The following is a 141,870-nucleotide window of genomic DNA, read 5'->3' as shown; positions in this document are numbered from 1 at the left end:
GTTTGAGGCGAGGTGGTTCGGCATTCCCCCTCTGCTCACGGTCAGGGATGGGCAATGACCCAAGCCAGAGTCTTCCATCATTAGAGAGCATTACTGGGGAAGAATCACTCTTGACCTTGAGGTCAGGATATCAGAGATAGAGAACAGCTCTGATGTCCCTATTTGAGCCCCTGAATTCAGCTGTGCCCAAGGCCCACTCCAGACTTATCACACAAACCAACAAGTTCCCTTTCATTTCAACCTGTTTATGCTTGGTATTTTCACCCGAGAGACCTAACCAATACAGCCATTTCCTTTAAAACTGACATCTTCACTAAAAACTTGGGAAGACCCTCTCTGAGAATAAAAAACAAGTAACTTGCCTTACACATACACACACAGTACTCTTTACATACTTCTTGTTTTGCTTGTTGCAAACTACTGACAACCTTCACCACTACATGCTTCCTCAACTTTCCCATCCCACTCTACCCTCCAAAGAGCTTCTAGCAAGCAGAGTACAAGAAAGAAAAGAAACTGAAGATCAATGCAGGACTTCCCTGGTGGTGCAGTGCTTGAAAATCTGCCTGCCAATTCAGGGGACGTGGCTTCGATCCCTGTTCCGGGAAGATCCCACATGCCACAGAGCAACTAAGCCCATGGGCCACAGCTACTGAGCCTGAGCTCTAGAGCCCGCGAGTCACAACTACTGAAGCCTGCGCACCCTAGAACCCATGCTCTGCAACAAGAGAAACCACCACAGTGAGAAGCCCACGCACTGCAACGAAGAGTAGCCCCCACTTGCCGCAACTAGAGAAAGCCCACATGCAGCAACAAAGACCCAACTCGGCCAAAAAACAAGATCAATGCACTTCACTCGCTACTAGAAAGCATATCCAGGACAGTCACCCTTGGGCAAGTGATGAAGAACAGATTGCAAAATGGCCACCAAAAATTTTTTTTAAAAAGTTTTCAAGGTACCCACAGCTACCATTGAGAGGTATCTAAAATGAGGTTATTTCACACTAGTGTGACAAGATTCACAATAACAGATTTTGTCAGGTACACAGTACATAAAATCACAGCAAAGGTTTTATGAAATACCCTTGAACGTGTAAACACCCTTTGACATTTCCTGTTTCTCCCCCCTTAAACAATGACTGCAACCTACTAAGTTCATTTCGTTACCCAGAGTATGAAAAACACATATAAAATAATAATTACTCTCTCTTAAAATCTAGATTGTGGTCAAAGTTCTCTGGAGCCCAAACCTATTCTCTCATTTTACACATGAGAAACTGAGGCTTGAGAGGATATGAGACTGGTCCAAGGAAGGTACACAGCAGATGCAATGTGTCCAGTCCAGTTCCTTCCTTCTCTCCCTCTTGTGTGCACACACACGCATGCACACACACAACATGCACTGGCAGGCTCCACACTCCATGCAGTCTGCCTGTTTCAACCCTCACAATAACGATCTGCTCACCTGAAACGTATGCTTCCTCAAACACAGCAGAGAATGTTTTAAGTGTAAAATCCCCAAATTTATCTCACTTACACAAAACAATCTCAAAAGCCAATTCGCCCGCAAGCATGTATGTGTTATTGCCTGGCATAGAACAACTGGGGACGTTAGTCACACACAAGGACACAGATATTACTAATTCCTGTTTCTAGAAATTACATAATACCAAACCCAACACCTCTCCCTGGCACTGCTTCCACAGTGCACCAGTGTCTCTTGGCATAACAGCAACTAGGAACAAATAAGCAGTTTCAGCCTTAAGAGCACACCAAGACAAGAGAAGCGACCACAGGCAAAATGAGGCCTGGACAGCTATTCTAGAAACCCTTTATGCAGAGCAAAAGAAGCACCCTGCCACCAATCAAATATAATACAGGTCAGATACTCCCCTACCTTCCCCCAATCTGAATACAACACAGAGGCCAGACACCCCCACCTGTTGTCTACTCAGTCAATGCTTATTCATAGAGATCCCATTTTACACATGAGAAAACTGAGGTTTAGGGAGATTATGTAACTTGCCTGAGGTCGAGGTCAAGGCCAGAAGGGAGCGGGCCTGGACTGATCCCTGACATGGACTCCACAGTTCTCAGTACACAGCTCCACCCAAGCCCAACCAACTCTGCTAGCCACAGCCCAGAGTCCTGGAACTTCCTACATTGAGCAGAACAGGCCAACACTTGTCAAGGAAAAGATCACAGAATACCCTACACCTAGAGTGAGCTTAAAAAAGCCTGTATTTGTAAGTATGTCACAGATCAAAAACAAGAAACAGCATATTCATTTAGGTACTCTTAATTTGCAGTTAAATGCTCAGATTTGACCAATTTCTGAAAGAAACAGATTCTCCAGTTGGGTTTAACACAAACTAAAGGCATTCCACACGGACCTGGATACTGATGGCCCCTAGTAATGGTGACTGGCATCGACTGGCTCTTCTGGTCAACAGGCCCAAAGTCCACCAGCAAGAACTCAGCCTCCCAGTCAGACACTCCACTTTCCTGGCCCATCATCCAACTGCCTGCCTCCCTTCCAGAGAGACCCTGACTTGTGATACAAACCTTCCTGCAGACCAGAATCCTTTCATCAAATCCAGATGTCAACACAATTTGATCTAGGGCCAAAAGAGGCTGGGAAGTTATGAGAGATGCTACGCTTGTGCTCCGCAAAAACTTCCTCTATCAGCAACTCCCACTGACTGTTGCCTTTGTTCAGACAACCAGGTTTTAATAAAGTAGTTAAGTTACATCTTAGGCCTGAGGATACACTGGACCACCTTCCCCTGATGGATCATTTCTCCAAACTCTGCAGCCAACAACATCCCAGGATGAGCACCCCCAAAGCTTGCTGAATTTCCATTAATCCCATTACCACCACTTTTAATCTCATTATCACATAAACAAATCCTCACCTAGAAAAACCAACCCCTACTTTAAATCACCTCCCCCATTGATCTCTACTCACAGCTCACTTGAAGGAAGATGCAACGTGGAAGAGGATCTGAAAGGCACCTGGTTGATCTTGATATCACCTGGTGACATGGTTTCCAGGCATGTCAGCTGGTCCACCTTCCTACCCTCAGCTGCTCTACTTTATAATACCCGGCTACCTCTTCCCACTTCTATTCTTCACCCTGGATAATGACAGCAAATAAGTAGCTAACCTTGAAAGAGCACTGCCTCATTTTATCCTCAACTGAAAGATGGAGAAATGAAGTTTGGGGAAGGCTGAGTGACAGGCGAAGGTCACACAGCAGGCAGGAAGGCCAGGATTCAAACTGGGGTCTAACTGTGCCACACTGGTGGTATCAGTCTGTGGAGCAGGGCAGCAAAAATGAGACAGGACTGGACTGCCAAGAGGCTGTTCAAGCCCTCCCCAGAGCATTCAAATAACACTGGACTTCTATCACAGAGTCAGGAATTCTGTGACTTGATTTCAGGAAACAAAGTCCAACTCTGGGCAGGAGAGTAGAAAGGTCAAAGAGCAAGATCTCAGAGACACTTCTGCTTCTCAGAAGGCTTCAGAACACACTCAAAACCACATTTTGTTTTTACACAGCTACTATTCGTTGGGGGGGGGGGGGGACTGTTAAAAACCTCACCCTTATAAACAAGACACTGTCAAGCTTAGATTGGAGAAAGAGAAATTCATGGAACTTTTCTAGAAAACTAATTTGTATCAACTTTCCAAAAACGCACAACCTTTGGTCTGGTGATTCCATTTCTAGATATGAAAAAAAGAGAAAACTTGAAAATCATGTCCAAAAATAGCAGAATTAAATTATGGTACATTCACATAATAGAATTTTAGGCAACCATTTAAAATAGAATATTTTGGAAATGTTCACAGTGTAATATTTTTTGAAAAATTAACAGCACAATCCTATTTTGTTACTCATGTAGAAAAAGACTGGCACAAAAATGGGGTTAGGTAACAATTTTTAACACTTAACGTCACCTTAACACTGTATTTTCCAAATTTTAAAAAATGACTGTGCACTACTTTTGTTTAAAGAGAAAAACCCATACAACCTCTTTTGCAAATGATGTGGATCAACCAGTGCTATTCCCCCTCAGGATTTGGTCAAGAACAGGACAGATGGCTGCTCTGCCCTATCTTTGACACTGGACTCACTCTCCATCTATTTCTTTAGAATGGAATACATCCTATGATTTATGCTGGGACATGTGGATGCAGTTTAATCAGCTGTAGCCTGCTTGGACTGGACCAAAAAAACCTGTTTTTAAAATTAACCTTTATAACAATGGTACGAGTTTGGGGTGCATCTTCCAGACTGTTTTCTGTGCCTCACCAGCATTTCAAACTGTTCTCTAACAATGTACGATTTTAAAAACCAAATGGGGATCAAACCGTGCAGACTGTACTACATGTCAACATGCTGACATCCTTGCACTTCCATTTCCTCATTCTTTTAAATGGCTACACCACATTCCATTAAGCTCTTTTTTTTAACTGCTCCATCAAAGTACTAAAAAAATCACTGCAGTTAAAAAGTCATTGTGCATTCTCAAAAAGTTAAGTGCCATGACCTAGCAATTCCACTCCTAGATATCCATCCAAGAGAAATTAATACAAAAGTCCACACAAAAATTTGTATATGAATGTTCATAGCAGCACCATTCACAATAACCAAAAAAGTGGAAACCCAAATATCCATCAACTGAATAAATAAAATGTGACATATCCATCCATACAATGGAATATTACTTAGTTATAAGAGAAATGAAGTACTGATTAACGCTACAGCACAAACCTTAAAAACATTATACCAAGTAAAAGGAGCCAGCCACAAAAGGTTATGTATCGTATGATTCCTGAAATATCCAAAATAGGCAAATTTATAGAGACAGGGTATAAATCGGTGGTTGCCAGGGATTGGGGGGATGGAACGTGACTGCTAATGAATAGGGATTTCTTTTTGGAGGGATGAAAATGTTCTAAAGTTGGTTGTGGTGGTGGCTGCACCACTCTGAACATACTAAAAACCACTGATTTGTACGCTTTAAATTGGTGAACTATCATTTGTGAATTATATCTCAATAAGCCTGTTATAAAAACACTAAAAACAAAAAGATAATAAGATTTTACAATGTTGGTATAATATTCAAAATATAATTTAAATTCAATAAATATTTGGAGAGGATGAATACAATAAGAAAGAATATATGTACCACAGAAAATCATTGTGCGAATATCTTTTTGTCTTCCCTTATACATAGTAGAAACTCAGGAACTAATTGTTACAGTGGATTGGCCAATCACATGAAATCAGACTATTAGAAAGGGCTCAATGTTTTTAAACAACAAAAAAAAAAACCTTTTTACTGACAAAATGAGATCCACATTAAGAAATGGTACCCATACTTGTTTATTACCCACTTCAACTTCCTCTTAAAATACTTTTCCCAGGTCAGGACTGACCCACAGCCCAAACCCACTCACCACATTTCAAACTGCTAAGTGGGAGACGCACAGCAGACAGTGCACAGAAGCAACTGCACGCCATGCTGCTTGGGCTATTAGTAAGTTTACTGCAATTAGGGACCTTAACGTTACCTTAGCTAAAATTCACGTCTCCTGGGCTTCCTTGGTGGCTCAGTGGTTAAGAATCTGCCTGCCAATGCAGGCGACACAGGTTCGAGCCCTGGTCCGGGAAGATCCCACATGCCGCGGAGCAACTAAGCCCGTGCACCACAACTACTGAGCCTGTGCTCTAGAGCCCTCGAGCCACAACTACTGAGCCTGCATGCCTAGAGCCCGTGCTCCGCAACGAAAAGCCACCGCAATGAGAAGCCCGTGCACCACAATGAAGAGTAGCCCCCGCTCGCCGCAACTAGAGAATGCCCACGCACAGCAACCAGTGCAGCCAAAAATAAATAAATAAAATAAATTTAAAAAATTCACGTCTCCTGTAAGTCACTACTGACCAATTATGCCCACTGTTAATATTTTACTGATTTAAAAGGAATTACTTGCACTTGGTATTATGGGCATGTCAAATTCTTCCTAAATTATCTCTCCAGTTTATTCACTCAAGGAATATTTTAGCTGCTCTTCTAAGGTGCTGAGAATACACTAGAGAATAAAAATAGACAAAGCCAAGCAAACAAAACCCTGCCCTCACAGAACTTACAGTCTAGTAAAAAAAATAATTTAAGGAAATCTTGTTTTTTACAAACTCGTGTCTTATGAATTAAATAAAATGCCAGCATCAGCAAAGAATCCCCACAATTCTCACCTTGCAAATGTTGTCTTTTCAAAACACTAAAAATCACAAAGATTTATTAAACATTAATAGAAACAATGAAACTGTTCTCAATGACAAGCTTTTCTCTCCTTTTTATAGATTTGCCAGGAACACAAAGACAAACGTGTCAACTTTACGATTTTATTCAAAATCAGAATTTGAAACATTTCACATCCACACAATCGTTACAGATGACGACAGCGGGTTGTCAGAGCAGATTTAACAGCCCAGGGTCTTCAAATCATTGATACGAAACGGTTTTTACTGAAAGTTAAAAAAAAAAAAAAAACCCTCCAATCTCCTTCCAGAATTCATAAATCTCAAGTCATTCAATAACCTGAATTGTGTAACATGAAAATACTGCATCCCCTCCACCTCCAAAAGCAAAAGTGCAACTTAGTACAAAGATCACAACAACTGGCCCAAAAAGGTAACTTTTGGAAACAAAGTCTAAATTCCTCTAAACAATTCAATAATTTAGTGGAAATTTTACAAAGTGGCCAATGATTCTCTTGCAATTCTTAGGTAATTTTTTTTCTCATCTCTATCCCAGGAAGGGAAGGCAACCACATAGACACCTGAGAACAGCCAACCCATCCTTAAAATGCAGCCACTTTCATGTTCTAACTTTCACCTGTAGGCAAAATTCCTTATCTTCAGCAATTGGCTGGGGCTGAATTCTAGCAAGATTCACACATGTGGGCTCATCTCCTCAGGTTAAGACCAACTAAAACCATCTTAAGAGACTCACTCACTCCACAGCTTGAGCCCTTAGATACTTCGTTTCCTACTAAGGTTATGGGGTAGGGTAGATAACAGGGGAACAATGCACTGTTTTAGATCAGGCTTTTCTCGATTTGGTCGAGGGAAATCATCGGAGAGGTTTATTTTCCCCAGGCTGAAGATTTGGGGGAGAAGGGGTTAGTTATCTACAATGCCTTGGGGGAAAGATAAATCCCATCCAAATTAAACCGAAAATAATGTTTTATCATATTACTGGAAAAGTCATAAAATAGACTGTGCCATCCAAGAACTTCTCGAAACTGGTAACATATTCATAAATCCTACTGGGTATCGCTTTCTTTACAACCTCCAAGGACTAAATTCCAAGAACTAACAATTTAAGGAACCTGACAGCCCCATTCATAAAAATCTCCCAAACATTATTACAGCACCAAAGAGCCACTGGCTTAGAGGTACACTGAGACGGTTTCTGTAAACACGAACAGGTAGAGCCCTCTCGAAGGTAAGCAAAGACACTTCAATTCTCATTCACTTCTCCAAGGGGTCACTTCTTGCATCCAGCACACACAGAGAAAGTAACCCAAGGGCCAAGACCATACACCGCACGAGGCTGCACAAAACATTAAATGAGTAAACAAACAAAAACAACACTTCAGAAAACAATGCGTGATCTTGAATAAAAGAGAGGTCAGTCACTCAGCAAAAGAACATGACTCATCCACGGGCCTGAACAGAAGTATTTATACTGCCCACTACACCAAAGTGGGATTTCCCATCTTCATCCAAGGCTGGGCCTTAGAAGTATCTCAGTCGGGTGAAGTGTTATTTCCGTTTTGGAGGAGGGGGTCATTTTATTTCGCTGAATCACAACTCCCCCACATCCCCACCCCATACCACCACCACGCACAAGACTGCAAATAGACGAGACCGTAGCAAGGACGCCAGCAAGCACCGACCGAGCAAAACAAAGCGCCCAGTGAGGGGCTGCCAGGCTAGGAGTGGGTGGGTAAAGGGGGCCAGGCTCGCCCCTCAGAGCACCGCTCCCGCCCCCAAGAGCCTGTCTCCGGGCAGGTGTGCAGCGGCAGCCTGCTCCCTCCACCTGGGGACCAGCCCCGTTCTCTGCAGAGCTCCGGGGACAGCCCGGAAGATGAGGAAATGAGGGCGGGGGCGCGCTGCCCCGGCCTGGACAAGAGGACCAAGGCACCAGGGAGCGCACTGGGCCCGCCCCACGTGAGCGCCCGGGCCGGGGCCAAGCCCGCCCCAGGGACTACGGCCGGGGACAGCGGCCGGGGACAGCGGCGCCTGTGACCACCACGCCGGGCCCGGACTTACCGGGGCCAGGCGCGCCGCGGAGTCCGCGGCGGCCGCTTCCTCCTCCTCCTCCTCCTCACTTGACAAAATGGCGGCGACAGGAAGTGCCGGGCGCCTCGGCCCGCCCCCCGCCCGCCCCCGGCCACCCGCCCCGCCGCTGCGCCCGCGCCCCCCGCCCGCGCCCCTGCCCTGCAGCCCTGCCGGAGCCGAGGGGCTGCGGCGCCAACGGCGGGGCGCCCACGAGCCGCCCTGCCGCCAACGGCGCAGGCGGCCCTGGCCCGGCGCGAACGGCGCGGGGACGCGGGAGGCCCGCAGGCCCGAGCCCGCGTCGCCCCGGCCTCCCCGCCCCCGCGCCGCGCCGATGGCGTAGGTGCTGGCGCACCGGCCCCATTACGCAATGCAGGTTACGCGGGCCGCGCCGCGGAGCTCCGCCGGCTGCCCCGCGCCGTCCGCCGCCCCGAAGGGCACCGGTCCTCACCTGAGACGCTAGGCCGCACGCCGCCCCCGCCGGCCGCCGGCCGCCAGCCGCCGCCGCCCCCTCCTCTTCGGGCTGCCTGCGCGGCGCCGGGGCCCGCCCGCCGCTCCGCCGCGCTCACAGGCCCCGCTTGCCCGCGGGCACTGCCGGCAGCCGCCGCTGCCGCAGCCACCGCTTCGGCTCCTCGGTTGCGGGAGAGCAGAACAAACAGCCCTACCGCCGCCGCCGCCGCCGCCGCCGCCGCCGCCGCCGCCAGCGCACTGATGTCACCGCGCACGCTGCGCGCGCGGTCACTGGCTGTCGCCGCCCGGCGTGCGCGCTCGAGACCGTGCCCGGCGAGAGCGAGCTCAAGAGAGCTGGCGGCCGGGAGGTGAGTGGAGAAAGCCGGTGCTCGCGGCCAGCGGGAAGATGAGAAGCCCCCTCAGACCAAGGGTGGGGACTGAGGAGAGATCTTGCAGACCCGAGGGAGGGGACCACGTCGTCGGACAGAAGGGACACCGCAGACCGAGGGAGGAGACACCTCAGAGGGAGGGGACCCCGCAGACCGAGAGGGGAGACACGTCAGACTGAGTGAGGGGGTCGACCCACAGACTGAGGGACGGGACCGAGGGAGACTGAAAATTGGGCCTGAGGGGAAAGATCTGAAGGCAGAGGGAGACGTCCACAAATTTAGAAAGGGACTGATGATAGACCCTCAAAGAGAAGGAGGACAGTGAGGAGAGACACTGAGGGAGGCCGTGCTGAGGGGAGGCTGAAGGGTGTTGAAGGAGGCTGGAGTGGGGCGGTGCTGGAACGTTAAGGGAGAGAGCTGCGATGGGGGCGCTGGTGTGAGGGAAAGGAGGTGAGAGGAGGCTGTTAGCAAGGCTGGGGAGGTATCTTTCTTGGTTGGCTGGCCAGCCACTGGGATCTAAAGACTGGAAGGTGCTGGACTTCGTGCCTAGGGCACTCTCCCTCCAGTTGTCCCCCAGCTGACCTCCTTCTCATCCTTAAGATACAAGCCAGCTCCGTAAAACGAAGAGATTAGGCTTAGGTTGCTTACAGTTTAAAATGATAATCCTGTTAAATTTTTCAAATGGGGAACCATAACCTCCTTTCCCCTTTTGCCCTTATCGTCACTCTTTTAGCATTTTAAGTCCCATCTTTTAAAAATAGCAAGCTCAGTTCTTCTAAAAAGTCCAGGTAGTTAAAAAAATTCCTGATGGTCCCTTCTTTCAGAACATATTGATACACTAGGATAGCAGTCAAATAGTTTTGTCTCTATCATGGTTTGCTCGCTCTTCACTAAGGGCAATCATAAACTACTGATAGGTCCTGGGCAAACTAAAGACTTACTTTTACCCTTTATGTAATTTATTTATTTATGGCTGCGTTGGGTCCTCGTTGCTGCGCGCGGGGGCTGCTCTTCATTGTGGTGCACGGGCTTCTCATTGCGGTGGCTTCTCGTTGCAGAGCAGGGGCTCTAGGCACGTGGGCTTTAGTAGTTGTGGCACGCGGGCTCAGTGGTTATGGCTCCTGGGCTCTAGAGCGCAGGCTCAGTAGTTGTGCTGCACGGGCTTAGTTGCTTCTCGGCATGTGGGATCTTCCCGGACGAGGGATTGATCCCATGTCTCCTGAATTAGCAGGCGGATTCTTAACCGCTGCACCATCAGGGAAGTCCCAAGAAGGTATCCATATAAAGCTGAGCTTACCCATAGTCGTCTTGTTGCATTATCTACTTAATTTATTGTTGTTGCTGAAAATAAATGTTTTGGGAAGCATTTGGAGCTGCCAGTTTGCAAGTCACATAATAAAATCTTTTGTCACACTTCATTTTAGACAACGCCATAATACCTAGTTGATTTACTGGACCCAACTAAAGGGCTTTTGGCTATGGCTAGAAGTCAGATCCAACCTGAAGAGAATTTGCAAGCTGTAAAGGCAGTTCCAAAAGCTTTCTCCAAAAATCTTGTAGGACAACAATGTCTCATTCTTTTTATCTTCCATAATGCATATCCTAACTCCTCACAGACAGCTCAAACTTAGAAAATGTTTATCCAGGGAATTCCCTGGCTGTCCAGTGGTTAGGACTCCAAGCTTTCACTGCCGAAGGCGTGGGTTCAATCCCTGGTGGAGGAACTACAATCCCACATGCCACGTGGCATGGCCAAAAAAAAAACAACAAAGAATGAAACATGAAGTACATAATATATTTCTGGCTTGTTTTAAATATATATTATTTATTTTTAATGAAGTACTACATGAAATAATTTAAATTGAACAATACAAAAGAATATAGCAGAAAAAGTGTCCCTCTTCATTCTTCCCCTCCCCCACCAGAGTAATCACTGTTATCACTTTGATGTGTTTAGACCTGTGCTGTCTGATATGATAGCCACATGTGGCTATTGAATGCTTGAAATGTAGCTGGCCCGAGTTGAGATGTGCTTTAAGTGTGTGAAATACACTTTGTACTTCAAAGATATAGTATGAAAAACATGTAAACTATCTCGCTATTAACTTTTTATATTGATTACATGTTGAAATAATTTTTTATACATTGAGTTAAATAAAATATATTATTAAATTTAATTTTACCTGTTTTTACATTTTTAACATGGCTACTAGAAAATATAAAATTACAGATATGGCTTACAATGTATTTCTGTTGGACAGCACTGGTCTAGTCTATGCAGCAGTATATCTACATATTGAAACAGTGTTATAAAACAAAAGACATCATTCTGTACTTGTTAATTTGTAGTATGCTTTTTTCATTTACTACATCTTGGAAGTCACTCCACATGACTACTTGGAGATCTGCCTAATTGGGAGATAACTTGGAGAGAATATACAGTATTGTTATCTGGTATGGATATATCATAATTTATTTTACCACTCTCCTATTATGTACATTTAATTCATTTCCAGTTTTTCCATCATAATAACCAGTACTACAGTGAGCATTCTTCTGCATTTCTCATTTTCTTTTCATACTTGCCAGTATTTTTACAGGTTAAAAAAATTATATAGTGTTTTCTTGAAAGCAAGGGTAAATTTATATAGCATGATGAGCTTTGGAAAACCTGGAGGTGTTTGATTTGCTATGGCTTGAATCCATGCCCACTTTCCAATGAGAACTTGCCCATGAAGTTACTATAAATTCTGGAATTTACAGTTAGGTTCTAGAGACCGTGAGTAACCCAAGATCACACATTTACAGTTTAGAACTCATATCTCCTGACTCCATGAAGACTGCCTTCTCTAACCCAGAAATCGACATTTTTTGTTTGTTTGTTTCTTTGGCCTTGCCACTCAGCTTAAGGGATCCTAGTTCCCCAACCAGGGATAGAACCCGCCCCCCGCCATGGAAGGGCAGAGTCCCAACAACTGGACCACCAGGGAATTCCCAACAAATTTTGTCTGTAAAGAGCCAGGTAGTCAATATTTAGGTTTTATGGGCAATACAATCTCTATAACATTGCCAATCTTTGTCACTGTCATTGTAGTACAAAAGCAGCCATAATTGATGTGTAAATGAATGGGTGTGGCTGTGTTCCAATGAAACTTTATGGATACTAAAATTAGAATTTCAGGTAAATTTCAGAAGTCACAAAATATTGTTCTTTGGGGTTTTTTTTTCAACCTTTGAAAACTATAAAAACCATTCTTAGCTGGAAGGCTGTGCAAAAACAGACAGCAGGCCAGATTTGTCCCATAGGCAGTAGTTTGCTGATCCCTGCTCTAGAACCTCAAGTGTAGAGAAATGGAAATTTCTTTACCATTATGCAGAAGTTATTCTGCTTACAACTTTTTTTTTTTTTTTGCTTACAACTTTTTTTAATTGATAGTTTTGGGGGAGCAGGTTTAGATTTACCTTAACATTGAGAAGAAAGTACAGAGTTCCCGTACACCCCCTCACTTCCCCCATCTTGCAGGCTGTGGTACATTGGTTAGAAATGATGGGCCAATAGTGATACATTAGTATTAACTAAAGTCCATAGTTTGCATTAGGGTTCACTTTTCATGTTGTACATCCTATGGGTTTTGACAAATGTATGATACATATTGACCATTATGTTTGCCAATATTTAACTCATAAGCTAGCTAAGAACAAAAATAAGCTTCAGAATAAAGCACTACAATTCTGTCAGCCACAAATAGGTAGGTACAACATGGCTGTAAGGGTCATTTTGGTTTCTGCTACTTCATTAACATTTACTTTGCTGTGTTTTTGCTTAGTTTCAAAGTGTTTTACAAATATCATTCACTATCACACTTAAAATAATGAGAGTGCTGGAAGACCTAGTATGAAGAGCCATACGATTGCAATTTTAAAAAGGCAGTGTTTTTTTAAAAAAAGTTTCAAAGTGGAAAGAAAATGCAAATGTTACACATGGGATAAAAGTACTCAAGAGGAAGGAGTCAGGAAGTCAAAGAAGGAATGATAGCAGGAGCTCTTATATACTGCTCGGTTGGTTCAATCATTTTAGAATACAGGTTGGCCTAGTCTGGTGAAGTTGAAGCTCTGCACACTCTACGGCCCACTAATTCCAGTCCACGGAAACTCTCAATGACACACTTAAGAAAGTTCAGCATAGCGCTCTTCCTAAAAGCCCACGCTGAAAACAACCCAAATGTCCACCTGGTAGAATGAATAGATTGTAGTATAATGAAAATGAACAAATCACAGCCACACACAACAACACAGATGAAACTTACGTACATAATGGGAAAACCAAAGAAGCAAGGCATACATGATGATTCCATTTCTATGTTGATTTCTAAAACATAAAAATAGACTGAGGTTTTTAGGGAAATAAAACTATACAGTTTCCTGTTGCCTGAGGAGGTCTGAGCTGAGGATCCATCATCATGAAGTCCTCTGTGGAATTAGGAGGACCGCTGCTTCTGCTTATTTCTTTTATTTGGTTGTGTTCTGGGCAAGAGCCAGTGGAGGTGTGGGAACTATAAAGAAAAACAAGCAGGTAATTACCACTGGTTACTTGAGAGAGTGATCAGGAAGGGATGAGGAGAATGGTGTGGGTGGCCAGTTTCTGAGGTATAGTGGTATTCTGTTTCTTTTTAAAATTTATTTTCCAAATTGAAGACCTGGCATGGCTCTGCTGATTCACGTGTGTGTGTGGGGGGGGGGGTGGTGGTGGTAAAAAACACAATGTGAGATCTACCCTCTTAAACTGTTAAGTGTACAGTACTATTAGCTATAAGCACACTGTGGAGTGTTGAACAGCTGGTTTTTTTCATCTTACATGACTGGAACGTATTCTGCTTCCTGACTGTTCATTTGACTGTGCATTCACTCTACTATATGTTTTATGCATATTTGTATTATATTTTAATTTTTTAGGGATAAAAAAGAATGAATCATATAAACAAGGAAAACTGTGCCTAAGTGAAGGGAACTGAACAGAAAAGGCTAATGATGAAGTTGACATGGACAAACTTCTGACTGTATGGCCAGGAAATGAGCAGCATTGCAAGATACCTTCTACTTTAAGACTCACACAGAAGGCTGGCAATTTGAAAGCTTAGAGGCTAAGCATGGTGGAAAGTGTTCCTGATAAAATTTCGGTGATGAGCCACTAATGGTCCCAGGGATTCAAGCCCTTATGGAATCATCATGGCATCAAAATGAATGACAATGGGTCATGAGGTTGCTCCAGCTGTTAAAAAATTCTCTTCAGCATTTACTGAACAGAAAAGGTTTCTTGCCTTGACAGATCTTCACTATAGTTGAAACCAGCCTATTTTGGTGGAGGATGCCTGATAGAATTTATTTCAGCAAAGACTTCATGTGGGAATAACCTGGTCTCATTGGTGTAAGTACAAGTCAGGACTGAAAGCTTACATCTCTTTTATTCCTTTCATCTTCAAGACAAATGGGCTGAAGAAGCAGTTTCTTGGAATCTAATACTTTTATAAGAAGAGCATCTGTATCTAGATTTATACTAGTATTGTCTGGTAGCCAGCTTTCAAAAATGATTGATTACCCTTCTGTAATCTCCTCCCTTTGAGTGTGGTCTGGACCTAGTCACTTGTTGATAACAAAGAGATTATGGCAAACAAAAAAAAGATTATGGCAAAAGTGATGGGATGTCACTTTCATGATTAGGTTACAAAAGACTGACTTTCATCCAGCTGGACTCTCTTTTGCCTTCTCAGTTTGCATATTTTGATGAAGCTAGCTGCCATGTAGGTGAGGCCCAAGGAACTGAACGTAGCTTCTGGTTAATGCCAGCAAGGGGCTAAAGCCCTCTATCCAACAGCTGCAAGGAACTTAGTTCTGCCGGCAAACACAATAACATTGAAAGTAGATCCTTCCATAATCAAGCCTTCAGATGAGACCACAGCCTTGGCCAACACTTTGATTGCAGCCTTGCAATTCCAGCTAAGCCACACCTGACTCCCAGAAATTGTGAAATAATAAGTGTGCTTTAATTTTAAGACACTAAATTTTGGAGTACATTGTTATGTGGCAATAGATAACTAATAACATACATCCTGGGACCAAATATACCCTTTCCCTAGGGAAGACATATTTCAGCCTTAGTGGGGTTGATGAATAGTGTGGCAAGCAAATTATTCCTTCTCCCAAAATATCCCCTTTGTTCCTCTGGTTTTGCATTGTTAAACTAGACAAAGTATATTTCAAACACTGGGAAATATTGTGGTCTTAGTTCTTTTGAGACAAACGGTATTGTCATTTAAATTATCTTCCAATTGGAAGGAATTAGGAACTTATGTCTCTCTAAGGAGGCTATAGGTTTCCTTATGCAGACTATTGTAGTAAACAGTTCACACATTCTGTTACCCTGAAGTTAGTCATTGGCCCTTGGGGGTTACCTCTAGAGAGGAATTCTTTCAAAAATAATTTCATGACAGCAAATAAGGGAAATTTATGATTCACTTGTGAGCTCTCTATCTTCACTCCTATTTAGAGAAATGCTCCCAAATCTTTGTAGGCATCTAAGAAGCTAAAATCCCCAGGCATTTCCCATGGGACAAGTTGAAGATCTGTCCTGAGTGGGTATCTGTGGGCAGGTTACTGAGCAAAAGACTTGATACATGCATCCACAATGCCTACGCCCTGCAGGCACTCAATACTCAATATGTTGACCTGTTACTCATAAAGTTAGATTCCCAAAAGAAGATGTTATGTACTTTATGTTCTTTATTTAAAGAATCCAGCTTAAATGGATTGGCTGGAATTAGAGTAACTACAGGAACATAGACAAATGGTCTTCCACATAAACTTAAAGGAATTCACAGTTAGGAGAATGATTACTAAGGATATAAGTAACTTTTTTTTTTTTTTTCAAATACCCTTATTTATTTATTTATTTATTTATGGCTGTGTTGGGTCTTCGTTTCTGTGCGAGGGCTTTCTCTAGTTGCGGCGAGCGGGGGCCACTCTTCATCGCGGTGCGCGGGCCTCTCACTGTCGCGGCCCCTCCCTTTGCAGGGCACAGGCTCCAGACGCGCAGGCTCAGTAGTTGTGGCGCACGGGCTTAGTTGCTCCGCGGCATGTGGGATCTTCCCAGACCAGGGCCCGAACCCGTGTCCCCTGCATTGGCAGGCAGATTCTTAACCACTGCGCCACCAGGGAAGCCCCTATAAGTAGCTTTTTAAAAAAATGTTGGGAATTCCTGGCGGTCCAGTGGTTAGGGCTTGGCGCTTTCACTGCTGAGGGCCCGGGTTCGATCCCTGGTTGGGGAACTAAGATCCCACAAGCCATGTGGCACAGCCAAAAAAAAGTTACAGGGATGCCAACACTGTAGTGGGAGTTCTAGCCAGAGCGATCAGGCAAGAAAAAGATATAAAGGCATCCATATAGGAAAGGAAGAAGTAAAACTATCTCTATTCACAGAAGACATGATCTTATACATGGGAACTACAAAAGGATGGACCAAAAAAACCTTTCAGGGCTATTAAGCAAATTCAGCTAAGTGCAGAATACAAGATCATACAAAAATCAGTTGTATTTCTATACACTAACAGTGAACAATCCAAAAATGAAATTAAGAAAACAATTCCAGGGAGTTCCTGGTGGTTGAGTGGTTAGGACTTGGTGCTTTCACTGCTGTGGCCCTGGGTAAAATTTACAGAAAGAAAATTCCATTTACAATTGCATCAAAAGAATACTTACAAGTACATTTGACAAAGTAAGTGCAGAAGTTATACACTGAAAACTACAACACTGCTTAAACAAGTTAAAGAATAATTAAATAGTGGAGGGACTTTCCTGGTTGTGGTGCAATGGTTAAGATTCCACGCTCCCAATGCAGGGGGCCCAGGTTCAATCCCTGGTCGAGGAACTAGATCCCACATGCATGCCACAACTAAGGAGCCCGTCTGCTGCAACTAAGACCTGGTGCAACCAAATTAATTAATTAAAAAAAAAGAAATAGTAGAAAGACATCCATGCTCTTGAATTGGAAACCTTAATATTTTTTAAATGGCAGTACTCTCCAAATTGATCTATAGATTCAACATAATTCCTACCAGAATATCAGCTGACTTCTTTGTAGAAAATAAGATAACCCTAAAATTAATATGGAAATTCAAGGGACCCAGAATAACCAAAACAGTCTTGAAAAAGAGGAAGAAAATTGGAACATTCACACTTCCCGATTCCAAATCTTACTATAAATCTGCTGTGTGGTATTGGCATAAGGATAGATATATAGAGCAAAAGAATAGAATTGGAAGTACAGAAATAAACCCATGTAGCTATGGGCAACTGACTTTTGACAAAGGTGCCAAGACCATTCAATGGGGAAAGACTCGTCTCTTTGACAAATGGTGCTGAGACAACTGGATAATCACATGGAATAGAATGACGTTCAACCCTTACTTCACACCATATACAAAAATTAACTCAAAATAGACCATAGACCTAAATATAAGGGCTAAAACCATAAAACTCTTAGAAGAAAACGTAGGGGTAAATCTTCACAGCTTTGGATTTGGCAATGATTTCTTACATATGACACCCAAAGTACAAGCAACAGAGAAAAAAGATAAATTAGGACTGAACCAAAAACAAAACAATTTTTTTGCATCAAAGGGCACTATGAAGAGAGTGAAAAGACAGCCCACAGAATGGAAAACAATATTTGCAAATCATATCTCTGATAAGTGTTTAGTATCCAGAACATATAAAGAAATCCTACAACTTAAGAAGACAGGGACTTCCCAGGTGGCACAGTGGGTAAGAATCCGCCTGCCAATGCAGGGGACATGGGTTTGAGCCCTGGTCCGGGAAGATCCCACATACTGCAGAGCAACTAAGCCCATGCACCACAACTACTGAGCCTGCACTCTAGAGCCTGTGAGCCACAACTACTGAGCCCACAAGCTACAGCTACTGAAGCCCGTGTGCCTAGAGCCCATGCTCTGCAACAAGAGAAGCCACCACAATGAGAAGCACGCGCATTGCAACTAAGAGTAGCCCCCGCTCGCCACAACTAGAGAAGGCCCACGTGCAGCAACGAAGACCCAACACAGCCAAAAATAAATAAATAAATTAATTAATTAATTAATTAAAAAACCCAAAACAAAAAACCACAATGAGGGAAGTCACTGGCAGGCCAGTGGTTAGGACTCTGCGCTTTCAGGGCCATGGGCCCAGGCTCAATCCCTGGATGGGGGAACTAAGATCCCACAAGCTGCGTGATGTTGCCAAAAGAAAAACAAAACAAAACAAAGGAAAAGGACCCCACAATGAGATAAGAGGTACCACTTCACACCTACTAAGATGGCTAGAATCAAACAAGAAGAAGAAGAAGAAAAGGAAAATAAACGTTGGTAAGGATGTGGAGAAATTGGAACCCTTGCAAATTGCTGATGGGAATGTAAAATGGTGCAGCTGTTGTGGAAGCATTTGGTGGTTCCTCAAAATTTTAAACATAAGAATTACCATATGACCCAATAATTTTACTCCTAGGTAAATACCCAAAAGAATTGAAAATAGGTACTCAGATACTTGTTCATGAATGTTCCTAGAAACACTATTCATAATAGTCAGAAGGTAGAAACAACTCAAATGTCTATTATTGGATAATTGGATAAATAAATGTAGTGTGTATATATATATATATATATATATATATATATACAATGGAATATTCAGCCATATAAAGGAATGAAGTACTGATATAGGCTGCAACATGGAGGAACCTCAAAAACATTATGCTTAGTGAAGAAGCCAGACTGAAAATGTCATGTATAGGTTTCCTTTATATGAAACAACCAGAATTGATAAATCCAGAGACAGAAAGCAGATTAGTGGTTGTCAGCAGACTGGGGAGGAGGAGTGGGAAGTGACTATTGATGGGTAAGGAGTTTCCTTTAAGGGTGAGGGAAATGTCTTGGAACCAGTTATAGGTGATGGTTGCACAACTTTGTGAGTGTACCAAATGCCATGGCATTGTCTGCTTTAAAATGGTTAATGGCCCATTTTGTTACTTGAATTTTACCTCTTAGGAAAAAAAAAAACTGTTGAGCTTAGAAACCACTTTTTCAGTAGTGCCAAGTATTTATTATCTCACTTAATTCTGATAACCAACTCTGTGAGAATGGATAGATTGCCCCCTACCCCACCATATTCATATTGTCCCCCAAACTGAATTCATATATATATATATATATATATATATATATATATATATATATATATATATAAAGTATATGCTCAACCACATAGTGTTTTTGAGAGGAGGTACATACCAACTAAACCTCATAGGCCTCAGTGTCCTTATACAAGATAAAGGAAGTGGCCCAATGCTAAAAGGCTCTTCTACTCTGTTAGTGCTAAAATTCTACTTCAACTCTACTGTGCCTGTCTAATCACTACCGGCTGCACTTCTGGTGAGCAAAGATCACTTTCAGCAGTAGAAATGATTTCTTTATGGTCCAAAGTTTAAGTGAAGAGGATTTACTAATACTGATTATGTACTCTTGAATGAGCACTTTGCTCATTACATTGTATTGTTTCCCCTTTAGCAACTGTAGTATTTCATAAAAACCCAAAGAAATCACATAGGCCCACCCTACTACCAGAAGTTGAAACTAGGTTGCCATTCCTAAGATTTTTTTGCTTGCCAGTAGCAGAGATTGTCAAATTCTCTAAACCTGTTTTTATTTATTTTTTTATTTTTTATTTTTTTTATTTTATTTTATTATTTTTTTTTTTGCAGTATGCGGGCCTCTCACTGTTGTGGCCTCTCCCGTTGCGGAGCACAGGCTCCGGACGCGCAGGCTCAGCGGCCATGGCTCACGGGCCTAGCCGCTCCGCGGAATGTGGGATCTTCCCAAACCCGGGCACGAACCCGCATCCCCTGCATCGGCAGGCGGACTCTCAACCACTGCGCCACCAGGGAAGCCCTAAACCTGTTTTTAAATGATAAAGCTGCTCTATGGAAAGTTCATGGCCATTGGTGTCTCATGGACCTGTGTATTGACCTCGGTAGTCCCACATCTTTAATGCGGGGCCCTAAAAGTTACTTAACGTCCCTCTCAGGTTTCTCCCTGACAGATGGGAAATAACAGATATTAGTTTGCAATGAGGAAGCTTGCAACGTATTCCTGTCATCTCAGGAATATTAGGGCACCCCTTTGTGCAGCCTGAGTAATGACTCCCCATCTTGGGGAATGAGGAAGGGCCTGGTTTAACCTAAGTTTAGGAATAAAATGATTCATGTCATTTCACACGGGGTGGGGGGGTGAGGGTGGTGGTGAAAGAACTTAATTGAAATTCAGATTCAATGGCAAGCCGTGTATTAATTTTACAAGAAAAGCAAGGGAATTCCCTGGTGGTCCAGTGGTTAAGACACTTCCACTCCTGAGGGCGCAGGTTCAATCCCTGGTTGGGGAACAGAGATCCCACATGGTGTGGCCAAAAAGAAGAAGGAAAAAAAGCAGTTTCATAGTTTTGTTATCCTTTTTCAGGCTACTGATGGTCAGTGCCACCATTTTGGCCTCAAGAGAACACACTTTAAAGGGCATGCATAACCTGTGACTAAGCCACACCTGTGCAGTAAAAGGAACGATGTTTATAAAAGATTCATAGGCACCGGTTTCTTCTTACTAAGCAGTTTATTTGTTTTTAGTTCTAACATTGACTTTTTCATAAATATTCATCTCACATCTCCAATAAGGCTCCTTGAGAGCAGTGCCCATATCTAATTTTTATCATGAATTAGCACCTGGTACACAACAGATGCTCATCAAGTATTCTGCTACCTCTTTCCTAACAATTTCCCACTGGCCAATGCTTCCCCAAATGTGACAGTTCAAAGGTTTATAGGAAAACAGACCCAGGGGTATCATTTCAAAAGGGAGGTATCTTTCAATTCTTTTGATTATATGAAAGTATAACTGTTGCTTACTACCCTTTAACACATGCTGGCTTTTCTTTCTTACAGATTCAGAAACTTCCAAAGCAACAGTATTTATCTAAAATAAAATGTTTATTCATTTCCCACAGATAGTATCTATGTATGGCAATTTATACTGGTTTTCCATTCATGAGACATCAAATTTTCTTTTTAAATATATTTAAGTAGAAGTAACTCAATTTAAAGAAAAACAAAACCGAAAAAACCCTGAAGTAATGCAGAGGTGGAACACAAATGAGGTAAAACATTGTAAAGGTGATTCACCAAGGACTAAAGATTGGGAAACAATGCCCTAGGCAAAGTGTTCCCATTCTTGAGGGGTAAGTAGGTATGCTTCCAATGGTGCAGGTGTGTCAGATTCATCAGGCCTTTGAGAGTTCACTGATGTGACAGGATCAACATCACGTTAACAAGATTCTGCTATATCTTTTGAAGGAGGACCACATACCATACAGTGTACCACAAAAGCAGAGATCAAAAACTGAAGCCAAAGCAAATTCTTGAAACTTAAAAAAAAATCCTTTATAAAGCAAGATATATCCTAGTATTGAACTACTCCCAGACCAAAAAATAATACGGGGTGGAGGGGTGGGGTGGGGGTGGGGGTTGGTGGTTGTGGTGGTGCATTCAGCCACTGGCTGTATTTAAGCAAAGTGTCACCAAAATCTACTTATCCAACTTTTATTATTCCAACTACAGTGTAAAGAGAGATGTCACAGCCGCTTGTGGGAATGTACAACTTCTGCAGCCTTCAAACCAAGGCAGAAAACCACACAACTCTTAAGCCTGTGAGGTACACTTTTCTGAAGGAAATGGCTGGGTCTCTTCACCAAAATAGTATTCCAGCATCATATACCCTAGTACTGCTTATAAACCAAAGAAGAAAGAACAATGCATTATATAACACATCCCCTGAAACAGGGAAAGGAGGATCATTCTGTGGGAATAGCATCTTTGGACTCTGCATCAGTTTGTTCCACTTCGGCTTCTGCAGCAGCTTGGACAGGAGCAGTGACTGTCAAGGTGCTTTCCGACTCTGCTGCCAGGGTTTCCACTTCACCTCCAGCCTCAGCAGCTTCACCTCCAGCCTCCGCTTCAGTGTTGCCCTTCTCAGGTGCCATTCCACAGGGTGCCTCCGCTTCCGGCAGCTCTCCAGGGTGGGAACCACTAGTGGTCTCAGCTGTGTCCGTAGGGCCTTCCCCTTCCGCCAGCATTTCACTACTTTCCGGAGTAGGTGCTCCTTCCCCATCTACTGCCCTCACTGCTGCCGTAATCACCTCAGCTAAGACCTCGGCAGCTACCTCCTCCGGTGTCTCTTCCTTATCCTCACCTCCTAAATTGTCATCTCCTTCTATTTCTGGATCAACGGCTTCACTGGTGAAAGGATCTTCACCCTGGCCAAGAAGAAGAAACACAGGTTAGTGCAGTCTAAAGAACTGTCCAAATGAGAGATTGAGGCTCAGGTTGCTGGGAGTTTATCTTTTTATAATGGGCAGAGTTAACAAGAGAAAGCTTTTAAATCACACCAGGTGAGTCAATCCTACAGCTGCTCAGAGCCTACAGACTCAGAAAAGACATCTCAGAAAAGCTTCACCAGTACTATTTTGCACTTATTATTCAAGCATGTAATGGTGAGGAAAGGTTTAAAAAGACCTAGGTTTTCTTAACCCAATTAAAGAAAAAAAAAAAAAGCCTCATTTTAACAGGAAGTTAAGGCTCTTTCTTAAGTTTCGATTAAGCACTCAGCCCAGGCATGAAGGTTATCCCCATTTTACCGAGAAGGATATGAGACTTAAAGATCGTAACTTGCCAGGTCACACAGCTATTAAACATCAGTCAGGATTCAATCCAAGTGTGCCTCTCTCAGAAGCTGAATTTCTCATGAGCATATGCTAAAACTATGTCTACTTTAGAAAAAGTAAACTAAACATTATCACTAGCAGATTAGAAAACGTGTTTTAAAATACGCTGTTTAGAGAGTTCCCCCGATGACCTAGTGGTTAGGATTCTGGGCTTTCACTGCCATGGCCAGGTTCAATCCCTGGTTGGGGAACCGAGATCCCGCAAGCTGCAAAGTGGGACCCAAAACAAAAACAAAGACACTTATTTAGAAGCTTGAGTCTACAGCTGACTCCAGGAACTTTAAGTCTGTTTAAGCCACAAAGTAAACACTGATCAGTTATGGTTCTTAAACCGGTTATTTAGATTCTATCCCTTTATGGTTGAAATGAACTGTCAAACACTGAAGCAGTTAATAACTGAGAGGAGGGCAAACACATCCTAGTCAGGTTATGCTGAATCTTAACTCCCAGCCCTAAACGCTTAAGTCATGGGGCTGAGCATTGAGCAAAATGTGCTTCCCAAGGAGGAACCAGAGACTCTTCCAACCAGACTCCTCTCTAGGGTACCCTCTTTGGGATTTTTTATTACTCTGCTCCTGTTACTCCGTAGTATGGCACCACTGGCTCTTCCCTCCCCCTCATTCCCCATCTCATTGTTGGTTGTCTCTGCCCGCAAAACCTTGTTTTAGCTTCTACCTGGACAATTATCATTTACTTTGGTTTGTTGTTTTGTTTTGAAGCATCTCACCAGCGTTTTGCTTGGTATTTTATGGATAGTCAGGGTTTCTCATGGTGAGAGTCAGCACTATCGCACAGATTAAACAAGTAGGACCAAATTCCAGAGTTCCCAGGCAAGCAGTGAGTCTCAGGAAATGTGCAGTTGTGGAATCCCAAGCCCGATACATTCCAACATCTCTCAATTCTTCAAAAGACTCAGAAATGCCAAATACTGCACTCTGGATATAATTCCAAACCCACAGAGTTAGTTCATCCTCCATCTCAAAAGCTCTTCCCATCTACTGGACTCCTAAGCACAAACCTTGAGGTATTTTTCCAGCATCTTCACAATATGTCTGTTGTTCAAAACACTCTTAGCCACATGGAGACTTGTTTTCTTGAACTGTTCAGCAGCCAACTACAAAGGGAATCAAACATGAGCTTTTAAAAATGGCGTGCATAGAGGAGCATGAGAACAAATCAGCCTGGTTACACTGAGTTGCTCTGAGATTAGTCCTATGCAAAGAGACTAACATCTTTCTTCACTATGGTTAAGTCCCCAAATGCTAGGCTCCAATAATGAAAGGAAGAAGGCACTGGAGAGGCACCGGAACTGAGATTGTGAAATAGTGTGGAAAAGTCTGATAATCTCAAAAGACAAAAGCACAGGCACACGACTGATGTATACTATGTGCACAAGCAAGGATGAAATAAGAACATTTACAGATCAGAAGCTATGAAGACTCAGTAGGGGAAAAGGGCAAGCTTTTTCTTTTCAGTTTTTTGAGTTTTATTGACTTTACAAGTAAATTCTAGAGCAAAAGTCTGAATGCTGCAACCATTTGACTGTTCTAGAGCTTGACACATTCATATGATAATCCCATATTTGTACAGTGGTTTTTTGGCTGATCTTTAATAATAACAGGAGACGGGTGGGCAGGTAGCTCCAATTTGGTAGTCAGGTAAACCAACGATAGATAGAGATGCTCAACCAGGGCTTGGAGAGCTACAGCCAGCAGACCAAACGTGGCCACACCCATTCCTTTACTTATGGCCTGTAGCTGCTTTTGCCCATCAGCAGCAGACTTGAGGCATTAGGCAGGTGTTAGGCAGAGACCTGATGGCTTGCAAAGCTGAAAATATTTACAATTTGACCCTTAAAAAAAAAAAAAAAATATATATATATATATTGCCAACGCCTTGAGCTAAACATTTAGCCTCAGGCCCCATCAGCTAGTAAGGATCAAACCAGTCCTTAGTCCTGGGTCCCCTAGGCCATTCTGCTCTGAGTGGCCCTCAGCCTCAGCTTATAAGAAATCCAGTTTTTCAGCAACTGGGGAATTTACCCATGTGGTTTACAGAGAACATTCTCAACCCAGGAGAACTGCAGCTACTGGATTTAGTCAATCTTAAGCAACACGTTTTTCTCACATTTTAATAGAAACTGGGGTGCATTTTACAACCACTTGATGAAATGATGGACTTGATGGTATATGGCAAAAGCCCCTAAAGATGTTAGCTTCCCCGTAAGAGAAAGAAAGTTCGGAACCCCTCCCACTGGCAGCCAGGACTGCCTGCTCCACCCAGCATCAGGGGGGCACTCACCCGGCGGTTGTGATTGTGGTCAACAGAGTGCAGGTGCCGCTGGAGGAGCTGGGGCTGCGCAGGGATCAGCATGTCACAAGCCAGGCAGTGAGCAGCCTCTATTTTCTTGAAGAAGTGCTCCTGGCCAATCCCTGTTGACAAACCCCAAGTCTTGTGGGATTTGGGACAGCATGCAAGTGATGATTTCTTCCCACTTACTCCCCATCAGGGCCCACATTTTCCCCCTGTAGCCCCTCTCTAAGGATGGTTAGGACAGAATCTAAGACAGGCATCACGTGCCCTCCAGAAGGAGTATGGAGACAGACAAATGGCCTCTACACTTGGCAACTTTATACTTAACTTTTCTCATTCTTCTGGTCCTTTCTCTTCATACAAAGGAGAAAAAAACATCAGAGTGCTTAATGTCACTCCAATAAGCTGCCTGTAGAGGTGTCATCTACATTAGGCCACACTTGAAGGCTTCTTTCCCTTGCTAAGTGCCCCTCCCACTTGTCTTCACATCACATTCTCAACCACCCCGAGCTGGGCTCTGTGATTTGGAATAGCACACACCCCAGGATCACAACTCACCTTTGAAAGGATCTGGTTTTGGTTTTGTGCTTTCCTTCTCCATCAATTCCTGACGCCGCTTCTCAATTTTCTTATTCCTGTTTACAATGTATTCCTAGAGAGGTTGTGAGATGGCACCAAATGAAATGAGGAGAGGGTGACACATGTGGATATTTTTCAACTGCACCAGAGGCAGCCCCCCAAGGGTGACTGCCAAGCCCATGGGGGGCAGTGACAGCCTTATCTCAGCTGCTCCAAGGAAGGGAAGACAGCTATCAGAGCAGCTCCATGGGCAGAAGTAGTGGGAACTACAATGACGGGAGCTCTCAGTTGTCCCTCTGACTTCGGGACTTGTACACTGTTATTCTGGAAAACGAAATCTTGACCAAGTTTAGGCCTCTTATTTCCCTTCCCTTCTCTGTGAGGGATCTGACACTTGCAGGATCACTGGGAAATGCCGTGATGGAGGCCAAGCGTGATTTACCTGGAGGAACTCCACCGTCTTGTCAGGCAATTTGGTACTTATAAACCGCAGTGTCTCTTTGTGAAATTTGCTTTGCAGATGCTTCTGGATTTCTTCATCTTCGAAGCTACGAAACTTGCACACGGAACAGGCAAACTGAATCCTGGAGAAGGAAGACAAAAAGAAAAGCAGTGATGCACGGATAACCAACTCATCTCTGCTTAGAACTGAAATGGAAATGGGAAAGCCATTTCTGAATTAAGCCTTGTGACTTGTCACAGGGTGTCAGAGTAGCAGTTACCCCAAGTTTCCCCACCTTGAGAATGAGAGTACAACCTTGCAAGTATTTCAGGAAAATGATTCACGGAGCACTTTACTACCTTACCACTCTTTTTGGTCCAAAGGCTCACAAGAGAACAGCCAAAGGTGGAGACTTTTCAGAACTGTGAACTCCCTAAGTCTCCAGCCCACTGCTCTGGGGGCCTAGTACCTAACTTCATAGCTTCTCAGATGTTTCCTTCTGCAGCCACTCAGAAGATACAAAGCAACCCCATTTAATACAACAGAGGAACTCCCGAAGACCTCACACAATTCAAAACTCACATAACCTAAGATCAATTCTCCAATGGGTCTCAACGTAAAGACATCACAATCAAGTTCTACGAATGAAAACTGAGGTTTCTTGTGTGCTTTCAAAATCTTACCAAATGCATGCATGCTGTACGGCAAGGGGAGAGCACGCTACAGACACCCAAACCCCCACAGTGGGGTGCTGCTTCCCTCAGCTCTGCTCCATTTGGGGTGTAACAGCACAGGCCCCGGGGCACTCAGGAGTCCTCCTCTGCCAACTCAGAGATCCGCTGGCCCCCAACGCCCGCCTCCTGATCTCGGGACAAGCGCCACAAGACACTCTTGCCTTTGCAGATACCCCCGAAAGAGGAGTGAAGAGGGGAATCTCCCAGGCCCTATGTGCAGGACTATCAGGAAGCTACCAAGGAAATACAGGGTTCCTACTTCCCTGCTGCATCTTTGCCTCCCCCGTGACAATTTCTCCAAGTTTCTTTGAGGATCTTCAGTCACTAGGGCAGTCTAAAGATTCCTTTAAAAAAGTCATCTCAGTTCCCATGTGGCATGAAAACAGATCTCATAGAGCTGTCATTTTATTCATCTGTTTAAAAACAAGGATTTCAATGAATTCTGTAACACTTGGAACTCCTACTTTTCAGTTCCTGGCTTTCCAGCCTCTACTGTTAGCTCTTTCGCTAAGCATTTCTTTGCACAGGGAAACCACTACCCCCATTTAAGCCTCAAGGGCAAGGATTCCCTTTCAAGTCATCAAGAGAACCTGTACATAGAGACATAGCCACCTGTGGTCACGGGCCTCATCAACCACGCACTCACGTGGCCACCTGTGGTTTACAGGGAGAGGCGCATGGTATGGTCACAGCAATGCCCTTTGGGGTTTGCATTTTTGCAATTTTTTTCTATTGAGAGACAAAATCTTGAAGATAGCAACTATACATATATAATCGCCATGTCAAACTCCACAGGTGGTTTGGATTTATTTGGACAAGGCACCCAAAGCACCTTCTTGGCAGCTATGCTGAATGAACTTCACCTGTCTGGGACGACAGACACAAGCCAAGGGGCAAGGGAACTCCGCATAGCCCTGCAGGAGGGCAATCAAGAGAGCCGCTGGCTGGGAATGTGAGGGCCACACAGACCCACCAGCAAGAATAAGATTCAGTGTGTTTCCCAAGTTTTGTCTCCCATCGACCTGACTAGGATTTCCTGACATACACCTGGAGTCAGAAGATCAAACCAGGCACCCCCGTGCATTGTGGAGTGATGACAGATGAGCTCAGGGGAGTCTTGACAGTGTTCACCTCCCACCTCGCCTGCCTCCTCACCTGTCAGCTGCTCGGTCTCTCATCCTGTCTCTCCTCCTTTGCTTCTCCCTCCTCTTCTTCACTTCATCATCCTCATCGTCCTTCTCTCCTGCAACAGAAAAGTCCCTTCGAGACACTCTGAGGAGCCTGCAGATGAGCTGAGCACCAGGGCCTTGATAGGGGCTACAGTTCGGCCACCATACCCCATGCCCTGCCACGGCCTCCACACATGGCGGGGGCAGGACACCCTGAGGTACCAAAGGGCTGTCAAAGGCTCCCAACAGGGGTGGCCTTTGATGAGAACCCTCAGTAGTTCCCAAGGGAGTCACCTCACTCCCCCCATGGTCTGATAAGGCTGGCATGGGCCAGGGACATGGCCCGCCCGTCCCACTCACACCATGGCCCACCTGCTCTCTCTGTCCTTCCCTATCTTGCTTTTCTGATCCAGCACCCTACGATTGGATCTTCTCCCAATGTTACTTAAGGAGAGAGAGAAGCAATTCTTCCCAGATAAAGAGGCAGCAGCTGGAAGGCCTCAGAAAACAAAGCAAGCCACTCTACTGCCCTCCGTCCCACCTCTAGGTGGACCATGACAACTGTCCCATTGGTCTCCTCTGAACTAGGGCCTCAGCAGGTCTGACAATCCCTGGTGGCCCAAACTCTATCTTCCACTCACAAAAACCGTCAATCTAGAGCTTTCCCAAGAATATGTGGGAAGCAATCCCAGAAATAAAAATGGGAAGAGACCAACTGGTCCTCCGTTCATCCCATGGGGCCAGTGTGGGAGCTCCTCTGAGAGCTGTGCAGCCCAGAGTCCCAGCATGAGGTGAGGCCAGGCCAGGTCACCGCGGCTCAGGGCCAGGGCCAGACACTGAAAAAAGGTTGGATAAGCATCTGAACTGTAACCCCTACCCCTGATGCCAGTCACGAGACTGTCCCACGAAGATGGCGACCGGCGTGCGCTGCTCAGAAGCCTCTCAAAAGGGCGTGTGGGATTTTTGGCAAGAGGTCACTGCCTGAAACTATTACTGCTGTTTAATAGCAAAGTCATCCCGGGTAGGTAGCAGGACCTGCGCGCAATAAACACGTCACCTTTGCTTTAGCATTTACCCCGCTGCATGAGCTGCAAAATGCTCTCTGTGGTTCCAAGCTATAAATGTAACTGCCTCAATATACAGGGCAGGAGGACCTCAGAGGGTTGGCTATACCTGAACATATAAGAGAAGGAGCATCTAAGCCAGGGGCCTTCAGAATTTATGGGAGCAGAGTCACACAGGAGCCAGCCTGTGATTCTTTGGGGAAACCAGCTATGGACAGACCCATGGGAACAGGAAAAGAAACAAGTGGCTGTTTCTTCACGTCCCCCTGAAGGGCTTAACACTGCTCTGTTCTTGCTGCTTATTTTGGTCTCTTAGGCTTCCCTCGCTTGAACTGGTGAGACCTGCTGAGCAGTGACTGCCTCTGGAGGATCTGGGCCTGAGTGTGCCCGACAGTCCCCCCGCTTCCCGAGCTCCCCACCCAGGCAGGTGTCTGAACTCTGCCCCATGCCGTGCCAGTGTCCCCACCATAGAGGCTGAGAGCATGGCCCTGGCCTGGCAAGCATTCTGTGGACAGAATGAAGCCCGGGAGAAAACAGTACAGGGACCTGCACTGGCCAAGGGGGGAGCAGAGAAGACAAGCTGGAGGGCGCCTTTTCTTTTCTCTCTTGCATTTCTGAGACTCTCCCTTCCCTACCACTGCGAGCTACTGCAGACACCCAGAGATGAGTTTCCCCCTGCCTCTGCAGCCTGCACTGAGTGAGGCAAACAGACTGTTTCCAGCAAGTGTTGCTCCAAACACCAAGGCAAAGCCTCGGGGTGACTGGCATGGCCAAGGCCCACCTTGCAGGTATGGCCCCTCTTCTGCCCTGAGCCGCAAGCCCCTCCACCCAGGCCCTGGGCTTGCTCAGAAACCCAGCCCGCCTGGGCATTAGGCGGTGAGTGCAAGGTAGCTGGGCAGACACAGGAAAGCTCAAAGGGATGCTGGGTGATGCCTACCTCTCTGCCTCCCAGAGTCGAAGAATTCGTCCTCCTAAAAAGGCACAAAGTCAGACCGTGAGGTGGAATTTCAAGAACTCTCCACAACCAGCCCAGCACCCTGCCACCACGTGGTGCTCGTTGTGCCACCAGGAACATGCCCAAAATGTGTCAGGACAAGTCCCAGGGCCATGGGATGGAGCCTGAGTGTTCTCTCACTAGTCCTGGTTGCCTTCTGAGATTCTGTGATGATGACTAACTTGCTTTTTTATTAAAGACACAGTCCAGCTTTTAGTTCTTCCTAAAGCTAGAGAACTACCTCTGGCAAGTGAACAGTTCTGCACGTGGGAAGACCAAGAGCCCATCCATCAACTGTGTTAAGCAACCTCAATTTGTAGGAAGCTAGTTCCTGCACTCTTTAATGAAAATGGGCTTTATGAAGTTTCCCAGCTACTTGTTTACGTTATAACAAGCCATGTATAGATAAAAACGACTCATCTAACTGAAAATTGAAACTGAGGCTATTCCTTAGACATTAAGCTGAAGATTAAATTAGCAATCAGCAGATATGCAGAGATTTTCAGACTCAAGATCTAAGCAACCTAGACATGGAGCAAGCAAGACCCTCAGAAAAGTTGAAAATTCACTGTATCCTGCCCCTCCCTCCCCTTCCCCAAACTCGTCTGACCATCAGAAGCACCTGGATGAAGCCTTCATACATCCAGATTTCCAGGCCCTACCCCAGACCTGGATCAGAATTTGCAGGAGGTGGCAAAGGCTTGCTCCCCAGGTGCTTGTGCATGGTCCTGGCTAAGAGCCAGCCTTCAACACCCATCTCCCATGACTGGTTTTGAGAGCTGAATGACAAGCATGCAGTTCAGCACCAGCACAGAGCTGGCAGCAAATGAATCTTCAGCGCTTCTTTGAAAGCCTCAGCCTACACAGCCACTGCAGTTACCACGTGTATAGCTAGACACATCACTGCAAGGACACAGGTATGGCTGGGGAGAGGGCTGGGAAGGTCTTCAAGAAAAGAAGGATTGTTGCAAGTGGAAAACTCTTAGAAACCTAGCTGCAAATCTGATTATTAAATCTACTCATGAGGGCTTCCCTGGTGGCGCAGTGGTTGAGAGTCCGCCTGCCGATGCAGGGGACGCGGGTTCATGCCCCGGTCCGGGAGGATCCCACATGCTGCGGAGCGGCTGGGCCCGCGAGCCATGGCCGCTAAGCCTGCGCGTCCGGAGCCTGTGCTCCGCAACGGGAGAGGCCACAACAGGGAGAGGCCCCCGTAACGCAAAAAAAAAAAAAAAATCTACTCATGAGGTAGAGTTGAATCTACCACAGCAGCTGTTTCTGCCTATTTGTAAGGAAGACACTAAAGTAAGGAAAAAATCCCACACTAGAGACACTGGAGGTTGATCAGTAAAGGCGAACTTACACCCCTGAATTCTTCATCTCCTGACCGGAAGTCACCAGCTCCATCATCTACCAAACACAAAGGAATAGGTAAAGTAAGCACCTCGGCAGCTGGCCCACTCCCTGTTTTCACCTCCCAAACTCACTGTCCAGAGTGAGTGCACTTGTCCTGACTACAGTGGGGACTGTGAGAGTGCAGGTGACACACACCACCCTTGAGTTCCTGTGTGTCCCCTGTCCAGACAAGCAGGCAGAACACCAAGCATACAACTGACTCATCTTATACACAGCTGGGCCTACTGGCCCCAGGGCATACCGTTTTCAGAAAAATCTCCTTCACTGTCAGCCCGGGCTTGTTTGGTGTCTGGCTCATCGTAAATCTGCAACTGCTTCCGTTTCCTGCCCAAGCTATCTGGGCCGCAGCGATCAAACTCTCTCCGCCTAGGCTACAGACAAAAGCATATTCCAATGCATTGCTTACTCGGACGGTTAACATACCCCAGAGAAATGAAGAACAAAGAGGTTGTAAGATCAGAGAACAAGGACAGAAAAGATCTTTTCAGAAAAGCAAAGAAATACAACATGGTTGGACCCCCCCCACCCCAACCAAAACACAAAACTTTTATGCTGAGTGAAAGAACCCAGATACAAAAGGCCAAGTATTATATGATTGCATTCATATGAAACATCCAGAAGAAACAGATCTACAGAGACAGAAAGTACATTAGTGGCTGCCAGGGGCTGGGGGAGAGAATGGGGAATGACTGCTAATAACAGAGGTTTTTTTCTGGGATGACGGAAACGCTCTAAAATTACGTGGTGGTGAAGGATGCACAATTCTGTACATTTTTACTAAAAGCTGAAGTGCATTTTAAAATGAGTGAATCTTACAAAGCTATTTAAAAAGAAAAGCAAATAAGGCAGATGAGAACTTGGCAAGGTCATACCCGATCTCTCATCCGGGTCTGTGACCGGCCACATCCGTAGGGCATAGAGCTGTCATAACCACCTGCCCCCTGCATGCCCATCACGCCAAAGTCAGGGGCCATGGACTGGGAGAAGAGGGAAGGTGGAGGCCTGCTGGTGGAGGGGCCTCCCAGGCCCCGCCCACCCACATAGTTCATTTCCGTCCATGGAGCAGAAAGAGGCTCAGAAGAGGCTGCGGGTGGCATGAAGGGGTCACTGCGCATAAAGGTGCCGGGGTTGCTCCGGTCCTGGAAGCGGCCCTGGCCTCGGCCCCGCATGAAGTCATCAAGGGAGCCCCGCTCACGGGCTGGGTCCCGGCAGTCACTGTACTGACCACCAAAGCCACCATTGCGGTCGGGCCCCAGGTCAAAGTCATAGTCGTAGCTGTAGCTGGGGCGGTAGGGATTGTGCTCGGGCAGGCAAGGCCTGGAATCATAGGACTCAAACGACTGGAAGCGGAAGGAGCTGCAAAGAAAGCACAACCCATCACTACACTGTCCGGGCACCTCAACGCCTCCTGCAAAGCTGACTTCCCTACATTCAGAACAGCAAAGCCAAACCACCACGCATCCCTCCTAAATGCTCAGAAAATAAAACAGACCAAAATCCCTTTCAAACACTGTTGAAAAGGGGCATGAAGCCCTGGCCACAGGAATGGGGAGAGTCTGCTAGGCGCCTGATACAGAAATAAGGAGTCTGGCATAGTTTAGCTAACAGTCATGCCCTAAGCCCCACCACTCAAGAAACCAGCAAGTCCTATTACACGCCTCGGCCCCAACAATGGCTCAATTTATCTATCCTACACTCAGGAGGGAGCTGGGGAAGAGCCCTCCCTGGAAAAGCAGGTGCCCACTCCCGTCTACACAAAGCTGGGCATGCGGGATCCCCCGGGAAGGGCTCAGGTCTATAATCACCTCTCCCGGTCCTGCATGCCCTCCCCACTGCCGCTGCTCCCGCCCCTGCCTCCTTCCTTGGACATCATGTCCAAACGCTGGTTGATCTTGGCAATGAGGGAGTCAGAATTGTCGGTGCACGGCTCTGGGCCATAAGAAGCCATATGCATGGCAGGGCCCCCAGGTGCCAGGCCATCACTGGCCTTGGTGGCCTCCCATGAGGCTGGGCCGTAGCTGTAGGTTGCTCCTGTGGTGACGCTGGTGTTCTGGGCACCATAATAATTGTAGTTTTCATAACCTGACAGAGGGAAGAAAAACTAAATCAGATCTCAGCAGTCACAAGGCCAGCCCATGGTGGACAAGTCTGGGGAGGGGCACCCACTGCCCACAGAGAAGGAAAAGGGTCATGGGTCCAAGTGCTTCTGGCATTACCCCAACACTGCACAAGTCATCTGCCAAGAGGCAGCAGGAGGAGGGCAGGGGCACGGCCTCAACTCTGAACAGTGGGTTTTCTATACCAGATCCTAAGACTTGCTTCTCATCCAAAGCGAGAGCCCAGGAGCCAGCAGTTGGGACTACTGACGGACCCACCAAAGAGCTGCTGCTCCCAGAATACGACCACAACTCTCCCCACCCCCCATCTCCAGCAAGTTCCCCTGGAGGCCTGCCCCCCAGCCCTCCTAGACACCTCAGGCCCAGTCTGTGGAGCCTTCAGAACAGCTGTGAGCACATCTAGGAGTGGAGTTGGGGATCCCTGCACCCCAGCCTCCCTAGGTAGCTGATCGGAGGCCCACTCACCCACCCATGGACCCCCAGAAGGGCCTACCTTGCCAACTGGCCACACCAGTTCCATATGCACCTTAGAAGAAACAAAAACATACAAGAGTTCTGTTTGCAAAACAAAGGCATCTGAGACACATCCCCTCCCCCCACCACAGCCGGGCCGCTGAAGGACAGTGGTTGCCTCATCCACTATGCACAGGCCAGGGCTGAGGGTGGCTATGTCAGTGCTCCAGGAGGCACCCCTGGCTGCCCATTATGGCCAGGGAAGGCTGCAGTCCACTAGCTGTAAAACTCGTTTCCTACAGAGCACTCAGCGGAGCACAGTCAGGGCTTCTCCTCCATTAGGGCAACAGAAAGGACACAGCAGCCTTTTTCCAGGAAGCTTGTCCAGCGTGGGCCGCCAGCCAAGAGGCCGCCCAGGCCAGGTCCCTAGGTAGAGAGCCCTTCTAAAGTGCCAGTTCTCACCAGGAGCCAGAACTAAGGCACTGCTAACAGCACGGAGAGTGCACTGGTGGAAAATCATGTCCCTAACTCAACTGAGCAAGGGGTCGTCATGTGCCTGAATAACACAGAAGATCTCCTCCTGGGAAACTCAGTGATGGGCAGAAAAGTCACCCTGCTCCCAGTGGTGCTAGGGCCAAGCTCCAGGCTCAGAAAACAAAGTAAACCCTTATCCCATCCCCTGGAACAAATGCTGGCAAAAAGGAGAAAACCTCGCCCACCAAAGAGCACATTCTGGTACTTCAAACACACTTAGCACCATGATATAGACTCACAAGCAGGGTCAGCAAACAGGCCAAATCTAGTCCATAGCCCAGTTTTTGTAGGGCCTGCAAGCTAAGAATGGGTTTTATGTTTTTAAGTGGTCAGGAAAGAAAAAAAAAAAACATAATCAAAAGAATACTTCATGACATACGAATTTTGACAAAAGACACATCATTTACACGTTTGTCAAAACTCACAGAACTGTTTAACAGAGTGAACGTTAATATAAACTCTAGGCTATAGTTAATAACAATACATCAACATTGGCTTATAAATTGTAACATAAGGGAACTGTACTGGGGTGAAGGTAGGGGGAGTGTATGGAATTCTATGTACTATCTGCTCAATCCTATAAATCTAAAGCTACTAAAAAATAAAGTCTATTAATTATAAAAATCTTTAGTTATACCCTCGGCTATTTACTTAGAATTAAACAACAAAAGTTGTTAAAAAAAAAAAAAGACTATTCCACAACACATGAAAATCATACGATATGCAAATTCCAGTGTCTTTAAGTAAATATTATCGGCACACAGTCCTACCTACTTGTTTATAAACTGTCTATGGTGGCTTTTGCACTACAGAGACCATGTAGCCTGCAAAGCTCCCCCAAATTTACTATCTGGCCCTTTACAAAAAAGGTTTCTTGGTCCCAGCTATGCCACGCTGGTGCTGGGGGGGTGGGTAGCCCATGCCTCCCTGAAAAGCAGGTCCATCCCACTTACCCTGGGTGTTGGTAGGTCCAGCACTCCATGCCCCATAGCCTGTGAACAGAAGATCTGTGAGTTAGGGTCATATGTGTCATACCAGAGAACAAGTGCTTCTGAGATGCTCTGAGGAACATAAAGGAATCTCCTTGAAGGAGTTCAGTGCCAGCCTCACAAGAAGGCAGCACAACCACAACAATGTCTCCTTAAAAGTCATCCCACAGCTGGGTTTTGCATTATCACACTCCACCTGCCTGAGGTCAAAGCAGAAAAAAGAGGAGGTGGATGGGCTTCCGGGACAGTTCTGTCCATTGCCTGATGAGGGACCTTGACCTAAGCCTCAACCCGCAGCTGAGGAAGACACAGAACCAGCCACCAGCTAGCTCATCATTAGGACACAGTCCCCCCTCCTCCCGCCCCAAGCAGCCATAAGTACCCCACAACTGAGAACAGACTTCGAAAATTTGGAGACAACAGCTGTGCCTCTCTAGGCCTAGCTTCTGTGTGACTCTGAACCGTCCAATGCTCCGCTGGGCCTTGAAGTCCCAGGGCTTCAGCCTGGCCCTAAGGCATCAGACTGCACTCCTCTCTGTGGTGGCTCCCTCTGCCCCTCCAGACATTCCCATGATAGCATCTGTCTAGCCCCGCTTCATCTGTGTCCCTGGAGCCTGGCACAGAGCTGGGCACGGGCAACCATTCATACCTGTCAAACGACTTCACCTTTACAAAGCCTCCTCTCTCTCAAATACATCCTTTCTCTCCTACCAAGACAACCCAAACCACTGAGTGCCTACTGTATGCCGACACATGACGGGCACTCAGCACACATTAGTTGTGACATTCAGAGAATGACATTCAGAGATAATGTGGGAGCTAAGGCTCAGAGGTTAGGGGACTTGATCCGAAGTCACCCTGCTGAAGGTTACGATCTCCCCATGTCACACAGCTTTCCACATTTGTGCAGCAGAAAGGCGGAGTAGTGATTCTAACAGCAACTGACCAACTGTGGGGCACTGGTCTAACTAAGGAGCATGTGGTATTCACATAACCTCACAATGACCCTTGAGATAGGTACTACTTACTCTGTTGTACACAGAGGCTCCAGAGGATAAGTCACTTGCCCAAGAACATGGAGCTGAGGAGAAGAAGAACAAGGACCTGGACCCAGATGGAGGTGCCTCCTATGGCCAAAGAGTAACTCTTAAACCTCAACAAATCTTAGGAAATAACTCTAGATGGAAAAGCTACAGAAGGATTCAGGGAGGCCGCTGCATCTAAACCGAGTCTGAAAAGGTTTTTAGTAGGTAGGAAGATGGGCTGGGGCGGGGGTGACCTCTCCAAGCTAAGGGCATGCATAAAGCAGGATTACTACTAGCTAAAAACTCTGGTAGGGAGGCAGGTAAAGAAGAGTGAGATCCAGTCACACTGCAGAAAAGACACGAGTACCAGGTAGAGCCACAAGCACACCATGCACCTCAGGACCTCTCTGCTTCTCTGCAATTCCTGCTGCTGGCCTCCTGCTAATGCTGCCACCTTTCAAAACATGCGCCTTCGCTGCGGCAGCCATGATCAGATCGCTTGCTTCTCGAACCTCATATACCTGAATAGGGATCTGCGCCGGGTCAAGCCCAGCCCTGCATATTCCAACTGTTCCCTGCGGGCAAACGCGGCTTCCAGCATAGAGCAAAGGCCGCCCAGAAGGCTCAGATTCCAAAGACTGAGAGCAGATCGCCCGAGAAGGTCCGTCCTGCCCCAGGCCCTGAAACCCAAGTGAGTAAGGGCACATTCCCTCTCACACAGCCCCTCTGGCGTCTCCAGGCCACCACAAAGGACTGCCTTAAGGAAAGCCCCCAATCTGTCACGACCCCAGAGCTCAACGCGTTTCCAAGCTTTGACCAAAATACCCCGCATGTGAACCTCAAAAGTGTCGTCCCGGATCTGCACGAGCTAGGTCCGCGGTAGGCGCCCAGTGAGGCTAACCACTGCAGAGGCCACACTAGGCCCCACTGCTCCGCACCGCGGGCCTGGCGGGGTCCAAACCTGCGCCGCCCATACGGCTTCCGGGACTGGCGCCCCAGGTCACATGTGCCGCGCGGAAGCCCCAGCCAAGCCCCGCAGGTCCCTGGACAGACCCGACGGCCCGGAAAGAGGCAGCGGTTCCGCCTCGGCCCCCGGCCGAAGACCCCGCGCCCCACAAACTCGCGCCATAGCTCCGCCCCCCCGGCGCCGCCATTTTGTGGCGTCTTCCAAAAGGGACAGCAAGCCTGCTAGCGGCGAGAATCCGCAGGGCCCGGCCGACCCCGCCGGGGTTGCGGAACTGAAACTGCCCCAACCGCCTCAGGCGCCCCCCGAAGCCCGCCGCAGCGTCGGCACGCCGAAATCAGCCAACTTCCTCAGGCCCTGTCGGCCAATCCGCACGCAGCGCCCCGGGAGCGACGGGGCCGAGATCCAATAAGCTGCGCGCGCGCGCCTCTGCCGCCTCGCCGCAGGGCCGGACTGCAGTAACCGCGCTCGGGTGTAGTCCCTGGCCCGCAGCCCTCTTGCACGGCGGCGGCCCTGCCGCCCGGGCACCACCTGCCGGTCCCACTCCGCACTGAGTTGCCCACACGAACCTCCGTAGCCCTGCTCCATGTCTTCAGCTCGGCCCGCCAGCAGCTCCTTTTTCTAGGCCACCACAGGACGCATGCGCTCAACGCACTTCCCGCCGTCCTCTACTGGTAGACCAGACGCATGTGTCACCCCTTCCACGGGCTACCATTGGCTGGAGTTCACAGCGGGACCGCCCTTACCACCCCAGCTGGCCTTCCGGTTGTTGTGGGGATCGGTGTTCACAGCACCCTGGGAGTTTTGGTCCGGACCGCGGTGCCTCGCTGCTCGCAGGCGTATCCCTTCTCCTCCCCGCCAGTGCGCAGGCGCAACCCACTCTTCCCGGGCCCCGCCCGCAAGCACACACAGCCCAGCGGCTAGGTCCCGACACCCGCCCACGGGGACCGCGCCGCACACAGACAAAAGAGGAAGAGGTAAGATGGGAAGAAGTTTATTAGACTCGGCTTGCAGCCTCGGCCACGCGGGCTCCGCCCGCCCCGGGCCCGGGTCATGGAGCGCCCCCCCCGCCCTCCTCGTCGTCGTCATCAGCCTCCACGTCCAGGCCCGGGATGCCTCGGATCTGGCGCTCCAGCGCACCGCCCAGTAGGGGCACGGCCGCCTCTTCGTCCTCCTCAGGGGGCGGCGGTGGGGGTGGGGACGCGGCCCCGGGGGCCGGCTCTGGGGGCACTGGGGGCTGCGCCGGCGCGCCCTCTGCACCCTCCGCGACCCCTGCCGCTTCGACCAGCGCCCCCTCATCCAGGGCACCGCCCTCGGCCTCCTCCTGTTCCTTCTCCTCCTCCGGACTGTCGGTGAAAGGGTTCTCGCCCTGCGGAGAGGGGCGCGATACTGAAGAAAGGGAGGACCCGCGGGGCTGGGGCCGGGACCAGGACCAGGGGCTGGGGTTAGGGCCGGCATGCCAGGGGCGTGCAGCTCACCTTCAGATAGCGCTCCAGCTTCTTGCTGATTAGCTTGTTGTTGAGGATGCTGCGAGCCACCATAAGCGAGGACTTCTTAGACTGCTCCATCATGAGCTGCGGGCAAGGCAGGCAGGGCTGCAGAGGCTGCCCCAGGTATCCAAAAGCACCCCACCCCACCCCGCCGGGTTGGGCAGAGACCACTCACACCCGCACACCTCTCCACCTCCACCTCAGGGCCCAGCACCGCCAATGACTACTACCAAATTGCGTAGTTCTGTAAGCCCACCCTTGGGTACAAGCGTGGGTCCACTCTACAAGCATGGAGCCACGACCCGATTTGATCTTTGCTCAAATGCTCCATCTTTCCACACCATACTTACTGTATGTAACTGATTACAGACATATGTCTTTACAGCTGTACTGCAGAAATCTGATTTGCTTACTTAAAAATTATAAGCAGAGAATAAAAAAAACCTACTAAAAACCAAATGTGCAACTCCTAACAAGGGGGCAAATGCCCTAAAATGCACGCAACTCTTTAGGATAAACAGGGAGGATATAAAAGGAATACGAATGTCAAAAAGTATATTTTAATGATATACATCCTTTTAATCCATAGGATTCCCAGGAGGAAGAATTATACCCCCAAATGTAAAGGTTGAAAAGAGACACTTATACTCCGTTGGTGAGAGGCTCAACTGTTTATTTTCTGGAAATCAGTTTGATAGAATATATCAAAAGTAAAAATTTCTCAGTAATTCCTTCCCGGAGTCTAGCCTAAGTTTAAAATGGGAAACATGCATGCACACTGGTTGCAGTAGTGAAAAACTGGAAAGCACCTTAATGTTCTTCAGTGGAGAAGTGGTTAAGTAAATCAGACATTCAAAAGAACACCATGCGGTCCTTAAAGTAGGGCTCATCTCTCCCCTGGCATGGGAAAGATGTGTGATGGGACAGTGTGCGAAGCATGCCAGAGCCTTTCCCTCTGGGAGGATTTTTACCAAAATGCTACATGATTTTCTCGGTGGTGAGAATGAAGGCAACTCTTACTTCCATCATTAATGCAAGTAATGGTAATGCAAGTATAAAGCCATAAATAGGAAAAACAGGTAAAGCTATTTTTGGAGGGGTGGGGAAGCTGATCTCCAGGACCTCTACTGTACCCTAGCCACTCTATTATCACATTTCAGAAAATCATCTCACTTTCTGTTTCTACTCCTTTTCCCCACCTTCATCTTTTTTTCCTTACATATTTTTCTCTACTACTTGGGGAAAATATTAATAGCCCTCATGCATGCTGAAAATGAAACAAGTTAAAGATACACAAAACAAAACTGCCTACATATTGGTTTGTCCTTGTGGGGAATAAAAGGGATAATTGGTTCCAGTCACAGGTGTAGTTGTGGGTACTTTAAGGTTTGGCACACTTACAAGGCTGTAGTAGAAATAGATATCCCATGGATATTATACGTTAAACTGTGTTATCTGCAGAACACCCAGTCTCAATGTGCATACCGCTGACTACAGCTACAGAAGCGTTCCTTTAGCTGTGACCCAGTTTACTCTGGATAAGAGCAAAAATGGTTCACATTACATTATTTATAAAGTTACCTGCTGTTTGCTTTCATTATTTTTGCTACACTCATTATGTTTGCATTTAAATGTTTTAGGCAACTTAAGAACGAATGTACAAGATGCAGTAAAAATGAACTGCTTGGGCTTCCCTGGTGGTGCAATGGTTAAGAATCCACCTGCCAATGCAGGGGACGTGGGTTTGAGCCCTGGTCCGGGAAGATCCCACATGCCACGGAGCAACTAAGCCCATGTGCCCCAACTACTGAGCCTGTGCTCTAGAGCCCGTGAGCCACAACTACCGAAGCCCATGAGCCTAGAGCCCGTGCTCCACAACAAAAGAAGCCACTGCATTGAGAAGCCCACGCACTGCAACGAAGAGCAGCCCCTGCTCGCCGCAACTAGAGAAAGCCCGCGTGCAGCAACGAAGACCCAACACAGCCAAAAATAAATAAATAAAAAAATTTAAAAAATGAATTGCTTGATATCCAGTGCTTCGTGTATATCAAGCACAGGAGTAAAACAAAAAACCCATATATTTAATTTTTTTTTAGTTTTTTTTTTTGCTTTTGTGATTTTTTTTGATGCTTGACTAACATGCCTGTGCTATAGTTAACATGGAACTAACTTGAGATGACGGCTTTAATGTCTTATGAGATTTTCATGAACAATTCAAGCATAATTGTTAAGAACACGTGTATTAAGTTCATATTAAGTGGAAAAAAAGTTTTATGAACAGAAAAAAAAAAGATGCACAATTAGGATACTATTCTCACTCGCCAATACATTATCCTCCTCCCTTTAGGTGCACAGATGGACACACCAGAATGTCTCCCAACTGAGGCACACTTACAATGTTTTCAGATTTTTGCTACAACAACCACATACCACATACTAGCAGACCTTATAAGAAATACCAAAGGAGGTTCTTCAAGCAGAAAGGAAGTGATCCAAGACAATAATGCAAATCCACATGAAAGAACAATAAAGGTAATTATGTAATTACAAAAAACACTACAAATGCAATATGTTTTCCTGTCTTCTGAACTGGTTTAAAAAGGAGTTGTATAAAACTATACACATATTTAAATATAAAAAATATATATAGTTCTAAATATATATAAATAATTGTATTGTTTGGCCTGTAACAGAGAAATGTAATATATTTGCCAGTAATGGCACAAAGAAGGTTGGGGGAGTAAAACTGTATTGGGCTAATAAGGAAATGACTATAGATGGTAACTTCAATCCACAGGAAGAATTCAAATGAAGAGAACCAGTAATGAGCAATAAGAAGGCCAATATAACAAAAACTAGAAATATGTAACTGCTCTCCTTTCATTCTGTCAGCTTCCTTAAAAGACAAATTATATAAAGTAATAATTACATTGTATTACATTATTGGGTTTGTACCACATACAGAGGTACTACTTTACATAACAAAAACCTCATATTGTAGAGAGGTACATAGGAGTAAGTTAATCTCACTGAAATTAAGTTATTATATCTAAAGGAAAACTTAAAATGTATAAAGTAAGGCCTAGAGAAACCACTAGGAAAATAATGCCCCAAAATGCAGTGCAAAAAAACCATTAAAGAAAATTAAATGTTATACTAAAGAAATACTTAATACAAAGAAAGCAGTAAAGTGTGAATAGAAGAACAATGTAAATCTAATAATATCAACAAAATGTTAAATGTGAATGAATTAAACAATCCAGTCAAAAGGCAGAGACTGTCAAGCTGGATAGAAAAACAAGATCAAATTATATGCTATTCATAGGAGACACACTTTAGATCCAATAGATTCAGTAAATAGAAATGAAAAGGATGGGAAAAGATATACAATCATCAACCATAAGAAAAATGAACTGGCTATACTAATAGCAGACAAAATACAGTGTTAAAACAAAAAATGGTACTAAGACAGAAAGGGACATTTAATAAGGGTAAAGGGTCACTCCATCAGGAGGATATAACAATTTTAAGTATAGATGCACCTAACAACAGAGCACCAAAATACATAAGACAAAAATCGACAGAAATAGAGAAACAGACAATTCAACAATAGCTGGAGATGTCAATATCCCACTGTCAATAATGCATAGAACAACTTGGCAGAAGATCAACAAGGAAATAAAAGGCTTGAACAAAACTATAAAACCAAACAAGCATAACAGGTATCTATAGAACACTCCACACAGCAAGAGCAGAAAATCCATTCTTCTCAAATGCACAAGGCACAGCATAGGCCATACACTACTAGGCCATAGAACAAACTTCAGTAAATTAAAAGGACTGAAATAATAGAATGTATATTCTCTGACCACATTGAATAAAATTAGAAATCAGTAACAAAGGAATTTGGGAAATTCAGAAATATGCGAAAATGAAATGACACACTGCTGAATAATTAGTGGGTCTAAGAAAAATCAGAGGGAAATTAGAAAATAACTTGAGATGAGTGAAAATGAGGACATGACATACCAAAAGTTATGGGACACAGTGAAAGCAGTACTCAGAGAAAAAATTATAGCTATAAATGCCTACATTAAAATAGAAAAAAACCTAAGCAAGCAGAATATTAGAGTAGAAATTAATGAAGCAGAGAACAGAAAAACAGAAGAGGAAAAAAAAAATCAATGAAGCCATAAGTTTGTTCTTTTTAAAGATCAACAAAATTAAACCTTAACAAGACTGACCAAGAAAAAAACAAGACTCAAATTACAGCAGTCAAAAATGAAAGAAGGGGGGGCTTCCCTGGTGGCGCAGTGGTTGGGGGGTCCACCGATGCAGGGGACGCGGGTTCGTGCCCCGGTCCGGGAGGATCCCACGTGCCACGGAGCGGCTGGCCCGTGAGCCATGGCCGCTGGGCCTGCGCGTCCGGAGCCTGTGCTCCGCAACGGGAGAGGCCACAACAGTGAGAGGCCCGCGTACCGCAAAAAAAAAAAAAAAGCGGGGGGGACTACTGACATTACAGAAATAAAAAGGATTATAATGGAACACTGGAAATAAATGTATGCTAATAAATTGGATAATAGATGAAACGGACATATTTCTAGAAAGACACAAACTACTGAAACTGACTCAAGAAGAAATAGAGGGAGTTCCCTGGTGTCCCAGTAGTTAGGACCACTCGGCACCTTCACTGCCGGAGCCCAGGTTCAATCCCTGGCCCAGGAAGTAAGGTCCTGAAAGATGCGTGGCACAGCCAAAGAAAGAAGAAGAAGAAATAGAAAATCTAAATAGACCAATAACAAGTAAAGAAGAAAAGCCCAGGTCCAGATGGCTTCAGGGGCAAATTCTACCAATTTAATACCAATTCTTCACATACTTCCAAACAACAGGAGGGAAAACTCCCCAACTCATTTTTTGAGGCCAGTATTACCTTTTTTTTTTTTTTTTTTTTGCGGTACGCGGGCCTCTCACTGTTGTGGCCTCTCCCGTTGCAGAGCACAGGCTCCGGACGCGCAGGCTCAGCGGCCATGGCTCACGGGCCCAGCCGCTCCGCGGCATGTGGGATCTTCCCGGACCGGGGCACAAACCCGTATCCCCTGCATCGGCAGGCGGACTCTCAACCACTGCGCCACCAGGGAAGCCCGAGGCCAGTATTACTTTGTTACCAAAACCAAAGACATCACAAAAAAAAAAACAGATGAATTATCTCTTAGGAATACAGATGCAAAAATTCTCAACAAAACATCAGCAAAGCCAATCCAACAACATATAAAAAAAATATACACCATGGCCAAGTAGGATTTTTCCCAGGAACACCAGTGTGGCTTAACAACCCAAGTCAATGTAATATCCCATACCAATAGAATAAAACACAAAAACCACATGAGCATCTCAATAAATGCAGAAAAAGCATTTGACAAAATCCAATACCCTTCCAGAATAAAAATACTCAACAAGATACGAATAGAAGGGAATTCAGCAACCAGATAAAGGGCACCTATGAAAAATCCACAGCTAACATCATACTCAATGGTCAAAGACCAATGCTTCCTCCCCTACCAAGATCAGGAACAAGAAGATACTTCTCTTCAAAACTGTGTTGGATGTTCTAGCCCGGGCAATTAAAGAAGAAAAAAAAATATTAAACAGCATCCAGATTGGAAAGGAAGTAAACTATCTCTATTTGCAGGCAACTGATATTATATATAGAAAATGCTAAGGAATCCACTAAAAGAACTATTAGAATTAATAAACAACTTCAGTGAGGTTACGGGATAAAATAGTAACATACAAAAATCAATTGTATTGGGCTTCCCTGGTGGCGCAATGGTTGAGAGTCCGCCTGCTGATGCACGGGTTCATGCACTGGTCCGGGAAGATCCCACGTGCCGCGGAGCGGCTGGGCCCATGAGCCATGGCTGCTGAGCCTGTGTGTCCAGAGCCTGTGCTCTGCAACAGGAGAGGCCACAACAGTGAGAGGCCCGCGTACCGCAAAAAAAACCCCAAAAAAACCCCCCAAAATCAATTGTATTTTGATACACATACAAAGAACAACCCAGAAATGGAATTAAAGAACACAATTCCATTTATAATAGTATCAAAAGAATAAAATACTTAGGAATAAATTAAGAACTCCAAAAGTGCAAAACTTATACAGTGGAAACTATAGAAAACTGTTGAAAGAAATTAAAGAAGATCTAAATAAATGCAAAGACACCCCATATTTATAGACTGGAAGACTTAATACTGCTGAGATGGCAATACTCTTCAAATTGATATAGAAATTGAATATAGTCCTATCAGAATACCAGCTGGCTTCTTTGTAGAAACTGACATGCTGGTCCTAAAATTCTTGGAAGCTCAAGGAACAATCTTGAAAAAAAAGGAACAAAAGTTGGAGAAGTCACACTTTCCGATTCTAAATCTTTCTATGAAGCTAAAGTGTGGTAATGGCATAAGAATATAGAGAACAAAAGAATCAAGAGTCCAGAAATAAATCCATGTAGCTATGGTCAACTAACTTTTGACAAGGGTGCCATAGTCAAAATGGTAAAAAACAGTCACAGGGAAAAAATAGTTTCTTCTACAAATGGTGCTGGGACGACTGGAAAATCACAAGGAATAGAATGAAGTTGAACCTTACCTCATACCATATACAAAAATTAACTAAAATGCATTAAAGATCCAAATTATAGGAGCTGAAACTGTAAAATTCTTATTATAAGAAAACATAGGGGAGCTTCCCTGGTGGCGCAGGTTAAGAATCCGCCTGCCAATGCAGGGGACACAGGTTTGAGCCCTGGTCTGGGAAGATCCCACATGTCGCGGAGCAACTAAGCCCGTGCGCCACAACTATTAAGCCTGTGCTCTAGAGCCCGCGAGCCACAACTACAAGCCTGTGCACCACAACTACTGAAGCCCGCGCGCCTAGAGCCCATGCTCTGCAACAGAAGCCACTGCAATGAGAAGCCTGTGCACTGCAACGAAGAGTAGCCCCCGCTTGCTGCAACTAAAGAAAGCCCGCGAGCAGCAATGAAGACCCAATGCAGCAAAAAATAAATTAATTAATTTAAAAAAATTTTTTTAAAGAAAAGAGAGGGGTAAATCTTTGTGACCTTTTATATGACAATGGATTCTTAGATATGATACCCCAAGCATAGGAACAAAAGAAAAAAAATAGATAAACTTGATTTCATCAAAAGTAAACTTTTGTGCTGCAAAGACTCATCAAGGTGAAAAAAAAACAACCCACAGAATGGGAGAAAATATTCACAAATCATATGCCTGATAAGGGACTTGCAGCTAGAATATATAAAGAACGCTTAACTTAAAAAGACCACACAGGGCATCCCTGGTGGTGCAGTGGTTGAGAGTCCGCCTGCTGATGCAGGGGACGCGGGTTTGTGCCCCGGTCCGGGAGGATCCCACATGCCGCGGAGCGGCTGGGCCCGTGAGCCATGGCCGCTGAGCCTGTGCGTCCAGAGCCTGTGCAACGGGAGAGGCCACAACAGTGAGAGGCCCGCATACAGAAAAAAAAAAAAAAAAAAGACTACACAATTAAAAAATAAAGTATCTGGGCCTCCCTGGTGGCGCAGTGGTTGAGAGTCCGCCTGCTGATGCAGGGGATACGGGTTTGTGCCCCGGTCTGGGAGGATCCCATATGCCGCGGAGCGGCTGGGCCCGTGAGCCATGGCCGCTGAGCCTGCGCGTCCGGAGCCTGTGCTCTGCAACGGGAGAGGCCACAACAGTGAGAGGCCCGCGTACCGCAAAAAAAGAAAAAAAAAAAAAAAAAAAGAAAAAAGAAAAAATAAAGTATCTGAACAGACATTTCTTCACCTCTAAGAATGTAGACAGATGGCCAACAAGCCGCTGAAAAGATGCTCCACATCAATAGTCAGTTATCAGGGAAATGGGAATGAAAAATACAACAGATACCACTGCACACCCACTAGAATGGCTGGAATCAAAAAGTCAGATAATAACTAGTGTTGGTGAGATATGAATGAATCAGAACTCTCATATGTTGCTGATGGGGATATAAAATGGTACAGCCACTTTGGAAAACAATCTGGCAGTTCCTCAGGAAGTTAAAATGTTACTATTTGACCCAGATATTCCACTCCTGTCTAAAAGAAATGATAATACATGTCCACACAAAAACTTGCATCATAACAGAATTATCCATAATAACCAAGAGGTAGAAACAATCCAAATTCTAAAGAATGAATAAACCAAATGAGGTATGTGTCCATACAAGAGAATATTTTTAGGCCGTACAAAGGAATGAAGTTCTGATACACACTACAATATGGAAGAACATTGAACACATGCTAAATTGAAGAAGGCGATCACAGAAGTCCACATACTATGTGACTGCATTTTTATGAAATGTTCAGAATAAGCAAATACATGGAGACAGACAGTAGATCAGTGGTCGCCTAAGGCTGGGGGAACATGGGGGTTGGAGTGATAGCTAAAGGGTATGGGTTTCTTTTTGAGGTGATGAAAAGGTTCTATAATTGACTGTGCTGATAGCTGCACAACTGTGAATATTATTAAAAACTACTGACTTGTACACCTTACATGGATGAACTGTATGGTATGTGAATTGTATATCAATAAAGCTGTCACCAAAATAATAATAATAATTAGAAGCTTTTTATTCACGTCTAAGTCTGGAATTTAAAAAAATATAGTGTTTATATTGAAACTATCTATAAACTAACTACTTCTGGTGTCTTCAAAGTAACTTTTATCACCCTTCCAATCCCCTCTACAGTTGCTGGTTGTTACAGCTGTTCTTTTTTTTTCAACTTGCTTTAGAATCAGTTTTGAGTTTATTTTTTGCTAGCTATCATTCATTTCACCAAGATTTTCCAAGTTTTAATACCAGGCAGTGTCCACCCTCTACAATCTGCTCTCTGTTCTCTTTTGGTATACCCCTTTTATCAGCTCCCAACCCAAGAATCTCACCTTGGCAAGACTTCTACAGCTTCTCTGTTGCCAAAGCCAACGGACATGTTCCTTATCTTTCCATACCTCTCAATTGCATATGCCAATCCCAAATCTCAACTACCCAAACCACCCAAGCCAGATCTCTAAACCCATCCCACTGTTGAGAATCACTGCACTAAGACCAGCGATGAATCTGATGGGCATGGAAAAAGGTTGAGAAATGCTATTTCTTACACCATTTTGGTGCTATTACCTGCTCATAAATCCCATCAGCCTCCTCCAGGGTGATGGCACCCAAGACTCTCTTTCTAGCCCAGACCGGGCCCTGAGCCTCTCAGCTCTTTCCCTACCGCAAAGCCCCACCACCCTCACTTGATCTCTAACAGACACCTCTAACCTAGGATGTCACCCATTCAACAACAAAAAACACCCCACCTACTCTGGCTTCTGTGCTAGGCACTGGGAATACACTGGAATGCAAGACAGAATTTTTTCAATTTCTTGCCAAACTCGCTCCTTTCCCTGTACCATATACCGCCCTCCCCATCATAGCAGCACCACTGTCCACCAGCTAAGGCAGAAATCTGCGACATCCCAGACTTCTGGTCACTCCCTCATGCCAACCTCCTGTTCACTTCCTTAACACCTCTTCTATCCTGCCTGTCTCATCATCTCCAAGGTGGAGGCATACCTCTGGCTTCATACTGCAGCAGTCCTTCCTTGATCCCCAACCTCCCTCCCACAACAGATGCCCGAAGTCTCTAGTCCAACACCGACTCTAATCCTACTGGTCCCCCACTTAAAAGCTTTGCTGCCTATAGGAGCAAGATCAGGCCCCTCAGCCCAGCCCTTGTGAACCTTGTGTCCAATACCTCCTCCAACAACACCTGCACCATACACTTCTCCCTGTTTGGTTTCTGAACCTATGTGGCCATTGACCCATATGCACATGGAGGTCACCATATCCCACAGACCTTACTTCTTAAGGTCTAGCTCTGATGCCACCACCTGCCAGGCAGAGTCCCCATTTCCCACCCCTCTCTCTGTAGCTTCGCTGACTGAACTGGGCTGGAAATGTCTACATCTTCCTGCGCCCTGCAGTCCCTGCAGTTTCTCATGGGTAAGCAGGGTTATAACCCCAGGACCTCCCCAGTGGCCTCACCCAGTCAACCCACAGGCTGGTGGAAGGGCACTGGTGGCCACTCACCCTGCGGTTCCGGTTGTGATCCATGGTCTTGAGGTGCTTCTGAATGATCCCAAACTGCATGGGAATGAAGAGGTCACAGGCTGCACAGTGGGCTGCCTCTACCTTCTTCACAAAATGTTCCATGGCAATTTCTGTAGAGGGGAGAAGGAGGAGAGTTGCCACTGGTCCCAGGCACCTAAGAAAGACCCGGGAGTTGGGGGAAAACAGCAGACCAGCTCCTCACCTCACCCTGCCACTTCCACGTGGGCCTGAGGCTGTTCTCAGTGACCCTCCCTGGGGGAACAGAGGGGTGTTGTGACCCCACTCTGAGAACCAGAGGAGGGAAGGCTGAGGCCCTGCCTGATAGGACTGGGATGGAACCTCCTCACCTTGGGTCAGATCTTGGTCTCTATAGATCTGCTGGATCAGACCATCAAGGTCCTCCACGGTTTTTCGGAGCTCCTCTGTCTTCTTGGTCTTGTTGGCAACATAGTCCTGCCGGAGATCCCAAGGAGATATTAAGGTTTGTGTGGGCTGATCTATGTCCTGAGGGTAAAAGCAGCTGTACCACTCCAAGGCTCACCTGCAGAAAGTCAGCTGTCTGCTTCGGAAGCTTGGTGCCTACATACTTAAAGTGTTCCTTGTGAAACCTGCTGTCGAGGTGGCTGGCCATCTCATCCTCGTAAAAGGTCCGGTATTTGCAGAGAGAACACACAAACTGGATCCTGCCACAGGAGGGAAATGAGGGACTGAGACCAAGACGGTCCCAGGGAACAGTGCTGCTGCCTCACCCAACCCAGCTGCGAGCCCTGAAACAGGCCTTGCTCATGGGCCTGTGAAGTACGGTCCCAGCAGGGGGACAGGCTAGAACCAGTGGGGTTGGGAGTAGAGAGGGACAGAAAGTCTGCAGGCTGCAGTTACTGCAACGTAGGGGATACAGGGGAGGAGCTCTTCCTTCCCGTAGGCAGGAGGCTGAAGCCTGAGGCAGCAGCTGCTGCAACAGGCAAGGAGTCGCTGGAAGGTTGCCGGTGGGCATCTCTACCAAGGCTGGGCAGGAGCTTGTGTACTTGGCCCAGCTGGGGACCGGAAGGAGGATGCCCCGGCGTGAGCCAGGTGGCCCTGAGGTGCAGAGTGGAGTACGCAGTCCCGAGGCAGGGCCCGAAAAGGTGCTGCATCTTCCTTCTGGGGTCTGAGGGACTGAAAGGCCCAGCCCATCCTTTGCTCAGAATGCTTGGGGGTGGTGTCGGGAGGGATGGGAGGCAAGCAGGCCTGGGCACCTGCTGCCTCATCTTCCTCTTCTGAGAAGAGACCAGTCTGAGCTGGAAGGAGGGCGCCCGCCCGGCCTGCCAGAGGGCAGCCTGGAGTCACCTGAGCGAGGTGCTCTGTCTGGGCCTCGTGTCCACAGCAGAAGCCCGGGGTCTGGGGCCTGGGCCGGAGCAGGCCGCCGTGGCAAGGGGCGGAGGAGGCCAGCCGCCACCGAGGCCTTGGGGCAGGTCCCTACCTCTGCCGGACGTCCTTATCTGGGCCACGGGGTCAGCTTTGTCTGGAGAGCCCAGGGGCCAGGCGCCGGCGAGGCTGAGGAAGGTCCAGCAAGAGCAAGAGTCTGAGGCGGAGGAGGAGGAGGCAAGCGCCAGTGCGGGAGCCCTGAGGGCAGACAGACCCGACCAAGGGGCGTGAAGGGCTCAGCCGCAGACAGGCCCGGCCTGACAGGGCCGGCGGGCAGGGCAGAGGGCAGGCCCGAGGCTGCCACAGCCCACAGGTGCTGCCATCTCTCCTGAGCGCGGTGACGGCCTCTTGGCAGCTAGCTGGGGTGGCACAGGCGCCTTGGACCTTGAGTCTCTGATGAGCTGGCCCCCTCCCGCAGGGGCATCAGGCCCCCAGTGCACCTCGGGGCTCGTGCGCTGAGTGACCTAGTGCTGGAGCTTCTGGGCAACGGTGGTGAGCAGTGTCAGATCTCAGGCCAAAGTCGCTAGCGGTCGCCAGGCGGCCGCAGAGGGGCAAGGGATGAATCAGGCCTTGGGAGCTGGGCCTGGCGGAAAGCAGGGTCCATGCACGGCCGAGCAGGTGGCAGCTCCCAAGGGAGGCCAGAGGGCGGTGAGGCAGCAGAGCTATGGCCCTGCTCTCCTGGAGGCAGCCCCAGAGCGAGGCAGAGGCAAAGGGGTGGAGGGAAGTTGGTTACCTTTCCACCATGCGGTCTCGCTGCCGCTTTTTCTGCTTGTCCTGGCTCTTTTTGCCTGCCTGCAACTTGCGCTTGGTCTGGCCACTCTCATCCTGGGTGCTCAGGGCCCCTGTGGGAACAGAGGAGCACAGTTACCAGTTTGTGGCCTCTGGCTGGATTATCCACCATCTACTCCAGAGGGTCCATTCTGAAAGCAGCTGTCGAGCAAGGCCTCTGGCTGTGAACAGGGCTGGGTACCCTGGAATGGCTGGGGAGTGATTTTGGCCTAGGCCCTGAAGAGGGGAGGACACGTGCTGACCCCATCACTCTCCAGGACATCTATACTCTGCAGAGTGGGCCACAGGGAGGCTGGAAGGTAAAGAGAGGCTGTCTCAGTGGGGACACTGGCACAAGTTCAGAGGGCCCAGGTGGCAGGATGCAGGAAGGCCTCAGTTGGGGCCTAAGAGCAGCCTCCAAGGGTAAAGGCCCCAAAGCTTGCATGGCCCTGCCCACCTCACACTGGGCACCGCGGCAACAGTAGGCTGAGGCTGGATTTATGGTTAGCTACCTGTTGGCGCTCATCACCTGAATAGGGGCACAGGGACTCCCAACAGGGGCTGTGGAGGTGCTAAGGGAAAGGACACGCAAACCAGAGCCGTAAAAACTGCACCAAGGGTCCCGGCTTGGACACCAGCCCTTAAGGACTCGGAACTGCATGTTACTAAGGGCCTGAGGGCAGGGGGTGTGCCTGGGGTTCCCCCACACTTTTGCTTGCTGCCCCCACCTGAAGACAAAACCAGTGTACTAAGCAGGGGCCATTGCCACCCATAGCCTCGGTCTGGGAAGATTAGGGGCAGAGTGGGAAGGGGGTGAAGAGGGAGGTTACTCCCTACCAGCACATATCCAGCCACACAAGGGAGGATCCAAGCTGGACACATTTCTGCCAAAACCCTGCCCTTGGCTGGACCCCTCCCACCACGAGCACCTGGAAGAGCCACCCCAGCACCCAGGCCACTCAGAAGACTCACCTTTCTCTGCATCCTCTTTGTCTTCTTCCTTCCCGTCCTCTTTTCCCTCTTCATCGTCTCCTTCCTAAGACACATTTTCAAAAATTCAATGTTAAAGCATGTATAGCTGTTCATAACAGCTGTAAATGCCAAGGCCCTGTTCCAGGCCAGGCACTGAGCCAGGAGCCTCACATCCTCCCAACAGCCCTTGCACAGAGGGCTCACTCTGCCATTTTTCTGATAAGGAAATCCAACCTCTGGTTAGGCAGCCTGCCAGCAGCTTGTGCTCTCTACCAGACCTCCACCTCCTTGTACTAGTCATGTGTGCATGCAGAGATGATTCAGGCAGCCCACTGTTCACAGGCCTCACCTACAGACAGAGAGAGTGCAGGGCTGGGGCCACTTACTGCTCTGAAGCTCTTCTCCACAGCCTCAGCGCCTTCAGTGCCCTCTGCAGCTTCCCCCTCGGTGCCCTCATCTGAAAGGTTAAGAGGAAGCAAGCTCAGCCCAGGAGCCCCAAGGGGCAGAGGGCAAGGGTCATGCCAGTGCCTGGGCTCACCATTGTCTGAATCACTGTTATCGGAGCAGTCCGTCCGGGTGGCTTTGCTGTCGGGCTCATCGGGACTGCCACATTGCTTTCTCTTCTTTTTCTTGGTCTGGGTCAGAAAGAGGGAGCAGGGTCAGGGTGGATGGCTCCAGGCCCCTCGCTCTGCTCAGTCACAAAACAGGAAGGCCTCCTCCACTCACCCGAAAGTCAGCTGTGGTCCAGGTCTTCCAGGTCCGCCTCATCTGTTTCATGCCATTCCCAAACCCAAAGCCAAAGCGGGAGCCACCGGGGAAGGTGCCCCCGCCACGCATGCCCTGGAACATGCCGTACTCAGGGATGATGTTCTGGGAGAAGAGGGAGGGCAGCCGGGAGGCACCAGGCATGCACTGGCCCCGGGCCCCCATGGGGTCTTCCCACACGCGCCCGTAGCCCGAGGCCATCGGCCGGCCACTCCGGGAGTCCCGGGCCCAGCCCTGAGCCCGTGGGCCAAAGGTGTCGCCACCACGCATGCGGAACTGGTCGCGGTAGGCATCATACTGGCCCTCGTAGGCCATTTCCATCTCAGGGTCAAGCTCGCCGTAGTCATAGCCCGACCGGTACAGATCACGCTCACTCAGGACGGCCCTCGAGTCACAGGCCTCGTAGGAATCATATCTGCAGAGGCAGGTGGCAAGCATCAGGGAGGGCCTCAGGTCCTATCACCCTTCTGCTCCTGCCTGCCACGAAACCTCTCTGTCATGGGGACAGAAAACCCACTCCAGCACCTACCCCATTGATCCCCATCAGAGAATCAATATTCGGAAATGCCAATTTAAAAGGCCTCTCAGGAGCAGACTTCTAGAAGCCAGAAGGGCCTCTCAGATGATGTCCCCAAGCTTGCATGTGGGCCACACCAGCTTGAGGACCCTAAGAAGGACTGACTATTAGGGTAAAGTAGATCTCAGTTAGGAGAAGAGACAGCCCACAGCCCACAAGAAACGTGCATGTGTCTGCGGCAGTCACAACGCCCAAAGTTGCTCCTCAAGGGGCGGAGACAAGCACCCCAGCATCCTGCAGTACATGGGCAGTTCAGCACATCAGTGTTTGTCCACTGGGGCTGATGACACCCATGAGAGGCTGTCAAACCCTTCAAAGCCCATCACCACTCGAAACGAAAAGGAAGACAAAACAAGGAATGTTGCCAGGAAAGACAATGTGACCTTGCCCAGGGACAAGAAAAAGAGTTCTTATGAGCTCCTATCAACCCTGGAGCCCAGGATAGGGAATCACATCCTCCATAGCAACTGGGAAGGCAGGCCAAACATTCTACCTGCGCAGGACAGGACACCAGAGAGAGCCGTTCTAACCATGGCTGCAACCCACAGGTCCAGACCCCACATGTCTCTTTGCCAAAGGTGGGTAGTCAAGAAGCACCAGGAGCATGGAAGAAGAGGCCAGTGCTACCCAACTGCCACTCCATCCCTCAACCCTGCTCTCCAGCTCCAGGTTGCCACAAGAAGGTACATAGGCAGCTGGCACCAGCAGCAATGTCAGCCCAACTCACGGCCCCCCGCCCACCCCCTGCCTGCAATTTGGCAGTCTCAGCTCCGAGCACTATGACTGTCAGGCAGGAGATGTGCCGGGCATCCCCCAACACTTTCTGCTTGCTACAGAGCCCATGCAAGCAAAAGTCCCCTTGGTACCCTCCGCCCCCTAGTGGTCCTGGGGCCTCACTTGGCCCCATTAGTGCCTGGCCAGGCCCCTCCTTACTCTCTGCTCTCCCCCATTTGTCAGCTGGGGCCATTAGGCCACTCCACTCCATCTTGTGCCAGAAATACATGTGCCCTCCTCACTGAAACCTCTCACTAGGGCACAAGAACTTCTAGGCCAGTACCACTTCAGACAATGACAAATGCCCACAGCATGATGCTGTGGGGTAGGGCAGATCTGAGTGGGAGGCCCAGCTCCACTATTTACTCCTGGGTGCCTGTGGGCAAGAGGTGTGACCTGCCTGCGCTTCACTTTCCCCATTTGCAAAGTGAGGATGTCAACAGTTCCTCATGGGCACTTCTGAGGCTCAACAGACACATGTTTATAAGGTACTGAAGGGTGGCCAGGACATGCCCACATCTTCCTTGTCCCTTATGTGGGATGCCCAGCTCACAGTGGTCAGCCTCAAGGGTTCATCCCACCCTTCACACTCAACCCAATCTGTCCTGCCCTGACAGAGTGCAGGATGTAAAGTATCTGAAGAATGTCAAATGGCTGTCTCCAGAGGGAAGAGCCATTTAACAATGCTCCTGAGAAGAGCCACTCGGAGGGTACAGTGAAGCCAGCCCAGTCTGGGCTTGTTCCTCTCTCTAAAAGCTGGAAGAGAGGCTCACCATCAGGCAATGGGGGAGGAGGGAGGGAGGAGGGGACACAGGCCAAAGAAGGGAAGTGCACTGGACCCCAAGCAGTCTCTGGGAAGCCCCCAACAGCAGAGCAAAGAAGGAGAAAGCAGATATAAGAGGCAGTTCAGAAGAGGGAGACGCCAAGGGGCAATAGGCAGGAGGTGACCCTGCAGAGCCTCAGCCCCTAGGCAGGTGCCCACTCACCTTTCTCCACCTGAGCCGTACACGCCTCCTTGTATCATGTCTGTCTCCAGATGTGGCACCATATCTAAGCGTTGGTTAATTCTGGACAAAACGGAATCAGCACTGGCACTACTCATGGCACTAGGGTTTGCATTTGTATCAGAGCTAGGCATTTCCCAAGAGTTTGAAGTGGCCATACCATACCCATAGTTGGTGGTGTTATCCTGGCCATAGCCATAGCCATAACCATAGTTCTCGTAGCCTGCAATGAGGGAGACAGAAAGACAGACAAGATGGAGGGGGCGAGGAAAGACAGACAAACACAGAGACAAGGACACCTTCGGTCACAGAGACAAGACTGGATCTTAGCCACCTAAGGCTGGGTGGGCCCTAGTTCATACTAATAAAGCCTCCTGGGAAGGAGTAGTCAGCTCCAGGGCACCTGGGACCCCCAAAGGCAACCCCCACCCCGAAACAAGCTGGGCAGTGGCGGAAAGACTCAACCAGTTCAATCCCAAGGGAGAGGAGAATGATCATGGGTAACACTTGCCTCTGTTTGTCCCAGAGCTCCAAGTTCCATATCCTACAAAAAGTAAAAGAGCAATTACACCTATAATTGCTTACAATACAGTGAGAGTTTAATTCAGGCACAAAGACAATGATTCCTAGAACCTGAGCAGTTACAGGAGACTGAACCTCCCCTAATTGAGAAGCCTTGAGCTTGACAGCACTACATAAATGACCCAGGCCACCTGCTGCCCTGGTGCCTGACCTTTCGTGGTTCTGACCATCTGCTATTTAAGGAACCTCCCATTCCTAACACTCTCAGCTAAGGAATTTGGCTCCTATATGCCTTCCTTAAAAAGTCAGAATTGGGGGCTTCCCTGGTGGTGCAGTGGTTGAGAGTCCGCCTGCCGATGCAGGGGACGTGGGTTCGTGCCCCGGTCCGGGAAGATCCCACATGCCGTGGAGCGGCTGGGCCCGTGAGCCATGGCCGCTGAGCCTGCGCATCTGGAGCCTGTGCTCTGCAGCGGGAGAGGCCACAGCAGTGAGAGGTCCGCGTACCGCCAAAAAAAAAAAAAAAAAAAAAAAAAAAAGCCAGAATTGGAAGATTACTCTTGCCCCTAGCTAAGCACCAATCAGAGGAGGAGGAGAGCAGTTTCCAGTGCCTTACACTGACTCTGTGCTGTACAAGCAGCTCAGCACAGAGCTCATACCCACTCTGAAATCGTGTCAATCAAATCACCCGACAAAGCCATATGGAGCAGAGAAACTGCCCTAGTCCCTTAAATGTCTGTCTTAACAGGGAGAACCACCAAACACTTGAATTGTGAGTGTGCTGTGCTGGAACACATAAGCAGAGGGGGACAAAACACCACTCCCAGTTTGAGAAAAGCTGTTGAGAAAACAATCTGGATTATAAACTAAATATGCTTTGGATTTTATTACAGCATGTAAGAAAAATTCATTCCTTCAGAAACATAAAGCCACTGAAAACTGACAAAGTGCAAAGCCAAGAGGGACCTCTGAGTCAAGCAGACATGTTTCTTTCCCAAAGGAGTCCATTAGAACAGGTGACCACTTTTCCAGTGCCTTGGGTGAGACCTCAGAGTTACCTGCTACTCCACACTGTCTACCCTGCAGACAGACAGGTCATGCTCATCCCAGGGCAGGGGACCAACCTCAGTGAGACGGAAGTGTGATGAACAACAGAATCCAGCCACAGGAAAGCAAGACTGCATACACTGAGAAGATGAATCAGAATGAAGTGGGGTGGGGGCAGGCTGAGATCCTACACTCAGGTTCCTCCTCAATCCACTGCACAAGCGAATGGGGAGACACTGGAAACCAGCAAGGAACTTTAGACGAACACTACTTTAATGAACCATGGGCATGCTAGAGCTCACAAAGCAAAAATCCTCTTCAGCTGGGGAAACCAAAGCAAGGGCTTCTCATTCGTTTCTTTATTCAACAATTTTCATGCTCAGAGGACACGGAACAGAGGCTGCCAGTCCTGGGCACTCCTCAGGCCCAGAGCACTGTGTGTTAAAGGAGACACTAAATAATTAGAGCAGCAAGGAACAGCAGCTGGACATCATGTAAGGAGTGAGTGGTGAAAGAGGCATTCTTACAGGCAAGGAGAGAGGCTGGCAGAGCCATACAAGGAATAATGCACTTAGTCCCAGCAGCTAACAAGAGCCTGGCCACATGGCTGTTTGCACCCAGGACAGTGGACACTACCTATTCAAAAAGAGACAGGACTGGGAGGCAGGCAAATGCAGACCCATGGGGGTTATGCTTGTGAGGCCAGAATAGGATGTCCGTGCCCCACCCCAGGCTTCCGCTACTGAGGACTTGCCAGAACGGAGCAAAGAAGCACAACGAGAGGAAGCAGGAGTGAGCATTAACGCTGAACACAGGGACAGGTTGGTGGCTTCTATGACAGGGGCAGGCAAGCACTCCCTATGTGCTACTTGCTATGCCCAGAGCAACCTAGACTCCCTGATGGGCTCCCCAACCAGGTCCCTTTTTGGGGAGGGGTGAAAATCTTTGTCTACACTATGTTCTTTGGCGACTCCCTGAGACCTGACCCTTGCAAAAGAACATCGGAACTAACTTCCATCCACAGAGATGAGACCAGAGTTGACAAAAGAGAATTTTAAGAATATAATTTATTTTAGAAAGGAAACAACAAAAAAAAGAGAGAGAGTAAAGAAAAGGAGACAGTCGTAGTAAACAATAAAGAGCAAAAGTAGACAACAACGTAGGGACTTCCCTGGTGGCGCAGTGGTTAAGAATCTGCCTGCCAGATGGGCCTACAGTCTATCATACAGAGTGAAGTAAGTCGGAAAGAGACAAATACCGTATGCTAACACATATATATGGAATCTAAGAGAGGAAAAAAAAAGGTCATGAAGAACCTAGGGGCAAGATGGGAATAAAGACCCAGACCTACTAGAGAATGGACTTGAGAATATGGGGAGGGGGAAGGGTAAGCTGTGACAAAGTGAGAGAGTGGCATGGACATATATACACTACCAAACGTAAAATAGATAGCTAGTGGGAAACAGCCGCATAGCACATGGAGATCAGCTCGGTGCTTTGCGACCACCTAGAGGGGTGGGCTAGGGAGGGTGGGAGGGAGGGAGATGCAAGAGGGAAGAGATATGGGAACATATGTATATATATAACTGATTCACTTTGTTATAAAGCAGAAACGAATACACCATTGTAGAGCAATTATACTCCAATAAAGATATTTAAAAAAAGAAAAAAAGAATCCACCTGCCAATGCAGGGGACACAGATTTGATCCTTGGTCTGGGAAGATCCCACATGCTGCAGAGCAACTAAGCCCGTGTGCCACAACTACTGAGCCCGTACACCTAGAGCCCGCGCTCCACACAAGAGAAGCCACTGCAATGAGAAGCCCGTGCACCGCAACTAGAGAAAGCCTGTGCGCAGCAACGAAGACCCAACGCAGCCAAAAATAAATAAATTAAAAATAAAAAAAGAAAACAATGTAAACATTCAACTTCAAGGTAATAGTTAATCAGAACAGATTACTGCCAACCTACTCAGTGAGATCACATAGGCATCAAAAAAGAATCTAAGCCTCATGCTGCACAAGGAAATGCTTCTAACAGTAAGCAAAACAAAACCGTAGACACAATTCTAGCCACCTGTAAGTTATTCAACTACCTAAAGTAACTATGCTGACAAAAGTTAAATATAAAATGGTGGGATCTTGGTTGACTGTTTTTCAAAATGTTATTTAAATGCTGTTATATTATTCTTGCAATCTGAGCCAGAAGGAAAAGTAAAAATATTCCTATTGCTTCACAATATGATTGTCTATGTAAAACTACTCCAAAAAAATCTACAAAAAGAGTTACTAGTGAATAAGTAAGCTTAGCAAGGTTTACTACAAGGTCAATATACAAAAATCAGATCTTTACATACCAGCAATGAACAACTGGAAACTGAATTTTTGAAAACTATCATATACCATAGCCCTAAAGACATGAAATACTTAGCTGCAAATCTAACAAAATGTGTGCAAGATCTGTGTCTAAAAAACTATACCACTGGGGCTTCCCTAGTGGCGCAGTGGTTGAGAATCTGCCCGCCAATGAAGGGGACACGGGTTCGAAACCTGGTCTGGGAAGATCCCACATGCCACGGGGCAACTGGGCCCGTGAGCCACAACCACTGAGCCTGAGCTCTGCAACAAGAGAGGCCATGACAGTAAGAGGCCCATGCACCACGATGAAGAGTGGCTCCCGCTCGCCGCAACTAGAGAAAGCCCTCGCACAGAAACGAAGACCCAACACAGCCAAAAATAAATAAATAAAAATAAATAGATTTATATATATATAAAAAAAGAATGTACAGCTTCTCTTTAATTCCTAAATGAAGTGACCATATCACTTAAAAAAAAAACAAAAACAGAGCTTCCCTGGTGGCGCAGTGATTGAGAGTCCGCCTGCCGATGCAGGGGACACGGGTTCGTGCCCCAGTCCAGGAAGATCCCGCATGCCGCGGAGCGGCTGGGCCCGTGAGCCATGGCCGCTGAGCCTGCGCTCCGCAATGGGAGAGGCCACAACAGTGAGAGGCCCGTGTACCACAAAACAAACCAATCAACAAACAAACAAAAACCCCCCAAAACACAAAGAACTACACCACCAATGAAAGAAATCAAAGACCTGAACAAATGAAGTGGCATACTGTGTTCATGTACTGGAAGTCTTAATACTGCTAAGATTTCAATTCTCCCAAACTAATCTATAGATTCAAGACCATTCCACTCAAAATCTCAGCAGGAATTTTAATAGAAATTGACAAACTGATTCTAAAATTTATATGCAAAAGCAAAGGAACTATAATATCCAAGTCAATTTTGGAAAAAGAACAAACCCAGAGGATTCACATTTACAGATTTCAAGGCTTACTATAGTGATCAAGACAGCAAGGTACTATAGGAAATTCAGACTCAAAGATCAATGGAACTGAATTAGAGGCCAGATACAGACCCACACGTATATGTTCAATTAATTTTCAACAAAGGTAAAAAAGAATCTTGACCTATACTGCACACTTGGTAGAAATATTAACTCAAAATGGATCACAAAATAAAAGCAAAACCTAAGACTATGAAACACCTAAAAGAAAACTTAGGAGAAAATCTTTGTGGCCTTGGGCTAAGCATAAATTTCATAGATACACCACCAGAAATCATGATCTATTAAAGGAAAAATTGGGACTTCCCTGGAGGTCCAGTGGTTAAGACTCTGCGCTGCCAATGCAGGGGGCGCGGGTTTAATCCCTGGTGGGGGAACTAAGATCCCACATGCCGCGTGGTGTGGCCAAAAGACTTAAACAAACAAACAAAAACAAAGAAAAGACTGATTGATGACTTGGACTTCATCAAAATGAAGAATTTGTATTCTTCAAAAGACACTGTCAAGAGAATAAATAGATAAGCTCCAGTCTGGGAGAAAATATTTGCAAATGGCACATCTGATAAAATGCTCTGTACCCAGAATATATAAACCTGAGGGAAAATAATTCAAAAAAGATGTGTAATGTGGGACTATGTCTGATTAAAAGGGTTGAGGCAGGGAGGACAGGACAGAGAAGCCATGCAAACCAAGTTTCTCCTTATTTATGAACTCCTTGATACCTCCTTACTCATTTTCAGAACTTTTTTTAAAGTATTTTTTAAATTAATTTATTTATTTATTTTTGGCTGCATTAGGGGTCTTCGTTACTGCACGCGGGCTTTCTCTAGTCGTGGCGCACAGGCTTAGCTGCTCCGTGGCACGTGGGATCTTCCCGGACCAGGGCACGAACCCGTGTCCCCTGCATTGGCAGGCGGATTCTTAACCACTGCGCCACCAGGGAAGCCCAACTTTCAGAACATTTTAAATCTCCCCCGCCCCTGCCCCGAGACTATCTGCTAATTCTTCAGGGAGCTTACTTATGTCCACTTAATCAGTGACTCCTGAGGGAATGTGACTGTGTAGGCTTAGTCTTTCCCTAGACGTTGGCAGTAAAACCAATAACCCATCTCAGTAACCAAGGCAAAATCCTTTAAAGAGGGCTCCTTCTTGACAACTAGTGTCACAGATCACAGAAGGACAGCTTTACTGGCAGTTCTGGGCTGCTGAAGGACACCAACAGACCATCTATGGATCCTGTCAGGTGGCTACTTCTGAATTAGAGATTTAGTGTGTCTGTCCAGAGTTGAGAAATCAATGAGAAACCTTCTCTCGACCCTGTGTGTGAGGAGCCTGCTGGCCTGACTGTGTCTCTAAAGGCCTGCTAGATTCAGACAGGCAGCCTCTCCCACACTGGATTCTCATGCACTACCCTGGGGCTAAGTTAATGGCTTGGTTTCTGCTCAGACCAATCCTTTGGACTTTGATTGGCCGTTCTCCTTCCCAGACCCTCAAGGGGATTTTCTGAAGCCAGATCTTTGTCATAGACCACAGGTATTTCTAACAAAATGTCAAAGAGTCAAAGGAACAAATCTTTTACAGCCCCAAGAACTCCAGCTTGCTCAATAACAGACATCTTTCCCATAATTCCCCAAAGGGAAGCACTGGCTATTCTAAGAGCCCACCATACCATTTCACACAAGTTTGCCTTTGGAAAAGACAGTGTGACAGCAAATAAAACACCAGATTGCTCTGCCACAAGAAGGCAGAGCATGCACCCTCCAATTCCCAGGGGCCCACACTTACCATAATCACAGGTGGGTTGAGCACTTGTTTCTGAGTATGTAGAATGCAAAGTGGTTTCAGATCCCTGGACAAAGCCTAAACAGAGGTACAGTGTGGTTAATTTCCCCAAACAAGTTGCATGAAAATGATCTAAGACTACCTTTCAGTGGAGACTGGCTGGCAGACCCTCCTGTCACTGGAAAGCCACCAAAACCTCTAGCTTCTGAACACTTTAATTACACCTCTAGAACATATTAACCAATGGAAAGGCAGGCTATGTTTAACTTGCTATGCCAGAAGAATTGGATAAACACTTTTAAACCTTCAAACTAGTATCCTGTTTTGATAAATGGGTACCCAAATTATTCAGTTGAATGAGGAAAATATTTATATCAAATCACTGAAAGGTGAGCTCCAATTCAAAAAAACAATGGGGGGTTAGTTTTGAACAATGTTAAGGTAAATAATACCTCTTCCATTCCCCCAAATCTGAAGCCGAAACGGCTTTGTATTATTTAGTTTTCCCATAAAAAAATGTGTGTATTACAATTACCTCTCAAAGGTAACTGTAATTTCAATTGCGTTGGGGTTAGCATGTTGACATGGAAAAAGTATTATAGGTTATACATATAATTTCTTATCTTCTCAACTCTCACACTATTTCTCAACTTAAAATGAATTAGTACCAGGTAAGGAAAATCTGAACCTCTACCAGAAAATACTGCTCTCAAATGCTGATTATAACAGATTATGATGAATCCTGACACTATCTTTAAAATTACATGTTTAAAACATTTTTTAAATGATTTACACTTAGCACTGAAATTATGACAGACACCATAAGGGGCAATATTTGCCTGTTCCCATCAGCGCCAACTCATGACCTAAAAATTAAAGCCAGCACCTCCAGTAGCTTATTTACAACAAAAGTACACACAAAGTACCTTTCCCTGGGTAGGCATTCATATATTTGTTGACACTCTTTCATGTTCATTTCTTTTCTTTTTTCTTTTTTGGTATAATACTGAATGTTTATTCAAGACTAGTATGTAAAACATTTACAAATAGTCCCGTGAAGGACTCACAAATATTTCAAATTTAGGATGTGGATTTAACATTCACAGTGCATAAGGCGAAAGGTATATCAACTATGTATCTGCAACTTAATGTGAAAGAGAATTTTACTTTAGCAAATACTTTCTTTACATTGAGGAAAATGTCCTTAAACATAACTTCTAAACACATGGTAAAGAATGGTTTCAAAATACTTATATTTTTGTTTTCAATTAAATAAATTCCCCCAAATTGACTTTAACAACAAATAGTCTTTATTCCACTTGATAACATTTTTCATGTTAAGCAACATTATATGCTTGTCTTCTTTAAACATTTAAAACAATTAGGACATAGAGGCATTATCTAAAGTTTCAAACTGATAGAGAAGTCAGTTTACACACCTTCATCTTACGATTAGTGAATAAAACAAGGTACATTCTGCTGTGAATGTAATGAGAAAAAGTACTCTTACAGCAATAAAGTAGCCCTACCTTGTTACCATTACTTTAATTCCACCACACAGAAGGCAAAGAAAACAATTCCAATACTTCAATATCTGCCAAGGATGATCTATGGCCCTTGGAGTATATGTATGTGTGGACACCCCCCCACACACATCTACGTAAATATATATATCTGTATGTATTTAATCAATACAACTGGAAAGATCACATACAACCATGAAAAAATACAATAAAAGCAATAAATGAAAAACACTAAATGAATAAAAGTTAACATAAGCCATAGGAGATTTCAGAAAAGGGACAGTTTCATGGATAAGAGATTAAGACTTCAAGGTGAAGGTGAGATTTGTTCTGAACCCTAAAGGACAACTGTAACTGCAAAAACCTGGGAGATGAAGGTAGGATATTCCAGCATCAGAACTGTGAATTAAGATTTTTAAAGACGCATGCTCACCAAAGCATTTCAGTAAAACAAAAATGGGAGATCACAGTGGAAGGGGGAAAAGAGGAATCTATGGAGGAGACCTCATATGCCTTTAAATTTGAACTTGATTCTGGAATTACCAATGAACGATTAATGGAATTTTAAACAAAGAAATGATATGATCAAAGCAGCCCCTTCAGGTCAAAAGGCGGGTATGCAGGCAATATTGGACAAGGAAGAGGCTGAAGGCAGTAAGTCATAATCAAAATGGTTTGGGAGAAAGTGAGGGGGGAGGGGAAGGGAGGTCCAAGAGGGAGGGGATGGGTGTATGCGCATGGCTGATTCACTTCACAGCGCAGCAGAAACCAACACATCATGTTCATTTCTTAAGACCATAGCAACAAAGATGACAGCAACAGCAGCCAACAACTTAACAAGTGTTTCCCCTGCAGGGTGCTAAGAGCTTTATGTGCATTATTTCATTTCATCCTCATCACAGCCAACAAAAGGGACAGGGCCAAGACCCTTACCCTGCAATTCCAAAAAGTGTTCTCCCCAAATGTGGTGTCAACACTCATTTTGGGGCAAAACTGACCTGTGAGGACATTTTTTATCTTTCTTCATTTAATTACAAGGTGCTGCCCCAGACCCCAGTGCAGGTACTGTGGAATGTCCTCTCAAGCTAGAATTCCAAAACACACCCAGCTCCAAGGGTTTCAAATAAGGATCAGTGGACCCACACTTTACCTTTACTTCTCAGAGGAGAGAACCGAGACTGGGCATTGGGGAATGAAAGAGCCACTGAGAGAAGTATACAAATCCAACATTTTTTACCTTCTCTAATTAAAGAGGGCACACTGGAATAGATTCCCTCCAGGGACCCAAGACCTTCCTGAGATACTTAAATCTTAACCCTTGATAATCAATAATTGTACACAAGAAACACGGAAAGCATTCTAAAGATGGCTGACCTGTGGGGAAGGCTCACAGGGTAAAAAGTACCTTACACGGGCCTTTTCCACTGTTTGCTCAACTAGCTTCTGGAAACTTGTCTGTTCAGCAATAGTGCCACTGGCAAAATGGCTCCAGACTTTAGGTAATGTGGTTGCTATGTACTGCAGCTGCAACTGGAACCTACCACAAGCTAACAGAAATACATACTGGAACCCAGTACACGAAAGCCACGGAGCAAAATATCTATGTATATTCAGGGGAGGGGGGGGCCTGATTCTTCCCTGGGAGAAAGGAAAGACAATCCATCAAACCTTCAGAGCTCAACGGCAAACTGCTCTAGTTCTGTCCTCCCCATATTAATATTCTTTTCCACAATACTGTCTCCAGGGCAGGACTTTCCTTAGCCAGTTATGCTCCAATTGTGAACAAATTCTTGTCTGGCTGAGATATCGTTCTCTTCTTAGTTCAATTTACCAGCTTGATAAGCTCTGAGTAAAAAAATAAAATAAGCTCTGAGTGAAAAAATAAAAATAAAATAAGCAAGTTTTTGGTCATATAAAGTGAAAGGTCAGACCATGGATTTATAACTCTGTATCACAGCCCCTCCCTCTTGGCCAGCCTCTCTGACACCTTTTTTGTTCAAAAATACACAAAGCTTCTCATTTTTATTCTTTTCCTTCTTTTTTTAGAAGGGGATTCTTTGAAGAAATGATATTAAGTGACAAAAATTAGAGGGCAATTGGAACTGGGTTAGGTTGTCCCCAACCTTTACCATCTGGTGATAACCAGCCTCCAAGATGGCCTCCAATGATTCTTGCCTCCAGACATTATGTTGTCTCTTCCCAAACTAATAGAGATGGCCAGTGTAACCAAAAAGATATTGCAAAAATGACTGAGTGTGACTTCTGAGACTTCCACCTTGCTCTCTCTTAGATCATTCACTCTGGGGGAAATTAGCCAGCATAGAGTGAGTATCCTCTAGTAAGCCTGTGGAGAGGTCCAGATGGTATAGGAACCAACAGCCAGCACCAACCTGTCAGCCACATGAGTTTGAGTCACCTTCAGCCTGAGTCAAGCCTTCAGATGATTACAGTCCCAACTAACCCCCAAAATGTAACCTCATGAGAAATCCCAAGCCAGAACCATCCAGCTAAACCACCTATGCATTCCTAACACACAGAAAATATGTGAGATAATAAATGTTCCTATAAAAAGATTACTAGCATTTCAGACCTTTGTTTGAAGACCCGATTCTGGATTTTTGTCCTGTTTTTCCACTGCTCCCATCTCCCCCCCTCAGTGCCAGAAATGGAACATTCTTTCTCAAGTACACATAAAGAAACTAGGTTCAAAAAATGGACAAGTTATCAAAAAGATGAATTATTTTAATCACCTTCTATGCTTACTAATAATGGTAACATTTGTTTCAAGGCCTCCAGAATTTCTCCTTACAGGCAAACAGTTGTCTGAAATGTGATATAAAATGCCTCTGACTTTATTTATTTATTTTTGGCTGCACCGAACAGCATGTAGGGTCTTAGTTCCCTAACCAGGGATTGAACCCGTGCCCCCTGCAGTGCAAGCGTGGAGTCTTAACCAATGGACCACCAGGGAAGTCCCTACATGCCTCTGACTTTGGTGGTCTGCTTCTTAAAAGGGAAAGACTCACATTATAAAGCTACTGTGCTTTTCAGTTGATCAAAATCAAGGAAAAACTAATCATTACCTCATTACCTTGGCTACCTCAGTGCCCACTCAAACCCAGAATTACAGCCTATAAGATGTGGAGTTGAAATTCAGAATTGGCCATTTGTGACCTCTCTAAACTCAGTTTCCTTGTCTATAAAAAAACAAATGGTCCATTATTAAGCTACCCCACAGCCCCCCACCATTTATCCCTGGTTTCTTCAGCAATCCTGCCCCTGATAACCACAGAACTGTCTTCCAGTTCTCAGTAAGATTTGGTGAAAAGGGTCACATCTCAATTCCAGATACGTCAGTAACAACCCTACTGACTTTCCTCTTGAACCAGGAAGGGTACACAAAGGCTAGGGCAAGGTTGCTCAACCTTGGCACTACTGATAATTCTTTCCGGTGGGGCCATCCTGTGCACTGTAGGATGTTTAGCAGCATTCCTGTTCTCTGTCCACTACATGCACTAGTAGCACTCCCATCCCAAGAAGTGAAAACCAGAAATGTCTCCAAACACTGCCGGTGTCCCCTGGAGGGCAAAATTGCCCCCGGTTGAGAACCACTGGGCTAAGGGATGGTTGCTTTAAAAACTGGAGTTCTTGCCAAGCTCCTGACCTGGAGGGCTAACACTACCTTCTTGTCTAGGCCAACATAAAGCAGCCTATAGAGCAGCCCCAGAGACTCAGGTTCCATTCTCAGTCCTAAAAACATTCCAAGTAGAATGCAGGTTACCCAGCAACCACACACGCTCACGCCTGCAATACCCCCATTACAAGGGAGGCTCTTGGCTGAGAAGCCTCATCAGTTATTCCCAAGGCAAACTCAGACAGCCTTTGAATTCATCCTGGGATGATCTGCAATCACCCAAGCATATCCTATGGCCCCTTCTCTAATCTCATCATCCCCCCTCTCCCCTTAGCTCAAGTCCCACTGATCTCCTTGGCTGATCTTTTAACAAGTCAGGCAGTTCCTGCCACTGCGTCTTTATGTCGAAGGCCCCCTGGTATCCTTTACTCCCTCATTCCATTCAGGTATCCTTAACTCCCTCATTCCATTCAGGTCTCTGCTCAAATGTCACCTCTTCAGAGGTCCCCAACCACCCCATGTAATACAGCGACCCCCTCAAGGTAGTGACCACCCCACGATATATACTATGTTTGTCTGTTTGCCAATTATGGTCTGCCCTTCTCTATAAAACGCTTGAGGAGCTCTTGTCAGTATTCCAGTGTCTATTCAACCCCGACACGATGAATTTGACAGGTGTGGAATGAGTTAACGTGGAAGCTAGCCATTCCCCACAAGGCTCAGGCTCAGTCCCTAAGGACGCGAGATTCCCACTCAGCCCAAAGCCTTCATATATTGATTTACTCATCACCCCCCGCCCCGGGCCTGGCGCCTCTCCCAGCCTGAAGCAGATAAAAGCGGGGGATGGTGAGGGCAACTGCGGCATCTGCACGGAAACTGCGCGGGGAACAGTATGGCAATGGCGACCGGCAGCCGAGTCAGCGGACTGACCTGAAGGGCCGAGGCCTGAGAAAGGGCGACCTGAGGCGTCGAGGATCCAGGGGGCTGGGCCAGGAACGCAAGAGAGAACTCAGGCGCCGAGGCCAAGGCCCACGGACACAGACGACAGAAGCCAAGACTTCTGGCGGCCGAGAGCCGGGATCCAAGGTTGCCAACACAGAGAACTGAGACGCCTAGGCGTGAGGGGCGCGAAACTGAGGCGACGGGCCTGCGGCGCCATTTTGTGACCGCAGAAAGGGCAGTGTCCAAGCCCCGGGGGAGGCACGGACGAGCCCGGAGCGGCTCTGGCACATCCCTGTCCCTCCCCACCCGGACCCGACCCCACACCACCCTGCCGGGCCCACCTGTGTAGCTCATGGCAGTAGCGACGCTGCACCCGAAGACTCAGGGAGCTGCTCCACGCGTCAGAGGCCGCGAAAGCGGCGACAATCCCCCTGGCTCCTTCTACACACAACTGAGCCCCGCCTCCCGACCGCATTGGCTCGCTCTGGACCCTGGCTTCACGCCTGTTGGATGGCCCTGCTGCCCATCTCGGAGTGTCCTTAAGCCAGTGGCTAAAGGTGGTGCCAATTTCGTGAGAGCCCCGCCCTGTTCCCGCCTCCCGTTATCCCGAGACCACGGTGATTGGCTCAGAGGAGACGGCCTGGAGGTGGAATCCTGTGGAGTTCGAAGGGGCGGAGCTGTGCACTACGGAAAGACCTGAGGCCCAAGCGCAACCAGGCTGGAGAAGGGCCTGTGCCCTGGAGGCCGGCAGGAGGGAGCCGGATCTAACAGCGCAGGGCACACCTCCAATCCCGGATCTGCCATGGGGGTGCTGTGCCAACCTACGCTCTTTCCTAACTTCTCTGGCCTTGAGCTCGAAAACGAATACGGGAAAACCATGTTGGAATGAAAATTACAACTAAGCGCCAAACAAGATACTGGGCTCACGTTCAAATACGTGAGATAACGTATGCAAATAACTCAGTCCGGTGCCGGGTGCTCTAAAGAAATGTTACATTTTGTTATCCACTGTTACATAATGATAACAAGTATATAGCATGTTTATATTATATATTTAATAACTATATTTGTATTATCATTTCAAATGCCCCCTCATACCTGTGAGGAAGTTTTTTTTTTAAACTCCCGCTTAAAAGATAAGAAAACTGAGGCTTGGAATTCATGACTTGCTCAGGGTCCTTGACACTTAAGTGTCAAAGCTGGCACTACCCCTCTAAACCCCTCTCGGTTTCTTCTGGACTTCAGAGATCCTGCAGTAAGTAGCCCAGCCAGGCTCCAGCTCTGTCCTCAGCACCCTCACTGGGATGTGTGGAATACACTGTCAGAGACATTTCATAACTTCTAAGAGATGACTTGACAGAGCTACAGACACTGAAAATCATACTCAGTCGTGCTTGTGAAAATTCAAGCTGTATGACTTTTACATTTTTTTTGTTTTGCTTATACTGCTGTTGGGACTTCCCTGGTGGTCCAGTGGTTACGACTCCGTGCTCCCAATGCAGAGAGCACGGGTTCGATCCCTGGTCTGGGAACTAAGTTCCCACATGCTAAGATCCTGCATGCCGCGCCACATGGCCAAAATTAAAAAAAAAAAAAAAAGTATGCTGCTGCTCACTTTTTGATATTAAGGAATTGCCCATTTCTTTAGTTTAACGATGGCACTTTTTAAAGTCCATATCCTTCAGAGAAATATGCTGAAACATTAAGATATTAATTGATCTGATGACCAGTATGTGCTTCACCATAATTCAGATGGAGGAAAAAGGAGGGCATGGAGGGCTTATAGCTGAAGAGATTGGTCATGAGTTTATAACTGATGAGTAGATGAAGGTTCATTTTACTATTCCACTTTTGCATGGTCAGAATTCTCCATAAAATGTTTTAACAACTTCTCCAAAAATGGGTCTCATGCAGAATTTGCTGCCACATGGGACAAGGTTCACGATGCACTGATAAACTCCATGTATGAAGTACATAAAACTCTGATTAATGTACACTCCAGGTGTGGGGCTCATTTCAGTGTCACCGTCAGGGATGCCTGCCTGCCCTCCAAACTAAGGCAGGGCCCCAGGACATCTCTCCTGGATCCCATAGCTTCCCTCACGGCATGTACCAAAGCCATATTTTACCCTCATTTGCCAACTTCATTAACATCCAATGCTCCGCCTCTTACGAGAAGGGGTGTGCTCACAAGTGTTAGGGAAAGATCCCTTTGTGGCGATTGTATTCAACCCTTTTAAGGACTGACATAGCTATCACGGCACAACTGTGGCTGGGGAAGGGCCTCCCACTTTACTTTGTAAGCTCTTGCATAGTTTGAACTTTTTTTTTCAACCAGCTTACATCACTTTTAAAAACTAACTTACTGGGTTTTTTTAAACTAATTTATAAAAAGTTGAAAGTAGGGCATCCCAGGAGATGCCCTACCGGCTTTCAAAGTCTCACACATGCCCACCCACAGCGTTGGTTAGACTTGAGTATAGAGGCCTTCCTCCACCAGGCAAGATGTGTGTCCTGATCTCACCCGAACAGAAAAACCAAGTGTGCAGGCCAAGACTACTCTTGAGGGCATACTATCACAGCTTGTTATCCCCTCCTTCCCAGCCAGGGGCATGGTGGGGGTGGGCCAGGATAATAGGGTTGGGGGTGGAGGAGGCTTCTGCCCCATGAGGTCATTTCTACTTTCTAGCCCTTGGCCGTTTAAGTGAAAATGATGAGCTGAAAAACCACATGCAATAAACAAGAAGGAGCAGCCAACAAAATCTCTTAAAATCTCAGAAATGTTCAATAAACATTTGCAGAACGAGAAAATAAATAACAACGAAAAGGAGCCAGCAGCTCTCTTTTTCCCCTCATGTTAGTCAGGTTCAGGGTGTATGTGTCTCCAGACAAGTCACATGTCTTGAAGGCAGGCCAGTCCCAGCAGCTGTGCACTTCACCCTCCCCCAGTGAATCCCCCACACCCTCACTGGACAGCTCCTGCCCTCAGAGTGCCCTTCAGGCCTCAGTCACTTCTCAATCCTGGCTCCCTTCCCAGACCAGCTGCCCAGAGTCCTGGTTCCTCTCCTCAGCTCACAGGAGCCGCTTCACCAGCTGGCCAGAGCATCCACACCAGCCATGCCATCGAGCGCCAACAGCTGAGAACTTGGGCTCATCCCCAGAGAGGTCTGGTGGGCTTGGTGGCCAACAGGAAAACCCAGGGCTTCCAGGGGCTTTTGGCGGAGGTGGCTCGATCCCAGCCCTGGCTGCCAGACAGACAATGCCAGCCTGTCCACTCGACAGAAAAACACACGCTGGCTGCCTGCCCTGGGGTGTTTCCAGAAGAGAAATTTAATCTAATTTACATACTTCTAGGTACATCGATAACCAAAATGTGGCCACTGAAAAAAGTTAAAAGGTCAATCAGCTCCCGGTTTCTAGCTGGCCCAGGATTGCAAAATAAAAAGATCCACGTTCCTTATTCTCTACACAAAATGCGGTTTTAAAAAAGTGGAAAGGTCTAGGGAGCTATACATAGAAAGCAACAGTGAAAAGAAGGAGGGGGGTGAGGGTGGGGAAGGAGAGTCCCACCCCCACCCCCTCTCAGGCCCTGGAGCCCCCAAGGCTCTGGGGGGCCTTGACATGGCAGGAGGCAGCTGTCAGCTCTGAGCTCTTCTCAGCTGGGAAGGCCCCTCTTGGGGGGGTGGCCAACAAGGATTTCCGTGGCATTGTGGGCTCAGTGGGGGGGTTCCCAGGCCCCAGCAGCGGGCCACAGAGGGAGTGTGGCTTCCCCTGAGCAAGCACCGTGGCATGATGTGGTCCTCGTTCAACTCGGGAACTGGAGGGCTGGAGCAGATTCCCGGGTCTCACGAAGTACGTTGAGTGCGTGCGTGCGTGCGTGCGTGTGTGAGAGGATATTCATAGGGGCAAGAGGGAACCAGGACAGGGGTCCTTGGGGTCTTTGCAAGTGGCCACGGATGGCAAACATAGCCCGCCTAGCTGTTAGACGTGGGAGAATGCTGGCCTTCCTCCCTTGTGAACAGATTGGCTGCCACCAGAGACCTGGCCGCTGCCCCTGCTGAACTGGGTGGGCAGGTGGCTGTGGGCTGAAGGAAGATGCCCTGTGTGTGGCCCCAGAGTCCTCAGGCTGGGGGAAGCATGGCTAGCTGGCTTCCAGTGCCCCGGATGTAGTGTGCCCGGCTCCTGAAAGGTGCCGGTTTGAGGTTTTGGCTTGCTCCTTTGGAAACGGAAAAGAAAGAGGGAGGAGAGGGAGGAGGAGACTGAGGAGGAAGAGGAGATAGAGGTGGCACGAGAGGGGATCTGGAATGCTTTTGTGTTAGGGCGCCTCTGCTGCCGCTGTCTGTGCCTGTGGGGCCTGGGGCTCCTCGGGCGGAGGGTCCGCTTTGGAGAAATTCATCTCCAGGATGTGCCGCTGTAAGTGCCGCACCCACTCCTCCTGGATGGAGAGGGGTCCCTGGAATTCCACCTCACAGAACCTGTAGGGGGGGAACAGAGAGAGGGAGAAGTGGCCACTGCAGTGAGGAGAGGTGGAAGCATAGCCCTGGCCACACCCTGAGCATCAGGCCCACCTACTGCTACTCAGAGTGAACAAAGTAAGCCCAGGATTTGACGGAAGGGGGACCCAGAAGCTAGATGTTCTCCCATGTACAGCTACCTCTACCCATCATGGGGTCACAGTAGGGTCCCCTGGAGACCCCCGTCTCTATGCTCAGGGTAGTCTGCTGGCTCAGGGACTGGGTATGGGCCATCCAGCTTCCCAAGCACCTCTGCCAGCTGACTGAAGCATGTGCTCTGAGATGGGAGAGGACACAGAGAAGCAGATCCTACCCCACCAGGCCCCAGGAGAGAAGGATGGGAGCCAGGGAAAGGGGCTTGGGCACTAACTCCTACCCATCCAACTCACCAGCTCCTCATCCTCTCGGCCCCAAGGGAGGCCTCACAGCATAGGGGCCCAGAACCCAAGCTCACGGTTCTGAGACTTAGGTTCCAATCCTACCTCTGACTTGGCCTGTGTGGCCTGAGTCAGGCACATCACATCTCAGACTCTCAGTTTCCTGGCCTCTGATGTACACATGGACTTTGGTAAGAAGGAACTGAGACCTATTTTTTTCTTAATCCGGCAAATACTTGCCAGGTGCTTACCATGCGCCAGGCACAGTTCGAGTGCTTTATAAATACTCAACTCTTTTAATCCTCATAACAAACCTATTAGGTAGGTCTGTTATCAACCCCGTTTTATAGGTGGGAATACTGAGGCATGGAGCAGGAAATCCTTGCTCACGGTCACTAGGCTGGGGTCAGAGCTGGCAACTGAACTCAGGTCTTGTTGGCTATAAAGCTCAAGGTCTCAGCCTGATGCTCTGTGGTGCTGCTGTCTGTGAGGAGCCCTTAACCTGGGTCCAGCCATACCCCAGGGCAGTCCTTGAGGCTACATCTCCTGCCTCCACCAGCCCAAGTCCTGTTCAGAGGCTCTGGAGGGCCAAGCCCCGGGCGGTAGTCTCCCTTCCTCCCCCGCGGGCTGCATACCTGCACTTGAGGGTGTAGATGTTGCCAACGAACTTGACGAGTGATGTCTGGGGGGGCCGGGGCACCAGGGAGGGGACTGGCCGGACCCGGGGCGGAGGCTGCCGCACCTCCTCCAGCTTCTGGTGCAGGTCATTGGCCTCCTCACCACCCCGGGCCACAGAGGAATCTGGAGGGCGAGCTTGTCGGCGCTCAAATTCTGAGGTGGGGAAAGGTGGGGAGAGGGACGGGAGATGAGCCAGAGGGCAAGTCCCCTGAGGAAGTTCCTGCCTTCGGCGAGCAAGGGGCAAATGCTGTGGGGAATTTTAAGTCAGGACAACTGATGACTGGACATCTCCTGGACCTCGGGACAGGTGGGATGAAGGATGGATGACTGAATGGGAGGACAAACTGGGAAAGTGACTTAAGGGCAGATGTACAGCAGAGAACCCAGGGGGCAGCCAGGGGAACCCCAGTAGGTGGCAGCACATGACCCTCCTCCACCAGCACTCACTGTTGATGTTCTGCCGCTGGTGCTCCTCAGCCTTCATGGTGCCTGGCGGGCTGGCTGCCAGAGGCCGCTCACCACTGTCAGCTGCCCGGCCAGCCTCGAGCCCTGGCTCACACCCGGCACTGCGGCCCACCATGGCCAGGCCCCCGGGTGCCAGCCCCAGGGGCGGCCGCTTGTCGCCATCTCGGCCATGGCCAGCACTGCGAAACTTCTTGGTGAAGGGACGGCCGCCCTGGATGTAGCTGCGGTAGGCGCCCACCTTCTGGGGCCGGTGCTTGATCCACTCACTCAGTGTCTCGATGGGTGAGCCATTCACACACCACTCGGTCACGCCGAACTGCCGCAGGTGCGCCCTTGCATGACTGGCCAGGGCCTTGCGGTTTTCGAAGTAAAGGCCACACAGCTCGCAGCAGGCCTCAGTGGCTGCAGGCAGAGGGGGTGCTGCTGAGCCCCAGCCCAAAGGGAGCAAGGGTACCCAGAAGGCGCTGCCCAGGTCGGGAGCCAGTCCCGCCTCCCACTGGGGCCTTGACCCCCACTGGGGATAAGTGTGTGCACGGCATTGCCCAGCCCTACAGGCCCTGGCAGATGCCCTCCCAGGACCCTGCTACCCACTGCTTACAGGAGTGGGAGGTCTTCTCATGGAGGGTCTTTGCCTTGAAGGGCAGTTCAGTCTGGATGTAGGTCTTGGCCTTGACCTCTGCTGGGAGGAGGCGGTCCTCCTGCAGGGGCCGCTTGGCTGCCACTGAGCCCAGGTAGCTGGTGGCTGAAGGCTTGGCACCAGTGATGGGTGCCAGGCTGAGCTCGCGAGGAACCTGGGCTGGCCCAGCTCCTGGTTTGCCTGGCCGGCCAGCCATTGGCACCAGCGGCAAAGGGGCCTGCATGGGCCCAGGGGCCACCGTGAGGGGCCCGTCCTCAGCCAAGGCAGGGACCAGGTCTCCGGCCGGCGGCTCCTTCTTGATGAGGCATGGTTTGGATTTCTTCTTGAGGATCTCCCGCAGCGTGTCGATGGGTGAGCCGTTGACAGACCACTCGGTCACACCCATCTGACGCAGGTGCGAGCGTGCATGGCTCGACAGGCCCTTTCGGTTCTCGAAGAACTCGCCACAGAACTCGCAGCGGATGTCACGTACTGGCTCTGCCCGGGACGCTGCAGGGGGTCGGGGCAGGGGGAGGAGAAGGAGGCGGTGGCTGTTGGCAGGAAGCCTCCAAGCTCAAGGTCAGTGTTAAGTGCCCTGCTATCCCATCCATGCAGCCCCAGACCTGAATGACCCGCTCCTTCATCTGCCTCCAGAGGCCCTCGTGTACATCATCCAGCCCTTCTGCTTGTTCTGTAAGCTCAAATTCTAGCTGGCTTCATGATGACTCCCTATGACATTGTGAAGTATCGAGGAACAAGCACTCCCTGGATCCTGGGCTCAGAGGCAAGCTTGGCTGTGACCCCCTTGTGTGATGCTGGGCAAGCCACTTCCCCTGAGTCTCAGTTTCCTCCTCTGCAAAATGGAGATGGAAACCACCTCCCTGTGTTACTGGGGTGGGGGGACCCTAAAGCAGGAGCAATTCAAAGCATGTGGTATAAAGCAGACATGAAATGCATGTGAGCACTAAGGCAGAGGCCTGGGCCATCCTCACCTGCTCGGCACACAGCAGCTAAGTGACAGTTTGAGAGGGAAGTGCACTTGCTTGTTATAATAGGGATGTTACAGCTACTGCATACAGAGCTTTAAGCGTTAAAGCTAAGTGCTTTACACCACTAAAGAAAACCGTGTTGGGAACATGCTGATCTCCATCTTCCAAAAGAGGCAACTGCCCAAGGTCATATACTGCTAGACTCTGGAGCAGCCGAGACCTTAACTTGAACTCCAAATGCCAAGCACTTAGTGACCAGGAATATCAGAAAGACACCCATTTCCAATACTCATATACTCTTGCCCATGGCAGACAGCACCAATTGATCCCTGCAGTCTTTCTCCCTAGGAATCTGGGTGGTAGCCACTACCAATGGATTAAAAATGGTACAGAGATAAAATCTTTTTGCCATTGCCTAATGACACAATTCTGCCGCCCTCATACGAATGAAGAACAATCAAGAAGCAGCTCAGTTGGGGGTCTGCGTAGCAGGAACACACAGCTAGCTCCTTGTCCTTTGGACCTGTGTACTTCCCTTCCATTGCAACCCTGGGTGTTCTGGTTATCCCCGAGGGAAGTGTGGGGGACGACCCCTCTACCTGTTCTCCCTGTCCTGCCCCAGGGTCACACTTACACAGGTTTAAGGGGGTCATGTCTTCCCGAGGTGCCACCCAGGGACCCTCGGATGGGTGCGGCTCCCCATGAAGGGCCCCCGGCAGCATCTCCCGCTTGATCTCCACCCGCATTTGTTCCGGCTTCAGCTTCTTAGGCAGGGAGGGTGAGAGGCCTGGGAACATCTTCCGGGCCGTGGGAGGAGGAGAGGCAGTCGGTGAGTGGCCCAGGGGGCTGCCTGGTGGCGGCGGCAACTTCTTGGCCAGGGGTGAGAGATGAAGGTCCGCGGGGTTGCGGGCTTCCAGTGAGCTGCCAGAACCTCCGCTGCCCACCACCTTGGCCAGGGCTTTTGGGCTGGGCCCTGACGGATTGGGGTGTCCACCAGGCCGGGATTGGGTCCGTCTCTTGAGGATCTCCCGCAGCGTGTCGATGGGTGAGCCGTTGACGTACCACTCAGTCACGCCCATCTGACGCAGGTGCGAGCGTGCATGGCTCGACAGGCCCTTTCGGTTCTCGAAGAACTCGCCACAGAACTCGCAGCGGATGTCACGTGCCGGCTCTGGGCCCGAAGCTGCAGCAGGAGAAAGGGGCAGTTAGCACCGTGGGCACTGTTAGCACAGCCACCTGTGGGTCTCCTGGTCGGCTGGGCGTGGACAGCAGCACGCCCAGGGGCTGGGGTGGTGGTGGAGGGCAAGTGCAAGTGAGGGAACTGAGGAGCAGGGCGGGGGCGCCAGACACCCGGCAGGAGCACAGGGAGGCTCTAGAGAGCGCATGGGCCCTTGGTCCTGGCGGAAAAGGACAGAACCAAGACTCAACGGCTCTGCGGGTCCTAACGAGGATGGGGGCAGGAAGTGGTAGCCCTGCCATCCAGACCAGGGGCAACCATGGGCACCTTCCACACCAAAAGGCAGCACCCCACCCTTGGCCTTCATTCTCAGGGAAAGTCTCAGTCATGGAGGTCAAAGGCCAAGAGAGAAGCCTAGCAGCCGACTGCCGACAAGATCTCTGGGCAGAACCGGTCCACTGCTAAGGGCCCCTGTCCACTCCCTGCCCCAGCAGGGAGGGATTAGGGATGGGGCTGTGACCCCCACCCTGGGAGGGGCTCCAGGGCCCGCAGGGAGGAGGGGGCGGCTGAAGCGAGAACCTACAGAGGTTGAGAGGAGACGGCTCCACATCAGAGGCCCAGAAAATGCCAGCGGCTGCGGCGGCTGAGAGGTCCTGCTTCCCCCAGGGGCTGGCCATACCCTCGGCCTTCAGCTTGGCCTTCGTGGCCGGCGGTGGGGGGGGGAGCAAGGAGAGGGCCGCAGAGGCGGGAGGAGGCCGCCCCAGCAGGGCCAGGGTGCCACGCCTGGGTGGGAGGCGGATCTGGACGCCGTCCCTCCTGATGAGCCCGTGGAGCACGTCTATGGGGGATCCCTTGGCGTCCGGGTCGCTGACGCCCAGGTGGCGCAGGTGGGCGCGGGCGTGGCTGGACAGGCCCTTGCGGGTCTCAAACCAGGCACCGCACAGCTGGCAGTCCAGCTCTCTGCCCCCGTCACTATCTAAAGCTGCGGAGACAAAACACAGGGGGGTTCACGGCCGCCACCTTGGCCGGCCCTGGGGGACTGAGGCGGGAGGGCCTGGTGTGATTCTCGGCTGCCCAGGCTCCTGGAGGTCCAAGACTAGTGCCACAGGTTTAAGAGGTATTGGGAAGCAGAAAGTCCTGTTCTCTGCCTAGACCTCTGGCATCAAGGTGAGTGTAGAGAGCCTAAGGATGTGGAGTACAGAGGCAGTGGCCAAATTTCAATGGCACAGTCTGATGCTTCCAGGCCTTCTTCCCAGGGACCTCAGCTATGGAGCTGTGCAGGGTGTGGGGAGGGTGCAAAGCAGGGGCCCACCGGCTGCCGAGCATCATACAGCCAAGGGCACACCTGCTCAGAACGCTGCTCCTGGAAGCACAGCAGACAGTGGAAGCAGCTTCATCAGAATGTGAGGTGCAACTGGGGTGCCCTGTTGGGCAGGGTGCCAGACTCTAGGCTCACCCCCAGACCCTAATGATCACAAATGTGTGGGAAGGCCTAACTTCCTAAGGGATGCCCTTGTTAAATCTGCTCACCACGCCTGGGAGTTTCTTTGCCATGCCCACAGGCAGCCCAGGAGGTACAGCTCCATCCCTGGGCACAGAGGTACCTCTGCAAAGGACACCAGGAGCAGGAGGATGTGAAGACAGGGCGAACCATGGGACCTCATGTCAGGTGGACTACTTGTCTACCTGCAGGACCCAAGGTGCCCCACGGGAGCCCTGGTTACCTTCACTGCCCCAACCCTCAGGCCCAGAGAAAGCCAAAAGCTGCCCCTAAGTGGTGAGGATGACCCTGGCAGGCTCAGTAGCCACAGCCAGGCTTCCAGGGGTTAGAAAATCGAAGTGAAATGGGAGGCAGATAATATGCAGCGTGGCTGGCCCAACAGGAGATGCAGCACCTTGATTAACACACTCTGGCCCAGTCGACTCAGGACACAGGCGCTGCAGTCCCCATTGCCCCCACCCTGAGCCCTGCAACCCAACCTGAGGCCCTGCCCCTCCCAGCGCCAGGACCTCCCTCGGCTCCCAGGACCCACACTCACTGAGGTTCAGGGGCCCCTCGTCCTCAGACTGGGGCCACTGTGCCTTTGGGGAGGCCGGCCGGGGGCTCAGGGACAGCTGGGGGCTCTTGTCCTCAGGATTCTTGGGGGTAGGGGAGCCCGCCAGGGCCAGTGATGCTTTCTTGAGGAGTGGGGAGCTGGGCGGGTGGGCCAGGCCCTTGGCCGAGAAGCCGGGAGGTGACTTGATGGCCTTGTTGACAGCAGGGGCATCGAGGGGCTTGGCCAGGGCGAGCAGGCCGGGTCGTGGGGCTCCAGCAACCATTTCCTTCGGCGAGCTGGACTTCTTAGTCAGGCCCGGGGGCAGCCCAAGGGGTGTGTCGGGCAGGCCCTTCTGCTTCACGAGCTCGTAGAGGAGGTCGATGGGGGCACCGCTGCTCTCCGACTCAGCCACCCCAAGCTGCCGCAGGTGGGAACGCGCGTGGCTGGACAGGCCCTTGCGTGTCTCAAAGCAGGCACCACAGACCTCGCAGGTGGTCAGGCTCTGGGCTGGAAGGTGAGACGGAGGCCAGGAGAGCTAGCTGTGAGGCTGCACAGTGTCTGTTCTCCCACTTCTCCTCCCCTGGGGCCCCACTCACCCAGGCTCTTGCAAGTGTTTTGCTTCTGTCAACACTTCCCACCCTTAAAATGACCCTAATGAGGCAGGAATTAGCTTGTTCAGTTTGCAAATAAGGAAACTGAGTCTCAGAGAGGGGAAGAGTTGTGCCCAAAGGCACACAGCAGGAGCAGAGCGCTTCTGTGGTCCAGCCGGTGGAACGCCTTTTGGATCTCTAACGTACCAGGGTGTCCTGGCAGCAGGTTTTCACACAGATGCTGACCTGCCAGACAAAAGCTAAGGCCTAGCCACCATCTGCAGCTTAATTCATGCCCCAAACGCTAGGTTGGAGGCCTCAACCATGGTCTCTGTGGTGCCCTGCCTGCACCCTCTTCTGCAGAGCCCTTATCCCTGCCTATCTGCTTCTCTGCCTCCCTGCTCCCCAACTTCAGTGACTCCCAAGGACAAGGGCCAGGTCTGTTTTGCATCTCTCACATCCCTAGGGTCCGGCACAGCGCCTGTCATTACTCAATAATGACCTGAGAATCAATGGACAAACAAGGCAGCTTCATGCAAAAGATCACATAGCTATCAGCAATCAAAGTCAGCAAATGAACTGGGTCTGGGTGTGAGCTCCTGATGAACAGGCCCACTGCTTCTCTGGACGCCCCTCCCTTGACCAGGGCTCAAGGCCATGCATGCCTGTGACAGCAAAAGCTCAAGAGAGAAGATAGCTGGGTGTCTCCTTGGTGCCATGAGATGCCAGAGAGAAAGCTGTGGCCAACCTGGGGCCCCACATTAACTCCCAGGCCCAAGAGCTCCCTGTGAGTGCGACCAGCCTGGCCGGCACCCTTGCCTCCTGCGCCACTCACCCTTGAGGTCCGGCAGCTCCTGCTTACTGCCATGAGGAACCTCTGCAGCCACTTTGCTGCTCAGCCGATTGGCCACCTGCTCCAGGGGCCCAGGGACAGGCAGGCTCTTCTTGGGGAGCAGGGGGGAGCCCAAGTCCACGGCCACCATTGCGTTTTCCTCAGAACCCAGGCCTGTGAGGTTGGGAAGACAGGCTCAGCCCAGGCAAGGTGTGGGCTGTCTACCCCTGTAAGGACTGAGGGCCAGGGGTACACTGGTGGTGGTGGTGGGAGCCTTCTTCCTCATCTTTGGTGCCTGCTCTCACTTTGGAATGCAGCTCACCCCATGAAAGCTGAGGCTCCGTCCATAACCCCGAGCACCAATATGACGCAGGGATGTCAAGGCTGCCAACTGACAGCAGAGACTAGGAACGGCTTCCACCTACCAGAACACGGACAGGTCAGGGGACGCAGTGCTAGTCTGAGCCAAGACTCCCACCTTAGCAGATCTCAGAGAAAATATCTCTCTGGGCAGAGAGATCTCTCTGGCTCCTCTCTGTGGAGGGAAGCATCTATCAGTCTTGGGGGCGGGTAGGTGGCAGTCAGAAGGGGAATTCAGTAAGACAAGGCCAGGGTCAGAGGCCAGAGAGGCAACGCAGAGGCAGGGAGCTCAGGACATGAAGAAGGCTCCATGGAACTTGTGGGGAATCTCCACCAGACAAGACAGCTGGGGCTGGGGTTGCAGAGACAACTGGGGATCCTGGGGTGGTCTTATCACAAGCTAAGCCCTAGGTGGGGTAAGGTAAGAACTAGGAGCCTGGACCAGCAGGGGATCTTACTGGGGACAGAGAGAATAGGAATCACAGAACTTTATAGGAAGTCTCTGAGGCATCCATTAGGCCAGGAAGCTTCTCCGGGTGAGGCGTATAGGAGGACAGACAGTCAAAGGTGAGTTTTCATGGTCTAATTTTTCAGAAAAAAGGGGCTTGAGAAGCCTGTTGAGCCCCGGGTTTAGCATTCAGAGCATGGAGAGAGCTCTGAGAACGAAGGAACTGTGTGTCAGATGGGACCCTGGAGGAGCTGAGTGCTGTTAATAGGAGGGCAGGCAGGTCCCTGACTCAGTTTGACTCTTACAGAAGCAAGGAGACGTAGGGGGTCGGGGAATGCACCGGCGCCCGGGACGCCGAGGACTTTGTCAAAGCCTCCGGGTGGAGTGGGCGCGTCTGTCAGATGGGGCAGGGCCCTTGTCAAGGATGAAGTGACTCGGAGTGGGTTTCCGCGCGGGAGGTACAGGGACTGTGGTAAGAGACGATCCAGAGGCTCCAAGGGGTTCAGGGGCATCTGTCAGATGGGGTGAGGGTTCCGCGAAGTGACGGCAGAGAGTGTTTCTGAAGCCCGGGACCCTGCGAGCCGCGACGGGAGGCCCAGGGTCCCCGCGACTGGAGGGCCTGGGGGGAGGGGAAGTCCCGGAGACTGGATGGCGGGCGTCGGGGCGGCGGCGGCGGCGGCAGGGGGCGAGCGGGGCGCCAACTCTGCCCTCCCCGCACCCTCCCCGGCGCGGGCTCTTACCCGGCGCGGGCGCGGGCCCGGGCCCCGGCTCCGGCTCGGCCTTGGGCCCGTCCCGCGGCGGCAGCGGCGGCGGCGGGGGTGGGGGCGGCGGCGGCGGCGGCGGCGGCGCGGGGAGAGCCGCGGGGCCCGGGCTTTGGGGGCCCAGCGGGGGCGCCCCCGCGGGCGCGCGCTCCCGGGCGCCCCCCGCGCGCGGCCCCGCCGCCGCCTTGCTCTCCGCTTTTGTCACTCGGCACTGGGCGGTGGAGGCGGCCATCTTGGCTCCGGCGCACGCGGAGCGGCCGCCCCAGGCGGGAGCAGCCGAGCGCCGAGCGCCGCCGCCGCGGAGTCCGCTCCGCTCCGCCCCGTCCCTAGGGGCGCGCCCAGGGCGGCCGGCCGAGCGCCGAGCACAGCGAACGAAACCCTTGTCCCCGCCAGGCTGGTGGGGAGCTTGCGGACACGCGCACGCAGTGCTACGAGCGGCTGCCAACTGCTGCCCCAGCCCAGGTCTCGGCGGACTGGGACACTCTTTCCCCACCCCGGACATCTCTAAGACTACTATAGGAATCCTCCGGCCACACGCATCCGCCTTAACAGCATCCAGGCTCCTAGAGCCCGACGGGCGGAGCTAGGACCTGCCCCGGGACCCTGTTCCATTCCCTTCCTTGGAAGTCTCCCCTCCGGGTCGGGAATCCTGGAAGACACCTGATCCCCAACTAGAAGGATCCCCCGACACCATCCTGGTGTCCAACTGTCCCCCGACGGCGCTGTCCGGCAATCCTGCGGAACTCCCCACGAGAACGGCACCACATTTCAAGCACAACCCGCTTCTCCCTCCCCAAAACTAAACGGATTGCCCCCAGCTGTTATTTGACAGCTGGGTGGAGCCAGCATCTGACCGTTGCCCCGCCCCCAACCTGGCAAAGGCTCCCTACCGCCAGCTTAGGGAGGCGTGGGAGAGGCTTCTAAGGATAGCCACTTTGCAGGGTCGGTGCCCAGACCGAGCCCTAATCCTGGACGTCTTTCCTCAGGCAAGGTTTCCAGGATCTTCTCAACCACTCCTTAATGCCCTCACTCCCAACGTGTTCACTGAAAGACTGATCATAGCTTCCCCCCACGTACAGGGCCAGTGCAGTACCAGGCTGACTCCTATGTCCCAATGACTTGGCCAGTTCCCTCAGCACTAACTGGGGGCTGGTACATTGGTCTTCTGGTGGAAACAGCTTAGCCAGAGCTGAACCTGGCTGCTGGATGCAGGCTGCCATTCTTGGGGTGCCTGGCCCAGGTGCCGGGTAAAGGGCGTAAGCTTGACATTCAGGCCTCTGCTGGAGTGACAGAGAAAGAAGGGGGCAGTGCTGGAGACTACAAACTGCTTCCTGTGCTCCCCAGCCATCTTCAGAGCAAGCTGCACCTCCTAGCCACCACTGAAACACCACAAACCTAGCCAGGTATGTGAGCTAAATGCCTAGGGGATAGCCTTCACAAAGGCAAGAAGCCTGAGGTCACATCCCCACTCTGCCTCTCCCCGAAGTGTGACCTCAACCAACAACTATCCTCTCTCTGTCCACTATCCACTATCAAATCTCCTCCTTCTCCAAGGAGGAGAGGGGGCTTTGGTAGCCCCCCTCTTCCCTTTGCAGACCCTCAAGTGCCCTTCACTGGTAAGGAGGCTTGTGGATGGGTCCAGCAAAGCCCAGAGTACAGAACTAGGTAGGACCCTGGAAACTCCAGGTAGGAGAAACAAAGATGAAAGCCGCAGCCCCTGGACAATTCCCTTGTTCAGGCACCTACTCCATTCCTCAGAGCCCACCGTCTCTTCACTGCTGAGTTTTCTGCTTTGAGGTTCAGTAAAGTCTCCCACAAAGTCAGGCTTTGTAAGCCTGGGTGCTTCACCTTTCCACTGCCTCCACGGTGTCCAGCCCCAGGCTCCTTCACCAAAATATTACTTCTGGATTTCCCAAGCCATCCTACACTGGAGAGACCACCGAACATGGTGTGCAGAAGTCTAGCTCTGCTGCTTTGTGGCTGTGGCAAAGCAGAGGACCCCCAGTTTCCTCATCCATAAAACAGAAACACAACAATCCTCGGCTCCACGGAATTGTTTTCAGGTGTGAGATGAAACCCTGATACACAGCAAGCATTCATTTACGGGAGGGGTTATCAATGCTGCTGGACACAGTAGGCACCATTGAAAATCTAGAATGTAGACTCCTGATCCGCACCGTCCAATTGGATCACCACTAACCTTGTACTAGCTGCATTTCAAGTGCTCAGCAGCCATATGTGGCCACTGGTGACCCTGTAGGACAGTACTGTTGTCTAGAGAACATTTCCATCATCTCAGAAAGTTCCACCAGACAGTGCCGCGCTAGATAAAAGATATCATTAACAGCAAGGATTCTGGAGCCTATGCTTCCTGGGCTTTCAAATCCCAGCTCCACATGCTTTCAGCTGTATGACCTCAGGCATGTTAATTAAACTCTGTGCCTCAGTTTCCAAATCTGTAAAATGGGGATAATAACACCTGCCTTTAAACGATTGTTGTGAGGATGTAAATGAGTCCATATTTGTAAAGTGCTTAGGACAGGATCTGGCTCCTAGTAAAGAGCTCAATAAGCCTATGTTAAAATCACTGTCAGGCAGGGCAGGCAGGAACTGGATCTAGAAGGAGCCCTGGCCCAGCCCCTGAGTAAAACAGCAATGACCCCTAAGTGGCAGGACAGTTGTCGACCTACTTTGTAAAGTGACTTGAAACACTTCCAGGAAAGCAGAGTGGCTGCCCCCTCCCACTCCTCCATCCCTCCGGACCCCTGGGAAGGGTCAGGGCTCCGGCCCTGCCTGCCCCTTCTCCCCTTACCATCTCCGTAGGCTGGCCCAGGGTCCTCAGCCCAGGTGGGTGGGAAGGGCACTGTAAGAGGTAAGCGGGGCCGGCGGGAGGTCAGGAAGCCACTAGGCGGCACCCCAGGTTCACGACACAGGGGGCTGGGGGGCCGCTCGGCAGCTGAGGTGGCCAGCAGCTCTTGCAGGATGTTGATGGGTGAGACAGTGAGCTCCCAGTTGGTGATACCAAAGTCACGCAGGTGGGCCCGGGCGTGGCTGGAGAGGCCGGCACGAGTGTCAAAGCCGGCCCCGCAGAAGTCACAGCGCATCAGGCTGAAGGTGCCTGGGTCGAAGTTAGCCACTGCAGAGAGAGAGAGGACATGGACTGCCTGGCTGGGGGAGGGGCGGGGACAGCCCCAGCTTTCCCCTTTCCCGGGGCTGCTCATCCTCAGCGGATCACACAGTTAGTGCTGTTCCTCACCCTGGATGCCTCCCTTGTCCTTTGCTGTTCATGCTCCTGCCTGTATAGCTCACTCCAAGAAGTCTGCTCTTCTTGACCTTCCATTTTCTCCCCTTACATAGCTCAAAGCATTAGGGACCCCACCTTCAGAAATACTTCTCCAGGGTGGATTTGCAATCATTTGGGTGAGTTTGGGTATTTGATTAATACCCTCTTTCGTCTAGAGCTCATATCTATACACCCCAGTGTTATAAATTAAATCTTTGCTAAATGAAGAAATGGACAAATGGATGGGACACCTTCCTCTGGAAGTCTGCTTGGATACCCCAGGAAGAGTCAGGGAGCTTCTCTTGGCTCCCCCAGACTCCTGGTTCCCCGAGCTTCCCCCATCACAGCCCTGGTCACTTAACATTGTAACTGCCTGGTTTTGTGGCTGTCTGTCCCCTGCCCCTTCCCCCCAGTGCCCATACACACACACTCTCAAGCACCATACCAGCACCTCCCCACGCCTACGTGTCTGCCAGCATCAGAACCACCCAGGGCACTGGTGTTGGAGACAGACCCCGGGAATCAGAACCTTGGTGCCTGGGAATCTGCATACCTCACAGGCAGCCCAAGGGGTTCTGAAGTCAGCCAGGGTCCCACCACTCCTGTTACTGTTCTGTGCACTCCAGGAGGGCAGGGACTGCTGTTCCATTCACTGTTGTGTTCCCAAGTGCCCAGAACAGAGGGGACCTAACTCAATAAATACTTGTTGAATGAAGGAATCAATGAAATTCCATGCCTGGGGCTGACTCCCCTGCCCATACTCCTTCTTCCAGCTGTTGGAAGGGCCAGGGCATTGGGGTGTCCCCGCACCTCCTCCAATGTGGTGACCTTTGCCTCAGCTCCCAGGTCTTCTGGGAGGGGAGGCCCTGGCTTCACCCTGCTTGGCACTACGGGAGGATTTAGAGTGAGGGTTGGTTAGTTCAGAACTCAGCTGCCCAGCTGTGCATCTCCCAGGTGTTGGAGGGAGGTGGGTGCCGGAGTGAAGCCGCCCTACCTTTTTTCTTCTTCTTCTGGAAGGAGAACCTGCGTTCGATGGCCTTCACCTCCTCGGCGGAGATGAAATGCCGCACGTTGTAGCTGACGCCCACGCGGTTCAGGTGGCCCCGAACGTGGTTGGCCAAGCCAATGCCATTGTGGAAGCGATCTGGGCAGTAGGGGCATTTCCGCTCCTCATGCTTCAGTGCCTCTGCTGGGTCCCCATCCAGGAATGTGTCCAGCCCCAGAGGGCCACCAAGTGGCATGTCCAGGAGCAGGAAGTCCAGGGGGTGGCCACCCCCCAGCCCCAGCTCCTCAGGCTGCAGCCTCGGGGGGGCCCTGGCTGCCGCAGCCATGACTTGCGGCCCGAGCTTTGCCACCAGAACAACCGGCACCATCCCACAGAGTTGCTGCTGCTGTGCCCGTGAGGCTTCAGCTGTCTGCAGGGCTTCTCGGAATGTCCGCTTGAGCTCCAGGGCTGACTGTGGGATGAGGCCGGGGGTGGCTGACGGTGCAAAGACCCCATTTTCGGGGGAAAAGTCCATTTCCGAGGCCAGCAGTATGTCCTCCTCCTCCTCCTCTTCGCTCCAAGGGTGCCTCTGGTCCCCCAGTTGGGCCGAGAGCCCCTGTGGGTGGACAGCACTCTTGCTTCTACTGGCCTGTAAGGAGTAGGGGGCAGATGCTAGTGACGAGGGAAAGGCTGGCCTTCCCTGGGGCCTCTGGCTCGAGCCATGTGGGAGTGGCTTTAACAGTGGGAAATCCCTCATGCCCGGCTGCTGGCAGCCAGGGCCAAAGGACAGGCTGGGGTCGTATCCAGCAGGATTCCCCTGCCACATGGGGGCCAAGAGTGGCTCAGCTTTGCCAAAGTAGTCAGTGGCATCAGAGAATCGGGCATAAGCATCCTGGCTGGTGCCGGGCCGGCTGGCAGGGTCCTCCTCAAAAGCCTCACCATCCTCCTCCCAGTTGGCATGCACAAGCCTCACGTGCTCCCTGAGCAGGCTCTCGCTGGACGCGGGGAAGCCACAGAAAACACAGGCACTGAGGCCCAAGGAATCTCCGTAGGGTTGGTAGGTGAGGGAGGTGGCATCGGGGCTTGGGCTGCCAGCCCTGCTGCCGCCCCCGAAGGGCTCCTTTGTAGCCTGGCCTTGTGGCTCACGCATGTGCAGCTTGGCATGCTGCACAAAGGCCTTGGAGGAATTGGTGCCAAAGACGCACTTGGGGCACTGCAGCCGTGCCTCCCGGCCCTCGTCGCCTGGGACCTGCTTCAGCTTCTGGATCTCCTCGATAATCTTCTCCCGGGAGGCCTGGTGCAGCTGCCGGTGCTGCTCAAGGGCGCCAGGGTCAGCGAAGGCCCAGCCACACTCGCCACAGGCCAGGGGGGTCAACTCGGCCGGGGGCTCTTGGCCCGGGGCTCGGCGGTGCTGGCTCATGTGCTCCAGAAGGTGCTCCTTCTGCTTGAAGTAGATGCTGCACTCAATGCACGGGAACACAGCTGGCTCCTCATCCTCATCCTCGTCTGGGCTGGCCACCCCCTCGGCCACTTCCTCCAGCAGTTCACACAGATAGGGCCTTGTCCGGACGGGGGGGAGCAGTGGCTGCAGCCGCTCCACAGATGCCTCTGAGTTCACCGTCCAGGTCTGTGTGGCCACCTCTGAGGCCGACTTGGGCAGGCTCCACTCGGACGGCTGGGCCAGGCCCTCCAGGTCTGCCAGGTGAGCTCCGGTGCCCACCACTGGCACATCCAACGTCTTAGTGGTATCTTCTACCGGCACGAGCACTGTCCGGAAGGAGGTGAGGGGTGGCAGCTGGGGCGGCAGGTCCAGGTGCAGCGCTGCATCCTGGAGTGGGGCCTGCTCTTCTGGGTCTTGGAGCCAGTCAAACCTGGGGCGGCCCCGGGGGACCTTCTCTAAGAGCTTCGATTCACCCTGATGGTACAAGAACCTTCTAGAGCCCTCGAGCTCAGCGTGGGGCTTCACGGTTCTTATAATGACCGAGTCCTCGAACCTCCGCTCAGATGGGATGCCCTCCCCGGCCTCCTGAACCATGGGGTGCTCCCAGGGCCCCCGGCCATCGGGGGAGCCAGGGAAGTGGCCCAGGGGATGGGGTGGTGGGGAGCCCGGCTGGAAGTCCAGGCTGCCTCCATCCCAGCAGCTGCAAGGAAGTGCCAATGGGGACAGGTTAGCTGTGGGCCTCAGTTTCCCTTCCTTGGGCAGGGGAGGGGGTCCCAGGCAGTCTGAGACAGGCTCCAGAGACCCAGCCTGAGGGCTGCCTCAGAGGGGCTTGGGAGTGTTGGGGTGTGGGTCGGGAGGTAGAGGGAGTACATGTGGACCCTTCCAGGGCCGTTGGGTCAAACACTAGATTTAGCTCCCAGGGAACACCTGTGTATGTAGCCCAGCCCCGCTGCATGTGGTGGGGGGTGGAGTGTGCAGAGACCACAGCGGGGATCACAAGTAGTGTCCCCAAGCCTGGTGGCACAGTCAACTCTCATCCGTCCCCTGGAAGGGTCCAAGGCTCCGACCTATGCTTCAGGCTGCTTTTTTGTCTTGGTCCTCCCCAAATTGGGGTGATCTAGTTTGTTTAGCCTCATCTTTCCAGCAAATTTGGTGAAACTCTGCAGCATAAACAACTCAAGCAAATTTACCTTCCTCCCTGCATCTCCCCTCCTAGAAGGGCAGAGTCAGGAGAGGTGCAAAGTCCCTGCTCAGCCTGTGGCCCCAGTGACCCTGACCTCCTTTGGAGGAGAGGGGAGGCAAGGCAACCTCACTGAGCCTCAGTTTTCCAATCCTAAAAATGGGGATGAGTCCCAAGAACCAGGAGCTTTTGTGCCCTTATGCAATGACTAAGGGAGCCTTCTCATACCCATAATCAAAGAAAACTTAACACACTGCAGGTGCTTATTCAAATGGGGATCTTGACCCCATGAAGTGTAGGGTGAGGATGACACAACTCAAAGCTGGGAAACGCTTCACTTGGCCTGCTGCCCGATTCCCAGTAAGCCCATGACCACTGTGGGTTCTTATTATGACTGTTCCTGATCAATCCCCCTCATTTTCAAGATATTGCCTCCACGAGGGGCTATGGATCACACCCATGGAACAGATGCGGAAATGGGTTCCACTGAGAGGCTGAGTGGAAATCACAGGGTTACCTCTCTAAGCCCCATCAGTGACATGCAGTGTTAACGGGACCATTCCCTCCAGGGTTATGGCAAAGACTCAGTGGGGTAAACCTGCGCTGAGAGCCTAGTACACAGCAAGCGCTAAATAACTGAGAGCTATTATTAATCCCAATATGGATGTTATTACATATTAGCACCCACCAAGCCATTTAATAAAAGGCTGCTGCCATCAGCATTGCTGTCAATTCCTGCTCCTACCCAACGTCCCTTGGGTCCTCGAGGCGAGGTTGTGAGATGTATCTTAGGGACTCCATTTACCGATGAGGAAACTGAGACTCAGAGAAGCCGAACATTATTCTAAGGATCACCTGGCAGAGACAGGACTCCGAGGGTCCAACCTCCAGGCTCCTGGCCCACTGGCCCTGCTCTTGGCAGGGATAATGAGAGTTGACTGTCTGTGTTAATCCCAATCCTCCCTCCACCCCCTACAAATGCCCAGGGGCTTGCCTGCAGGGAGCCACCTCCTCCTGCCTGGCCTCCAGATTCCCTCCTATCCCCTTCTCAGTCTTGGGGGCTTCTCTCAGGCCTAGGCATGTCCTGCTTGCCCCCCCTGCCCTCCCTGAGGTCAGGGCCAGCGTGGCACTCACCAGCTGCTGATCCGATGGGTGGCGGAGGTGGCACGGGGGAGGGCTTCGCTGAGGCCAGGATGGGGCTGCCCGTCTGCAACAGAGAGGGGAGACCCTGAGGGGCTGGGGTCCCCCTGGCTGGGGCCCTTCACAGCACCCCAGCTCTGGGAGCCCTGCCAGGCACCTCGGAAGGGCCCGACCGGCTCCCCACTCCTCTCCCCTGAGAGGCCTTTGGCCTCTGCACTCCTGAGCCTTGAAAGGGGTTTCTTTGGAGGAGTCCCCTTCGCTTTCCTAGGGGACCACCAGGGCTTGCTGCCTTCAACCCTTCTCTCTTTGCCCCCATCTGGCAACCAGGGTGATTTTTTTTTAAGTCACACCCTGGTAAAATCTCACCTGGCTTCTCATCATACCTACAATAAGAGCCAGATTCCCGACCACCACCTCCAAGGCCCCGTAAGGTCGGACCTCTGCAGGTCTTTCCAGCCTCACCTCCCTCTCCTCCTTACCCCTCACTCACTCTGCCCAGACTCCTCGTGAAGCCTCAAACCCACCTAACTCTTTCTGACCTCAGGGCCTTTGCACCAGCTATTCCCTCTGCCTGGAGAACCCTTCCCTGGCCACCTGCTAAACAGCTCCTACAATTTTCTCTCTCATTACCTGTTTTTTTTTTTTTTTTCTTAGCACTCTCTGAAATTGCCTGTGTCCCCTGCTAGCACATAAGCTTCCCCCCCCGCCCACCCCAGGGCCTCATTCACTGCAGCACCTCAGTGCCCGGCACACGGCAGGTGCTCAACCAATACTTGCCAGATGAAGAGTGAGGAGCCCTCTAGTCTGAGCTGCAGGGGGCCCGTCCCTGCCTCCTGCCTCCCAGAACCCCTTCCAGGCCTACATTGTAGAATCACATGCCCTCCTAGGAACCCTCACACAGATAGAGCCAACTCTCCATTATCCGCCTGTGGAGCCAATGCCTGGAGCGACCACAGGAATCCTGGCCTGTGCCTCCTCTGCCTGCCACACCCACCTGCCACAGGCGAGCATGCCAATTGGGGCACAGGCCAATTGCGTGGGCCAAGGTTAACACACTGGGGGAACTTGTGCCCCATCCAGAGCCCAACAGATGCAATTGCTGGATTAGCTTCAATTTGAGGATGGTCCAGAAAGAGGGCTAGTGCGGGGTTTGTACTTTTTCAAATCCCCTACTGTCCAATTTGCCCGGGAAATTGAGAGCTGACTGTCAGAGGCCAAAAAATTAAGAGCTGTTGAGGGTAGAGGGTAGGGGTCAGCAAGTTGTGATACTGCCAGGGGTCTTTCTGCTGAGTCGGAGAGAAGGGCTGTGACTGGCATGTGGCCTCTGGAAGGTGAGGGTGGTGATGGGGATACAGAAATTTGCATCATCTAGAACAGTTTCTCAACCTTGGTGCTACTCACATTTGGGGCCAAATCATTCTCTGTGGTGGGGGCATGCTGTGTATTGTAGGATGTTCAGTAGCATCCCTGGCCTCACCCCCAGATGCCAGTAGCCACCCCCTGCCCGGACCCTTGGCCCTGTAGTCATGACAACGAAAAATGTCCTCAGACATTGCCGAAGTGTCCCTTGGGGCAGAATCGCCTCCACTTGAGAAGCTCTGGGGTAGACTGATGGGGAGCAGGGCCAGGTTGGAGTGTGCTCGGATGAAAGGGCTGGTGTCGGGGTGGGAGGATGGAGTGAGTGGAGTGTTGCAGAGGGTGGGAGGATTGGGAAATCAAGGCCTGGACCAGCTAAGGGAGTGAGACCCCAAGAAATGGGTCTCTTGAGAACACAAGAATCACAGACATGAGTTCTCAGGAGAGGGCAACCATTTCACAGGCAACAAGCCCCAGCACAGGCTAGAGGTGCAAGTCTGAGGGTCCGGGTGTCCTGATTCTGAGATTCTGGGACCCCAAGCTCCTGAGATTCCGAGTGTCCCAGATTCGATGATTCTGCGATTGCCGTTGTCTAAGAATTCCACGAGCCAGGGGGGCCGTATTGGCCTCTTTGTTTGAGCGGCTCCAGTGAAGCTCCTATTTTTAGTGGCAGCAACTTTGGAGGAAGCAGACCAAGCAGGGCCCTGTGTACGAGACACTTGGGGGCTGGGGGCTCATCCAGAGGCCTCCACAGCCGGCGGGGGTCCAGAAGTCCCCATGGGTCAGACAAGGCACCTTGGATGCAGCCCCCGGCAGTGGCCATGCCAAGGGGCCCTCATTGGCTCCTGCCATTTGGGGGCCCCGAGGGGGTTTGAAAATGAGAGACTGAAAATGAGGAGCGTGTCCGTGAGCAGCTTGAACCCCAAGCCAGGCAGCTTGGCAGAGTGGCCAAGAATCTAGACATTGGAGTCAGACAGATCCAGTTCCAGCCCAAGAGGGAACCTGAAGGGCATGCCTTTCCCGCTCCAAGCCTGTTTCCTCCTCAATATAATGGGAACAGCTACGGCCCCAGTCTCGAAGGGCCAGCGACAGATGCCAAGGAAGATCACAGAGTAAATGCTCGATCCAGCGAGTCGGCGGTGGGGGAAGGAAGGGAGATGGGTGTGCCCAGGGCGGGGTTCAGGGCTGGCTGAGACATGTCCCAGGTTGGAAGCTGGAGGCTTGACCGGGAGCCTCAGGCCCACTCACTCCATGCTCTGATTTCCTCCTCAGCCTGGGGCCCCACGAGGGCAGAAATGACGCGTTGTTCATCCCCTAGCCCCCTGGTCCCAATGCCAGGCATGCACCAGGCTCTTCAGCAATCCATGCGGACCATCTCAGCCCCACAAGCTTTGGGTGCACCCAGGAGGCCAACCAGAGAGGCCAAACTGTGGGTGAGGGGCTACAGGGAGGCTGTAGGAGCTCCAGGCCAACAGCCATAACGGAGGACAGAGAAGGCAGGGGATTCATCCATGTCTAGGTGGAGTTTGGAGGTAGCCACTCCAGAGGTGCTCTTGAGGGGCTCCAAGGACTAGGTGGGCATGAGGAAGGGCCCAGGCTTCTGCATGGAACAGCAGCCCCAGAGGCTGTTCCTATTTATAGGCATCACAAGACTCCTAGGGCAGGTGCCTGCTTCAGGGAAGGCGGGGTGGAACGGGCTGAGAGGGCAGCGGGGGGAGACACTGTGTCCGACGCCCAGGCCCTCCTCCAGCTTCCAGGCCGCGACCCTACTCCAAGTCAAGCCACCCTCGCCCCATGCCCCATATGCTCAGGGACACCAGTAAGGGTGGACCTCACCCACCTCAGCAGCCATATTCCCCTCCTCCCCAGGCACATGCACTGGACCCTGGCTGATTCCCCAGGGGGAGTGAGGACATACCTACCCACCTACCTACCTTCTTCTCTCCAGACCTGGGACTTCTGCCAGGTACAGCAGAGCGCCCAGTTTCTCAGAACCAGACTCAGAGAGGGCCCCAGGACCCAGAGCCTGTTCCGCAGGGCTCCCATAAAGTCAAAGTCCTGGGCCTGTCCTGGCCAGCCGCATGACCTGGGACATGGTCCTGCCTCTCTTTGGGCCTGAGTTACTAATGGTTTGGAGGAAGGGATTGCTAAGGTTCTCTGAGCAGGGGTCTCACCCCCTCATCCCCTTCAGGTGCCACCAGTCACCTCCATGCCATTGCATGTGTGGAGCCCCCTGCCTAGATGTCGCCTGCCTCTTTGTCTGACTCAATGTTCCTCATCCAGGACTCCTGGGTGTCCCCCAGCCTGGGTTTCCCCCATTGCAACCTCAGTGACTGTGTCCTAGCACCTGGTGGCTGCTTTGTCTGTCTGACCCCAGATAGCAGGGTCCAATGGGGGTGGGGATGGTGTGTATACTTGGTCGCTGTGCACCAGTGACCCTTAGGAGGTGCTCTGTAAATATCTGAGTGTCATGAGCATTGCTAAGGTGAACTGGGGCAGGTCAAGGATGCCCCGACACAGGGTGGTGGTTAAGGATGAGGGCTGTCAAGCCAGGTTACTGCCTAGCTGTGGGCCCTTGGGCAACTTACTTGACACCTCAGATGGGGTCTGAGTTTCTCCATCTCTAACATGGGATAATAATAACCGAGGCTAACCCACAGGGTTTTTTTTGAGAATGACATGAGATGATCACATAAAGGGCTTGGTGTGTAGGAAACCCCTGACAGAGTGCTTGGAGATTCCTGGAAACCAAGGCCTTTAGAGCAGGCCAAGGAGATGAAGGGAGACATGTAGTACATCAGCCTGTACTGCACTCACCACTCTTCACCTACACCAGGCTCCTGCCTGGCCCTTGAACATGCCAGGCTCCTCCTCACCACAGGGCCTTTGCACCTGCTGTTCCCTCTCCCTGGCTTGCCCTTCCCACCATTCATTCCATGCTCCACTCAAATTCTACCCCCTCAGGGAGGCTTTCCCAGGTTCCCCAGGCATGATCCTGGCACTCTGTTTAATACCTTCACTAGCACCTGTCACTACCTGCCCGTATGTTATTTATATAGTTGCTTGTTGTCTGTCTCCCCTACTAGAATGTCAGGTCCCTGAGGGCAGAAACTTTTGCCACTTTTGTTTACAGCTGTATCTCCAGCGCCTAGAACAGAGCCTGGCACATAGTAGTTGCTGAGTATTCAATGAAGGAATAACAAATCTTGGGGTGGGGACAGTGTGAGATCCCCTTTTGCTGGGAAACCAAGGCATAAAAGGGTGGCTGTCATCCCTGACTACCCAGTCTCTCCCTAACCACTAGAGGGCATAAGCTGTTTGGGACCAATGGCTCAGGAGCAGGACTCACCAAGTCAGTGCAGCAAGAGGGAACTGGGATAGACTGATGGGAATGGGGTATGCCTGGGGAACAAGTGGGCTCAGGGAGGGGAGCTAGGGGTGTTAAGCTGGGCACCTGGACCTAATTAGTATGCTCAGAGAAGGAAGCCAGGCAGACCTGAGTCAAGTCCCAGCTCCTTGTCACCCACTGGGGGGCCTTGGTCAGGTCATTAGCTCCCAGGACCTCTGTTTTCACAACTGTAAAATGGGAAACTAAGCAGAATGCAGAGGCTCTGAACCCAGGCAGAATCAGAATTCCAGCTCAGCCCCTGCTGGGCTGGGTGACTTGGCCCTCCCTGAGCCTCGGGGACCTGGCTGGATGCTCCCCCAGGGCCACAGGGCCCACCCTCTTACCAGAAATGCCACCTCTGCCATCCAGAATGTCTCGAGGGCTTTCCTTGGTGACAGGCAGGTAATGGGTGGACCGGAAGATGCAACCTTCCCCCTCAGCAACCTCAGCCCCACCTTCGATGTCCTCCCTCGGCGCTGGGCCAGGCAGTCTCTCGGGGCCTCGAGGACGATCCGGGGCGGCCAGGCCGCCTGCCAGGGGCCCATCCATAGATGCTCTCTGCTTGGCTCCACTCAGCTGGTCGCCTGGCTCAGTGAGGCATTGTAGGTCTGGGGGCAGAGAGACAGGTGCTTAGGGGAGGTAGGAAAGGCACACAGTCTGCCTCAGTTTCTCCTTCCTTGAAGCCCCAGTCCTCACCCTTGCAGCTCAGTGCCTCAGTTTACCTCCCAGCACAGGTGAGCAAGTACATGGTACTGAGGCCCTATCCTCACACATTGTATCCCAAAGGTCCCTAACCTCAGCATGCGTCAGTCTCCCCATCCATGACTCCTCTCTTTACACAGATCCTGCGCTGCCTCAGTTCACCCCATTTTACAACATGCACACTCAGCCACCTTGTTTTCTTGCAGCATTAATCGTATCATTTCTAGATGGCTCCCTTCATTCATACATTGCTGCACTTTCCCCAGTTGTGCCCTCACTTCCATGCACGTGCATATCCTGTGCGCATGCCTCAGCTCAAATCCCGAATCCCGGCCACTTCTACACTCTGATCCTATACACTGTCTCAAGTCCCCCCCCCCCCCGCCATCATTACCCCTGCACTTTTCTTGCTTCTGTTGCCCGTATCAGTTACCCCTGCACTTTTCCCACAGTCCAACCCTCCTTCCACACACAACCTTAGGATTCTCCAGCATTAACCCCTTCACCCTCACACTCAGCCTCAAGTGACCCCAGCATTAACCCCCTCACTTCACCCCAACATTACCCCTCATGCATACCCAGCCTGGGTTCCTCCATCCCACCCTCCCAAGATCTCTTTAGTCTGAGGGCAAAAGGGAAGGATGGGGCTCCTGGTCCAGAAATGAGGACCCTGGGGAGGCTGTGGGGGTGGGTGCTGTCTTCTCCACCTATAAATACCTTCAAGGTAACGGCGGAAAGTGAAGGGCAGGAATGAGGCGCCCTCCCCAGGGAGATGGTGGGAGGCCGAGCCCAGGCAACCGGGGCGGGGCCGGGGCTCCAGGCCTGGCTGCAGGCGCTGCCCTCGGGGGCCTGGAGGCTCCCAGGGGGCCCGTCCGTGGACTGGCCGTTGTGGTGGGGGGTCCCTGCCCAGGCCCCAAGGAAGCACTTGCGGGTGCCCACCGGGTGGGCACTGCCCGCGGGGAACGGGCGGGACCGCAACTTCGGAGCACTTTGGCAGCGTGGGGAGGAGGGCTCCCTCCTGAACACCCCCGGGGGTCGCAGGGGTGGTGACGGCGCCGCGCTAGCGCAACCCTCGGGGCGCCAGGGTCCGGGAGATGCGCCCTCCGCCCGTGCACCTCGGGGCGGGAGACCCCGCGGGACGCGCCGAGGTAGGGGGGACACCTGCCCCAAGACCCCCGCTCCTCCCCCCAACCTGTGCGGCCCCGCCCCCGTCCAGGCCCCGCCCCTGCAGGCCCCGCCCCCGCCCCCCGCCCCGGGGGGTCCCGCCTGGCCCTGCCCGGCCCGGGCCTCCCCCTCCCCGTGCCGGCTCCGCCCCGCCCGCGGGCTCCCCAGGCCGGGCCGGGCCTCACCGGGGAGGCGGCGCCGCCGGCTGGGCGCCGGGGCTCGGAGCTCCCTTCTTTGGTGCGGCCGTCGCTGCCGCTACGGTCCTCGCCGCTCCTGGTGCCGGTGTCGCGGCCTCCGCAGCCGCCGCCGCCTCCACCACTCGGGGGACATTGTCCCTTTAAATCGCTCCCCCCGCCGCCCCGCCCCCCCGGCGCGCCGCCGTGACCTCAGCGCGACAGCCCCGCCGCGCCGCCATGATGGGGAGGTCCGGGGCACCCCCTCCCCGCCACCCCCGCCTGCTCCACCTCGGTGGGGGGGCAGCTAGCAGCCGCACCGCCATGTTGGGAGTGGCCAGTCGGGTGGCCCTTAAAGGGCCCGCGCGGCCTGAGAGTCCAGGGAGAGGCTCTGTTACCATGACAACACTCTTGTCCTCCTGCCCTCAATGGCTCTTCATCACCCCACTGGTTCTTCCAATGCTAGGACCGCTAATAGCACCAGAAGAGCGGGGAGGGGGCAGGGAAGTTCCCCCGTGGGTCATTCATAGGTCATTGAGGACTCCACATGGTGAATCCTTAGCCTTCAGTCCCCTGCTCCCAATCAGCTACGTTTCAAACACAAGCTCATTCCCTTCTTCCTCATTATGCACACTGAACTTCAGTACCTCCATGCCCCTAGAGCTGCCCTAGGTCCCCAGTGTAAGACCCCCTTCTCCACCCAACCCCCAGGTTCACAGTCACTAGGACTACCCCATAATGCGCACATAATAGGACTGCTGCTTGGCCCACCCACCACCCATCCACATGTCCAACCACCCATCCATCTCCCCACCCATTCATCCACACGTTCAGTGGATCAACCACTCATCTACCCATCCAGTCAACTAACCAACCACCTATCCATCCACTCCTCCAACCACCTGTCAATCCATCCATCCCTCCATCCAAATACCTATTCAAACGAACCATTAACCTCCCATCTACATACTCATCCATCCACTACCCAAGTAAATACCTACTTATCCAAACAACCAAGCAAGCATCCACCCATCGCTACACATAATCCTTTCACCCAGTCACCCAAACACCCAACCATCAATTGCATGTTTGTTTGTTTGTCTTCTCCAGTACAGTGTAAGTTCCATGAGAACAGGAGTCTGTCTGTCTAGTATATTATTGTTTCCCCACTGCCCAGCTCAAGAGTCTCAGGAGACCTCAACAAGTGTACATGCAATACATATAACCACTTAATTAATTCAAATGTTTATTTCCTATTACCATCCAGACCTTTTCTAGGCAGACATACCCATCCCAGCTAACCACCTACTCAACTAATCACCTACCAGGGCAAACATCCAGCAAATGCTAACCTATTCATCTGCCTATTGTCCTACCCACCCTATCCCTCACCCATCCACCCACCCATTATTCAAATGCCCACTCATTTTCCCAGTGACCACTCGCAGAGCTTAACCATCTCCACACCTACCCACCCCTTCCTTCATTTGCCTCCCAGACCCACGCCCTCACTGCATGAGGGAGCTGATGTGGGATTTGGGGTCCTAGGAAGATGCTCTCATCTGGGATCTGGGAATTAGTAGAGGTGGGATCTGGGCTTCACTGAGAAGCAAGTGTTGCCCCTAACAATGACAAATACCTTTTACTGAACACTTTAAACTATGGGTCTTCTACTGTGTAAGGGACTTTAGATCCATTTTACAAATGAGGAAATCAAGGCTCTGAGAGAGTGAGGGCCTAAGGTCACACAGCTGGTGAGACTCTCCTTATATCACCCCCCTCCCCTGAGACCTCTAATTAGGGGAGAGTTTGGGAGAGCTGAATGGGGGGGGGGGTGGTTGCTTTCTGATTGGTAACACTTAGGGGCAAAGAAAACATCAATTTTTTACTGAAATCAAGATTTTACTGGGCAACCTGATAGTGCCAGACTGGTTGGCACCTACAGCTCCACTCCCTACTGCAGGGCACGTGGGTTTGAGGCAGGGGTTGGAAAGGCCCCTAAGACCGCTTTCTCTCTGCTCCCAGAACACGTAGGGCCGAGTGGGCAGCTCAAGTGGTGTCTCCGTTGATGCAGGGTGCTTTAAGGGGCAGGGGCTGGCTCTGGGACCCCGATGTCCTGGGAAGAAGCTGCAGGCTCTGAACGGTCTCCCTCAGCTGGGCCTGAGTACTCTCTATCTCGGCCAGGCGGCACTCCTGGGGAGGCAGCGGCAGTGGACTCAGAGCCAGGGGAGGGTTGCACCCAACTCTTGTTCCCTCACCCAGCCCAGATATGCCCCAGAGCTCGGGCAGGGGTCTCACCAGACTTTTCAGCCTGTGGCCCTCATTGGTTGGAAGATCGCGCTCTGGATCCAACTTCGCGGTCCTGTGGGGATCAGGGGCAAAGGGAAAGAGTCAGAGGCTGAGGAACATCTCTCCAGCTTGGTTTGAGAGTCAGGGACTCGGGGGCGAAGCTTGGAATGGAGGCGGGGTTTGTCTAGGCTGCGGGGTGGGGCCTAGATCAGTCTGAAGAAGGGGCTGCTGAATTAGAGCCTGGACCGTCTGGGATGAAAGGACAAACCAACCAACCGTTGGAGGCGGGTCTTGGCTAGTCCTGAGCTGGGTCATGAGCTGGATGGGGGAATGCCCAGACTAAGAGATATTGGTGGGTCTGTCCCAATCTGTGTGGCAGAAGCTGATTGAGGGACTGGACGAGGGGCCCTCCCAGGGACTTGGGGCGGGTGGAGGTGACCAAGAGGCGGGTCTTAGGTGCGTTGGGGCGGGTCTTGCAGAGGGGGCGTGGCCGTGACAGGCATGATTTGGGTGGGACTGACTGGGAGGCGGGGCCTGAGCCGATCTCTAATAGAAAGCCCACCTGGGGGCGGAGCTAATGGGGAGGGCGGGGCTTACCCTTCTTGGAGCCTGGTAGTCAGGTTCTGAAGCTGGCTCCGAAACTGCTCCTGCTGCTCGCTCAAGGCCCGGATGTGGGTGCCGAGTGACTCCACGAGGCCGGACAGCGCCTTCTGATCCTGGCGCAGGGCGGCCACCTCGCACTGCAGCTCCGTCATCTGTGGGGAGGGAGCAGCTGTAACCTGAGCCATCGTCCCGCCCCTTCTCCCCAAGGACCCTGACCTCCTTGTACCCTGTGCTCTGCCTCCTCACCGCCCTGCCTATTGGGGAACGATGCCCTAATTGTACAGAAGAGGAAGCTGAGGCTCAGAGAGGGTTGGGTTATGTCTGGGTCACACAGCACAGCAAGCTCGGTATTTGAACCGAGACCTGCCCATCTTTCAGTCTTTTTCCAATCCTGTCTCCCCACTCTGTGTGCGGGCGGACCTGGGCTGTACTTCACCTTGCCCATGGGTCGGTGGGTGCCCAGCGTTTGGTCTCTGTCCCGTGGCTGGTCCATCTGGCGCTGCCAGGGAACCGACGGCTTCCGAGGCAGCGATGCTGAGGTTCCGGTCCAGGGCCGGCCGCGGGGCACGGGTCCCGTGCGTAGGGAGCCTTTGGGTCGCGGCCGCGGCCCTGCAGACGGGCGGTGGCGAGCGGGGCGGCCAGCCGGGACGCTCTGCGTGCGCTGCACCGGCCGAGGCAGCCGCGGGGGCTGCTCCTCGTCCGACCGTGGCCGGGCCCAACTACCTGCGCCGTGAACGCTGCGCAGGGACTGGCTCTTGGAGATGAGAGGGGTATGCTTGGGGAGGTCTCGGGGGGCCAGAAAGCCAGGCTTCTCTCCTGCAGAGATGCTGGGGGTGGGATGGGGGAGCTCAGACGCTCCACCGGTTCCTGAGCGGACCGCATCTCTACCTCCGACCAGAAATAACCCCACCCCTGATCTTTTACTTCTATGTGACCCTATTGCTGAAGGGATCACATTTTGATTTCTGATCCTGTCCTGGACTTCTGACAATACTGTCCCTTCTATGACCTTTGACACAACCTCAATCTAACCTCTGATTTCTTTCTAGCCTTGTCCCTGAACTCTGACACAGTGTTACCCTTGACTTGAGCCTCCTGTAACCTCTGCTTCCAGTTTGCCTGAGCTTGACCTCTGCTCACAACTGTACCCTCTTCCTTCCCAATCTGACTCCCTCTTGTCCCCAACCTCTGACCTTAAACTCACCCTGTCTCAGCCTCCTGAAAGAACATAGTCCCTGACTTCTGACCTCCAAAATGACTCTGCCCATAACCCTTGACCCCATCTGACCCTGGGCCCGACCTGTTTGCAAGATGAACCTGTCCCTGACCCTTGATGATGTGTCTTAACATCCATCTGACCCACTCTGACTCCTGATTTGACCCTATCCACAGCCTCTCACTGAAACCTGCCTCTCACTGCTGACCACAATGTCACTTTCTCTCTGACCCCAGATGTACCTCTCCCTGATCTCTGCAATGCTTTAATCCCCACCTCAGATTCCATTCTGACCCTGTGCCCGCCCTCTGATTGTACTGTGAGCCTCTCCCTGACCCCTGAGATGATCCTGTCTCCAGCCTCTGACCTCCATCCTACACTGTTTCTGACACTGACCCCAACATGACCCTGTCTGACCCCTGACATGATCCTGTCTTCACCTCTGACCACAGTTTGACCCTGTGATGCCTTTGGCCCTTCCCCTGCTCCTACTCATCAGAACTGGATCAGACTTGAGGCAGGTAGGTTACCTGGAATGGACCTGGGCCGGGGGTGGTGGAAGACGCATTGGCACAGACACAGGTACAGGTCGGCCCTCCTCGATGGCACTCAGGATGGTGGGCAGTGGTTCCAGGCTGTCACGGGTTGCCTGGTAAAGCAATGCAGGGAGGATGCTGAGCAAGCTCTCCAGGACCGGAGGCTCCCTACTCTCTTGCCTCCCTACCTCATATTCTGGGCTTTGGGCTCAGGCCACACCTGGTCAAGTTCAGCAAAGATGGTACAGAGCTGGGCATGCAGAACTGCCAGCTGGAGGGCCAGGTCACTGCTGCCCTGGTAACCGCTGGGTGCTGTGTTCCCGTCCACCATGGCCACTTGGTCCAGGAAGCGTTGCATGGCAGGTCCATGATCCTCCAGGAAGCTATTCATGAAGCTCATGTAGGCCTCCTTCTCACCAAACCTAGGTCAAGGCCCAACTGGGCGGGTCAGGTCAGGCATCGGCTACCCCCACGGCCCCAGCATGGCCTCCCAGCCTCCCAGGACTTACGGAGCATGGTTGGCGAGGTTCTGGATGACCTTGGCGATCAGCGTGAGGGTGCGGGCTGGGCCAGGTGCCGGGTGCTCTGGCGCTAGGCCAAAGAGGCTGGGTGAAAGAATGGCAGGACACAGGAGCCGCAGGAAGAGAGAGGCACACACTAGTCGGGGCCCCAGTGCCTCAGAGCCACGTGCCTTGCATGCTTCTCGCCAGCCTGAGAACACAGTGCCCAGCTCTGCAGGGAACCAGCTGGGCCAGAAAAGACAATGGTCAGAGTGGGAGGATATGGGCATAAAGTTCATGGATGATCAAAGTGCTATGGTTAGGTGTCAGGAGACACTTGTATTCTGGGTTCCAGGATTGAAGACATTGGGGATAATGGTGCTTGGGGTTATAGGTCCACTTAGGGTCAGGGTTCGTTTGTGGTGTAGTTATCGTGGTGACTTCTGGAGTCAGTAATCTTAGATTTGGGGGTACAGGTTCACATGAGGATGGAGGCCATGAGCTTGGGATGTAGCTATGACTGGACATGAAATTGGGGTGCCAGACATGACATGAAGTAGGGTGGGATTGGGGTTACAGGGTCACCTAGGTTCAGAAATCATGAAATTGATATCCTAGATGGCATGGAATTAGGCATACAGGTTAACCTAGGGTCAGAGGTCAAGGAATTAGAATCCTAGGAATCCCAGTTACATGGGATTTGGGACACAGTGTTACTTAAGGTCAGGGATCATGGAATTGGGGGTATGCCATTACTGGAGTCAGAGGTCATAGGAGTGAGATCCTGTGTTAATTGGGGTCAGGTGGCATGGAATTAGGGTATGGGGTCACCTGTAGTTTAGAAGACAAAGAATTTGGTCCCAGGTTACTTGGGGTTAGGTAGCATGAAATTGGGAATGGCTTGCCAAATTTAGCAAATAAAACTTGAGGATAAACAGTTAAACTTGAATTTCAGATTTAAAAAATGAACACTTTTTTTTTAGTGTAAGCATGTCCCAAATATGGTGTCACATTTAACTGGGCATCCTGTATTTTATCTGGAAACCCTAATTGGGAGTCAGGGTTAGCACAGTGGCTAAGAGGCAGGGTTAGGCTCGGGTTCTGGGGCCCTGATTCTCACTCGTAAGAGTGGATGATGTTCTCAAAGACCTCCTTGCAGCTGTTTCGCAGTCTGATCTGGTGCTGGGGCAGCTCTGAGGCCGGGCACTTGCTGGGGTTCACCTCACAGTCCTCAGTGGAGTCACAGAGACGCCGCACGACCTGTCCTGCAGTCCAGCACAGCCAGAGAGGGGCCAGCCCATGACCACCACAACCCACAGCACCCAGCCTCCAATTCTATCTCCAAATTACTCTGGAGGCACCTAAAATCTTGGGGAACCCCTGATTCCTTCTAGGATCGGAGCATCCCCAGGGCACCACCCACTACCAGAATCCAAGTTACTCAAGGATTCTCAGATCTCCCCTGGGGTGCCCTAGCCAGCTCAGCTAGGCCTCCGACCCCTGCCCCACTCTGCTTACCCAGAGTCTGTTGGAGGTAATCCTGTGCTACCAGCTTCATGTACTCATCGATGGCCTTGGTGGCCAATGTGTTTTCCCGGAACAGAAGAGCCTCACGGCCTCCACTGCGTGCCAGCTCCGCGGTGCCCAGGTCTGTCACCAGTGCCTGGGCATAGTGGGGTTACAATGCGCTGGGCGCAGACTGAGTCAGGGGGAATCCCTGCCCTTGGCGGGTCCCTCACTCCTGGGGCACAGTCTCACTCCTCATAGCTGCTGCCTAGGCCCAGCCCTCGCTGCTGGGGCTCTTAACAGGCCGGAACCTCCACCCCTCAAAGTGCAAACTTGGGCCTCGCAGTGCAGAGGCTCAGCTCAGACCCCGCCCCTCAAGCTGCCCAGCCCCTCGAAAGTGCCACTCTGGTACTGTCCCCACCAACTCCCCCTTGGAGCGCGCGATCGGTCAGCCCCTGGTCACCCGGGTTCGTCCCGTTGCAGCGCCGCACCTGAGCCCGGCCGGTGGCCCGCAGCACGCGCACCATGGCAGCCGCCAGCTCTTCCTTGGCCTGAGCGGACAGCGCGACCTCGAGCGCCCCGCAGAGGCGCGCGTAGTGGAAAGTGAGGAACTCAGCCAGCTCCTTGTAGCGTTCAGAGGGCAGCACGCGCAGGCGCCGCGCCCGGATTCGTGCCCGCAGCGCCGCGCCCGCTGGCGCCCCGAGAAGCGGGAACCAGCGCTCCAGGCCCGCGGCGGGCGCGCGGGGGACGCCTATCTCTTCCAACTCCAAGGCCACACGGCCCAGCACCGCCTCCCCCGGGCCCGCTCCGCGTAGCCGCAACGACAGGCGACGCGCGGGCGGCAGCGCCTCAAAGTGGAAGCGTTCGGCCCAGAAGAGCTGGCCCGGGCCGGCCCTCGGAGTTGTGCGAGCCAGCAGTGCGCCGTCCAGCCACAGCTCCGCGCGCACTCCCGGCGCCCCCGCCGCCGCCCGGGGCAGCCCCTTCACTTCGTGCACCCACACGCTCAGCCACGTCTCTTCGCGCTCAGTGTTGTCCTGCGGACCGGAGTAGGGGCGGAGCTTGGCGTCTGTGCTCCACACTGGGCACCAGAGGTGAAGCACGGGGCCCGTGCTCCCAGGGGGTCGCTGGGCCCCTGGGGGAAGACAGTGAGGCCACGGGGGTGTCCAAGATGGCTATGCGGAAACCCTCTAGCTTTTCTAGGCTCTCCCGGAGAGATCAGGGCTCCAGGGCATGGAGGAGTAGCCGCGGGGTGGGGACTTGGAGACTGCCTGGGGTGCAAATAGGGCTCGGATTGAATACAATCCGAGCTGTGCAAGGGGCTGGTAATAGATGCAAGCGGGGGAGGATCTTGGAGTTGCTGCAAAAGTGTAGGAGGGCAGGTGTGTCCAAGGGGCAAGGTTTTGGGGCGAGTGGGATTTGGGGTGGGTGGAAGGGGCGTGGCCCGGGCTGTGGGAGGGGTCTCCAGGTCCGACCTTGCGCACTACCGACCTGACTAGGCTGGAAGTGGCGACGAATGTCTTCTATCCAGCGGTCTCTCTCAGCAGCCGAGCGACAGGAGAAGCAGCGGCTCCCGCCCGCCCACGTTACCTGTTGAGGAGGGGCATCCAGGGTGCGGTTGAGACCAAGGGTGGAGCCAAAGGGTCAGGCGAGGTGGAGAGTTGCCTGCACTTACCTGGAAGCAGTGGGGCTCCTCCAGGAGGCTGGGGTGCAGTGGCCAGACCCGCACGTCCCGCTCGGCGCCCAGGTCCAGTTCCGAAAGCTTGGCCAGCGATTCCCGAGAGCCCAGAGCACTGGGGGGTCTGGTGAAGGCGCACACGAACAAGCTGTCATTCCTACCCACGACCCCTGCCCCACGACAACTACGCCTTACAGCCTGAGGGGTGGAAGCCTGGAGGGACTTGAACCTAAATTGGACTTGAATCCTCCTTTTGACACTTAATTCACTGTCTGAACTCCAGTCACACTGGCCTTGTTTTTGTCACTTCATCCGTCCTCTTGACCTTTGCACTTGCTGTTCCCTCTGCCTGGAATGCTTTTCCCGACCCTTTCGGCCTAGTTAACTTCCATCTATCCTTCAGATCTCAGCTCAAGCGTTCCTTCCCTGACACTCCCAGACCAAGGTGTTGACTCAGCTGCAGTTTTAGAGTTATTGTGTCAGACTCTGCCCCCACCATTCAACAGAGGGCTGGATCAATGCTAAGGGTCTTTCAGTGGCCCCAGGATTGCCCAACATGGGGCAGGACACAGAGGGCCACAGGGGATATTTGGTGAAAGTCAGAATTATAGGCAGGAGGAGAGGGAGGGGCAATGTTGAATCCCAGCCCCTCCAGCTCCTCAGAGACCCTTACCCATCCTGGGAAGCATTGGCTCCTAGCTCCGATTTGGCCTTTTTCTTCTCTTTCAGCCGCTTGAGCAGCCCCTGTGGGGAGGGGGATGTCAGCTGGGCAGAACCCTGTGTTCCCTCCTCAGCTCCCTTCCCCCCAGGGTGTCCTGGAAGATCTGTTGGTCTTGAGGGATCACAACTTCAGGCTATATTAGCAGGAATATTAAAGGCAATCAACAGCTCCCATTTCTAAAGCACCAATCGTATGCTCTCCTACATTCTCTATGGACTTTTCATAAACAGCCCCAAGAAGGAGCTTCTCTTTCTGGCTCCATTTGACAGATATGGACACTATGATCCTGAAAGGGTCAGTGACCTGCCTAAGATCACCCAGGAAGAGTCCCCCTTTCACCTCTGAAGGTCGGAAAGTCTTTGCTCTCCCCTCCACCCCCCACTTACCCGAATGTTGTGGACCTCGTTGGGGCCAGCAGCCTCTGGCTCAGTCTTTCCAGAGATCCGATCTGTGGGTGGTCAGGGGTGGAAGGTTGGGGGGTGGGATCATCTTGGATTCTGCCCCACCTTGAGAGGCTCCCAAATGCCCCAGCCCCCATCTCTCAAGCTTACCTGGATCCCTGAGGTTCCCCAAGGCCACCTGGATGCTGCCCTCGGAACTAGCGCTCCCCACCCGGGGCCGGCGAGGACGCTGTCCCCCAACAAGAGTGGGTGGTCAGAAAGGAGAGCCAGGCAGACAGACAGAGGGAGAGGCAGACGCCTTTCTGTTATGCCCCCTCATCCCCCGCCCTTACCACTGTTCTGTCTCTCTTCCTTCCTCTCCTTCCCTCCCCTTGCCCAGGTGCCCCCTCTTACCTCCTCCTCACCCTCAAGCAGCACCAGCCTCCCATCAAATAGGGTGAAGGCCCCGATGTTCCAGACGGGCACGTCGGGTGGGGGGGCCTCTGGGATCTGTGGGGCAGGGGGCTCCAGCTCCGGCTCAGGCTCTGGGTAGAGGAGGAGGTGCTGGGGACATGGGAGTCCTTTCTTCTCCCTCAGAACAACCTCTCCACTCACCAAGGCTCATCAAGGGTTCCCTCCTAAGTGGCCCCTCTTCCCAACCCACCCAGCAGCCATGTCAGATGTTGGACAAGCCTCCATCCCTCTCCAGGCCCTGTCCCCACTAGCCATGGGTGGTGATGGCTGGTGATGGGTGGTGGACACAGCCCCACTGACTATGTGCCCCGCGTACTGTGTTTACTGCTTCACACACCTCTCATTTAATCCTCCAAAAGCCATTCGATGGACTATTATAGCACCCATTTTACCAAGGAGGAAACTGAAAACACATAGAAATTGAGTGACTTGCCCAGGGTCACACAGCTTGTGAGTCACTGAGCTGGGCTTCGGATACAAGCATTCTTCGCTCTCTCTTTTTTAATTGACTTAGTACCATCTTTACACAAATCGAACATACACACAAACACATCAACAACTATGGAACTGTATCCATTAAACTTTGATAAGACAACACAAAAGAACTAACAAATAGCTAAGATGTTGCTGAATTGAAAGCATTTCCAATGACATTTTAATTTTAAGAGGTCCATATTTACATAGTATGTTAAATGCTTCTGCATCTCATTTTAAATGCATGATAAATAAAGAACAAAGATAATGGTCGCAACAGATCTTCCAAGAGGGTTCAGCTTGTGGTGGTCTGATCTCACTGCGAGAAATGCACTGAAAATGGAAATAACGTTACTTGCTAATTTTCCTTCTTTCCTTTCCATAGTTTCCTTCAAGGAAACTAAGCCTTTGTTCCAGGTCCTGGCTGGCACTAACAGAGCCCACACTCAAGGGTCGTGTGCATACAAGCATTCTTCTCTTAACCAAGACAGTGGGCAGGTCCAAGAGGTTAAAAATGGGACAGCAGCCTTGGTTCCTTACATAAATAACAAGTTTAAAGGGAAAAGTGTTCAAAGTTTGAGAAAGGAACAGAAGAAGGGCAGGGTTGGGAGAGGTGCAGTAGGAAGGTGTCCCAGAGAGTAAGTTTACAATGGGTCTTTTTTTTTTTCTCTAATTTTTTGGGCATGCTGTGTGGCATGTGGGATCTTAGTTCTCCAACTAGGGATAGAACCTGAGCCCCCTGCAGTGGAAGCACGGAGTCTTAACCACTGGACCACCAGGGAAGTCCCCTGCAATGGGTCTTGAATAGCAGATTGGGTTATAACAAAGATGGAGGAGATCGTGGCATGAATGGCTTGAGCAAAGCCTGAGAGGTGGCACATGGCCTGGCCCAGGGAAATAAAGGGAGGGGTGAGAAGGGCTTGGAGGGCTTGGAGGCTGGAGGGGAAGGTTCAGGAAGAGATTAGTGCAGGGCTTTGGGTGTCAGAAGAGCTGGGGTTTTATCCTGGAGGTATAAGGAGCCATGGGAGGTGTCTGAGTAGGGGAGGAGCAGGTCTGCTTGTGAGAGAGCTCTGACTGGATCCTATGGCGTGGCCAACAGCTGATACCATGGAAGGGGCTGAAGGGATGCCTCTGCAAAATGGGAATATGAATGATGAGAATCAAATGAGTTTCCGGGAATAGGAGGGCGGGATCAACCCGCCCAGATTACCTGTCTGTCCTGTTGTTTTACCACCAGGGGAATAAATGATGACTCCCACTTGTTAACGGATCACATAAAATGTGCTGAGTCCTAGACCAGCGATACATTCATGAGCTCCAATCCTCAGGATATCCTTTACTCTTCTAGATCCCTCTGTGTGACACTTAGCCCCATCTGTCATTTTCTTGTTTACTTGTTTACTGTCTGTCACACCCACTACACTATGAGCTCCACAGTGCAGGCAGTTTCATCTGTTTTGTTCACTGCTGTGTCCTCAGTGTCTAAATCAGGGTGGGCCTAGACCATAGTAAATGCTCACAGACCTCTGTTTGAATGAATGAGTGAACGAATGAAATAATATATCCTTCAAGGTAGGAATCATGATTCCCATTTAACTTATGGGGAAGCTGAGGCTCAAGGAAGTGAAGAAACTAAGACATGGAGGCTGGAGGGCAGGAGAGCAGGAGGCAGCAGAGATGGGTATCCAGGCAGGAGAGAATAAGCCTGGGCCATTGAATATGAGGAGAGACCTACTGGGGCCAAGAGCCATTTGGCATCTGGACAGGGCTACCATCAGTCTAGTCCCTGTCCCTTCCCAGGGCTGGACCCCCAGCTCACAGGTCCCTAGCCACTCCCACCATGCCCAGGCCTTGGGTAAGGGGGAAAGAGGGAAGAGGGCAGCCAGCCGGGCCCCAGCCACTTCCTGTCGGGCTTTTGCACTCCCCACAACTTCCTGTGTCTGTAAGGCTGATGCTCCGGAGGCAGGCAAAACCCAAGCATCCGGACCTCCCAGCCTGGGTGGGGGAGCTATGTACCTGAGGTCTCTGGCTCTGGTTCTGACTCCAGCGGTGGGCTCTTATGCCTTCCCCAGAGGGTCTTGGATATTCGGAGGCGGCTCGAGCGCGACTCCTTGGGGGCCGCAGAGAGGACACGACGAAACAGCGAGCGAGGGGCCGGCTGGCTGCTGACTGTGGGCTCCTGGTAGCTCAGCGCCCTCCCCCATCCTGCAAGGCGGCCCCAGCGGAACCCTCCAGCCCCCTTCTCCCCACAACCTCCTGAGTGCCAGTGGTAGGAGGTTAGCGGAGATGGGGCTGCTGGCTGGGTTTGGGAGGCCAGGCTCCGCGAAGGTGGGTCCATGGCAGAGATTCTCCTGGGGGATGATAGGGTGACAATTCTGCCCGGTGTCTGCCCACATGTTGTCTTCATTTTGGCCCCCTCCCTACTCTCAGCTCTGCTCCCAGGGAACCCCCTTGGGGGCCATATGCACTCCCTCTCTTACCTTGATTTCCTGACCAGCCCCAGAATCAGCAGCCGTCTGCACCCTGCCTGGCTTCCTCCCGCTGAACGCAACTCCACGTGACCCTGTCTGTCCCACCCCACCCCACAGCCAAGCTGGGAGGGCACAGTGGGGGCAGGATGCTAGAGAAGAGGAGGTGACAGAGCAGGACCCAGAGTCTCTCACTGACCAGGAGGCAGCACATGCCCCTCTCTGAGCCTCAGTGGCCTTCTCTGCAAAACGGGCACATGCTGATTAAATGCTGGAACTTTCACCCACTGCCGGTCAGAGTGTAGACTGATTCATCCAAGTTGGAAAACTGTTGTGACCTATGAACGTTGACCACACCCCTCTCCTCTGATCCAGCAGTTCCGCTGCTAGGTATACACCCAATAGACATGCCCACCAGCGCTATTCATAATAGCCCCAAAGGGAAAACAACCCAAGTGTGCATCTACTGTAGAATGAATAAATTGTGGTCTCTTTACATAGTGGGATATTATGTATCAATAAGAAGGATTGAACTCAGATGAATCACAAACAATGTTGAGCAAAAAACCCCAAACAATGAGGAGTAAACACTGTGTGGTTCCATTTATATGAGGTTCCAAAGCAGGCAAAACTATGTTTAACAATTCAGGATACTGGTTTCCTTTGGAAGGGCTAGAGACTGGGGAGGTAGGGAAGAACAACGGAGGCTTCTGGTAGCTGATCATGGTGTTTTTTTTTTTTTTTAAATTGAAATGAAATTCACATAATATAAATTTAACCTGTTCGATTTCTTGAGCTGGGTGTTGATTACATGGGTATGTTCTGTTGTGAAAATTCATTAACCACACATTTTGGTGCCCTTTCTTATATCTCTATTATGCCACAATAAGTATTTACTTGAAAAAAGAGGTGGCCAAATGCTGTTCTGAGAAATAAGTGAGATAACTTGAGAGTAGTAGAATCCTGGCCCACTGGCCCCAGAGTGGGTTTGAGTGCCAGCTGGTCCTCCTCTCACTGTGTGACCTCAGGCAAGTCATTTCCTCTCTCAGAGCCTTGGTTTCCTGATTTGTACAAGATGATAATATCAGTTTCAGAAGGTGTATAATGGGACACTTTGTTTATTCAGCAGAAGTTTCCTGAATGCCTACTATGTGCTGGGTACTGGAAAAGCTACAGGAACAAAATAAACTTGGTCCCTGCCTTCCTGGAGCTCACAGTACAGCAAGAGAGACAAATCTTGAACATGAATGCAGGACATTTCTACCTGGTGAGGACTTGGAAGAAAATAGACAGACTGGAGTAGAGGCTGAGCAGAAGTGATGCACTTTGAGCTGGAAAAATCCAGGAGGGCTGAGCATGAGAAGGAGCTGGTCATGGGAAGAACATGCCAGGTAGAAGGAACGGCTTGTGCAAAGGCAAGGGTGACCAGAATTTACAGGGTGGGATGGGTAGGACTGTCTTCATGAGCATGTGACCTGTGCAGTCACTGGGCTCAGAAGGGCTCTGGATTGTGCTTGATTTAACTTTTTGGACAGGGCCTGCATTTTCATTTTGCACTGGGCCTTGAACATTCTATAACCTGTCCTGAGGAAGAGGGTCTTCAGTGAGGGTCAAAAATCCTTTTACCGGTGCTGGACATGTTCTTGCAGGTGCACATACCTTAGCTATGCCCACCTCATTCTTACCCACTCAGTCCACTCACTGCACATACAGGTAGAGTCTCCCTGTGTTCCACCATATCTCTGAGCCTGTACCACTTCACTGTATACTGGCCCCACTCCCAACTCCCTGCATTTTTGCTGGAGGACTTTCTCTGACAGGTGGAGTCCACACTGCCCATGCAACAAGCAGTCCCAAAGTGCCAGCACATTAACACTGCCCTGGGAGCAGCCCTCAGCCAATGACTATGGAAGTTGGAGGATCAGTACTCCAGCTCCCTTGTCCTTTGAGTGGGATGACTCTGCGGTGTGTGACCTACGCTATCCCCCAAAGGTCCCTAGTGGGATTGAGCTCCACGTGCCTCCCATACCCACATGCCTGTTAAAGCACCCTTTCCCAGCTGCCTTCCCTTCCCTGTGTCGCTTCCTTATTCCCCAGCTGATATGTCCTGGGATCACCGCTCAGACGACTACTTACACTAGGATTCTTGTCCCAGGGTCTGCTTCTGGGCAACCCTAAACTAAGACAGAATGTGCAAATGCAGATGATGCATGGACACAGGCTTTCTTCCCATGCTCTCTTTATTGGAGGTCTGTGGCTAGCAGGATCGTTGGAGGTGGCCTCCTACTGGATCACCTAGAGGCTCTTCTGGATCTCCTAGATGCCCTCCTGGCAGTTCTTGGTTTCACATTCTAAAAAAGACAAGGGAGTGTGAGGTTTGGCGGTGGGGTGGGTGAGGGGTCATGGGGTTGGGTCTGCCTTCCTCATGGTGGCACCCTAGATGGTAAGAGGACAGGGGCCCAAAGTGAGGGGCAGGTACAAGGCCAAGTGCAGGCCAGCCAAATGAAGTGGAGTGGTAGCTTGAAGGTAGAGCTAGATAGTACAGGGATATTATAGAGGTGTTTTTGTGATCATGATCAGAGGCTGGGGTGCAGTCATCAGGCTGAGGTTGTGCTGACTGGGCCTGGATTGCTCCAGCATAAGAGTTGTCATCAAGGGTCAGGAAGGCTGGGGCTGAGCAAGCATCCTCAGGGGAGGATTGTCTCTCTGAGACTCTGAGATTGTCTGAGCAGAGGATTGCAATACTAGGTTAGGGGCTGGACAGAAGCTGTGCAGGTAAAAGGGTTTTCTGTAGAGGGTCACAGACTGGGTCAGTGTTGTGTGGATGGGTGGGGGCGGGGCTTTGGGAAGGGGGCAAGGATGAGGGCAAGTTTGGGTGGCCGGGATGAGGCTGTGCAGGCAGGGGGGCAGGGTGGGTAGGCTATAGTGCAGGCAGAATGACTGAAGTCTGAGTCTAGATTGCCTGAATAGAAGAGCTGCATGGGGGTTCAGGGTCCTGGCTGAGGCTGTGTGGGCACAGGGTTACAGGAAGGAGTGAGGGGCCTGCTGAGGTTAGGCAAACAGGCAGGGATCAGGGACCGTGCTGAGCTTGTGTGGACAGATGGGCCTCAGGCCGAGGTAGTGCAGGCGTCGGGGGACTCACCTTGTCGAAGTGCGGCCAGGTGCGCAGCAGGTTGAAGAGCGCGTCGCCAGGGCAGTCAGTGTGCACGAGCTGGCGGTGGCCGAGCAGCGCGTAGCCTGGCCGCAGGAGGCCGGCGCGCACAGCGCAGCGCGGGAGCTCGTCGCGCACCGCGCGCAGCGCGGCCTCTGCGGGCAGCTCCTCAGTGTAGTTGCCTATGAAGGCCACGCCGAAGCCGCGGGAGTTGTGGCCGAGTGTGTGCGCACCCACCCAGTGCCAGCCGCGGCCCTCGTACACGTAGCCGTCTGAGCCCACCACGAAACTGCGAGGAGAGAGGGAAGCATGCACCACTTGGCGTGAGGCCCCGGCTCTCATCTGGCCCTCTACCCCAGTTTCCGCACCTGTGCCAAGGGCCGCCGCCACCCCAAGTCCCGCCCGGTCGCGCTGACTCTACCCCGTCCAGCCGTGTCCCACTCCCCCACCTAATGCCACCCCAGAAACCGTCCCGTTTCTCTGGATCTGCCCCCAACATTGGCCCCGTCTCTTTCTACCCAGCTCCCTCCCCATTGTCTCAAGTCCAACTCCTGCCCAATTCAGAGCGCTTTTCTGTCTTAGGTCCTATCCCATCACTGCCCCGTCCCAGTCTCAGCCCCTACTACAGGTCCTGCTCCTCTCCCAAGTCCGGACTCCCTTCCTAGTTCCCACCCCAAACTCAGGAATCCCACTGTTGAGCTATTTCTGGTCCCTGTTAAGGCCCGGACCCTAGTCTAGGCCGCGCCCCTCTCCACATTGCCTCCACCCACCCTAAACTCCTCTAAGGTTTTGCCACCTTTGCTCAGGTCCAAACCCCTCCCCCTCAGTCAGTCTCTGCGCCCCCAGGCTCTACACTGCACCACCACTTGGTCCGCCCTGCCAGCGACTTGCAGGTTGCCGCCCACCTGTAGCCTATGTCGTCCCAGCCGCGAGTATGCTGGTGGAAGCGCTGCATAGAGCGCATGTCGGCGGCGCAGCGCTCAAAGTCCGTGCAGGGTGGCGCGGGCACGTATGTGTGGTGTACATACAAGAACCCGAGCGGAAGCTGCAGCGGCGTCGGGCGGCCCTGGTACGGGGCCGCGCCCCAGCGGCAACGTGGATGGATAGCTGGACACCCTGAGAGGAAGAGAGTCCAGCACGGGAGTAAGCAAGAGTTTCTCTGCCTGCCGCCTCCTCCCACACTAAGAGCACATATAAGGATCATCCCTTCAGTCTCCTTCCAGATTTGGGGACAGTTAAGTCTCACACCACACTGGCCCCCATTGGGATCTAACTTAACTAAATCTAACAGCATCCTAGTCCTGTTGGCCTCCCAGCCAAAGCCCTTATTGGCCCCTCTGGAATCCCCCAGTTCTAGATCCTCCTGACCTGTCTGGCTCTGAGAATGTCTGTATATGTGAGAAGGAGCATCACAGGGGGTGGGGGCCCTTCTCACCTAGGAAGGCCTCAGTGAACTCCTTGGCAGCGTGGGTGGCCACCTGTGCCAGCTGTTCTTGGCTTATACCCTGAAGTTGAGGGTGTGCTGGCTCCAGCCTCTGTAGCAGGATGAGGGCCGCCCATACCTGCTGGGTCAGAATGGGAGTTGGAGCCAGAGCAGCTCCGTTCTGCCGTCGGAAGTTGCTGCGAAATCCTGGGTCTCCCGCTACCCCGGCTCCATAGTACTGGCTCAGCAGGTGGCTGAGGGGTGGCCGGGGCTCAGGGGACCGGCTCAGGAAGTCTCCAAGGAGGGCCCCATCCAGGGCACCATTGAGGAAGGCCATGGTGAGGGTTGATGCTTCAGAGTCCAGGAGTGTGAAGGTCCGGGGAACAGAGAGCTGGTCCCAGCAGCCCTCAGTTCCCAGTGAATGGCTCCAGGTCTGAGGGCCCTGGAGGAAGTTCAGGCCCAGGTCTCTGGCCAGGGTGACCACTAGGAGGCTGTCCACAGTGGTTGGGAACTTGGCTTTGGTATCTGCTGAGGAGGCTTGGACATCTGGAGAGGTGACTTGGACATCTAGATCTGTGGCTCTAACATTTGGAGACACAGCTCTGACATCTGCACAGGTGACATCTGAAGAGGTATCCCTGAGTCCTGCGGAGGTGGCTCTTACATCAGGAACCGTGGCTCCAATGTCTGGAAAGGTGACTCCAGCATCCGGAGGGGTGGCCGTGCTGTCTAAGGGCAGGTTTACGACCCTGTTCCCCTGCAGCCCTGCCTCCAGCCCTGCCAGAAGAGGCTCCACAGCCACGGTTGAGCCATCGGATGCCAGCACCACCCCGCATTCCTTCCCGTCCCACACACCATGTCTCGCCACCTCCACGATTAGGCCTCGAAGCTCTGGGCTCAGTGAAGGAGGATCCAGCTTGGTGGTCTTGAGACTCTGTCCCTCCAGCAAGAAGTGATGGAGAGGGTTGTGGGCACAAGAGTCCTGGGCTGACAGCAGCCATGCAGAGGCAATGTGGCCAGCCTCAGTGGCTGGTGCCTTCTGCTCGAGCTCAGCCAGTGCCTGGATGACAGAGTCCATGAGCAGGGGCAGGGTCGCTGCAGGAGGAGGGATGGCATTAGCCCAGCAGCCCAGCACCACCTGTTACTTAGCCTTCCCCTGCTGTTTCTACATCTTCTCAATGCCCCCAGCTCTTTGTTGGACAACCTTATGATGTCTGACATTGTCCTTGTATAGGTGAGGAAACTGAGGCACAGACAACAGGTTAAGGAGCTTAGACTATCAGCGAGCACTGGGGAGCCATGGCAGGTTCATGAGCAGGAGAGATACATGGCCAGTTTGGAATTCTGATTGCTCCTTTGAGTGCTGTGTGGAGAATAGATTTTGGGGGGACCAGAGTAGAGAAGGGGAGAGAGTTTGGAGGTAAGCAATGAAGGTGGCTGAAGCCAGGATTGTGACGCTGTGATGGACAAGAGTGGGCAGAGTCCCTAGATATTTTGAGGGAAAGATGGACCGTTTTTCATGATGGATTGGAGTTTGGGGAATTTTAGAGGGAAAGGTGTCTCAAAGGATGTTCAGGGGAGGGTGGGCCTGTGCCTTGTGGGAGAAACGTCTGTGGCTGAACTTGGAACTTAGAAGTCTGGGACTCAGAGCTGGGGTGGGTTGTTGAATAATTAAACCTTTACTATGTGGCAGGCACCATTCTAGGTGACTTATATGATAACGCAGTTAATCTTCACAAGGACCCTATGAGCGTGGAGAGGTTAAATTATCTACCTAAGATCACATAGCTAGGAAGTGGCAGAGGCAGGATTTGAACACAGGAAGTCTTAATCCTTACACTCTGCTGACTGCTGGAATTCAGGTTCTTCTCCAGACAGTTCACTCAGCGATTCCTCTATAACTTTGTTCTTCTCTCTGCCTAAAATGTCCTTTCCTGCTTCACCACCAAGTAAAATTCTTCTTCTTCCTGTACCAGTTCTATGTTTCCTCCTGCACGAAACCTTCCTGATTTTTGCTCTTTTGGCCCCAGTTTCTTCCCCCAACCCTTGCCCTGATCCTATGGGGCTGGGAGCATCTGTGTTCCCAGACTGGAGGTTCCTTGAGACTGGGGCCTCCTGGATCTAGCCTCACCCTGTACAGGGCTGGACACAGAGGGGCAGCAGTATACTTCTGCTGAAATAAGAGTCCTGGCCTCAGGCCTCTGCCTTTTGACCCACCTGTGCCTGGCTCCAGCTGCAGCAGCAATCCGTACAGGATCCATAGGATACCCTGGACCACCATTGTGGGCTTCCAGTTTCCAGGGGAAGTATCCAGTTTACCTCAGTGGAGACTTCGGCAGAGCTGGAAGGAGACGAGCACGGAGAAGTGAGAGAGCCTTTGGCTACTGTCAAAGTCCAGCGGTGAATGACACGGCTGCCACTTGCAGAGCTGTGGGCGGGAGGCAGTGGTGGCGTGGGTACAGAGTGCCCTGGCTCAATGTCATCTGGGTCTCAGGGGCTTCCCCCATCCTATCCTGTTCCTCCTAGGCTGAGGTCAATGGTCAGTAAGCCAAGCACATTGCAGGAGTGGCCTGGAAACTAGGTAGTTCAGACTCCAGCAAACTCTGCCCATTCCCCAGGAGAGGTAAACTAAGGCTAATGCAGCAATCCACCCTTCCTATGGTGATAGTTCTGTAGCTGCTTCTGGCCACCAGAGGGGACTCTCAGGTGCCTGCCCGACTGGTAAGACTGGCTGTGATGAGGGTGAGGAGAGAAGGAGAGGCCTGAAATCTGCACTGACTTCTGCCTTCTGCCTTCTTTGATGCCAGCACTTTAGCCTCAGGCAGAGGATGAGTGCAGGGGCCGAGGATTGTTTTTGTTGAAATAGTGTAGGGGGACCTGAAGATGTCACCTCTCATCTCATTCCAGCTCTGGATTCCAAGCTACTAGAGGTAGCTGAGAGCAGGAATTGGGCTGGGGTGTTTGGGACCCTGGCTTTGTCCCCGGAGCTGACTTCTGGGCTCACCTGGGTTGGCAGTGAGGGGTCCTCCCTCTTCCTCTGGTGCCTGTGGCCAAGTCCTGCTGAAGAGAGCCCTCCTCCTCTTTATCCAACATCAGGTGGGATGGGCTCATCATGGCTGGGGCTGCCGTGTAAATTACTTCATTGTTAGCTTCCCATCTCGAAACTAGCCTGGGGAATTTCCAGGAGACCCACCGGGCTGGGCACTCAGCACCGGGCTGGGCACTCAGCACAGGGCGGGCCCTGGGCGGGCCTGGGAATGTCCAGGCTAAGCCAGGCCTGGGATTCCCCAGGGGACCGACTTAGATATTGAGTGTCCTCTTTCTGGGCATTCAGCATGACTTAGCACATAGCTGGACACACAGTAGGGGCTCACAGAGTGAGGTGCTAAGAGAGGAGGATGAATAGAGGCTGCTCCCCAGGAGATTCTGAGGAAATCTCCTCCTCCTCCATGTCCCAGTTTCTGAGGATTTGGGGTCAGGGGCTCTGCCTGATAGAACCACGTGGAGGCTGTGGGCTGTGTGTCCATCCGGTGCAGGACTAGAGTGAGGAGAGTGAGGGTGTAAAATTTAAGGTGGTGCCGAAAATCTCAGCCATCAAGGTAAATAATATTCTAGCACAATGTTTTAAAAGGCTAAAAGAAATGCAAAAAAAATCCATGATGAAAAAAATATCAACATTTTAATAAAGACAGGGTCAGGGGCAGTGCTGTGCTTAGACATATTGGAGCCAGAAGTGAAAGGAAAAATCAGGAATTCTGATCCTGTCTTTGTGCCTCACTTGCTTTAACTTCATCCAGGCCCTACATCCACCAGGGGGTAGCCCCCAGGATGTTGCAGGGTAACTGTCACATGAGATCCTCACCTAATGTCTGCTTGGTCTGGGAATGACCTTGCTGTGGCCTTGGGTTTGTACCTCTGATTCTCCCACTGATTGTGGCTGTGGAGAGACACTTACAATTTTATTTAACAGCCAATTTATGCTCATTTTACCCAGCAGGAGGGTGAGCTCAGAGATGTTAAGTAACTTGCCCAAGGTCACATAGCTAGAACCTGGGGAGGGCTCCAAGCCCAGTGCATGTTTTCACTATCCTGTGGCTAGGTCAGGGTCAGAGTAATTATGACTCTTCATGCTGGGCAAGAGTTTGCAGACTGGCTACAGAGCAACTTCACACCCAATAATTATTGGGCCAGCCAGAAGGGCAGCCTTGGTACCTGTTTAAAGCTTGAAGTTTGTGGTAGGAGCTGGGTTGTATTGGAGTCAGGGACATGTCATGGCCAGCCAACATTTCCCTCAGGGTCTATCAGGAAGCCTCCTTGATTACCCCTGGCTCCCCACTTCTCCCATTCTGGCTCCCTAGCCCAGGATTCCTACATTTGACCCAGACCTGTCCATACAAGGTCTAGAGTTTCTCTGTCTGGTTCCATCTCTCCCAGACTAGGATATGTTGAATTCTCTTGGGATGCCCAGAAATGCCAACCACAGGTCAGGGACCAGATGAGTAGCAGGGAGTGACTGTTGAGCACACCATAGACCTGACTGAGGATGTGGGGTCAATTTGAGGTTAGGCTCTGAAACACACACATGCAGACACCCACACACCAAGGCACCTGGTCTTGGCTGGGCCTGGGAGGCAGCACAAAGGCTGGGATTCCCATGATGAGTCATTCCCCGCCCCTGCTTCCCTCCCACTTTATGAGGCCCACGGCCAGGATATGTCAAGGGCCCTCCAGGCTGCAGACAGAACAGGGGTCTCATGAGAGTACCCAGGGCCTGGGGCCATCTCTAATGGAGGTAGCATTGGCACAGAGAGACAGAACCCTGGGCTCTGGATCTGAAGTGAAGCTGGGATCGAGGCCAGAGGCCAGAGGAAAAGGAACTTGGGGCGGGGCAGGGCTGGGCTTGGGGCCAAGATCAGAGTTAATAATATTCATTTTGGTAACAGTAATGATAATAATAATGAAGACCCTGATAATAATAATAAAAACTTGTGTGCAGGTCTCTGAGATAAGATTTTATATGCCTACATTTTTTTGAATTTAATTCTTTAAATCGAAATATAGTTGATTTACAATGTCGTGCCAATCTCTGCTGTACAGCAAAGTGACTCAGTTATACACATAGAGACATTCTTTTTTTTTTTTGGCCGCACCTTATGGCATGTGGGATCCTATTTCCCTGACCAGGGATTGAACCTGTGTCCCCTGCAGTGGAAGTGCAGAGTCTTAACCACTGGAACGCCAGGGAAGTCCTGAGACGTTCTTTTTTAAAATATTCTTTTCCATTATGATTTATCACAGGATACTGAATATAGTTCCCAGTGCTATACAGTAGGACCTTGTTTATTCATCCTATATATAACAGTTTATATTTGTTGATCCCAAACTTCCAGTCCTTCCCTCCCCCACCCCCATCCCCCTTGGCAACCACAAGTCTGTTCTCTATGTCTGTGAGTCTGTTTCTGTTTTGTAGATGGGTTCATTTGTACCATATTTTAGATTCCACATATAAGTGATATCATGGTATTTGTCTTTCTCTTTCTGACTTACTTCACTTAGTATGATAATCTCTAGTCATATCCATGTTGCTGCAAATGGATTATTTCATTCCTTTTTATGGCTGAGTAGTATTCCATTGTATATATGTACCACATCTTCTTTATCCATTCATCTGTCGATGGACATTTAGGTTGTTTCCATGTTTTGCATATACCTACATTTTAAAATTCAGCTCTGGGTTTTGTGAAGAGATGTTTTATTATTTTTTAATTTTTTCACATCTTTATTGGAGTATAAATGCTTTACAATGTTGTGTTAGTTTCTGCTGTACAACAAAGTGAATCAGCTATATGTATACATATATCCCCATATTCCCTCCCTCTTGAGCCTCCCTCCCACCCTCCCTATCCCATCCCTCTAGGTTGTCACAAAGCACAGAGCTGATCTCCCTGTGCTATGCAGCAGCTTCCCACTAGCTAACTATTTTACGTTTGGTAGTGTATATATGTCAGTGCTACCCTCTCACTTCCTCCCAGCTTCCCCTTCCCGCCCTGTGTCCTCAAGTCCATTCTCTATGTCTACGTCTTTATTCCTGCCCTGCCACTAGGTTCACCAGTACCGCTTTTTTTTTTTTTTTTTTTTTTTTTTTTTTTGTGGTACGCGGGCCTCTCACTGTTGTGGCCTCTCCCGTTGCGGAGCACAGGCTCCGGATGCGCAGGCTCAGCAGCCATGGCTCACGGGCCCAGCCGCTCCGCGGCATATGGGATCCTCCCAGACCGGGGCACGAACCCGTATCCCCTGCATCGGCAGGCGGACTCTCAACCACTGCGCCACCAGGGAGGCCCCCGCTTTTTTATTTTTATTTTTTTTTGCAGTACGCGGGCCCCTCACTGCTGTGGCCTCTCCCGTTGCGGAGCACAGGCTCTGGACGTGCAGGCTCAGCGGCCATGGCTCACGGGCCCAGCTGCTCCGCGGCACGTGGGATCCTCTCGGACCGGGGCACGAACCCGTGTCCCCTGCATCGGCAGGTGGACTCTCAACCACTGTACCACCAGGGAAGCCCAGTTTCATTCTTTTTTATGGCTGAGTAATATTCCATTGTATATATGTGCCACATTGAAGAGATGTTTTAAAGCAAGACTGGGCAAACCACAGCCTATGGATTGACTATCTGTTTTGTAAACATATTTTTTTGTTTTGTTTTGTTTTCAAGGTGAAATTCACCTAACATAAAGTGAACCATTTAAAAGTATGCAATTCTGTGGCATTTAGTACATTTACAATTTTGTACAACCATCACCTATATCTAATCTAGTTCCAAAATTTTCATCACCCCAAAATAAAACCCTGTACCCATTAAGCAGTTACTTTCTGTCATCTACCAGCCCCTAGCAATTGCCAGTCTGCTTTCTGTCTCTGTGGATTTACCTATTCTGGACATTTCATATAAATGGAATCAAACAATATGTGACTTTTTGTGTCTGGCTTTTTTTTTCATTGAGCATAATGTTTTCAAGTTTCATTCACATTGTAGCATGAATCAATGCATTTTATTATGAATCATTCCTTTATATGGCTGAATAATATTCTATTCTATGGATGTAGCACAATTTGTTTATGTAAAATGAAAGTTTATTGGAACACATCCTCTTCCATTTGTTTACATATTGTCTATGATTATTTTCATGCTCTAACAGCAGAGTTGAGTCATTGTGATGGAGACCATTTGTCCTGCAAAGTTGAAAATACTTACTATGTGCATCCCCCACCTCCAGCTTTACTGAGATATAATTGACATATAACATTGTATAAGTTTAAGGTGTGCAACGTGATGATTTGATATATGAATGTATTGCAAAATGATTACCACAATAAGGGTAGTTAACACATCCATCACCTTACTTCACATATTTATTTTTTGTGTGTCTGTGGTGAGAACTTTAAGATGTACTCTCTTAGCAACTTTGAAGTATACAAAATTGTTGACTATAGTCACCATGCTGTATGTTAGGTTCTCAGAACTTATTTATCTTATAACTAAAAGTCTGTACCCTTTGACCAACATCTCCCCATTTCCCCCGTCCCCAGCCCTTGGCAACCACCATTCTACTCTGTTTCTATATGTTTATTTTTTTTTCTTTTTTAAATTCCACATGTAAGCGAGACCATACAGTATTTGTCTTTCTCTGTCTGACTTATTTTACATAGCATAATGCCATCAACTTCCATTCAGGTTGTTGCGAATGGCAGGACTTCCTTATTTTTTAATGGCTGAATTGTATATTTATTTATATTTATATATATCTATCTATCCATCTACATCACCTTTTCTTTATCCATTGAGAGGCACTGAGATTGTTTCCCTGTCTTGGCTATTGTAAATAATGCATCAATGAACATGGGGGTGCAGATACCTTTCTGGGTAGTGGTTTCATTTCGTTTGGATTCATGTGGCCTTTAAATAAAGTTTGCTGACCCATGCTGAGCCATCCCACCCAGATTCCTATTCTCACACTGTTTCTTACTAGCTAGAGAAAGAGCCTTAGTCTTGAGTCCTCGTTTTGTCCATCTCTGAAATGGGAGAATAGTACCAAACTCATAGGGTTTTTGAGAGTTAAACAAGGAGATACATGCAAAGTGCTTAGGACCAGGCCAGCGTGTGGAAAGCATTCAATAAGTAGAGTCATTTCTGCTCATCCACCTGACTGCCCCAGCCTCCCCAGCAGAGGGTCAGCCTGCAGGATAATCTATTACGGCCAGACTCCATGTCCTGGATGAGTCCAGACTCACAGTCATTTATTATTTCTGCCTCTGGGGTACTTGTCCAAGTCAAGTCTTCCCTACTGGCCCCAGGCCCCCACAATACACACATATCATCTCAGAATAACATAACGACAGTACCTTAAACAATGTGATTGTTGAAAATCCATTTAAGACTTTTTTTCTGTTTTTTTTTTTTTTTTTGTCTTTTGGGTATATCCCATTGGGAATGTGCCATCAAATTATCGTCCCCATAATGTCTCTTGAAATAGTTTCATTTTGTAGTTTTGTCCCTAACCTGAAGCTTTTGATTCTTAGGAAATTTCTTTTTGAGGACAGAAAGTTTTTATTTTTTTAAAACCGTAACAACAATAAAAACAACACCTCATGATAAGATTGTGCATTATAATTATGTGACTAGAAACAATGTGGGATTAGAAAACATCTCAAATAACAGTATTTATATTATTATAATAACTGTTATTATTATTGAAAAATTCACCTCACTATTCCACCACCCCCATTAAAAAATATCTCTGAATATTGTACTATAACAAATGCAACTTAGACTAACTGGGTCATTCAAATAAGGTAATGCCACTTTACCTTTTTTTATTGTGGTAAAATATACATAACATAGATTTTACAATTTTAACCACTTTTAAGTGTACAGTTCAGTGGCATTAAGTACATTCACATTGTTGTACAACCATCACCACCACATCCATCTCCAGAAATTTTTCATCTTCCCCAACTGAAATTCTGTCCCCATTAAACACTAACTCCCCATTCCAGTTTCCCCCAGCCCTTGGAACTCACCATTCTATTTTCTTTCCCTATGAATTTGACTGCTCTAGGCACCGCATATAAGTGGAATCATATAATATTTGTCTTTTGTGACAGGCTTATTTCACTTAGCAAAGTGTCTTTAAGGTTCATCACTGTTGTAGCATGTGCCACCATTTCCTTCCATTTTAAGGCTGAATAATAGTCCATTGTATGGATACACTACACTTGGTTTATCCATTCATCTGTTGATGGACATTTGGGTTGTTTCCACTTATGACTATTGTGAATAGTTCTGCTATGAACATGTGTGTACAAATATCTATTTAAGTTCCTGCTTTCACTTCTTTTGAGTATACACCTAGAAGTGGAATTGCTGGGTCATGTGATAATTGTATGTTTACTTTTTTGAGGAACCCCCATACTGTTTTCCATAGTGGCTGCACCATTTTACATTCTACCAACAGTGCACAGGGTTCTAAGTTCTCCACATCCTCACCAACATTTGTTATTTTCTTTTTGTACATTAGCTATCTTAATAGGTGTGAAGTGAGGAAATTATTTATTAAATCTAATATTATTTTAGAATTATGTAAATACTTAAATGGTTCCAAAGTCAAATCTACAGAATAAGATATATAGAGAGACATCTAGCTTCTATTCCAGTACCCTCCATCATGTTCTTTCCCTTCCTCTCAGCTAACAATTTACAATTTTTTCATGGTTTACTCTCTCTCTCCCTCTCTCTCTCTCTCCATATATATATATATACATATACATGTATATATATATATGTATATATATAGATAGATAGATAGATTCCATTTTGCTGTTTTTCCATTTAACACTGTTTCCTGGAGATCTTTCCATACTGGTATACGGAGCTCTTCCTCATTCTTTTTTACAGCTACATAGTACTCCATCATGTGGCTGTGCCACAATTTGTTTATTCAACCATTCCCTACTGTTGGACATATGGACATTTCCAGTCTTTTGACAGTTTAAATGGTGCTGCTATGAATAACCTTGTTCATTCATCTTTTCTTATTTTTGCAAGAAAACCATTGGGATATATTCCTCTAAGTGGAAAAATACCTATATAATTTTGCCAGATATTTACTAATTTCCCCTCTCCAGGGCTCACATCACTTTGCATTTTCTCTAGTAAAGTATGTGAGTGTGTAAAATACAAACTTTTTCATTCAACCCAGTGGACTCCTATACATACTTCAAAGCCCATCCCCAGTATCCAGGGAGCCTTCCCTTCTCCTCAGGCTTTCTCTTCTTGCCTTTCCCAGCTCCAGAGTCCTTTCTCTGGTTCAGCTCTGACACCATGAGTCTGCGAGTGTCTATGTCAAACTCCATACTCTCCAGACTAGGAGCTCCTTGAGTGCTGGCCCCAGGGGTGAGTCTTCTTGGGGCATTCAGCCCAGGACTGGGAACAGAGAGGTGACAATAACAGAAGGTTTTCTGCCTGAACAAAGGACAACCCCTTATCTCTGGGTCTCCCTGGCTTGATTCTGCTGGGCCAGAGGAAAAGAACCAGGTCAAACTAGCCAATATCCTGGGTTCTTCTGTTTGCCTTCTTGCTGAGTTACCTGTGCTTCCAGGGTGATGATTTCACTGTGGGTATCTGTCACCTGCATGGCTCCCAGGCAGAGGAGTGGAAACTGCTTGAGGTCAGAGAGACCCCAGGTCCAATTCAGACTTCCCCACTCCCTGGGTGGAGCACCTCCTCTCTCTGTGCCTTGATTTTTCTATCTCTAAAATGGCAATAATAATGTATCTATCTTATGCTTGTAGCAAATGTATGGGTGATATGAAATCACATCAACCTGCTTCCCACCATTTATATCTAATTTATTTATTATTGAGGTGAAATTCATGTACCATAATATTAATCATTTCAAAGTGAACAATTCAATGGCATTTAGTACATTCACAATCTTGTACAACTATCTTCTCTATCTAGTTCCAAAACGTTTTCATCACCCCAGATGGAAACCTCATACTGATTAAGTAATCTCTCCCTGTTTCCTATTCCTCGCTCCTCCCCAGCCTCTGGCAACCACCAATATGCTTCCTGTCTCTAAGAATTACCTACTCTGGACATTTCGTATAAATGGAATCATACATTATGTGACCTTTTGTGTCTGACTTCTTTCACTCAGCGTAAGGCTTTTTGAGTTTCATCCACGTTGTAGCGTGTGTCAGGGCTTCATTCCTTTTTATGGCTGAATAATATTCTAATCTATAGATATTTGATATTTTGTTTATCCAGTCATCATTTGATGGGCATTTGGATTGTTTCCACTTTTGGCTACTGTGAATAGTGCTGTTATGAACATGCCTGTACATGCACTTGTTTGAGTACAGTTTTCAATTCTTTTGGGTCTATATCTAGGAGTGGAATTGCTGGGTCATGGAGTAACTCTACGTTTAACTTTTTGAGAAATCACCAAACCCCACCATTTATTTTTACACATTTGATATCTCTAATGCCTCCCAAAGCCAGTGAAGAGAGAATTCTAAGTCCCCATTTTGTAGCCAAGGAAACTGAGGCTGGGAGAGGTGGTGTCACACCATGCTGAGGTTAATAACCATAGACTAGTTCCCATCTGCTTAGTGGCCACTGGGTGCCAGACACTTCCTAAGGAGGGTCTTTGGATTGGACCCCCATAGCCTCACCATCCCTGGAATCTGACAGATCTAGTTTAACTCCTAACTTGGGCAAGTTATACTCTGAACCTCCATCTCTCTTTATAATGTGAGTCCCAACCTTAATGTGAAAAATGAGTGTGGTAATGTAGGCAGACAACGAAGCATGTACGAAGCCTTTGATTTACAGATGAGTCAAGCAAAAAAGTGGTCGACTCAGGCTCAAAGGGGTGAAGTAACTTGCCAAAAGTCACATAGCAATTGGTGGCTAGATCCAGCCTGCAAGCATTTTTGAGGTTTCCTGAAGTTTAACCCCTTTGGAAGCTAGTGAGGTGAGGTCCATAAGGCAGGTCCTCTTGTGGGGAGGGGTTTGCTGCTGTGTTGCTTTGTTCTTTGGGGAGCTGACCTGTGACAACACAGAATCTTGCTGAATCAGCCTAGGGTGGCCTGTGGTCATGAACAACAACAGATTCCGTGGCAGAGGTCAACTTTGCCGCAAACTGTTCACTCCCTTCCTGCTCTACAGTTTATATCAGCACAGCTGAAGGCAGGGTGACTTCTGGTGCCCCAAACAGGCATGGACCAGGCACCTCCTTGCCTCTAGGCATTGGCTCCTGCTGGTCCCTCTGCCTTGAGTCACCCACCCTCCTTCCCTCTCATTTCTGCCTTGCATACACTAGAATCTTCACAATCGACTTCTGCTCCCCACCCCGATCTCCTCTCCTAGTGCGTTTCCTGCTCCAGCCCACTGGCCTCTTGCTCCGTGAGGATACCACCCTCATTCAGCCCCAGGGCATTTGCACTTGCTGTTCACTTTGCTTGGAATAGTCTTCTTCATATCTTCCTATCATTCAGGGATCACTCAAACATACCTTCCTCTTAGAGGCCTAGCCACCTTATCTAAACTAGGTTCCCAGTCCTTCTCTGAGAGAACATCCTATTTACTAAGATCCTTACCAGACATTATCTTATTCATTTGTTTAATTACTGCTGCCTTCCCCACTTGGATGGAAACTCCAGGAGGGCAGGGACCTGTCCTGCTCAGTGTTGCATCCTCAGGGCTGAGACCAGTGCCTGGCACACAGCATTCAGGTGTTCAATAAACGTCTGTCAACTGAGTGACCACTTGGCTCTTCATTATAAATATGAATTTTCTTTCCTCCTAAATTGGATGATGAGTGTGAAGGCTTTTTTCACACTAGGCATCCAAGTCCCAGAACTCTCAGATGGGTCACAGGAATTAAAATCCTGACTCTGTTTTCACCACCAGGCAGTGTCACCTTGGGCAAGTCACTGGCCCTATGTGGGGCTCCAATTTGTAAAACAAAGTCCTTATTCCCCCTTTTTTCAAAATCTGGTGAAAGCTGTGGCTCTCAGTCTCCACTGAAAAAATGAATTCATGATTTGGTACTTGATATTAAGGAATTTAATGATTTCTCCCAAAGTCCAATTGTGGGTTTCCTCTCCAGATAATCAGTATTAAAATTGATTTGTTCATGGACTCAGTTGGTCAGCAGCTATTCAAATGGCAGCAATAGTCTGTGCCCAGCCTCATGCTGGGAGATTCTGGGGTCCCAAAAGACCTAGTCCCAGGCTAGCTGGGAGGGCCCACAGTGGGAGCTTGAGTACAGCATGGGAAAGGAGCACAGAAAGGCTCCTGGAGGAGCGGCTGCTGCAGCTGGGTTTTGAAGGATGAATAGGAGTTGGTCTGGCAGGAGAGGGTATTCTAGCAGAGGCAACAGCTTTAGGGGATTTGAGGGAGAGAGGAGAAATACTAACACACATGTATACAACATATAAGGGAGAATCCACTTTTCAGGTTGGAGTCTCAGGACCATCCCAACAGGGAAGGAGATGACTGCCCTCGTTTTATAGTAGAGAAGAATGAGACACAAAGGTGCTAAGAAGAGCACTCCAGTCCACAGAGCTGGCAATTGGCAGAGCCAGGTCTACTGAGGGCTTCTCCTAAAGGGGCATTCTTATTGATTGAGGGACAAGAAGGTTGTTTCTGATAGACTGAGGTGGGGAGGGGGGAGGGCTGAGCCAGATCAGCTGAGGGACAGGAAGGTGGAAGTAATTGGTTAGGTGGACAGACAGGAAGAGTCTAATTGGCTGAGAAGTAGGATATGGGAGTCTGACTGGCTGAGGATTAGGCGAGTAGTTTAATTAGCCAAGGAGCAGGAGGGTGGAGTCTGGTTGTCTGAGAAGCAGGAGAGTGTCTGATTGGCTGAAGAGAGGGAGGGCAGAGTCTGACTGGCTGAGGGCTAGGAGTGAGGGGGGGGAAGGGGGCGGAGTCTAATTGGATGAGAAACAGGAGATTGGAGTTTGTTCAGCTGAGGGATAGGAGAGCATTTAATTGGCTAAGGTGTGGGAGGAGAGAGTCTGATTGGCTTAAGGGAGGTAGAAGGAAGTATCCGCGGATGTCAGCAGTATCATTTACCCTCTATTTCACAAATCCTGTGTCCCTGGGCCCTGATGCAGGGAGGTGGAAATTAATCCTCCCGGAACTATGGGGAAATGGAGACAGGTGTTTGCAGAGGAAGGATGGGGGCTGGGTCACACTAGACAAAGGCCAGAAAGGACACCTTGTTCTTTACTGCTCATTTCGCCTTCTCCACAGTAACTAGGTCACTAAGATTCTGCTCAGGTGGGAGACGAGCCACCCCTGAGAGGGAACAGAATTCTAGGCAGAAGGAACAGCAGTGCAAAAGCTTTGAGGTGGGAGAGATGGCCTTGGTTGGTTTGGCAAAAATGGTCTCAAGTGGCTGGCTACTGTGAATAATGCTGGTATAAGCATGTGTGTTCATGTATCTGTTTGAGTCCCTGTTTTCAGTTTACTTGGGCATATACTTAGGAGTGGAACTTAGAGAGTTCATATGGTAATTCTATTCCTCAAAAAAGGAACCACCACTGGGATTGACATATATACACTAATATGTAAAAAATGGATAACTAATGAGAACCTGCTGTATTAAAAAAAAAAAAAAAAAAAGAACCACCACACTGTTTTTCCATGGTGGCTCTACCATTTTACATCCCCATCAAGAGTATATGAAGGGGGCTTCCCTGGTGGCACAGTGGTTGAGAGTCTGCCTGCCGATGCAGGGGACACGGGTTCGTGCCCCAGTCTGGGAAGATCCCACATGCCGCGGAGCGGCTGGGCCCGTGAGCCATGGCCGCTGAGCCTGCGCGTCTGGAGCCTGTGCTCCGTGGCGGGAGAGGCCACAGCAGTGAGAGGCCCGCATACCGCAAAAAAAAAAAAAAAAAAAAAAAAAAAAAAAGAGTATATGAAGGGATTTCTCTTCTTTTCATCTCTGCCCCTTAAAGTCTGCTGTGAGGACCAGATGGCTTCACAGGCAAATTCTATCAAACATTTAGAGAAGAGCTAACACCTATCCTTCTCAAACTCTTCCAAAATATAGCAGAGGGAGGAACACTCCCAAACTCATTCTACGAGGCCACCATCACCCTGATACCAAAACCAGACAAAGATGTCACAAAGAAAGAAAACTACAGGCCAATATCACTGATGAACATAGATGTAAAATCCTCCACAAAATACTAGCAAACAGAATCCAACAGCACATTAAAAGGATCATACACCATGATCAAGTGGGTTTATTCCAGGAATACAAGGATTCTTCAATATACACAAATCAATCAACGTGATACACCATATTAACAAATTGAAGGAGAAAAACCATATGATCATCTCAATAGATGCAGAGAAAGCTTTCGACAAAATTCAACACCCATTTATGATAAAGCTCCTGCAGAAAGTAGGCATAGAGGGAACTTTCCTCAACATAATAAAGGCCATATATGACAAACCCACAGCCAACATCGTCCTCAATGGTGAAAAACTGAAACCATTTCCACTAAGATCAGGAACAAGACAAGGTTGTCCACTCTCATCACTATTATTCAACATAGTTTTGGAAGTTTTAGCCACAGCAATCAGAGAAGAAAAAGAAATAAAAGGAATCCAAATTGGAAAAGAAGAAGTAAAGCTGTCACTGTTTGCAGATGACATGATACTATAATCCTAAAGATGCTACCAGAAAACTACTAGAGCTAATCAATGAATTTGGTAAAGTAGCAGGATACAAAATTAATGACAGAAATCTCTTGAATTCCTATACAGTAATGATGAAAAATCTGAAAGAGAAATTAAGGAAACACTCCCATTTACCAATGCAACAAAAAGAATAAAATATCTAGGAATAAACCTACCTAAGGAGACAAAAGACCTGTATGCAGAAAACTATGACACTGATGAAAGAAATTAAAGATGATACAAATAGATGGAGAGATACACCATGTTCTTGGATTGGAAGAATCAACATTGTGAAAATGACTATACTACCCAAAGCAATCTGCAGATTCAATGCAATCCCTATCAAACTACCAATAGCATTTTTCACAGAACTAGAACAAAATATTTCACAATTTGTATGGAAACACAGAAGACCCTGAATAGCCAAAGCAATCTTGAGAAAGAAAAACAGAGCTGGAGGAATCAGGCTCCCGGACTTCCGACTATACTACAAAGCTACAGTAATCAAGACAGTATGGTACTGGCACAAAAACAGAAATATAGATCAATGGAACAGGTTAGAAAGCCGAGACATAAACCCACGCACATATGGTCACCTTATCTTTGATAAAGGAGGCAAAAATATACAATGGAGAAAAGACAGCCTCTTCAATAAGTGGTACTGGGAAAACTGGACAGCTACACGTAAAAGAATGAGATTAGAACACTCCCTAACACCATGCACAAAAATAAACTCAGAATGGATTAAAGACCTAAATGTAAGGCCAGACACTATCAAACTCTTAGAGGAAAACATAGGCAGAACACTCTATGACATAAATCACAGCAAGATCCTTTTTGACCCACCTCCTAGAGAAATTGAAATAAAAACTAAAATAAACAAATGGCACCTAATGAAGCTTAAAAGCTTTTGCACAGCAAAGGAAACCATAAACAAGACCAAAAGACAACCCTCAGAATGGGAGAAAATATTTGCAAATGAAGCAACTGACAAAGGATTAATCTCCACAATATACAAGCAGCTCATGCAGTTCAATATCCAAAAAACAAACAACCCAATCCAAAAATGGGCAGAAGACCTAAACAGACATTTCTCCAAAGAAGATATACAGATGGCCAAGAAACACATGAAAAGCTGCTCAACATCACTAATATTAGAGAAATGCAGATCAAAACTACAATGAGGTATCACCTCACACCAGTTAGAATGGCCATCATCAGAAAATCTACAAACAACAAATGCTAGAGAGGGTGTGGAGAAAAGGGAACCCTCTTGCACTGTTGGTTGGAAAGTAAATTGATACAACCACTATGGAGAACAGTATGGAGGTTCCTTAAAAAACTAAAAACAGAATTAGTATATGACCCAGCAATCCCAGTACTGGGCATATACCCAGAGAAAACCATGATACAGCTACTATGGAGAACAGTATGGAGGTTCCTTAAAAAACTAAAAATAGGACTACCATACGACCCAGCACTCCCACTATATACCCTGAGAAAACCATAATTCAAAAAGAGTCATATACCACAATGTTTATTGCAGCTCTATTTACAATAAGCAGGACATGGAAGCAACCTAAGTGTCAATCGACAGATGAGTGGATAAAGAAGATGTGGCACATATATCCAATGGAATATTACTCAGCCGCAAAAAGAAATGAAATTGAGTTATTTATAGTGAGGTGGATGGACACAGAGTCTGTCATACAGAGTGAAGTATGTCAGAAGGAGAAAAACAAATACTGTATGCTAACGCATATATATGGAATCCCCCCCCCCAAAAAAAAAGGTTCTGAAGAACCTAGGGATAGGACAGGAATAAAGACGCAGATGTAGAGAATGGACTTGAGGACATGGGGAGGGGAAGGGTAAGCTGGGATGAAGTGAGAGAGTGGCATGGGCATATATACACTACCAAATGTAAAATAGATAGCTAGTGGGAAGCAGCCACATAACACAGGGAGATCAGCTCAGTGCTTTGTGACCACCTAGAGGGGTGGGATATGGAGGGTGGGAGGGAGACGCAAGTGGGAGGAGATATAGGGATATATGTATATGTATAGCTGATTCACTTTGTTATGCAGCAGAAACTAACACGCCATTGTAAAGCAATTATACTCCAATAAAGATGTTAAAAAAAAAAGTCTTATGTGAGCTTCTGGAGCCCCAGGAAAAGCCCTTCCCAGCATCCATGCCATGCTCCACCTTTACCCACTTCCAGATGTCTTTTTGGTACCACCTCCCTGGTCTGGTCACTGCCTCCATTTCCTCCCCTCCCACTCTGACCTTAGTCTATTGAGTCAGGCTAAAGACTCTGGTGAATTGGTAAACACACAGTTCTGTCTCTTACTAGGGCCTGAGCTCCGTGACCTCTGGCACAGCTGATGGAACTTATTACCATGCTTCCGCAACCTCCCAGATGTGACCCATCTCCACCTCCAGACCCATGCCACTGCCTGTCCTCTTTCTAAATGCAGCTGTGATCAACACTTCTGCTTTCCCATCCTCTTCTCCGTCCAACTCCTGGAATAACATCACTGACTCACTCTGCTGGTATCCACTGTCTTCCCAGTACAGGTGACTCACAGATGCACCTCTCCTGATGGGCCTAGCTGCCTCCTGGGTGTCTCCCTGAATGGCCCACAGGTCTTTTAGACTCAAGGTAACCCAGAGTTTCTCATCTGTCGCACTGCTGACATTTGTGGCTGGATCATTCTCTGTGGTGGAGGCTGTCCTGTGCATTGTAGGATGTTGAGCAACATCCCTGGCCTCCACCCAAAAGACCCCTGTAGCATCTCTCACTCCACAGGGTGACAATCAAAAGTACCTTGAGACATTGCCAAATGTCCTCTGAGGGGACAATCTGCCCCAGCTGAGAAATGCTGGGATAGCCCAAATCAAACCACAAACTTGAAGTGCTGTCGTTTGTCCAGCCCATGCTCTGTGTCAAGCATGGGGCTGAGCACACTGCAAACAGCATCTCATCTTGTGGTCATCTCCTCCATTTTATCTGTCAGGAATGGAGGCCTACAGGGGTCACATGATTTGCCCAAGGTCGCGTGGCCAGGAAGTGATTCCCCATCCCCAGGCCCCTCAACTTGCTCCTCCTTCCTTTTCTCCATCTCTCTAAAGGCAGAGAAGCTGGGCTGACACCCTCTCCTCTCCTCCTCGGTTCTCTAGAAACCCACATCCACCTAGTCACCCATGTGGACATCCTCCACATCCTTAAAAAAATAAATAAGCTCCAATGTGCTTTAAAACAACCGACCGGGAATCCCCTGGCGGTCCAGTGGTGAGGACTCCGCGCTCTCACTGCTGAGGGCCCGGGTTCAATCCCTGGTCGGGGAACTAAAATCCCACAAGCCAAAAAACAAACCAACCAACAGGGGGCTTCTTCCCCGCTCAAGCTCTGTCCATGGCTCCCCATTGCTCCCCAGGTCAACCTTCAGCCACTGGGACTGGCCTTCAAGGTCCTGCACCCCTCCAGCCTCTTTGTCTCTCACACCCCGAGGCCAGAGAAAGCCACCCGCCCAGCCACACCCTCTGGTTTCTCTGTGCTCGAGCCCTACTCCCTTTCCTGCACCTGTTGAAATCCAACCTCTCCCTGCCGTCCCAGCTCAGATGTCACATCCCTCATGTTGCCTTTCTTGGCCTCCTTTCTGCCTCCTCCAAAGCAGCAAAGTTTCAATTATTTGTATCTCCTCTTCTCCACCTTGAAACACTGTCCCCTCCCACCCTCCACCACCTAGTGAGAACTTCATGAAAATGAAGGATGAAGAAATCATCCAAGTTTACCACCTGTTGGGGCAAAGCTGGGCATCTTACACTTGTTCTAGAATTCCCTCCTTCAAGTTTTGAGCCCTCTGCTTCTTGTTTTCTGGAATTTGTGTTTTTCCAAAACTCAAATTCAGAGATCTTCAGCCTCCTCCTCTGTCTTTATTTTAATCCAGACTGATCGTTTTTGATTCTGAAATTTCAGCCATTCACAATTACCTGTCACCATTTTTTGCCCTGTGTACTTATTATCTTTCTATTACTTAATGAATAGTTTTCTCTCGGGGCTCTTCCTTTTAAGTCTTATTATTTTAAGCAAAATTTATAATGCTATTATTATATCCATGAGACTGTAGATTTGATGTTCAGGCCAAATATATATTTTTCTTCTACACATACAAACAAATCTCTCATTTAATATAACTACATAAACCAGAAATGAATAGAAAATGTTCCTACATGTGCCATATAAAATTACTGGGCTTGAGTTCGGGTTTTTTGTAGCAGGAGCCACCGGTTTTCCTTGCTTGGCCCTGCAAGAAACCTTTCTCTGCTCTAAAATAAAATGAAATGAAATAAAATAAAATAACCAGGCTTAATAGCTAAGGTTACTTGTATCAGCCTCTGGGAACCAGCCAGAGCATTTTCTGTAAGGTTCAGACTTGTAAAAATTCATTCATTCATTCAAAATTTATTCTTTTCTGGCTTTATTTAGGTATAATTGACAAATAAAAATTGTGTATATTCAAGATGTACAACATGATTCAACATTTATTCTTGTTATTCAGGTTTTAGCCAGGGACTTGATACCCAACCTCATATAGTAGAATGCCTTCTACCTCATGTCAAAACCCTTTGTTAGGGCTTCCCTGGTGGCTCAGTGGTTGAGAGTCTGCCTGCCGATGCGGGGGACACAGGTTCATGCCCGGGTCCCGGAAGATCCCACATGCTGCGGAGCAGCTGGGCCCGTGAGCCATGGCTGCTGAGCCTGCGCGTCTGGAGCCCGTGCTCCGCAACAGGAGAGGCCACAGCAGTGAGAGGCCTGCGTACCGCAAAAAAACCCACAAAAAACAAAAACCCTTTGTTATATCCCTTCATTGATGGAAATATCTGTATCTATTTCCCCACTTGAATCTCAGTTCCATGAGGACAGGGATTTGGTCTGTTTTATTCTCTGCCATATTCCCAGCACTTAAAACAATGGTTGGAGCACAGTGGGTGCTCCTTAGTTGCACAGACTAATTCTGAGCCAATCACTGCCCAGCTCAGCACCAGCTGATCCTGGGAGGGGGCACTCTCAGGGAGACTGGCTGTGTTGGGTCTTCGTTGCTGCGCACGGGGTCTCTCTAGTTGCAGCGAGCAGGAGCTACTCTTTGTTGTGGTTCGTGGGCTTCTCACTGCGGTGGCTTCTCCTGTTGTGGAGAACAGGCTCTAGGTGTGCAGGCTTCAGTAGCTGTGGTGCGCAGGCTCAGTAGCTGTGGCTTGTGGGCTTAGTTGCTCTGCAGCATGTGAGATCTTCCTGGACCAGGGATCGACCCCATGTCCCCTGCATTGGCAGGAGGATTCTTAACCACTGTGCCACCAGGGAAGTCCCTCTTCAACTTCTTTATGGTTTACTGCAGTTTTAACTCTGGAACTCATTGAGAGGGGAGTATTATCTTCTCAGAGCTTCAGGCTTCTCTAATTAACCTGGCCCTTGCCTGAACCTGGACAGTCATATCTCTCCTCAAGCCTGCATCCTGTGCCTCAGTTTTCCTAGATGGACCTGCACTAAAAACTTGGGTCTCTGCTCTCCAGTGTTTTTTCTCCGTTTTGACAGATATTTTGGGGCATCTGGTATGTGCAAGGTCGTCTGGTTGGTCCTGGGGAGACGGTGGGGAGCTGGGGGCCAGCTGTGAGCCCTCCCACCTGTCTGCCCACTTGCCCAGATCAGCCACCCACTCACTAACCAGGGAGTGGTATCTGCCTCACGTTAGGGGGCAGGGCTGACTCTGGGCACATCTGGAGCAGATGGGCTGGCCAAGGAGAACCTCCTAGTTGGAGGGGTCAAGGTGGCTGGCAGGGGATGGGTGGGGTGGGAGGAGCAGAAAAAGTGTCTGTGCTGCTTTTTTTTTTTTTTTTTTGCGGTATGCTGGCCTCTCACTGTTGTGGCCTCTCCTGTTGCGGAGCACAGGCTCTGGACGCGCAGGCTCAGTGGCCATGGCTCACGGGCCCAGCCGCTCTGCGGCATGTGGGATCTTCCCGGACCGGGGCACAAACCCGTGTCTCCTGCATCGGCAGGCGGACTCTCAACCACTGCGCCACCAGGGAAGCCCTGCTTTTTTTTTTTTTTTTTTTTTTTAATATTTATTTATTTATTTAGGCTGCACTGGGTCTTAGCTGTAGTACACAGGATCTTAGTTGCTGCATGAGGGATCTTTAGTTGCGGCATGTGGACTTCTTAGTTGTGACATGCATGCGGGGAGCTAGTTCCCCGACCAGGGATCGAACCTAGGCGCCCTGCATTGTGAGCACAGAGTCTTACCCACTGGACCACCAGGGAAGTCCCTGTGGTGCTTGTTGAAGCTGGTGGTCTTCCTGGAGGGAGCGGCTGGCTGCAGAGCTCCAGGCTGGTGCGTTGGACCCAAGATCCAGAGGGAGCAGAGGGCTGGCTCCCAAGGGCTGGTGGAGTCTGCAGATTTCTGGGGTCCCAGAGGAGGCTCTGGTGGCCCGTGGGGCACCAGGGATGCTGGCTTAGGGAGCCCTGTCCCAGCTTGGGAGCAGGCCCTGAACTGGAGGCCCTGAGGGGTGCTGGTGTGGGAGGAGGGTACTAGAGAGTGGTCCAGAGGGGGATTTGGGCGCTAAAGGGAGTCAGGGTGGCAGGAACCCTGATGGTTGGGGCCTCTGGGTACCTTAAGTCTTTGTCTCTTTGCCTGTGTCTTTCTCTGTCTCTGTGTCTTTCTCTCCATCTCTCCACCTGTCACTCTCCAACTCATCCTCTGTTGTCTTTCCCTTTCTGTCCCTCTCCATGCCTCCATGTCTCTTGTATTTCGTTTTCTCCATCTCTGGAGGCCGCACCTCAGTCCCCGCCCAGAGGCTGTTGAGATGTGGGGCGTGACAGGGGCGGGCCTCTCCTTGTGGCCGGCTGGTCTGGGTTAAAGGGCTGGGCCGCCTGACGGCAAGTCAGAGCCGAGGTTTCGGTTCAGGCGGATCTGGTTCGAGGGAGGGAGGCCGAGACCGCAGGGTGAGCGCGCGTGGGGGCGGACTGTAACCTGAGGGCGGCCTCAGCCCTGAGCGGTAACCCGAGGTGCACCAGCTCCGGGGCTGGTAGCGCGGGTACGAGGGTCTGCGCGCGGCGGCGGGCGGGTGCACTGCCGGCCCCGGGAATCGCCAGGAACCAGGACGGGACTGCCTGTGAGGGACTCGTGTGTGTGTGTGTGTGTGTGTGTGTGTGTGTGTGTGTGTGTCCCCTACCGTCGCTGCATTTGTGTGTGGTTTCTTCTATGTGCGCCTCGGAGTCCTGGGTGTATCCTTCTCTCTGGGTGTCCATGGTGGGAAGGGCCTCAAGAAGACACCCTTCCGAATCAGGGCATCTTAGACGGATCCAAGCCCAGACCCGTGACGCCTCCTTAAGGCTGGTTGGGGTCACTGGGATTTCACCACTCCACGTTGTCTTAAAGGGGAGGCAGTGCGTCCCACTGATGAACCTTAGGCTTGTGGTGCCACCGCCTTCACAGTCTCACACACATCACAGGCGCAGAGCCTCCAACTGACCCTCTATGAAAAGAGGATGCCTGCCTGGGTCCCCACAGTTGGCTGTGAGGGTCACGTGAGGTCCTGCAGTTGGTCCCAGCTGATGTTTGTTGGATGTCTGTTTGAAATAATGCTCCCTGGTGTCCCAGGGGCCTGGCCCTTCCCCCTTGGACCAGAGCGGGGCTAGCCAGCAGGGACCATGCAAAGCAACTGAGGCCCACCAGCTGATAAGTCTCAGGCTGGAGGTGGGAGGGAGACAATGGGGGAGCTGGGATTTGAACAAACCAGCCCCGGCTGACCCCAAAATCCTGGGTACTTTCCGATGGCCCTGGCCTCTCTGTATAGCCCAGCTTGGGTTTCTGAGCAGTAACATTAGCTCTGGGCTAGTGTGCAGCTGTGACCTTGGTTGGTATCCGCAGAGGGTTTTGGATGACTCTGGAGACATTCAAGTGTCATCCAGATGGTATGGGACCCCATCTCTCCTCCCTGGAAAGACTTGGCCCTGATTCTCAAAATCCTAGGTGGCTGAGTTACAATAATGAATGTGATGGTAGTACCAACAGGTGTGAGAGGTACCTTTGATCAAGGACTTACTGTCCTTGATGAAACACTGAGCTGAGCACATTAAAAAACGCTTAGTTGTCATCTCAGCCCCATGAAGTTGGTAATATGGTTCCTGTCTTATGGATGAGGAAGTTTAGGCTCCGAGAAGTGCAGACACTCACCTGAGGTCACACAGCTAAGATGCAGAGCTCCAAGGAGTCCTTTCTGAGGTGCACATCCAAGCATGGCCACATTTGATGGAGATGATGGGCAGAGACAATTGCAGCCCTGGAATGATCTAGATTACTGGTAGTTTTTAAGTTTCTTTTTCTGCCAGGATCTCCTTTGGGCCAAAGAAGCTGCAGGCAACTGCCTAAAATATGCCCAAAGCTGTGGTGAGTCTCACCCCTCCACATCCTGTTCTGCCAACCTGGCCCTGCCGTCATAATTGCCACTGAAACTCTCAGAACCCCAGAAATTTGGGTGGGCCCCCTCCCGGCTCATGATGTCTGGGGTCTGGCACTTTGGAAAAATATGAGTTTTAGGTGGGACAGCCCTTTGGCATAGAGGCGTTCGAAAAGGTACCATGAGCCAGCTTAGGGGGCAGGCTGTCTTGACTACAGGCTGCTAGAGGGAATGGAGAGCAGGGCTGGGATGTAGGGCAGTGGGGCCAGTGTTGGGTGCTTGGCTGTCAGGCCACCATGTGGGGAGTGGAGGTAGTATGTACAGTGCCTGTGGCTCAAGAAGAGGCAGATATATGGTTTCTGGTGGGCCAGGGTCCACGTTACTGCGTTCGTTCTCAGGAGTCCACACGCCTTGTATGACGAGTCCCCGTTTGGTGTCTGGGCTAACTTGACAAACCAGTACTCCCTGGGTGTGGGCCAGCCTCAGAGCCAGTCACTGGCACCTCCATCTTCAGATAATGCAATAGGGTGGGCGGGGCCACCTCTGCCAGGGCGGGGCTGCTGGGGGCCTTGCCTGGCTTCTGGGATGAGATTGGGGGCTGGTGCTGAGAGGAACAGGCATGCCAGCCTCCCACAGCATCCCGAGAGTGTCAGCTTTGAATTTGTCTCACTTTTATAAAATATTGTAATAGAAATAGGAATAATGGCTGAAAATTTGCATGTTATGTGCCAAGCCTCATCTCACTGAAGTGTCCCAGACAACCTTAGGAAGTAGGTCCCTTTATTATTAACCCATTTTACAGACTGGAAATGGGGATGCTGAGGATGGGGACTGGACTCACTCCAGGCTACTTACTTGGGGAGGGGCAGAGCTGTGATTTGAATCCAAAAATGCATTTTTAAAGAATAATGCAATCCCCAAACACTTCTTCATTTTATTTTTAATTTTTAAAGTTGAAGTGTAATATACGTACAGGAAAGTGCACATTCTAGAACTGGGGTTTTTGCAAACTGAACCTGTCACCAGCACCCAGATCAAGAAAGAGAATAACTGCCTGCATCCCCAAACATGCCCCTCCATTGAAGCATCTTAATTCATTTTTCATTAATTTCAACTAATTAATTTTTTACTGAAGTATAGTCGATTTACAATGTTGTGTTAATTGCTCCTGTACAGCAAAGTGATTGTTATACATATATATTCCTTCTTTTTTTATATTCTTTTCCATTATCACAGGATATTGAATATAGTTCCCTGTGCTATCAGATAATTAAATCTTAACAGACTTTACTTTTTTTTTTTTTTTTTTTTTGCGGTACACGGGCCTCTCCCTGTTGTGGCCTCTCCCGTTGCGGAGCACAGGCTCCGGACGCGCAGGCTCAGCGGCCATGGCTCACGGGCCCAGCCGCTCTGCGGCATGTGGGATCTTCCCAGACCGGGGCACGAACCCGTGTCCCCTGCATCGGCAGGCGGACTCTCAACCATTGCGCCACCAGGGAAGCCCCAGACTTTACTTTTTAGAGCAGTTTTAGGTTTACAGAAAGATTACCCAGAAAGTATAGGGTTCCAACACACCCCCTCAACTCCGCTGTTATTAACCTCTCTCATTAGTGTGGTGCATTTGTTACACTTGATGAACCAATATAGAACATTATTATTATTATTATTATTATTATTTTTTTTTTTTTTTCCCGGTACGCGGGCCTCTCACGGTTGTGGCCTCTCCCGTTGCGGAGCACAGGCTCCGGACGCGCAGGCTCAGCGGCCATGGTTCACGGGCTCAGCCGCTCCGCGGCATGTGGGATCTTCCCGGACCGGGGCACGAAGCCGTGTCCCCTGCATCGGCAGGCGGACTCTCAACCACTGCGCCACCAGGGAAGCCCAATTATTATTATTTTTAACATGCTAGGTTTTTCCCCCATCTTTCATTTATTTATTTATTTATTGGCTGCGTTGGGTCTTCGTTGCTGCGCGTGGGCTTTTCTCTAGTTGTGGCGAGCCGGGGCTACTCTTCGTTGTGTTGCGCAGGCTTCTCACTGCGTTGGCTTCTCTTGTTGCGGAGCGCGGGCTCTAGGGCGCGCTAGGCTTCAGTAGTTCTGGCTTACGGGCTTAGTTGCTCCGTGGCATGTGGGATCTTCCTGGACCAGGGATCAAACCTGTGTCCCCTGCATTGGCAGGCGGATTCTTAACCACTGCATCACCAGGGAAGTCCCTAGAACATTGTTATTAACTAAAGTCCATAGTTTACATTAGAGTTCATTCTTTGGCTTGTACAATTCACTAATTAATTTTAATAGTTAAAACACTTTTGAATGGTCAATATGTGCTCAGGGTATAGAAAATCAAAATGTCCCCAAAGATGGAGACAGAAAGGTAAGCCTCCCTTCCAATCCTGCCCCCAGTTTTTGCAGGCTCCTTTCAGAGGCAGCCACCATGATAAATTCCTCACGGGTCCTCAAAACCTTTTTTTCTGCATTTAAAAAAATTGAGGCGAAATTCATCTAATATAAAATAACTATTTTAAAGTGAACAATTCTGTGGCATTTAGTACATTCACAATGTTGTGCAATCACCACATGTATATGTTTTCAAAACACTTCCATCACCCTGAAAGGAGACCTCCTCACTCCCCACTCCCGTTCCCCCCAGCCCCTGGCAACCACGGATCTGCTTTCTGTCTCCTACCTATTCTGGATATTTTATATAAACCGGATTATACAATACATGGCCTTTTGTGTCTGGCTTCTTTCACTCAGCTTGATGTTTTTGAGGTTCATCCATGTTGTAGCCTGTGTCAGTGCTTCATTCCTTTTAATGGCTGAATAATATTCCATGGTATAGATACACCATATGATATTTATCCATCATCAGTTGATGGACATTTGGGCTGCTTTCACCCTTTGGTGACTGTGAATAGTGCTGCTATGAATATTTGTACACAAGTATCTGTTTGAGTCCCTGTTTTCCATTCTTTTGGGTATACACCTAGGAGTGGAA

At 50.0% G+C, this 141,870-nt stretch overlaps 5 protein-coding genes across 20 annotated transcripts; all 5 read right to left on the bottom strand.

Moving 5' to 3' along the window:
• Positions 1 to 21,862: 21,862 nt before the first annotated feature.
• On the bottom strand, positions 21,863 to 38,437 carry AKAP8 (A-kinase anchoring protein 8; the record flags this gene model as incomplete). 2 transcript variants are annotated; one of them, XM_079703218.1, is made up of 14 exons in its annotated part: positions 21,863 to 22,591; positions 24,078 to 24,173; positions 25,361 to 25,491; positions 25,931 to 26,024; positions 26,394 to 26,535; positions 28,283 to 28,370; positions 30,298 to 30,331; positions 31,715 to 31,761; positions 32,009 to 32,138; positions 32,640 to 33,123; positions 33,573 to 33,849; positions 34,378 to 34,410; positions 35,825 to 35,863; positions 38,419 to 38,437. In XM_079703218.1, 14 exons carry the CDS (start codon positions 38,435 to 38,437, stop codon positions 22,130 to 22,132), a joined length of 2,076 nt encoding a protein of 691 aa, XP_079559344.1. In that variant the 3' UTR covers positions 21,863 to 22,129. The 2 variants fall into 2 exon arrangements, with proteins under 2 accessions (XP_079559344.1, XP_079559345.1); XM_079703219.1 differs by lacking the exons at positions 33,573 to 33,849; positions 34,378 to 34,410; positions 38,419 to 38,437 and having other exon boundaries at positions 35,825 to 35,853.
• Positions 38,438 to 38,827: 390 nt separating this feature from the next.
• Positions 38,828 to 68,968, bottom strand: AKAP8L (A-kinase anchoring protein 8 like). Its single transcript, XM_079703222.1, has 15 exons — positions 68,930 to 68,968; positions 62,493 to 62,567; positions 56,298 to 56,330; positions 55,952 to 56,009; positions 55,769 to 55,849; positions 53,393 to 53,846; positions 53,205 to 53,301; positions 53,053 to 53,123; positions 52,667 to 52,730; positions 51,660 to 51,768; positions 50,064 to 50,205; positions 49,870 to 49,975; positions 49,502 to 49,632; positions 39,328 to 39,423; positions 38,828 to 39,218 (listed from the first exon to the last, which is right to left on the bottom strand). Exons 1-15 carry the CDS (start codon positions 68,940 to 68,942, stop codon positions 38,901 to 38,903), a joined length of 1,848 nt encoding a protein of 615 aa, XP_079559348.1. The 5' UTR covers positions 68,943 to 68,968; the 3' UTR covers positions 38,828 to 38,900.
• Positions 68,969 to 72,903: 3,935 nt separating this feature from the next.
• Positions 72,904 to 95,753, bottom strand: WIZ (WIZ zinc finger; the record flags this gene model as incomplete). Of its 14 annotated transcripts, none has more annotated exons than XM_079703196.1 (12): positions 72,904 to 73,063; positions 74,115 to 74,310; positions 74,605 to 75,024; positions 75,221 to 75,748; positions 76,862 to 77,410; positions 77,988 to 78,386; positions 79,444 to 79,947; positions 80,866 to 81,036; positions 85,244 to 85,591; positions 86,709 to 88,840; positions 90,455 to 90,527; positions 95,549 to 95,753. In XM_079703196.1, the coding sequence occupies 12 exons, from the start codon at positions 95,751 to 95,753 to the stop codon at positions 72,904 to 72,906; spliced, it is 5,685 nt and encodes a 1,894-aa protein (XP_079559322.1). The 14 variants fall into 14 exon arrangements, with proteins under 14 accessions (XP_079559322.1, XP_079559328.1, XP_079559331.1 ...); XM_079703202.1 differs by having other exon boundaries at positions 85,244 to 85,567; XM_079703205.1 differs by lacking the exon at positions 86,709 to 88,840 and having other exon boundaries at positions 85,244 to 85,567; positions 95,549 to 95,569.
• Positions 95,754 to 99,292: 3,539 nt separating this feature from the next.
• RASAL3 (RAS protein activator like 3) lies at positions 99,293 to 109,970 on the bottom strand (the record flags this gene model as incomplete). 2 transcript variants are annotated; one of them, XM_079703213.1, is made up of 17 exons in its annotated part: positions 99,293 to 99,436; positions 99,542 to 99,605; positions 100,130 to 100,287; positions 100,572 to 100,962; positions 101,882 to 102,000; positions 102,108 to 102,309; positions 102,397 to 102,633; positions 103,508 to 103,652; positions 103,906 to 104,050; positions 104,385 to 104,927; positions 105,382 to 105,480; positions 105,566 to 105,692; positions 106,242 to 106,312; positions 106,676 to 106,737; positions 106,841 to 106,919; positions 107,084 to 107,214; positions 109,634 to 109,970. In XM_079703213.1, the coding sequence occupies 17 exons, from the start codon at positions 109,953 to 109,955 to the stop codon at positions 99,293 to 99,295; spliced, it is 3,039 nt and encodes a 1,012-aa protein (XP_079559339.1). The 2 variants fall into 2 exon arrangements, with proteins under 2 accessions (XP_079559339.1, XP_079559340.1); XM_079703214.1 differs by having other exon boundaries at positions 106,242 to 106,309; positions 109,634 to 109,955.
• A 2,406-nt stretch (positions 109,971 to 112,376) lies between these two features.
• On the bottom strand, positions 112,377 to 116,955 carry PGLYRP2 (peptidoglycan recognition protein 2; the record flags this gene model as incomplete). Its single annotated transcript, XM_079703231.1, has 5 exons — positions 116,877 to 116,955; positions 114,672 to 115,754; positions 114,142 to 114,352; positions 113,228 to 113,525; positions 112,377 to 112,436 (listed from the first exon to the last, which is right to left on the bottom strand). Exons 1-5 carry the CDS (start codon positions 116,938 to 116,940, stop codon positions 112,377 to 112,379), a joined length of 1,716 nt encoding a protein of 571 aa, XP_079559357.1. The 5' UTR covers positions 116,941 to 116,955.
• Between the last annotated feature and the right edge of the window lie 24,915 nt (positions 116,956 to 141,870).

This window comes from Hyperoodon ampullatus (assembly GCF_949752795.1).
Source record: "Hyperoodon ampullatus genome assembly, chromosome: 4".
In the NCBI taxonomy this organism is placed as follows: Eukaryota; Metazoa; Chordata; class Mammalia; order Artiodactyla; family Ziphiidae; genus Hyperoodon; species Hyperoodon ampullatus.
This window is presented reverse-complemented; position numbering and strand designations above follow the sequence as displayed.

What these genes read in the sequence shown, in the direction of transcription:
- AKAP8L (XM_079703222.1), bottom strand. An exon ending in GAGCTCTGGGACAAACAGAG is followed by an intron (nt 56,010 to 56,297) that starts GCAAGTGTTACC and finishes CCCTCATTGCAG; the next exon opens with GCTACGAGAACTATGGTTAT. An exon ending in GGACCACAGCTGACTTTCGG is followed by an intron (nt 53,302 to 53,392) that starts GTGAGTGGAGGA and finishes TTTCTGACCCAG; the next exon opens with ACCAAGAAAAAGAAGAGAAA.